The 144,179-nt window shown below is 41.8% G+C and overlaps 1 protein-coding gene across 1 annotated transcript; it reads right to left on the minus strand.

Annotated features, from left to right (window-relative positions):
• Positions 1 to 15,733: 15,733 nt before the first annotated feature.
• LOC106563222 (leucine-rich repeat transmembrane neuronal protein 4) lies at positions 15,734 to 80,502 on the minus strand. The gene is given in 4 exon segments (XM_045690004.1): positions 15,734 to 16,921; positions 55,002 to 55,411; positions 55,414 to 56,643; positions 79,936 to 80,502. Coding segments are annotated over 4 exon segments (1,710 nt in total). The 5' UTR covers positions 79,940 to 80,502; the 3' UTR covers positions 15,734 to 16,855.
• Positions 80,503 to 144,179: the final 63,677 nt, after the last annotated feature.

Here is a 144,179-nt window from a genome sequence, read left to right on the forward strand (position 1 = left end):
AAGGGTGTGACCGTTGAGGTAGCTAAACTTCCAGGTGTGTAACGAGTGCGCTGAGAGTCGGGAAGCAAGTTCAGGGAGTGAGCATTTTAATAAATAAAATAAACACTGAACACGAAACACAGCCAATGCACCGACGTCAATAACACCTGAGGAAAGAACCAAGGGGAGTGACAGATATAGGAAAGGTAATCAAGGAGGTGATGGAGTCCAGGTGAGCGTCATGAGGCGCAGGTGCACGAGACAATGTTGACAGGTGTGCGGGATAATCAGCAGCATGATGACCTAGAGGCCAGAGAGGGAGTATACATGACAAGGTGTAACATTGGATGGTCAATTATCATGGTGATATTGACAAAGTTGCTGTGAAGATGGGGAGAAAGAAGTACGTCTGTTATAAAAAGATGTTCTGCATTTTTGACACAAAAAACAACTGTACTAGTTGTTCAGGCTCTGGTCTTGTCCCATCTTGATTACTGTCCGCTAATATAGTCAAGTGCAGCAAAGAAAGACAGAACAAAGGTGCAGCTGGCTCTAAACAGAGTAGCATGGGTTGCCCTTAACTGCACATACAGAACTAACATCAACAACATGCATGCCAGTACTTCCTGGTTGAGGGTTGATGAGTTTAACTACATCTCTCTCTCAAGAGAGAGAGAGAGAGAGAGAGAGAGAGAGAGAGAGAGAGAGAGAGAGAGAGAGAGAAATAAAGTTGTTGAAAGGCAATGTTGGTAAAATGACCCCAGAGATTCATGGATAAGTAAGCCTACACATCCATAATGCATTCAGAGTAAATACTGTGCACAGAAAACAGCCTCTTTTCACCGTGAGAAGTAGCAAATTCATTCTGAAAATGGTATCTGTTAGAACATTTGGACATTGTTTTTTATTTATAGATGTTGATAGTCAGTGGAAAAAGTTGCAAGTCTTGTGTAATAGTAGCAAATGACATTTCAGAATGGAGTGTTCTGCTGCAGGCTCTCTCGCCAAGGCTTCAAAGTAATATGATGTCCCGTTTACTTGACAAGGGTTTAATATTGCAACACTCCAAGTACAACAAATATTTCTATGCCTGTGAGGTATTTCTTACAACGCTAAGAAAAACACAATTTCAGATGTCTTTGTTTGAGAAGTTCTAGTGTTAATATCTCAATCAAAAGTAATAACATATTTTGCTCTGCTTAGAGCATATTGTTAGTGCAGGTGTCATTTCTCATTATCACTCTGATTTCATACATAATCACCAACTCGCTTGTTTCAGGAAGAAAATAAATTGTACTCATCGATGAAATCTGTTCCTATCTAGCATTGGCAGGCAATGAAATAACCATGATAAACCTATCAATGTGAAGACAGCTGGCAGGGAGTGGTAACTGTTGTCGTGACTTGACTTTACCGTTAATCTGAAGAGTCTGGATTGGACAGGCTCGGGAGGTAGTGCTCTGGACGTTTGCTTTGCGGCAGCAAACCTCTATAGCTCAGTTGGTAGAGAATGGCGCTTGCTTGCTTAGGATAGTGGGTTTGATTCCCGGGACCACCCATACGTAAAATGTATGTACACATGACTATACAGTAAGTCACTTTGGATATAAGTGTCAACTAAATGAGGTACACTGAGTATACCAAACATTAGGAACACCAACCTAATATTGAGTTGCACCTGCCCCTTTTGTCCTCAGAAAAGCCTCAATTCTTCGGGGCATGGACTCTACAAGGTGTGGAAAGCGTTCCACAGGGATGCTGGCCCATGTTGACTCCAATGCTTCCCACAGTTGTGTCAAGTTGGCTGGATGTCTTTTGGGTGGTGGACCATTCTTGACACATATGGGAAACTGTTGAGCATGAAAATCCCAGCAGCGTTGCAGTTCTTTGACACAAACTGGTGCACCTGGCACCTATTTGCCTATTCACCCTCTGAATGGGACACATACACAATCGATGTCTCAATTGTCTCAAAGATGAAAAATCCTTCTTTAACCTGTATCCTCCCCTTCATCTACACTGATCAATAAGGGGTCATAGCTCTCACCTGGATTCACCTGGTCAGTCTATGTCATGGAAAGATCAGGGGTTCTTAATGTTTTTTGCACTCAGTGCATATACTGAGTAAAGGCTCTGAATACTTATGTAAATTATTTTCAATAAATTAGCAAAAATGTCTAAAAACTTGTTATTGCTTTGTCATTATCGGGTATTGTGTGTAGATTGATTAGGGAAGAAACCCGATTTAATCAATTCTAAAATAAGTTTGTAACCTAACAAAATGCTAAGGGTGTTCAAAGCTGTCATCAAGGCAAAGGGAGACTACTTAGAAAAATTTCAAATATAAAATATATTTTGATTTGTTAACACTTTTTTGGTTACTACATGATTACATATGTGTTATTCCACAAGGTAGAAAATTGTTAAAATAAAGAAAAACCCTGGAATGAGTAGGTGTGTCCCAACTTTAACTGGCACTGTGTATATCACAGTGCCTTCGGAAAGTATTCAGACCCCTTGACTTGTTCCACATATTGTTACATTACAGCCTTATTCGAAAATGTATTGAACTATTTTTTCCCCCTCATCAATCTACACCCAATACCCAATGAAGAAAAATTATTATTATTATTATTATTTATTTTTTATATCACATTTACATAAGTATTCAGACCCTTTACTCAGTACTTTGTTGAAGCACCTTTGGCAGATATTACAAAATAGATTATTCTTGGGTATGACACTACAAGCTTGACACACCTGTATTTTGGGAGTTTCTCTCATTCTTCTCTGCAGATCCTCTCAAGCTCTGTCAGGTTAGACAGGGAGTGTTGCTGCACAGCTATTTTCCGGTCTCTCCAGAGATGTTCGATCAGGTTCAAGTCTGGGCTCTGGCTGGGCCACTCAAGGACATTCAGAGACTTGTCCCGAAGCCACTCCTGCGTTGTCTTGGCTGTGTTCTTAGGGTCGTTGTCCTGTTGGAAGGTGAATCATCGCCCCAGTCTTGTTTCTCATGGTCTGAGAGTCTTTAGTTCCCTTTTGGCAAACTCCAAGCGGGCTGTCATGTGCCTTTTACTGAGGAGTGGCTTCCGTCTGACCACTCAACCATAAAGGCCTGATTGGTGGAGTTCTGCAGAGATGGTTGTACTTCTGGAAGGTTCTCCCATCTTCACAGAGGAACTCTAGAGCTCTGTCAGAGTGACCATCGGGTTCTTGGTCACCTCCCTGACCAAGTCCCTTCTCCCCCAATTGCTCAGTTTGGCTGGGCGGACAGCTCTAGGAAGAGTCTTGGTGGTTCCAAACTTCTTTCATTTAAGAATCATGGGGGCCAGTATGTCATTGTATCTTCAATGCTGCAAAAACAAAATGTGTACCCTTCCCCAGATCTGTGCCTCAACACAATGCAATCTCGGACCATTCCTTCGACCTCATAGCTTGGTTTTTGCTCTGACATGCACTGTCAACTGTGGGACCTTATATAGACAGGTGTGTACCTTTCCAAATCATGGCCAATCAATTGAATTTACCACAGTTGGACTCCAATCAAGTTGTAGAAACATCTCAAGGATGATCAATGGAAACAGGATGCACCGGAGCTCAATTTTGAATCTCATAGCAAAGGGTCTGAATACTTATGTAAATAAGGTATTTCTGTTTTTATTTTTAATACATTTGCAAAAATGTTGTCATTATGCGGTATTGCTGAGTAAAAAATGTTGTTGTGTTGACTAAACATCCACTTGAGAGGGAAATGCCTTTGCTCACAGATATGTAAAGACGTTTAATGTGATTGAATTATCTCTGACATACAGTACAGTGCACAGTCTGTTTGCTTTGTGGAGATGTTTTCATTTAGGGCCCGATTCCAACCAGAGTTCAGCGCAAGTAAATGGAAAGTAATTTATTTTTCATGCACTTTAATCTCTATGTGTATTCTGACCTTAAACTTTAGCATGAGAATAGCGGGCTATTCACCTGCTATTCATTTTGGGTGGATATCTAAAAAATTAAGGTGTGACTGAGGTGTGTCCACCTTATTCTGAACTTGACGTAGCCCTTTCCTCCAGTCAATGACCAAAAGTGCCCTCTTTGGCCTCGTGTGGAATGTTTAACATTTTTCATAATTAAGTTGTTGTTTTTTTAAGATGAAAATCCAATGTTTCTATGTAAAACAGTTTTGTTTTATTTTGGTCTTCTGTGACGTATATAAAGTGCAATATCGGGATGCAAACTTAAAATTTAATACATTTAAACTACATTTAAACTATATCTGACATGGTACAGGTATCTTATTGTTTGTAAGCCCTTGTGTGAAGTGTATACTTTTGCTTCAAAATATACTGAACAAAAATATAAACGAAACATGCAACAATTTCAAAGATTTTACTGAGTTACAGTTCATATAAAAATGTCAGTCAATTGAAATGAATTAATTAGGCCCTGATCTATGGATTTCATATGATGGGCAGGGGTACAGCCATGGGTGGACTTGGGAGGGCATAGGCCCAGCCAATTGGGAACCAGGCCCAGCCAATCAGAATAAGTTTTTCCCCACAAAAGGGCTGTATTACAGACAGAAATTCTCATCAGTTTCATCAGCTATCCATGTGGCTGGTCTCAGATGATCCTGCAAGTGAAGAAGCCGGATGTGGAGGTCATGGGCTGGCGTGGTTACACATGGCCTGCAATTGTGAGGCAGGTTGGACGTACTGCCAAATTCTCTAAAACGACGATGTGATAGAGAAATGAACATTCAATTATCTGGCAACAGCTCTGGTGGACATTCCTGCAGTCAGCATTCCAATTGCATGCTCCCTCAAAACTTGAGACATCTGTGGCATTGTGTTGTGTGACAAAACTGCACATTTTAGAGTGGCCTTTTACTGTCCCCAGAACAAGGTGCAAGAAAAAACTACCAAGAATCACTCTGACCCTCATTTAGCCCACTGCAGTAAAAGGTTAATTCCCTAATAATTCTACCTCCTTTACGCGCAAGGAAACCATGAATAAGGTCTAGCAAACCTACAGGTTGAAAGTGGAAAAAGCATCTACAAAATTTTTCCCGATATAAATAACACCATTCTCCATTCACTGTAATCTACAACTGGATAAGAGCTTTTGATAAAAACTAAGTAATTGAGTAATCTGTTTGGATAAGTGAAGGGTAAATATAAATGAGACTTGTATTAGATATTTTTTTACCTTATAATCGCTGTAAACAAATGTGAAACTAGTCATATGGCAGCCAACTGAAGCATATCAACATATCAACTTTTCCACAGTAAAATGTATAAAATGCTGCAATTGTACGGCCTTTTAACTTGCAGGGATGGGCACTCTTGAATGTCTTAATTATAGGGTACCCCAACTTTCTCGGTTTCCTATTTCTATCCTGTTTTTTATGATTCATGAAGACTTTTCTAACCCTAAATAAGCTACAAAATCAGAGTATTTTTAATTCTACCAATTGGTGCTGAAACTGAGATGAACATGCATATATTTAGATGGCTTTCTTACATTGATCCCAAATATTCTGAACCCGTTCTCTTGATATATTCTATTGAGTCTGTCATCAAAATTCTAACTTAAAGGTATTTAAAGGGATGGCTTAAGATAAACGTACTGAAAACCCTAGTGAATAAAAACTCCACAAGAAAATATGTTGGCCAGCAAGTGGGAGGGATTTCAGTGGTTGAATTACATTTATTCCGCACGCGCACAAGGGAACTACGCCTGCAAAACCTTTTATGCATCTTCATAAGGTAAGTCTGAATACCAGCTACTGAGAAGTACGTAGGAAAGACGTGTGTAAGAAAGACGGAATTTCCTAAGACGGAATCGGGCCCTTAAAGAAATGTAATGCTTGTACCCTATAATGTGCAGGGAAAGACCTATACTGAAAAATAAAACTTTTACTTTTGACTGTATTGTACTGCTTGATTCAATTCATATCACGGAAAGTTCAACGCTTTTGAAATTGAATGGCAATGTTCCTGTGATCGCAGAGACTGCATTCACGGTAAATGATGCATATGTCAGCTTAATAGAAAATTACCTTTAAATTGCTCAACAGTGCTGAACTTCCGTGATACGGATTGAATCGACCAGATTCCCTACAGTCGTATTAAGCCATAAATCAAATAATTTCATAACATCAAATCAAATTATACAGTTATCAGCCTCTGATCAAATTGACATGCATTTCACTCTCAAATGGCATGGACAGTACACCAGTACATCATGTTTGCTCAGCAGGTAGCCAACAACGTAGGTTTCATTTGCATTAAATTAGGTATTTTTGTTAAAACAGAAATAAATAGATGGACGCCACACTCTCTTATCCTCGAGGATCACGCTCCTTTCAAAACCTGATTTTGACTGGGTTTTGAAAAGCACATTTATGATATGCTGTTTTTCCCAAAGAGCAGCAAAAACCTTCTAACGCAGCTTTGGAGGATCGCCCGGCAGTGCTCACTCACTCATTCAAACACACACATGCACCCACCCACACACGCACACACAATGCACTTCCACACACTTGGATGAGTGTGAGATGGATGAACCAGTCATACAAGGATTACGTCCTAGTGAAAGTGATTTAATCGCTATCGCTCGATTGCACAGTTGATCGAAAAGCTTTTTGTCAGGCCCAGGCTCCCTGGTAGGGGTATATCTCACACCGGCGGTACTTGGTCTCCATCGGTGCCATGTCGCATTATTTGTCTTCGTTATCACTTGCTTGCAGTGGATCAACCGCTCGTTCTCACTGGTTTAGTTTAAACCAGTCCAATTACATTAAGCCAGCAGCACCACATCTCTTTGTGTGTCAATTTGTGGGCCCCTGGAGAGCCAGGAGACAGAGCCATTTGATCTCTGATTTGGGCACTTTAGACAGGGGCCAAGGAACAAATAGGTCCCTTGTGGGTCAGAATTAATTTCAATGTGCAATATGTGGGCATAGAAATAGTATCTCACCTGATACCAAAACACCAGTGGAGGCTGGTGACTTGAACATTTTAGGAGTATGGGAGTCTTATTATTTTTTATTTTACTACCTTTTTCTCCCCAATTTCAATCTTGTCTCGTCACTGCAACTCCCCAACGGGCTTGGGAAGCAAAGGTCGAGTCCTGCGTTCAAACTGCATTTCTTAACACAAACCCGCTTAACCCGAGAACCCAGCCGCACTAATGTGTCAGAGGAAACACCGTTCAACTTACAACCAAGGTCAGAATGCAGGTGCCCGGCCAGCCACAAGGAGTCGCTAGAACATGATGAGCCAAGTAAAGCCCGCCCGGCCAAACCCTCCCCTAATGCTGGGCCAATTGTGCGCCGATCACAGCCGATTGTGACACAGCCTGGAATCGAACCCGGGTCTGTAGTGATACCTCTAGCACTGCGATGCAGTGCCTTAGACCGCTGCGCCACTCGGGAGGCCCAAAGACTAGTTATTTTTAACTAAAGCATTTAATAAAGACATTTATAGTGCAATATTATGGGGAATGGGAATGAGAGGGCTACTTACACGGTGTTGGGAAGGGATCACAGCAGTGAATGAATTAAGGTATGAGGCATGAGTTGAGGTGTTCAGAGGCTTGACAGGCTCATCATGGATAAATAGTGTTGGAGAATAGCTCAACTCTTCAACTGAGGGCAGGACATGATTTGACTGGGAAGACAAAAAACAATAACATAATACACTACACAGTTAGACAAACGAGCCAAGAATGAGTTAGTCCAAGCAAGGAGTAAAATCATTGATGTTTAATAATGTGATTGTTTTTGTCTATGTGATTGACTCTACAACAGTAATGAGAGAAAATGTACAGGTCTACTGACAGTGCTTGGAGAGGAAGCATTCAATGTGCCAGTGGATGAGCAGGCACATGAGACGTGGCTTCAGTTCATGTCAGGAGAAAGTTGACAATGGTAGTGGAGTGGAGTGGTCATCACCTTTTAATCAGGGAACAGGAGGGGACTTAGCTGTAAATACAAATAGCAGATATGTTCCATTACAGCAGTGACTTTATGATAGGTTTGGGCAACACGTGTCTCCATGAAGTTAAACTTAGACTTCTTCGAATTTCCAATGTCAAACACAGACTGCTCATTACGCCCACTTGACACGTCAAAGTAGTGTCACACCCTGATCTGTTTCACCTGTCCTTGTGCTTGTCTCCACCCCCCTCCAGTTGCCACCCATCTTCCCCATTATCCCCTGTGTATTTATACCTGTGTTTTCTGTCTGTCTGTGCCAGTTTGTCTTGTTTGTCAAGTCAACCAGCGGTTTTGTCTCAGCTCCTGCTTTTCCCCAGTCTCTCTTTTCTCGCCCTCCTGGTTTTGACCCTTGCCTGACCACTCTTTCTGCCCATGGCCCTGAGTCTGCCTGCCATCCTGTACCTTTGCCCCATTTCTGGATTACTGACCCCTGCCTGGTATTGACCTGTCTTTTGCCTGCCCCTGTTGGATTATTAAACTGTTGTTAATTCGAAGTTGTCTGCATCTGGGTCAAACCTGAAACATTTATCAGTAATGCCCTGATCATCCACATACCTGACTATAACTGACAACTGCGAGTAGACTGGTGGCACCATAGGTCCCAGAGTGGTGGGGCAAAATGTTTTCTTATCTGGTAACCTAACCTGGGAAATTATGGATCATATAGAGTATGACAGTGATTAATCAGTTGTAAAAAGGTTTTATATGGGCTATGATGGGATCAGTTTTTCTAATCCGGTCACATGGTTTAAAAAAACTCCTGGTAAAAACTTGTGGCCCTTGGGAGGATGAAAACCCTGTTAAACTGCAGCAACCGGATACTTGTATAAATTATATTTAGACTGGATTAACAGGGGTTCCTCTACCCAGATACAGATAGAACTCAAAGGGCTGAGCTTGCTTTATGCATGTTTGCATCATCCAGGCCTATGCAACTGTAGGCCTAATTAAAAATGTACTCACAGTCCATGTCATCACTATTATATTGATTGATTCATTCCAGTTAATCATTTTGGCTTGAAAAAGTGTAGGCAGCCTAACCAGCCCAAGTTTGAATATAAACCAAACCACTTTCACATTTTCTCCTGACAAACAAATGGATTATAAATACATAACGTTACCAATTTGTTTAGCCTGACCAGATGAATACGGCGCATAGGCTGTATACAGCTGCTATTAAAAGTAGCCTACAGTTGATCAGACTGAACAATCGTCTCGTTTTCATCCCATACATCATGTCAGATCTCTAATATTTAGTTAGGCTGCTGCAACATTCATGTAATGAGTTTTTACTTGTCTGCCTGGAGTGATTGTGTTATCACCTTTGCTAAATAAATACTGGAAGAAAGTGGAAAGCCTATTTGAGTGTGCGAAAAAATGCGCTGGGTTAAACTCTCTCTTCAATCTCACTTTTAATGAACGATCAAAATTCATTCTGAATTCATTTCGACATCCCAGAGAAGACAGCAGAAACGTTCATATGCTTAGCAAGTGAAGAATCGTAATGTGCATTTACCTCTGCAAGCTCCTTGTAGTTGGCCTTGTTAGCTGAGCTTTCCCTCTCATTGTGCCCCTAAGTAAAAGCCAACTCCTGCCGATAAGCTTCTTGTGATACTTTCTTCGTACCTTCTCGTTGTGTTGCGCAGTTTGAATAGCGGATGTTCGTCCGTTACATGGTCGATGTGGTTTTTTCCAAGTAGCTTGAATATGATGTGGGGAATGAAAGGGGTTCTTCAACAAAAAATCCACTACTTTGGTTTAAGCATTAGCTAGCTATTCTGCAATTGAAGTCAATGTAACAAGAGGAGGGTGATGAATAGCTGTCCTTCGGTTACACCATGGTGCTAGCCTAGAGTGTGAGTCTACTGTAGACATTCATTGAAAAACAGTGTTTTAATCAGATATTTGGTGACGTGAATATATTTAGTATAGTTTTATATAAAAACTAAACTTTTTAAATGTTTCATTATTTTAAATATTTCTGAAATTCACTGAGTAGGATGGTCCTCACCTTCCTCCTCTGAGGAGCCTCATGGAGAGCAAAGAAAACCATATGCTATGGTAGGGGAATCTGGGTAGCTCCTTTTTACCGTACATAATGTATGTCATTGGTAACTTCAGGCATGTATGGGGTAATTTGCCCTGTTAGCTGCTGTTTCTGTGGTAATATAATGCAAAGTGATGCATTGACTCTGTTCTGGGTGCATCACTGCCAAGTTACAGGCTGTTTCTTGAAAGGCTTTCTTGTAAAAGAGATGGACAGGAAAAAGGAGCTACGGTCTTTCTGTCAGGTCATGTCCCTGTCTTTCTGATGAACAGTAATGCTCATGGTATTAAAGTACGTGCTTTGAAAATCAAGTCTATGAAAAGCTGAGTGTGAAAAGTTTTTAAATATCTACAGTACCAGTCAAAAGTTTGGACACACCTACTCATTCCAGGGTTTTTCTTTATTTTTACTATTTTCTACATTGTAGAAAAATAGTGAAGAAATCAACACTATGAAATAACACATATGGAATCATGTAGTAACCAAAAAAGTGTTAAACAAATCAAAATATATTTTATATTTGAGATTCTTCAAAGTAGCCACACTTTGCCTTGACAGCTTTGCACACTCTTGGCATTCTCTCAACCAGCTTCATGAGGTAACCTGTAATGCATTTCAATTAACAGGTGTACCTTGTTAACCTCTCTAGGCTAGGCGGGACGAATTCGTCCCACCTACGTAACAGCCACGGCTATCCTGTGGCGCGATTTTCAAAACCTTAAAAATCCTATTACTTCAATTTCTCAAACATATGACTATTTTACAGCCATTTAAAGACAAGACTCTCGTTAATCTAACCACACTGTCCGATTTCAAAAAGGCTTTACAACGAAAGCAAAACATTAGATTATGTCAGCAGAGTACCAAGCCAGAAATAATCAGACACCCATTTTTCAAGCCAGCATATAATGTCACCAAAACCCAGAAGACAGCTAAATGCAGCACTCACCTTTGATGATCTTCATCAGATGACAACCCTAGGACATTATGTTATACAATACATGCATGTTTTGTTCAATCAAGTTCATATTTATATCAAAAACCAGCTTTTTACATTAGCATGTGACGTTCAGAACTAGCATACCCCCGCAAACTTCCGGGGAATTCGCTAACATTTTACTAAATTACTCACGATAAACGTTCACAAAAAGCATAACAATTATTTTAAGAATTATAGATACAGACCTCCTCTATGCACTCGATATGTCCGATTTTAAAATAGCTTTTTGGTGAAAGCACATTTTGCAATATTCTAAGTACATAGCCCAGGCATCACGGGCTCGCTATTTAGACACCCGGCAAGTTTAGCACTCACCATAATCATATTTACTATTATAAAAATTTCATTACCTTTTGTTGTCTTCGTCAGAATACACACCCAGGACAGCTACTTCAATAACAAATGTTGGTTTGGTCCAAAATAATCCATCGTTATATCCGAATAGCGGCGTTTTGTTCGTATGCGTTCCAGACACTATCCGAAATAGTAAAGAAGTGTCACGCGCTTGGCGCAATTCGTGACAATAAAATTCTAAGTATTCCATTACCGTACTTCGAAGCATGTCAACCGCTGTTTAAAATCAATTTTTACGACATTTTTCTCGTAGAAAAGCGATAATATTCCGACAGGGAATCTCCTTTTCGGCAAACAGAGGAAAAAATCCCAAAGGCGGGGGCGGTCGGGGTCACGCGCATAAGCTAGTGTCTCTTGATCGGCCACTTGAGAAAGGCGATAATGTGTTTCAGCCTGGGGCTGGAATGACGACATTCTGTTTTTTCCCGGGCTCTGAGCGCCTATGGACGACGTGGGAAGTGTCACGTTAGAGCAGAGATCCTTAGTAAATGATAGAGATGGAAAAGAAGTTCAACAAATGGTCAGACAGGCCACTTCCTGTAAAGGAATCTCTCAGGTTTTGACCTGCCATTTGAGTTCTGTTATACTCACAGACACCATTCAAACAGTTTTAGAAAATTTAGGGTGTTTTCTATCCATATGTAATAAGTATATGCATATTCTAGTTACTGAGTAGGAGTGGTAACCAGATTAAATCGGGTATGTTTTTTATCCAGCCGTGTCAATGCTGCCCCCTAGCCCTAACAGGTTAAAAGTTAATTTGCGTTTGAGCCAATCAGTTGTGTTGTGACAAGGTAGAGGTGGTATACAGAAGATAGCCCTATTTGGTAAAAGACCAAGTCCATATTATGGCAAGAACAGCTTAAATAAGCAAAGAGAAACGACATTCCTTCATTACTTTAAGACATGAAGGTCAGTCAATATGGAACATTTCAAGAACTTTAAAAGTTTCTTTAAGTTCAGTCGCAAAAACCATCAAGCGCTATGATGAAACTGGCTCTCAGTTACCTCTGCTGCAGAGGATAAATTCATTAGAGTTAACTGCACCTCAGATTGGAGCCCAAATAAATGCTTCACAGAGTTCAAGTAACACATCTCAACACCAACTGTTCAGAGGAGACTGCGTGAATCAGGCCTTCATGGTCAAAATGCTGCAAAGAAACGACTACTAAAGGACACCAATAAGAAGAAGAGACTAGCTTGGGCCAAGAAACACGAGCAATGGACATTAGACCGGTGGAAATCTGTCCTTTGGTCTGATGAGTCCAAATTTGGGGATGTTGGGTTCCAACCGCCGTGTCTTTGTGAGACGTAGAGTATGTGAACGGATGATCTCCGCATGTGTGGTTTCCACCGTGAAGCATGGAGGAGGTGTGATGGTGTGGGGTGTCTTGCTGGGGACACTGTTTATTTAGAATTCAAGGCACACTTAACCAGCATGGCTACCACAGTATTCTGCAGCGATACTCCATTGCATCTGGTTTGCGCTTAGTGGGACTATCATTTGTTTTTCAACAGGACAATGACCCAAAACACACCTCCAGGCTGTGTAAGGGCTATTAGACCAAGGAGAGTGATAGGGAGAATGCCAAGAGTATGCAAAGCTGTCATCAAGGCAAAGGGTGGCTACTTTAATGAATCTAAAATCAAAAATATATTTTGATTTGTTTAATCCTTTTTTGGTTCGTACATGATTCCATATGTGTTATTTCATAGTGTTGATGTCTTGACTATTAACCAACAATGTAGAAAATACTAAAAACAAAGAAAAACCCTTCATCAACAGGGTGGTCCAGCTTGTTTCTTTTTGTGTTCAAGGATGGTCAATACCCGTGCAAAATCAAAGAAAAATCTGAACAGACTGGCCTGAACCCACTGTGTTTTTTTCTCGTTTGTTTGACTCAGCTGTGATTGTTTATGTAATCCATATTGCACCCACATGGAAAGAAATGTGACGGAGTAGTACTTTCACAGTGTCAAGTTGGATTGTGTACAGTGTCACGACCAGAGTTAGTAAAGGCCACACCAGTGTATTTGCCTATAGTTGAACATACTCACTCTGGGGCCTTTCCGGAGGAAGAAATGTTATGGACTGCTAACTGTCTGGTCTGGACCCTGGTCCACACAGGGGCTATACAGCCTCATGCATTATTCAATCAGTGTAGTCACTTCACTGTCTGTGTTACCATCACTGAAGGGGGGGGAGAAAAGAAGAGACAGAGCGAGAGAGAGTGAGAGAAAGTGAGAAATGGGGGGGGGGTAGAATGAGTGAAAGAAGGGGGAAGAGAGAGATAGATAGAGGTAGAGCCATAGAGAGAGAGAGAGACGGGGAGTAAGGAACACCACGGGGAATGCAAGGCATATTTGCCATCTGGACCTCTGAGCTGACAGCTTGACACGTTCCAAGAGCAGTGAAACGTAGAAGCAAATTCACAAACTTGGCCCCCTCTTGAGAAAAGTAATGCTGTGGTACATGGAGCGTAATTATTGGGCCGGTGCAGCGGCTCGGCGCCCATGGTAAGTGTCACCATGAACAGTATACGGCCGAACAGAGATCAATGCTCCACTCTCCGAATTAATGGGACTAATAATGGTGATGTGACAGGACCATCACTGAGAGATGTGTGGGGAATAGGATAGACTCTATCGAGCATTAACACAGACCAGACCAAACATATACAAATAAACACATACTGTGTGGCAGTCAGTCATTTGCAGTCTTAGTCACACACATTTCTTGTGCTGACATCTTGGTTTGTTGGTACAGTAGCTAGCAGGTACATTGAGTTCATCATACAACTTCATACATGTTTAATACCTGCGTATGGACATAAACACAGGCAGGCAGACACCCACCCACCCACCCACACACACAGAGACTCAAGTATGGCACTAACAAGCTCATTCAAACACGATTGATACTTTGTCAAGTTTTTGTGCTCATGCTCACGTTTTCTTTGATTTTATTAAATGGTGTACACCCTGAAAATCCATATGCTTAAGAACAGCTTTGTAACAAATGTATATGGTTTCCATTAAAGTATGGTAGAAAAAAAGGATCAATGACCATTTCTATTTGACCAATTTCTATTGCTCACCATTGATTCAGTTATTATTTACATTATAAAACAGAACAATTTTCAGTGAACAAATAATACAGTTAATTATAAAATGTTCAATACCTTTATGGGGAGAAAGCAGAAATATACAGTACAAAATAGTTATCTTTTTAATGTAGAAATCCATTGATACTGTTTTGAGATATGCCAAATGCCTCCAAGCTCAACCCCATTTGAACACTAATGAAGAAAGCAGTAAATATGAGTCCCCAGTCCTCTCTCCACACACACACACACACACACACACACACACACACACACACACACACACACACACACACACACACACACACACACACACACACACACACACACACACACACATTGGTTTTACTATCCAAGTGTGGGCCGAAAAATGTATTCCCATTCAAAATCCTATTTTCCCTAACCTCTAACCCTAAACCTAACCTTAACCTTAACCCCAAACCCCTAACCCTAAAACTAAACCTAACTGCTAATCCTAACCCCTAATTCTAATCCTAACCCTAATTCTAGCCCTAAACCGAACCACAAGTGGGGACCTGCGAAATGTCCCCACTTGTCCACACACCCACCCACCTACTCACCCACACACACACAAATTCAACACATCTGGGGATTCTGGGGATTTGACATATCCTTTTAAGGAGATTTTGATGTAGACACAGCATGTATTCAGCGTTACTCATAATTTGTTAGCAGTGGCATGAACCGTATTTGTGACACACACATAATCTCTTGTTCAAAACCACTGTCAAACAATGCAAGCACACTCATGAATGAAGTCAGACACGCTAGACACACACATACACAACCACCCACCCACCCACCCACCCACCCACACAGACATGCATGTTGATTTGGCAGAAGAGCATGGTAGTACTATAAGAACGTGGCTTCATCCATCTTCAAAGATTCCAGAGAAATTCAAGGAATCCTCTCTGGAACGTTCATCATTCTAACACACGCACACACACACAGATAAAATGGCTCATACAGAACATCCATCTCTATAGTGTTCTCACCCTATGGCACTAGTCTCATATCAGTGAGAGTATCCCCCGAGGCAACCCCGCCTTGAAATGGTTCTGCTGTGAAATCCTCTGGTCCTTTTAATGAGACAGAACCACCAAAGCTAGAGTTCTCCCCAGTGCCCACGAGACAGAGAGATCCAAAACACCCACCCATAAAGGCCTTTGGTGTCAGAGAGAGAAAGTAGCAACAAATAATACTGTAAATAGTCATATACAGTTGAGAAGTTTGAGTCTCAGTTTTATTTTAAATTTTCTTTCCTGTCCTGAGCCAAGATGTGTAATTACAGTTGTCTGTGTGTCTGGGAATAGATTGAGTTCCTCCACCACCAGGTGTGATTGGCAGGAAGATCAGCTGTTCTCCAGACTAGATCCTCAGACTTCTCAGAAAAGTACTTCCAGCTATTGAATGCAGCTCTCCCCAGGGGACTAAATGAACAATGAGAGCTTTACTCAAATATTACTCAAGAGACAGGTACACGCTGTAAACGTATAAAGCAAACAAAATCCACATGAACACTTCTGAGCCGAGAGCGTAGATGGTTTTGAAGCCATCTTGGCAGAATAGAAATTATTAATATTTTTCAAAACCCCAGCTGCAAATAATGGGTTGTTCAACAGCAAAGAAAAACCATGGACATGTATTTTAAATTACACACAGCAGTTTGCACATTATAATTTTGCTAGGCAGTCAGAGCTACTTGTTCAGTGCACATCATCAAAACGTTGCTGGGCTGACACTTCACTGTGAAGCCTGTGGTTCCTAGCCGGGAAAGAAGGGACAATCTGCGTCTGGACGGCCATCGCCCTGTCCACTAGTCACCTTCATTAACTGTAATGGTCCATATGCTCCACAGCCCATTTTCACTTCGCCAGCCTCCAGCAGAGTGACACCGCCCATCGTGGCACAGGCCGCCCCATCAGAGTCCCAAGTTTCCATGCCAACGGTCAGAGAGGTGCTGCAGACGTGAAGTGTTCCAAACCCCCTCAATCTGGACCAGCCTAATTGGCCAATCAAAGAGTTAACATGGCCAATGCTTTAACAGCAACCTTAGTCATAGTTGGATGAACACTGCTGTAGGGCAGCTGAGAACCTAAGATACAGAAAGAGTATATAGACCTTGTAAAAGAAAACATAAATATTCAGAGTGGTAGAAATCATGAAAGTCATTCTTGCTTCCAAATTAGGTTGTCCATGGGCCTTTTGAGGTATAGTTTGACATATGTCTGTAGCAGATGTTTAGAGAGTGCCACCGTAATGTTAGGACAGACAGTAATGGGGTAGCCATAGTGTTGTAGGCCCTGATTCCTCTTCTTGTTAGCAACTGGCTGGTAAAACGTACATGTCTCCTAGTGAATGGTGGGTATGTCTCCAAGCCAAGCTCCAGGTAGTGGACGGGGACATGTGTATTCACTCTGAGGGGGAAATAAAGATACCAAAGTTAAAACAATCTAGCAGCCGGTGAGTATGGTACATTGGTGGTGGTTACAACATAAAGTTAAGTAGAGTTCCTGGTTAATCTGATCATGACACACTGCAGCCATGACAATGCAGGCAAAGCAAATTAGGATAAGCAATTAAGCAGAGAATGAAATTGACACCGCTTGGACGGTTTAGAAGTTTGAAATGGAGTGGCCACGCTTAATGATAGAGACAGAACTATGAGACTCCACAAAATTAAAATACTGACTCGTCATCCATGTTAATTTTTCAAAAATGTTAATTGAAGTTTCGGCAATTAAATCAAATTATTCTATTCTGTTCAATTCACCTTGCTTACATTTCACCTTAAACACATTTTTTAAATCCTTTCTGAATACTAATGGTAATGTGTATTGTGCGCAATGATCATTATCTCCATTACCCTCTAGTTCGATAAAGGCCTCAATGTAAAAAAATCGCTCTGGTGCAGACCTACTGTATTAGGCTACATTATGTTTCCCCTTTGAAAGACACATCTCAGCTAGCAGTTTTCCTCTCTGCAGATATGGGAATGAATTAACCCATGTTGCTCCTCCACACCACAGATGTGACTGTGATTTGGTCTTATGTAGCAAAATTTGAAATTGTGTTTTTTTTACTTTGGATAAAAGCAGAGATACTGAGCTACAAAATGGTATATCATACACTGCATTTGAGGAACAATGGGAAAGTAATTCTGCTGTGAAAGTTGATAAACTTGTAACTTCACTTTTGAGAAAATGGCCTTTGAATATTTTGGTACCTACTGGAGAGCTCATCTTAGTCTACATCCATTCAGCATCGTTCACACCCTCTTAAGCTTTAGCCCCACCCATCTCTTTAACGGTTGATCCGAGCGGTCTGTCCTAACAATAACAGTCAAGCACTCAAGCTAACTGGCTAACGTGAGAGAACCATTCACTGACCATTTTACTCGCCTTAGCAGAGCTGGTTAGGCTGTTTTTATGTTATCCAGAGTGTTGGTGACTGCATCTATGCAGCTGACAACAATTTACGCTTTTTTGCTAACGTTTACTGACACCGGCCATATTCAACGGGCGTTGTGTGTTCGTAAATTCATCAGTTATTCTGCGCTCTGGTACACTCAGACGAGAGTGCTCTGAAATTGGAGTAGATTGCCAGAGCGAATTTACCAGCTATGTCTATAAACAGTTGTTGCAGCGACATTCTATTGAAATGGTTACTTGCATGGTGGGTCTTTTGTTAAGACATGTAGCTAGCTAGCTAGGTAAACAATGAGCCATAATCACAACTCATGACGTTACTACCCTGCATGAATCTGCAGGTAGCTAACCAACAAGGTTCAATGTTAGCCAGCTAGAAGACCAATCCGAACTCATCTCTCGGCATGTCCAGCCCACTCATTATCTCAGCCAATAATGGCTAGCGGGAAGGTTCCTTACTTTTTCTGTGGCTAAACCAACTAGGCTCGTAATTTAACAATTGTATTCGTATTTACAGATGGCTGTCACGTCCTGACCCTAGTAAAATGTCATTTTCCATAGTAGAGTAGGTCAGGGCGTGACAGGGGGTGTTTTGGGTTTTTCTATGTTTTCTATTTCTATGTTTTAGTTCTAGTTTTTCTATTTATATTTTGGAGTTGTTTTGGTTAATCTCCAATTGGAGGCAGCTGATCCTCGTTGCCTCTGATTGGACATCATATTTAAGTAGGGGGTTTTCTTCCTGGGTTTTGTGGGTAGTTGTTTTCTGTTTAGTGTATGTCACCTGACGGAACTGTTTTCGGTCGTTTTGTTGTTTTGTTAAATTATATTAATTAAAAGTAAATATGAGCACTATCCACGCTGCACCTCGGTCCCCTTTATATGACCCGCGTTACAGAACTACCCACCATTATTAGATCAAGCGGCGTGCCCGTGCAGAAATGGACACCTGGTCACATCAGGAGTGGATTGAGAGGAGAGACTGGACTTGGGGCCAGGTAATCGAGTGATATTGGCGCCTACCTGGGAAGAACGAGTGACAGCCCCAAAATTTATTTTGGGGGGCCACACGGGTAGTTTGGCTGGGCCAGGACTGGGACCTGAGCCAATTCCCCGTGCTTTTTGTGGTGAGCATGTGCCTGCCTCTCGCACTCTCTCTCCAGTGCGCCTCCATAGCACAGTACGTCCTGTGCCTGCTCCTCGCGCGCTCCCTCCAGCGCGCCTCCAGAATCCAGTACGTCCTGTGCCTGCTTTGAGCACTCGGTCCTCAGTGCGTCTCCCCAGTCCGGTGAGACCGGTTCCTGCTCCTCGTACAAATCCTCCAATGATAATCGATGGTCCGATGCCTGTATAGATGATCCATGGCACTAAGCCTCGAGTGATGATCCATGGCCCGGAGCCTGTTGGGATATTCCATGGCACGAAGCCTGAAGAGGTAATCCATGACCTGGAACCTGAAGAAGTAATCCTTGGCAAAAAGCCTGGAGGGATTATAAATGGTCTGGAGCCTGTAGGGATAAACCATGGCACGAAGCCTGAAAGAATAATCCATGGCACGGCACCTGTAGAAATAATCCATGGTAAGAAGCCTCCAGTGATGATCCTTGGCGCGGAACCTGTAGAGATGATCCATGGCATGGAGCCAGCAGCAACGGTCACTAGTCCGGAACTTATTATGACGCCTCCCAGTCCGGAGCCTCCGGCGACGCATTTCCGTCTGGAGCCTCCAGTGACACTCCTCAGTTCAGAGCCTCCAGCAACGCTCTTCAGTCCGGAGGCTCCAGCTACGCTCCCCAGCCCGGAGCCTCCAGCTACGGTCTGCAGCCCGGAGTCTTCAGCGGCGGTCTGCAGCCCGGAGTCTTCAGCGGCGGTCTGCAGCCCGGAGTCTTCAGCGGCGGTCTGCAGCCCGGAGACTTCAGCGGCGGTCTGCAGCCCAGAACCTCCAGCAATGATCTACAGTCCGGTTTCTTCGACGACGATCCACGGTCAGGTGGTAGTAAAGCAGAAGGATCAGCGGGTGAAGCGGGGAGTACGCCCAGAACCGGAGCCGCCTCCTATGCTGGAGGTTAAGGTTATGTGGACTGCATTTGAGCCGCCATAGACTTTTGTCACCCTCCCTACCCTCCCTTTGTGTTTTGTGGTTGTTTTGTTGGGTTTTGATTTGTTGCATTCGGGGTCTGCACCTTTTGGGGGAGGGGGGGGTACTGTCACGTCCTGACCCTAGTAAGATGTCATTTTCTTTAGTAGAGTAGGTCAGGGTGTGTTTTGGGTTTTTCTATGTTTTCTATTTCTATGTTTTAGTTCTAGTTTTTCGATTTCTATGTTGGGGTTGTTTGGGTTAATCTCCAATTGGAGGCAGCTGATCCTCGCTGCCTCTGATTGGACATCATATTTAAGGTTTTCTTCCTGGGTTTTGTGGGTAGTTGTTTTCTGTTTAGTGTATGTCACCTGACGGAACTGTTTTCGGTCGTTTTGTTGTTTTGTTAAATTATATTCATAAAAATTAAATATGAGCACTATACACGCTGCGCCTTGGTCCCCTTTATACGACCCGCGTTACAATGGCATACAAGTCTGTTATTAAGGTACATGAAAGTTCACATGTTCCAGAAGGCATTTATGCCAAAAACGCATTTTGATAAAAAACTTTAACTTAACTTCAAATGGCTCTCGTGTGAAGTAGTGACCCGCGACATACGCCTAGTTTTCTGAAACGAGTCACGTGTTTTCTCCCTTGGGTTAAATGTCCATTAACCTGGTAAAAAAAAGATCTTCATTCCTCCTGGAGTGTTTTGAATGCCAATGAAATTCATTGAGCTCCAATCCAGCTTGTATTTAGGTAATGGAATCTCCACACTTACTCTAACTCCAGAGCCACAAGCTGTCAATTCATCTTAAACCTGAACAGTGGACACAGTCTCTGCCTTACCAAGGTTGCCTCTTTGCCTTTCCCTCCTTAAAACCCCTAGTTTTGCATTTTAACCTTAAAAAAGCTTATTTTGTGGTCTTGGCTCCAGGTAAATCCAGTTTTAATAATGTACATGTACTGAGACACTTTGGATTTTGCAGTCCTAAGCAATTTCTGGACCTCTTAGAATCTGCATGGAATTATGAAGGTGAAGCGTTTTGGTGCCACAGCTTAGATAACTGTGTGTGAGCGTCAGATCGTGTCTCCCTTTGACGTAAGGCTACATCTAGGACGCCCTGAGCCCAACTCTGATTAAGCCTGTTATCAAACAGCCAGACACAACTCACTCATCTCTCGCTGAATTTAATAATATAATATATGCCATTTTAGTCTCTCAGGTGGGGGAGCTAATGGTGCACTGAGTTAATCTTAGAACTTCATGCAAGTTCAACTTTAACACACCTCCTACAGCCAGAGGGACACACAAACACACAGATTGAGACTTTGATGACAGACATTCACAGGGCCAACCTTTACCTCAGGACACTATAACAAATTCATTCACTGACGCAAACATGTGACAGAGACAGATAACTCAATGGGGGTTCTTGTAAAATAGCCTTCCCATTATTGAATTCAAACATACAGTTGAAGTCGGAAGTTTACATACACTTAGGTTGGAGTCATTAAAACTCGTTTTGCAACCACTCCACAAATTTCTTGTTAACACACTATAGTTATGGCAAGTCGGTTAGGACATCTACTTTGTGCATGACACAAGTCATTTTTCCAACAATTGTTTACAGACAGATTATTTCACTTATAATTCACTGTATCACAATTCCAGTGGGTCAGAAGTTGACATACACTAAGTTGACTGTGCCTTTAAACAGCTTGGAAAATTCCAAAAAATGATGTCATGCTTTAGAAGCTTCTGATAGGCTTATTGACATTATTTGAGTCAATTTGAGGTGTACCTGAGGATGTATTTCAAGCCATTCCTTTAAACTCAGTGCCTCTTTGCTTGACATCATGGGAAAATCAAAAGAAATCAGCCAAGACCTCAGAATTTATTTTTTTGGACCTTCACAAGTCTGGTTCATCCTTGGGAGCAATTTCCAAAATCCTGAAGGTACCACGTTCATCTGTACAAATGATAGTACACAAGTATAAACACCATGGGACCACGCAGCCGTCATACCGCTCAGGAAGGAGACACGTTCTGTCTCCAAGAGATGAATGTACATTGGTGCGAAAAGTGCAAATCAATCCCAGAACAACAGCAAAGGACCTTGTGAAGATGCTGGAGGAAACAGGTACAGAAGTATCTATATCCACAGTAAAACGAGTTCTATATCAACATAACCTGAAAGGCCGCTCAGCAAGGAAGAAGCCATTGCTCCAAAACCGCCATAAAAAAGCCAGACTACGGTTTGCAACTGCACATGGGGACAAAGATCGCACTTTTTGGAGAAATGTCCTTTTGTCTGATGAAACAAAAATGGAACTGTTTGGCCATAATGACCATCTTTATGTTTGAAGGAAAAAGGGGGAGGCTTGCAAGCCCAAGAATATCTGTATTACTGTTGTTCAGTTGGTAGAGCATGGTGTTTGCAACACCAGGGTTGTGGGTTCGATTCCCACGGGGGATCAGTATGGGGGGAAGAAATAAAAATGTATGAAATGTATGCATTCACTACTGTAAGTCGATCTGGATAAGAGCGTCTGCTAAATGACTAAAATGTAAAAATTATTTGCACTTTTCGCACCAAAGTACGTTCATCTCGAGGAGACAGAACATGTCTCCTTCCTGAGTGGTATGACGGCCATGGTGTTTTGTTTGTACATAGGAACGTGGTACCTTCAGGCGTTTGGAAATTGCTCCCAAGGATGAACCAGACTTGTGGAGGTCTACAATTTTTTGGGGCTGATTTCTTTTGATTTTTCCATGATGTCAAGCAAAGAGGCACTGAGTTTGAAGGTAGGCCTGAAATACATCCACAGGTACACCTCCAATTGATTCAAATGATGTCAATAAGCCTATCAGAAGCTTCTAAAGCCATGACATCATTTTATGGAATTTTCCAAGCTGTTTAAAGGCACAGTCAACTTAGTGTATGTAAACTTCTGACCCACTGGTATTGTGATACAGTGAATTATAAGTGAAATAATCTGTCTGTAAACAATTGTTGGAAAAACTACTTGTGTGATGCACAAAGTAGATGTCCTAACCGACTTGCCAATACTATAGTTTGTTAACAAGAAATTTGTGGAGTGGTTGAAAAACTAGTTTTAATGACTCCAACCTAAATGTATGTAAACTTCTGACTTTAAGTGTATGCATAGGAACCCACCCCGTGTCTTACCAGAGGCTGCAGTTCTACCGATAGAGTGTATAACCCTTCAGCTGTATGTTCTTAATATCGTCGTTCAGCCACTACTCGGTGAAACATAAGATATTACAGTTTTTAATGTACCGTTGGTAGGATATACGTGCTTTCAGCTTGTCCCATTTATTTTCCAGTGATTGAACATTAGCTAGCAGGATGGAAGGCAAGGGCAGATTAGCCACTCGTCACCTGATGCTCGCAAGGCACCCTGATCTTTTTCCACAAAATCTCAGTTTCCTTCTCCAGCGAATGATGGGGATCTGAGCCTGGTCGAGTTTCTGTAGTAGTATATCCCTCCCGTCCGACTCATTGAAGAAGAACTCTTCATCCAGTTTGAGGTGAGCAATTGCAGTTCTGATGTCCAGAAGCTCTTTTTGGTCATAAGAGGTGGTAGCAGTAAAATTATATACAAAACAAGTTACGAACAACGCGAAAAAACAAACAAAATAGCATGGTTGGTTAAGAGCCGATAAGACGGCAGCCCTCCCCTCCGGCGCCATCATAAAAATGTAATTTTATTTACATACCCTGCCATGGGTGTTAGCTGTGTTACAGATGTAGAATCTTAATTTTCTGACCTTGTTGCTGGATAACTTTCCTGCAATGCAGGACATTTCATATTTGTAGTGTATTTGAGGTTTAAAAAGGTGTCTGAAGTTTGTACTTTACACTTTGACATTTCAAATTAGATTTTCCCTTACAAAAAATGTATCTACCCCTACAAAAATGCCCATTCATTATAATCCACATAATTATTAACATTTCCTGTTGCTGCAGGATTATTTTTCTGCTGTAGTAATCTGGCTCAAATTAAGATTCTACACCTGTAGCTATGATGTAAGGGATAAAAACAGAGCACAAAGACGTATTCATCACAAACAAAGTACAGTTTAGAGATTCCTCACTCCAAAATGTCAACACTTCTTAGACAGTCTTCTACTTTACAGGAAAAATTTAGAGAGTTTGCAACACTGTTGTAATTAGCCTGTTAGAGTGTGCACTAATTAGGATGATATAAACATGAGGTAATTAGTTTGCTCTGTGCCAGAGTAGCGGGAGCTAACAAAGACATATACCAGGCCCTCTTTCTGGGAGCACAGGGTCCTCTCTCCCTCTCTCTCCCTCCACCCTGGGGTCCAATTAGCCACCAATTTCTTGTATGACTTTTACTGAAGCTTTCACTCCTCTCCTATTCAACATTATGAGACGAAACAGCAAGCAGAAGAAATTAGAATAGCTACATGATGCTTCAGTGACCTGTGCATGGATCGTGGAGCGGGTTGCAGTGGCAGTGGATGAACACGGCCAATGCTAGGTCTTTGTAGGGCATGTGATTAACAAGGTCTGCTAGGACTGGGGAGGAGGTGAGTGTGAGGAAGCACACTGGGGACTGTGTGATTCACCTCCGCCAACAAATGAGATCATTATGGACGTGTGGCAGCTCTAATCTTCTCACCAGAAAAGGACAAAAGAGAGAGGGATGAAAGGGGAGTAAAGCTGAGCTTCTCTATCTCCTTCCCTCTGCCTGTCTCTGTAGAGGATAGCACATTGTTAATGATGCATCCTGCTGGTCATATATTAATATACAGTAAAACTCTGGAGCTTTTCACCTCAAATATATTTTGGACGCTGTCTCTCTGTATCGCTCTCTCTCTCCCTCTCGCTCTTTCGCTTTACACCATTGAAATTAGCATTTTGGAAATATCAAATGTGACCTGTTTCAGGAAACAAGGTGTATGTCACACGTCACTACTTCAATCAAATCAATCAATCAAATGTATTTATAAAGCCCTTTTTACATCAGACGATGTCACAAAGTGCTGTACAGAAACTCAGCCTAAAACCCCAAACAGCAAGCAATGCAGGTGTAGAAGCACGGTGGCTAGGAAGAACTCCCTAGAAAGGCCAGAACCTAGGAAGAAACCTAGAGAGGAACCAGGCTCTGAGGGGTGGCCAGTCCTCTTCTGGCTGTGCCAGGTGGAGATTATAACAGAACATAGCCAAGATGTTCAAACGTTCATAGATGACCTGCAGGGTCAGATAATAATAATCACAGTGGTTGTAGAGGGTGCAACAGGTCAGCACCTCAGGAGTAAATGTCAGCTGGCTTTTCATAGCTTTTCAGAGTTAAAGACAGCAGGTGCGGTAGAGAGAGGGTCCAAAACAGCAGGTCCGGGTCAAGGTAGCACGTCCAGTGAACAGGTCAGGGTTCCACTGGAGAAGCAGCATAACCAGGTGGACTGGGGACAGTAAAGAGTCATCAGGCCAGGTAGTCCTGAGGCATGGTCCTAGGCCTCAGGTCCTCCGAGAGAAAAGAGAGAGAGAGAGAGAGAGAGAGAGAATACTTAAATTCACACAGGACACCGGATGAGACAGGAGAAATACTCCAGATATAACAGACTGACCCTAGCTCCCCAACACATAAAATATTGCAGCATAAATACCGGAGGCTGAGACAGGAGGGGTTGGGAGATACTGTGGCTCTGTCCGACGATACCCCCGGACAGGGCCAAACAGGCAGGATATAACCCCACCTACTTAGTCAAAGCACAGCCCCCACACCACTAGAGGGATATCTTCAACCACCAACCTACTACCCTGAGACAAGGCCGAGTATAGCCCACGAAGATCTCCCCCTCGGCACGAACCCGAGGGGGGCACCATCCCGGACAGGAAGATCACTTCAGTGACTCAACCCACTCAAGTGACGCACCCCACCTAGGGAAGGCATGGAAGATCACCAGTAAGCCAGTGACTCAGCCTCCGTAACAGGGTTAGAGGCAGAGAATCCCAGTGGAGAGAGGGGAACCGGCCAGGCAGAGACAGCAAGGGCGGTTCGTCGCTCCAGTGCCTTTCCGTTCACATTCACACGCCTGGGCCAGACTGCACTCAATCATAGGACCTACTGAAGAGATGAGTCTTCAATAAAGACTTAAAGGTCGAGACCGAGTCTGCGTCTTTAACATGGATAGGCAGACCATTCCATAAAAATGGAGCTCTATAGGAGAAAGCTCTGCTTCCAGCTGTTAGTTTAGGAATTCTAGGGACAGTAAGGAGGCCTGCATCTTGTGACCGTAGCGTACGTGTAAGTATGTACGGCAGGACCAAATAGGAAAGATAGGTAGGAGCAAGCCCATGTAATTTTACTGCTAGGTTAGCAGTAAAACCTTGAAATCAGCCCTATCCTTAACAGAAAGCCAGTGTAGAGAGGCTAACACTGGAGTAATATGATCACATTTTTTGGTTCTAGTCAAGACTCTAGCAGCCGTGTTTAGCACTAACTGAAGTTAATTTAGTGCTTTATCCAGATAGCAGGGAAGTAGAGCATTGCAGTAGTTTAATCTAGAAGTGACAAAATAATGGATTAAATCTTCTGCATAATTTTTAGACAGAAAGTTTCTGATTTTTTGCAATGTTACGAAGATAGAAAAAAGCTGTCCTTGAAATACTCTTGAAAGGTTCGTCAAAAGAGAGATCAGGGTCCAGAGTAACGCCGGGGTTCTTCACAGTTTTAGTTGAGATGACTGTACAACTATCAAGATTTATTGTCAGATTCAGCAGAAGATTTCTTTGTTTCTTGGGGCTGTCATGACGTTGCCCTCTCTTTGAGTACAGGGAGCACAGTTGACCCCCTTCCCCTTGCACCATCCCCCTACCTACCTCTCCATACCCAGGCCCGGTGAAGGCGGTCGTAAATTCCAAAGGAAATGTCCTGCTGCCTGGCCCAGTTGAGACACAGAGGGGTTTCATAGAGAGACACAGGAAATTCTTCCAACTCACAGAATTGGGGAACCAAACGACATTTATGTTCTGGAGAAGGTATAAAAGATTGGTGAAGAATCCAGCTACGAACTGGTCCGCTTGGTACAATTTTGTGATACTCAGAAGAGACAATATAGCTATATTACCATAAAACTGTTTATATAATAGCCTCAGCTATGGGACTTGCATCTAAATGGTTGTATAAAATGTATTAATAAGGATAAAGCTATTTGGAATACGTTGAGATGCTATGTACTGATGTTAATGTGATAGAATGTTTTTCTGTTCAAAGCTTAAATCAGTCATCGGCACGCCCCCCAGGGACACAGACAGGACCAGGCGTCATGTGACAAGCCTGTTCCATGTTCACGTATAAAACCAGTGCTATGATGGGGTCTAAAACCAGACTGAAGCATTTCGTATACATTTTTTGTCTTCAGGAAGGCATTTTTTTTAGAGGAATGGGAGATTCTCTATTTTTTTTATATTTTCTGGGTCAAGGTTTGGCTTTTACAAGAGAGGCTTTATTACTGCCACTTTTAGTGAGTTTGGTACACATCTGGTGGATAGGGAGCCGTTTATTATGTTCAACAGAGGAGGGCCAAGCACGGGAAGCAGCTCTTTCATTAGTTTAGTTGGAATAGGGTCCAGTATGCAGCTTGAAGGTTTAGAGGCTATTTTCATCAATGTGTCAAGAGATATAGTATTAAAAAACTTGAGTGTCTCCCTTGATCCTAGGTCCTGGAAGTATTGTGCAGACTCAGGACAACTGAGCTTTGAAGAGGATTCCGTAATTTGCTTTCTAATGATCATGATCTTTTCGTCAAAGAAGTTCATGAATTTATCACTGCTGAAGTGAAAGCCATCCTCTTTTGGGGAATGCTGCTTTTTAGTTAGCTTTGCGACAGTATCAAAATACATTTTGGATTGTTCTTATTCTCCTCAATTAAGTTGGACAAATAGGATGATTGAGCAGCAGTGAGGGCTCTTTGATACTGCACAGTACTGCCTCCAACTGCTCTTAAACGCTAGTAAAACCAAATGCATGCTTTTCAACCGTTCGCTGCCCGCACCTGCCCGCCCGACTAGCATCACCACCCTGGACGGTTCCGACCTAGATTATGTGGACAACTATAAATACCTAGGTGTCTGGTTAGACTGTAAACTCTCCTTCCAGACTCATATTAAACATCTCCAATCCAAAATCAAATCTAGAATCGGCTTTCTATTTTGCAACAAAGCCTCCTTCACTCACGCCGCCAAACTTACCCTAGTAAAACTGACTATCCTACCGATCCTCGACTTCGGCGACGTCATCTACAAAATAGCTTCCATTACTCTACTCAGCAAACTGGATGCAGTCTATCACAGTGCCATCCGTTTTGTTACCAAATCACCTTATACCACCCACCACTGCGACCTATATGCTCTAGTCGGCTGGCCCTCGCTACATATTCGTCGCCAGACCCACTGGCTGCAGGTCATCTATAAGTCAATGCCAGGTAAAGCTCCGCCTTATCTCAGTTCACTGGTCATGATAACAACACCCACCCGTAGCACACGTTCCAGCAGGTATATCTCACTGGTCATCCCCAAAGCCAACACCTCATTTGGCCACCTTTCCTTCCAGTTCTCTGCTGCCAGTAACTGGAACGAATTGCAAAAATCGCTGAAGTTGGAGACTTTTATTTCCCTCACCAACTTTAAACATCAGCTACCTGAGCTGCTAACCGATCGCTGCAGCTGTACATAGTCCATCTGTAAATTGCCCACCCAATCTACCTACCTCATCCCCATACTGTTTTTATTTGATTTACTTTTCTGCTCTTTTGCACACCAGTATTTCTACTTGCACATCATCATATGCTCATGTATCACTCCAGTGTTAATCTGCTAAATTGTAATTATTCGCTCCTATGGCCTATTTATTGTCTACCTCCTCATGCCTTTTGCACACACTGTATATAGACTTTCTTTTTTTCTACTGTGTCATTCACTTGTTTATTGTGTAATTGGCTTGTTTATTGTTTACTCCATGTGTAACTCTGTGTTGTTGTCTGTGTCACACTGCTTCGCTTTATCTTGGCCAGGTCGCAGTTGTAAATGAGAACTTGTTCTCAACTAGCCTACCTAGTTAAATAAAGGTGAGAAAAAAAACTGTCTTTCCAAGCCAGTCGGAAGACTTCCAGTTTGGTGTAGCGCCATTTCCTTTCCAATTTTCTGGAAGCTTGCTTCAGGGCTCGGGTATTTTCTGTATACCAGGATGCTAATTTCTTATGACAAATGTTTTTTGCATTTAGGGGTGCGACTGCATCTAGGGTATTACGCAAGGTTAAATTTAGTTCCACAGTTAGGTGGTTAACCGATTTTTGTACTCTGACATCCTTGGGTAGGTGGAGGGAGTCTGGAAGGGCATCTAGGAATCTTTGGGTTGTCTGAGAATTTATAGCACAGCTTTTGATGATCCTTGGTTGGGGTCTGAGTAGATTATTTGTTGCAATTGCAAACGTAATAAAATGCTGGTCTGATAGTCCAGGATTATGAGGAAAAACATTAAGATCCACAATATTTATTCCATGGGACAAAACTAGGTCCACAGTATGACTGTGGCAGTGAGTAGGTCCGGAGACATGTTGGACCAAACCCACTGAGTCGATGATGGCTCCGAAAGCCTTTTGGAGTGGGTCTGTGGACTTTTCCATATGAATATTAAAGTCACCAAAAATGTGAATATTAATAAGCAGATGATAGGAATTGGCAGATGATAGGAATTCAGGGAACTCAGGCCCAGGAGGCCTGTAAACAGTAGCTATGAAAAGTGATTGAGTAGGCTGGTAGATTTCATGACTAGAAGCTCAAAAGATGAAAGCGCAGTCATTTTTTTTTGTCAATTGAAATATGCTATCGGAATTGTTAGCAAACCTCCGCCTTTGCGGGATGCGAGGGGGATATGATCACTAGTATAACCAGTAGGAGAGGCCTCATTTAACACAGTAAATTCATCAGGCTTAAGCCATGTTTCAGTCAGGCCAATCCCATCAAGATTATGATCAGTGATTAGTTCATTGACTATAACTGCCTTAGAAGTGAGGGATCTAACATTAAGTAGCCCTATTTTGAGATGTGAGATATCACAATCTCTTTCAATAATGACAGGAATGGAGGAGGTTTTTATTCCAGTGAGATTGCTAAGGCGAACACCGCCATATTTAGTTTTGCCCAACCTAGATCGAGGCACAGACACAGTCTCAATGGGGATAGCTGAGCTGACTACACTGACTATGCTAGTGGTAGATTCCACTAAGCTGGCAGGGTGGCTAACAGCCTGCTGCCTGGCCTGCACCCTATCTCATTGTGGAGCTAGCTGGGAGGGGGCCAGAGACAGTACCTCGATGCCGACACATCTTTCTAGCTGATTTACACGCTGAAGCTATGTTGCGCTTGGTGACCTCTGACTGTTTCATCCTAACATCATTGGTGCCGACGTGGATAACAATATCCCTATACTCTCTACACTCACCAGTTTTAGCCTTAGCCAGCACCATCTTCCCCAGATCTGTGCCTCGACACAATCCTGTCTCGGAGCTCTACGGACAATTCATTCAACCTCATGGCTTTGTTTTTGCTCTGACATGCACTGCCAACTGTGGGACCTTGTATAGACGTGTGTGACTTTCCAAATCATGTCCAATCAAACAGGATGCACCTGAGCTCAATTTCACCTGAGCTCAAAGTCTTATAGCAAAGGGTCTGAACACTTGCAGTATGTAAATAAGGTATTTCTGTTTTTATTTTTAATTTAAAAAAATGTAATGTCTAAAAACCTATTTTCACTTTGTCATTATGTGATATTGTGTGTAGATTGATGAGGAAAAAATTAAATTGAATCAATTTTAGAATAAGGCTGTAAAGTAACAAAATGTGGAAAAAGGGAAAGGGTCTGAATTCTTTCCGAATGCACTGTATGTAGACATTTGATCGTTGAATATCTCATTCCAAAATCATGGGCATTAATATGGAGTTGGTTCCCCCCTTTGCTGCTATAACAGCCTCCACTCTTCTGGGAAGGCGTTCCACTAAATGTTGGAACATTGCTGCGGGGACTTGCTTCCATTCAGCCACAAAAGCATTAGTGAGGTCGGGCACTGATGTTTGGTGATTAGGCCTGGCTTGCAGTAGGCGCTTCAATTCATCCCAAAGGTGTTTGATGGGGTCGAGGTCAGGGCTCTGTGCAGGGCAGTCAAGTTTTTCCACACCATTTCTGTATGGACCTCACTGTGTGCACGGGGGCATTGTCATGCTGAAAAAGGAAAGGGCCATCCCCAAACTGTTGCCACGAAGATAGAAGCACAGAGTCATCTAGAATGTCATTGTATGCTGTAGTGTTAAGATTTCCCTTCACTGGAAGTTTGGAACTCTGTAATGAGTGTTGCAACCGAGGACAGACAATTTTTACGAGTGCTTCAGCACTCGGTGGTTACGTTCTGTGAGCTTGTGTGGATTACCACTTTGCATCTGAGCCGCTGTTGCTCCTAGACGTTTCCACTTCACAATAACAGCACTGCCCCACTCAACCTCAGTTGACAGGGGCAGCTCTAGCAGGGCAGAAATTTGACAAACTGACCTGTTGTTAAGGTGGCATCCTATTATGGTGCCACATAGAAAGTCACTGAGCTCTTCAGTAAGACCATTCTACTGCCAATGTTTGTCTATGGAGATTGCATGGCTGTGTGCTTGATTTTATACACCTGTCAGCAACGGGTGTGGCTGAAATAGCCGAATCCACTAATTTGAAGGGGTCCACATACTTTTGTATATGTAGTGTAGTTGGTTAGCTTTAGCTACCTACAGATTCATGCATGGTGGCTAGCTATGACAATCCGTTTGTATTGCTAGTAGTATGGGTTGGCATTATTGCCACGTTCAAAACATCTGGGAACTCGGAAATCTCCTACTTCAGTGCATTCAAGACAAAAGGAAAAATGACTGAATGTGCAGGCCTATGTTTCCCTGAAGGTTTCATGAAAGATGAACAGAAATAGTTTTGAGCCCCTTTGTCTTTGCCTTGTGTTGATCACCGTTTACTTGGAAGCAATCAACAAACATAAAGCATTGCTGCCAGAGCAATGTGCCCCGTTATGCACAGCACGTCTTCATTATTAAAGTCACAAACATTCTAAGATATGTTTACTCAGGACGATACAGCAGGATAATTGCTGGGGTTTATGAGGCTGGGAACTTTAATCGAGCTATTTGCATGTGAAGACATATATGACTGATTGGTCCTCTGTAGCAATTTTTAAAAAACATAATTTTTTTTACATTGGATTAAAGTAAAGACTCAGAGCTATGAAATGGTATATCACACACAGCAGTTGAGAAACAATAGGAAATTTGATAAACTTTTAACACCACTGTTGAGAAAATGTCCCTTGAATGTTTTGGTACACCTACTGGAGAGCTCTTCTTTGTCTACACTAGGGTTGCACATTTTGGGGAATATTCAGAGGTGGAAACTTTACGTGGGAATTAACGGGAATATATGGGAATTAACGGAAATATATGCAAATGCATATTAATACCATTTAAATGTTGATGTTTTTTTGCCAGAAACATAAACCTTTGACCTTATCATAAGTACACATAACTGCAAATGATTAAATCCTTCCAATATAAATAAAACAACTACTTAGTTACGAATTGAACTTTAATTAAATGAGTTGACTCTTCACCTTGGGATGATTTCACTGAACAACAAAAGAAAGGGAATATTGAATGATCCCTGATGATCCATCGCATCTCTCAAAACGTTTTCAACATACATCTGTAAAATGATAGTCTAGAAACTAAAGCTTTGGTTGTCTTCCTCTCAGGCTTCCATGTCTTCTCCCTGGACCTCCTCAATGTCCACCTCTTGAATATCAGACTCTGAGACCTCATCTTCAATGTCAATTTCCAACCTTGTTGAGGATGGCTCGTTGTCAGGCTAGAGTTGGCTAGAGACACGGCGATTCAGACAGCTAGCGGAGCTAGGCTAGCAAGCTAGCAGAAGGGCCTTAGAGGGACATCGCGACGGAAGAAGCCTTTTATAGCCTCCTCGTGCGGAGCCTCCGGGTGCGGTTGCGTCAGCAGGCCAGTCGTGGTGGATTAATAGGGTTCGGTGTAGTAAAGGGGTCCAGTCCAATTGTCAAAATAGGTGTAGTGGCCCAAGAAATTGGCCGATGGATCTCTTCAGCTAACAGTCCAATATGCTCTAGACAGCTAGCAGGCTGCGGCTAGCAGGCTAGCAGATGGGCATTCAGGGGACTTCACAACGTTGTAGCCAGTTGAAGAACCCCCTAGGGCAGATTACATCGGTAGTCCAGTCGTGAAGGATCGGTGGGGCTCCGAACCAGCAGTAAAAGGGGTCCAAGCCAATTGGCAAAATAGGTATTGTAGCCCAGGAGTGGCTGATGGACCTCTTCAGCTAGCTGGGAGATGGGCCTAGCATGGGCTAGCTCCAGGGACAGAGACGTTAGCCAGGAGTAGCCATTCGGATTGCAGCTAGCTAGCTGCGATGATCCAGGTGAAAAGGTTCAGAGCTTACGGTAGGAATCCGGGGATATGGAGAGAAAATAAGTCCAGTATGCTCTGGTTTGAATCGCATTGTGCAAACTGCCGAGAGTTTTCCGAGCTAAAGGTTGATGACCGCTGCAGTGGTTAGCTGACTACTAGCTAGTAGCTAGTTAGCTGGCGAGCTTCTGTTGGGGTTCTGGTTCAAAAGTAAAGAAAAATAAGGCAGATCCACACCACATTGGGTGAGGCGGGTTGCAGGAGAGTATTCTGACATTGAGGTTTAGAAAAATATAAAAAAGATATGCGAAGAAAAAAGATATAAAAAGATATATACATGGGACACGACAAGACGAGGACAAAGACGTCTGACTGCTACGCCATCTTGGTGGTTATGTTGTGTCTGTGCTCTTGTAGAATACTGGTTGAGGGGTGGAGATGATGTAGTTCATTATTCCTTGCCCACGGACATTCAACCACCCCATCAGAGATGAATGCAATACAGTCTGCTTTCTCTATGATTTGCTTAAACTTCACTTGAACTCTGTTGAACTCTGCATCCAGCAAATGAGTAGATAAAGCATGTCTGGTTGGAAGGGTGTATGCTGGGCGAAGAACATTCAGAAATCTCTTCCAATACGCATTGCCTGTGAGCATCAGAGGTGAACCAGTTGCATATACAGCTCCTCCATTGAGTCAAAAAAACTTCTGATTCCAGGAGGACCATGAGCTGTTGCTATCGATAAGGTGTATGATTCATCATTCCCACATCGAATAGAAGTAGAGGGACTTTTGTCAGAGTTTGCTTGTTGTGAGTACTGAGGGAACGTTATGCACTTGGCCAGAAGATTCTACATGTTTGTTGCATTCTTCATAACACAGCAAAAAAAATAAACGTCCCCTCACTGTCAACTGCGTTTATTTTGAGCAAACTTGTGTAAATACAAATGTGTAAATATTTGTATGAACATAACAAGATTCAACAACTGAGACATAAACTGAACAAGTTCCACAGACATGTGACTAACAGAAATGGAATAATGTGTCCCTGAAAAAAAGGGGGGGGGGTCAAAATCAAAAGTAACAGTCAGTATCTGGTGTGGCCACCAGCTGCATTAAGTACTGCAGTGCATCTCCTCCTCATGGACTGCACCAGATTTGCCAGTTCTTGCTGTGAGATGTTACCCCAATCTTCCACCAAGGCACCTGCAAGTTACCAGACATTTCTGGGGGGAATGACCCTAGCCCTCACCCTCCGATCCAACAGGTCCCAGACGTGTCAATGGGATTGAGATCCGGGCTCTTCGCTTGCCATGGCAGAACACTGACATTCTTGTCTTGCAGGAAATCACGCACATAACGAGCAGTATGGCTGGTGGCATTGTCATGCTGGAGGGTCATGTCAGGATGAGCCAGCAGGAAGGGTACCACATGAGGGAGGAGGATGTCTTCCCTGTAACGCACAGCATTGAGATTCCCTGCAATGACAACAAGCTCAGTCTGATGATGATGCTGTGACACACCGCCCCAGACCATGACAGACCCTCCACCTCCAGATCGATCCCGCTCCAGAGTACAGGCCTCGGTGTAACGCTCATTCCTTTGACAATAAATGTGAATCCAACCATCACCCCTGGTGAGACAAAACTGCGACTCGTCAGTGAAGAGCACTTTTTACCAGTCTTGTCTGGTCCAGGGATGGTGGGTTTGTGCCCATAGGCGACGTTGTTGCCGGTGATGTCTGGTGAGGACCTTGCAGGAGCGGTAGAGATACTCTCAATGATCGGCTATGAAAAGCCAACTGACATTTACTCTTGAGGTGCTGACTTGTTGCACCCTCGACAACCACTGTGATTAGTATTATTTGACCATGCTGGTCATTTATGAACGTTTGAACATCTTGGCCATGTTCTGTTATAATCTCCACCCGGCACAGCCAGAAGAGGACTGGCCACCCCTCATAGCCTGGTTCCTCTCTAGGTTTCTTCCTAGGTTTTGGCCTTTCTAGGGAGTTTTTCCTAGCCACTGTGCTTCTACACCTGCATTGCTTGCTGTTTGGGGTTTTAGGCTGGGTTTCTGTACAGCACTTTGAGATATCAGCTGATGTAAGAAGGGCTTTATAAATACATTTGATTTGATTTGACCTGCCTTACAACAGGCCTACAACCCCTCAGTCCAGCCTCTCTCAGCCTATTGCGGACAGTCTGAGCACTGGTGGAGGGATTGTGCGTTCCTGGTGTAACTCGGGCAGTTGTTGTTGCCATCCTGTACCTGTTCCGCAGGTGTGATGTTCGGATGTACCGATCCTGTGCAGGTGTTGTTACACGTGGTCTGCCACTGTGAGGACAATCAGCTGTCCGTCCTGTCTCCCTGTAGTGCTGTCTTAGGCTTCTCACAGTACGGACATTGCAATTTATTTCCCTAGCCACATCTGCAGTCCTCATGCCTCCTTGCAGCATGATGAGCAGGGACCCTGGGCATCTTTCTTTTGGTGTTTTTCAGAGTCAGTAGAAAGGCCTCTTTAGTGTCCTAAGTTTTCATAACTGTGACCTTAATTGCCTACCTTCTGTAAGCTGTTAGTGTCTTAACGACCTTTACACAGGTGCATGTTCATTAATTGTTTATGGTTCATTGAACAAGCATGGGGAAACAGTGTTTAAACCCTTTACAATGAAGATCTGTGAAGTTTTTTGGATTTTTGAAATTATCTTTGAAAGACAGGGTCCTGAAAAAGGGATGTTTCTTTTTTTGCTGAGGGTATATGATTTGGCGGGCCGTTTGGCAAATTTTTGGTAAATTAGAGTATACCCGCTTCTCCAGGAACCACTACACCACTGTTTATTTCTATTGTATGGAATGGGGTACAATCGCCCTTAGTCTGTTCAAAAAGGACTAACTTGTTCAGATTACAATACCAATCAGAGGGCGAACATAAATTGAAAGACTGGTTGCAAGCAGGACTTGTGTAACGGCACATGTATAACTACAACCAGTTAGCAAGTCGGACATTTCAGAGTTTCCTAGTTCTGACTAGCACATGATCGAGGCATAAGGGTAACACCGACATCATCTTTTAGGGGGCCGTAATAAGGTCACCAACAATGGTTGCAAATGAGATCAGCCCGTGCTGATGGTTTAATAAGGTGTCAGATGGCGATAATCTAGTTCCATCGATGGTTGCAATAGGCTCCTTGTTATTTGATTAGCCTATCCATTGTCACATAATGAAAGGTGTGAAAACCCATAATAGGCTACAGATTGTGTGTCTCTGGCTGAATTGATGAGTTGATTTGGGCCATCAGTTGAATGACAAATGTAGGCCTACTGTAGAATGATCAACTTTCCTCCAGTGTGGATACTAGTCCACATTTTATAGTTCAGCTATGTATAATTTGTCAATATAGTTCTGTTCTTTGGTGAGGATTGAAAGCATGTATTGTGTGGCTTTAATATTTCATTTCGTAAAGCTGTCAAGATGTTTATGCATGAGCCTATCCAAAGACAATTTTGTTGAGGGTGAGACACTTTTGTTTGATGTGTAAATTATCATATTCATTTTACTTGAAAATATTGAAACAAGCACAATTAACTTGTGGGCCTAATGTAGGCTCAGGCTGGTCACTATATCGGCCAGCAGTGCGTGCAAACTCATGAGGCTCGAACCCAGAGGGCACTGCTTGGACCACTGCGCTACGGCAGTTCACGATGCTCTAGCAAGCACCAAGAATATGATTAATACTGATGAAACATAGACATTGTTGTCAGCCTTCCTCAAACCATACCCCAGGGGTAGGGAACTCTGTTCCTAGAGTGCAGGATGTTCCAACTAGGCACCACACCTGACCAACTGAGCTAATTGATCAATTCAGTGATGGCTTAAATTCAACACACCTGGTCTTCCAGGTCAGTTAAATCAAAAACATGAAGTGTCTGCGGCACTCCAGGACCAGGGTTGCCTACCCCTGCCATATCCCTAACCTTAATCACTCAGAATTAATGCATAAACTGTTAACCTTTGAGTTGTTTCTGTCTTAACCCAGCAACCACGCAGAATTAATGCATCAGAAATAGATGTTCATCCATGAGCAGTGGACCAGATTCAAACCCATGCCAACTCTGTCATATGTGTGCTGGGGTCAGTGGCTGTGGGTATTGCTTCCTTCAAAATATAATTAAACAATTGATTTAACAAAAACAGATTTCCCTAACAAAAATACATCTACCCCTACAAATATGTCAATTTATGATAATCCACATAAGAATTAACACGGGACGCGCTGTAGCCTGCACATAGCCTACATAAGGTACAATGTAGGTACAGTGTGCATCGTATACAAACACCGCTTCCACCTACTCCCTGGAGGTAATTCAAAATATTTATTCAGATATTCAAATCCTCCTGCTGCAGGATTATTTTCCTGCTGCAACGAAACGGGTCAAATTAGGATCTGACATCGGTAGATCTAAAAACAAACAAGCTAAATGGAGTACCAACCATCTGTAACTATACTGGAGGCAAATTTGATGTTTATAGGAACTCTTTTGATCACATTCTCATGGAGGTCCCTACCTACCACCCAATATACTGTGCTATTACAGGACAATGTGATCACATCATACGATGTCTAAATATAGTGTTGAATTATTATCTTATTTTGAATGTATACCATTTTCCCCCCTCCTTAAGATGAAAATAATAAAAGCACAGATTAATTGTAGTGCTGAAAGCATGAATGCATGAATATATAAATCTTGACAGCAAGAGTAATATTTTGCCCAGAGACGTGTATCATGACTCAAACTGGAATGCAAACTTCAGCGTGACAGGGTGCACAAATCTCCAGGAGCCTTACAAAGGTAGGCAGGCAGCCAGCACAGGCAGTAGCTGAGATATATTGGAACAAATTATCATATATAGGATTTAACTATGGACTGCTGCAGTCACTAAGTATGTGATAGAATAGCGATAAGATCCTGGTGGCGGTGGAGAATGATTGTGTATATACTGTACATGCATTGCAGACAGCAGAAAAAAGACACATAAGCCATGCTTTAGGAATGGTGGTGGCTCAAGGATCTCTCAAAGGAAATGTGATGCAATTTACTTGTAGAAGATCTAACCAAACATGCCACAATGAAATTGTGTGTGTGTGCCTGCGTATGTGTGTGTTATGATTTATGACAGTGATGGACGACACCATTAGGAGCGGCAGCTTCCTTCCAACACAATCTCACTCTATCCCTCCCTCTCTCAGACACATGCACTCACAAACAAATATCTTTTAAAAAATCCAACAAACTCTTCATCCCAACAAAGAACAAGGCAGTTAACCCACTATTCCCCGGTAGGCCGTCATTGTTCTTAACTGACTTGCCTAGTTAAATAAAGGTTAAATACAAATTAAAATATATTACAAAGAGGTTAAAATAGTTTTCTGTCGCTGACTGAGTGTACCTCTTTAATCCATGTATTTATCAATTTATTCATGTTTTATCAAACGACCTAAATAGGGATAAGCTCTCCACCTTGAATATCTAACAAAGAAATCAGCCTTTTTTATCTGTAATTCCGTGGTTAAATTAGGGCAAACAAGGCTATCTCCTCCCACCATTATTCTTCAAGCGGCATCATTCATTTGTACACAAAGAAGGATCGCATTGTAATACCACTAAGTAGAAAAGTGGCTTTGTTGGAAAATAAGTAAAGAACACAGGAAGCGTGGGTTGTAGTCTCACTGTGATAGTGACTGTGGCCTAACACAGGCACAGAGTGAACGTATATGCCTATAGGGCACGTTTAAAAAAGATGTGGATCTCGACAAATGTCTCAGTTCCCCTCTGAAAACCACCCTTTAATAATTCAAACATTTGCTAAGAAAGAGAGCCAAAGTCTTTGTGAATTAAAATTAATGTGACAAGAGAACAAAGCTGCAAATAGGTTCTGTAAAAACGTTATGGGCAAAACATTGTCCATGATATAAAACATTTTAATCTTCAAAGCTGAAGTTAGTCGTGTTGATGCCTGCTGGTGCTGTTGATCTGGTTTTCAATGACAGTCTTTCTATTAATGTATTTGTCTTCAGGAGGAGATAGCAGAGGTGACACAGGGCATTGTTTAGTCCATTGCTTTCAAAGGAATTGAAGCCCTCTAATATGCCTCCACTCAAGCAACCCTAGGAATGGTACAGTCAAATCATGTGATGTACAGTTAGTGGCTAGGAGGGGGAATCGACAAAAACACTGTTGCTTTATGCTTTTTTTGATGGTTCGCATAGATTTTTATTGATACGAGAAAAAAGGGTGCAATGTCTCAACAGCGCAGATATTCAATGCATTTTAGAATCTCCTTATCAAATGATATTGTCTCTATGAGATCTTGGGGCTCTGGACTCCTTAGCTTTGGGCTCTACAATTAAAATAGCCACACTGTGAAGATGCCAAAATGTAACTATTCAGACAATACTCTGAAAGGAAATGTGGTATGTGTATCTACGTATGAAAATACCTTACTTTGTATTTTCAGAAAATAGGTGAAAAGACAAATCATGTTTTAGAAACTGCCGTATGTGACATGCAATTGTATTCAGCAAGTAAAAGGGAAACAGCTGTATTCGCTTGTCAGATGAAAGTCCTTTGTGGTTCCCAGTGTTAACTGGTAAGGTTCACTGTCCTGTAGACCAGGCATGCCTAGACGCAGATCCATATCTCCTCCTTTACCCTTCAGTAAAGGGACAGACTGAGCTGTAGGACTTAAGCCTCTCTCAAGCACTGGATCCATGTTTCCCTGATCAAAGTTCATTTAATGCCATCTCCTAGCTGATGGCACATTATCCTCCCACGTCATCTTGATATAGAGTCTGGAGTGCAGGAGCCGCTCATTCTTTGCTTTCAATCACAGCTGAATCCCTGCAGGCTTTTTTCCCTTCTGTTCATCAGCCCATTTAATTGACCTCTCCTTGCTTATGGACCAGAGGGATACAAGGAAGTGAGGAGGGGAAGGCAGCAAAATAAATGGGGTTGGGGTTTCTAATAAGACAAATGGCTTGACACTGAAGACCTGCGTGGAGGCACTTGGACAATACTGTAAAGTAGTTTTTGTCTGTTTGAAAGAATAACACACTCTTAAAATCACCTTCTGTATGCGATTGGACTTTGTGTGTGCGTGCGTGCGTGCGTGCGCAAGCTTGAGTGCTAGCCTGCGCACAAACGTGTATGTGTGTGTGTCTGCAACTCTGCGTTGCAGTATGTAGACTATAGCAGTGTGTGTGGGTGAGCTGGAATGTTACTGTTATCCGTGGACACAGTACAAAGTGTCTGCCAGCGCCGGTGGCAAAAGGAAACAGAAGCAGGTAGAAGATTACAAAATTCAATTTAAGGTAATGGAGGGGGTAGCTTTGATATAAGGTGCCACACTGCCACTGCGTTTGTTTCTTTTCGGTGTCACAGCAGCAGATCAGTCTTAGAATCTCTCCCCTCACTGTCTTAGTCTTAGATTTGCTAGAAAACAGGCCTACTTTCTCTCCCTATTTGTCTTAGCTCCAGGGCAGCTTTTAAATAACAGCTCAGACGGGTTATAATGGCGCCAGAGGGGATGGCTGCCGTTTTACGGACTCCTAAGCAACTGTGCTATTTTGTTTGTTGTTTAACTCATTTTGTACATTATGTTGCTGCTACCATCTCTTATGACCGAAAATAGCTTCTAGACATCAGAACAGCGATTACTCACCTCAAACTGGACGAAGATATTTAATGAGTCTGACGCAAAGGTTATACTACTTTGTCAAGACAAGGCCCGTCATTAGCGTGAAGAATTTGCAGAGGTAAACCACCACTTCCCTCTGTATTATTGGCCAATGTGCAACCATTGGAAAACAAACTGTATGATCTACAATTAAGACTATCCTACCAACGGGGCATAACAAACTGTAATATCTTATGTTTCACCGAGACTTGGCTGAACGACGACACGGATAATATAGCGCTGGCTAACTTCTCCATGTATCAGCAGGACATGCAGTGTCACGCCCTGATCTGTTTCACCTGTTCTTGTGATTGTCTCCACCCCCTCCAGGTGTCGCTTATTTTCCCCAGTGTATTTATCCCTGCGTTTCCTGTCTCTCTGTGCCAGTTCGTCTTGTATGTTTTCAAGACAGCCAGCGTGTTTTTCCCATGCTCCTGTTTTATATTCTCTTTTTCTAGTCTTCCCGGTTTTGACCATTGCCTGTTTTTCTGGACTCCGTACCCACCTGCCTGACCCTTCTGCCTGCCCTGACATCGAGCCTGTCTGCCACTCTTTACCTTTTGGTCTCAAAATCTGGTTTTGACCTTTTGCCTGTCCACGACCATTCTCTTGCCTACTCCTTTCGGATTAAAAATAAACGACAAAGACTCTGCCTCATCTGCCTCCTGTGTCTGCATCTGGGTCTCACCTAGTGCCCTTATAGTACGAACTGGCCATGACAGACCCAGCAGACTTGGATCAGCTCTGCCACGCTGTCTCCCTGCAGGGAGCCACTATTGGGAGACATGAGGAGCTGTTACAGGACCTTCTGGGAGGGCTCCGTTCCTTGACCGAATGCCACGACCAAGGGTTTAAGGAGATTATGGAGCAAATCAGGGAGTTAACTCAGAGGCTGCCTGCTACCTCTGAGAAACCCCAACCACCCAGTAATCTTTTCCCTATTAGTGGTGAGCTTGTACAGCCTACCCCAGCTCCCCGAAAACCCCACTTACCTCCTCCGGAGCGATATTCTGGGGATCCTGGTACCTGCCGGGGTTTTCTTTCTCAGTGCTCTCTTATTTTTGAGATACAGCCATCTTTGTTTCCTTCAGACCGATCTAAGATAGCGTTTGTTATTATGCTAATGTCTGGGCTACGGCAGTTTGGGAGCAACAATCCGCCATTTGTTGTCATCTGGAGAATTTCATGGCAGAAGTGAGGAAGGTATTCGATTCTCCGGTATCCGGGAGAGAGGCAGCCAGTAAACTTCTTGAATTAAGTCAAAACTCCCGTAATGTGGCAGACTACGCCGTAGATTTTCGTACATTGGCCGCCGAGAGTGCCTGGAATCCGGAGTCTCTTTTCGATACTTTTCTTCACTGATTATCTGAGGTGGTAAAAGATGAGCTAGCTGCTCGGGAACTACCGGTGGACCTCGACTCCCTCATCGCCCTCACCATTAGAATTGATGGACGCCTAAGGGAACGCAGGAGTGAGAGGAGGTCTGGTCTCGGGCACACTCGTTCATCTGCAGTGGCTCGCTCACTTCCTAGGGAACCCGGAAGTCCCCGAGGATGTTTTTTCCGAGAGGATCTGAACCACCTGAGCTCCCTCGAGAATCATCAACGACGGATGAGTCGGATACCCCAGAACCTATGGAACTGGGAAGAGCTAGATTATCGTCTAGGGAACATTCACATAGGCTAAGCTCCAACAGTTGTCTGTAATGCGGTGCTGCGGGGCATTTCATTGCTACCTGTCCAGTGAGGAGACCTAGATCATTAGTAGGTACAACTACTCTGAGTCAGACTGGGAATTCCCTAATTCCTATTACCCGTACCCCTTTTGCTGTTATTCTGCTGTGGGGAGACCAGTCAAAGTTCGGATACGTGAAGAAGACGAGTGGAAGACTGCTTTCAATACAGCAAGTGGACACTATGAGTACCTGGTCATGCCATTTGGACTCACTAATGCTACTGCTGTCTTCCAGGCTCTGGTTAACAATGTGCTCCGGGACATGTTGAATCGGTTTGTTTTTGTATACCTTGATGACATCCTGGTTTTCTCCCGTTCTGCCCAGGAACACGTTCTCCATGTTCGACAAGTTCTTCAGCGCCTTCTGGAGAACCAGTTGTTTGTTAAAGCGGAGAAGTGCGAGTTTCACCGCTCCACAATCACTTTTCTGGGATACATCATCTCTGAAGGGAATGTTCAGATGGATCCAGAAAAAGTGAGAGCGGTGGTGGATTGGCCCCAAGCCACATCCAGGGTGCAGTTACAGCGGTTTCTGGGGTTTGCTCTTTTTATTTTTCCCGCATTTTTCCCCGTGCTCCTGTTTTCTATTCTCTTTTTATAGTCTTCCTGGTTTTGATCCTTGACTGTTTTTCTGGACTGCCTGACCCTTCTGCCTGCCCTGACATCGAGCCTGTCTGCCACACTTTACCTTTTGGTCTCAGAATCTGGTTTTGACCTTTTGCCTGTCTACGACCATTCTCTTGCCTACTCCTTTTAGATTATAAATAAACGACAGACTCGAACCATCTGCCTCCTGTGTCTGCATCTGGGTCTCGCCTTTTGCCCTTATATGTGGCTACGTCTGGTAAGATGAGGGGCGGGTGTGTGTGTCTATTTGTCAATAACTGCTGGTGGCGATGTATAATATTAAAGAAGTCTCGAGGTATAGCTCGGCTGAGGTAGAATACCCCATGATAAGCTGTAGACCACACTGTCAACGAAGAGAGTTCTCATCTATATTATTCGTAGCCATCTATTTATCACCATAAAACCGATGCTGGCACTAAGACCGCACTCAACGAGCTGTATAAGGCCATTAGCAAACAAGAAAATTATCATCCAGAAGCGGCGCTCCGAGTGGCCAGGGACTTAAATGCAGACAAACTTAAATCAGTTAAAAAAGAATAATATTTAACCTTTATTTAACTAGGCAATTTAGTTAAGAACAAATTCTTATTTACAATGATGGCCTACCCCAGCCAAACCCTAACCCAGACGACGCTGGGCCAATTGTTCGCCGCCCTATGGGACTCCCAATCACGGCCAGTTGTGATACAGCCTGGATTCAAACCAGGGGCTGTAGTGACACCTCTAGCACTGAGATGCAGTGCCTTAGACCGCTGTGCCACTCAGGAGCCAAATTTACCTCATTTCCACCAGCATGTCACATGTGAACCAGAAGGAAATAACTCTAGACCACCTTTACTCCACACACAGAGACGCATACAAAGCTCTCCCTCGCCCTCCATTTGGCAAATCTGACCATAATTCTATCCTCCTGATTCCTGCTGACATGGAAAAACTAAAGCAGGACGTACCAGTGACTCGGAAGTGGTCAGATGACGCGGATGCTACGCTACAGGACTGTTTTGCTAGCACAGACTGGAATATGTTCCGGGATTCATCCAATGGCACCTCAATCACCGGCTTCATCAATAAGTGTATTGATGACATCGTCTCCACAGTGACCATACGCACATTTCCCAACCAGAAGCCATGGATTACAGGCAACATCGACACTGAGCTAAAGGCTAGAGCTGCCGTTTTCAAGGAGCGGGACACTAATCCGGATGCTTATAAGAAATCCTGCAAAGCCCTCAAACAGGCAAAGTGTCAATACAGGATTAACATTGAATCCTACTACACCGGATCTGATGCTTGTCGGATGTGGCAGGGCTTGAAAAATATTACGGACTACAAAGGGAAACCCAGTCGCAAGCTGCCCAGCAACGCGGGCCTACCAGACGAGCTAAATGGCTTTAATGCTCGCTTCGAGGAAAGCAACACTGAAGCATGCATGAGAGCACCAACTGTTCCGGACGACTGTGTGATCACGCTCTCTGTAGCCGATGTGAGAAAGACCTTTAAACAGGTCAACATTCACAAAGCTGCGGGACCAGACGGATTACGAGGACGTGTACTCAAAGCATGCGCGGACCAACTGGCAAGTGTCCTCACTGACATTTTTAACCTCTCCCTGACGGAGTCTGTAATACCTACATGTTTCAAACAGACCATCATAGTCCCTGTGCCCAAGAAAGCAAAGGTAACCTTCCTAAATGATTACCGCCCCTTAGCACTCACATTGGTAACCATGAAGTGCATTGAAAGGCTGGTCATGGCTCACGTCAATGCCATCATGCCGGAAAACCTAGACCCACCAAATTCGCATACCGCCCCAACATATCCACAGATGACACAATCTCAATCGCACTCCACACTACCCTTTTCCACCTGGACAAAAGGAACACCTATTTGAGTATGCTGTTCATTGACCACAGCTCAGCGTTCAACATCATAGTGCCCACAAAGCTCATCACTAAGCTAAGGACCCTGAGACTAAACACCTCCCTCTGCAACTAGATCCTGGACTTCCTGTCGGACCGCTCCAAGGTGGTAAGGGTAGGCAACAACACATCTGCCATGCTGATCCTCAACACTGGGGCCCCTCAGGGGTGCATGCTCAGTCCCCTCCTTTACTCCCTGTTCATCCACGACTGCGTGGCCAAGCACGACTCCAACACCATCATTAAGTTTGCTGACAACACAACAGTGGTAGGCCTGAGCATTAAGTCTAGGACCAAAAGGCTCCTTAACAGCTTCTACCCCCCAAGCCATAAGACGGCTGAACAATTAATCAAATGGCCACCTGGATTATTTACATTGCCCCCCCCCCCTTTAGTTTTTACACTGCTGCTACACTCTGTTTATTATCTATGCATAGTCACTTTACAAATTACTAGAGGTCGGAATGGCCGATTAATTGGGGCCGATTTCAAGTTTTCATAACAATCGGCAATCTGTATTTTTGGCCAACGATTTGCCGATATATATATATATATATATATATATATATCGGCAAAATGTTGATTTTTATATATTTTTACACACCTTTATTTATCTAGGCAAGTCAGATTAAGAACACATTCTTATTTACAATGACGGCCTAGAAACGGGGGTTGACGGCCTTGTTCAGGGGGGGATTCGTTTTTGCAACCTTCGGTTACCAGTCCAACGCTCTAACCACCTGCCTTACATTGCACTCCACAAGGATTAACAGGCTGACTACCTGTTACGCGAGGGCAGCAAGAAGCAAAGGTAAGTTGCTAGCTAGCATTAGACTTATAAAAAACTATCAATCTTAACATAATCACTAGTTAACTACACATGGTTGATATTACTAGTTTATCTAACGTGTCCTGCGTTGCATATAATCGATGCAGTGCCTGTTAATTTTCATTGAATCACAGCCTACTTCGACAAACGGGTGTTGATTTAACAAGCGCATTTGCGAAAAAAGTACTGCCGTGCACCAATGTACCTAACCATAAACATCAATGCCTAACAGGAATATTTAGACTTAGCCACCCATTAGATAAAATACGGAACGGTTCCGTATGTCATGATAGTGATAGTTTCCGGATTCGACCATATTAATGACCTAAGGCTCGTATTTGTGTGTGTTTATTATATTATAATTAAGTCTATGATTTGATAGAGCAGTCTGACTGAGCGGTGGTAGGCAGCAACAGGCTCGTAAGCATTCATTCAAACAGCCCTTCACTGTGCTTCAAGCATTGCGCTGTTTATGACTTCAACCTGGGTGGGTATAATTTGTGGAACGTTCCAACAGGAATCTATTCCAAAAACTTCGTAAATAACAAGGTTTCCAAAAAACAACGCATACAAAGTTGTATAGCGGCAGAATAAGATACCGGGTAGGGAGTGGTCTATTTCATTGCGTTTTTCACTCATCACGTTTATTCCAAAAAATGTCTGTCCTCACATGTCTGTTTGCCTATGGACAAGCATTAAGAATAAGCTACGTGGTGAGTTGATGCCTATTCGGCAGCTAGTTAGCTAGGTTTGTATGCGTTGCTGCTTTGTATGCGTTGTTGGTTGCAAACCTTTTACTTTACGGTTTTTGGAACAGATTCCTGTTGGAACGTTCCAAGAATTATACCCACCCCTTCAAGCCTGTCAACACCCAACATTAGGCTGGTGTAACCGATGTGAAATGGCTAGCTAGTTAGCCGGATGCACGCTAATAGCGTTTCAAACGTTACTCGCTCTGAGACTTGGAGTAGTTGTTTCCCTTCCTCTGCATGGGTAACGCTGCTTCGAGGGTGTCTGTTGTCGATGTGTTCCTGTTTCGAGTCTAGGTAGGAGCGAGGAGAGGGACGGAAGCTATACTGTTACACTGGCAATACTAAAGTGCTTATAAGAACATCCAATAGTCAAAGGTATATGAAATACAAATCGTATAGAGAGAAATAGTCCTATAATTCCTATAATAACTACAACCTAAAACTTCTTACCTGGGAATATTGAAGACTCATGTTAAAAGGAACCACTAGCTTTCATATATTCCCATGTTCTGAGCAAGGCACTTAAACATTAGCTTTCTTACATGGCACATATTGCACTTTTAATTTCTTCTCCAACACTTTGATTTGCAATATTATTATCCAAATTGAACATGTTTCATTATTTATTTGAGGCTAAATTGATTTTATTGATGTATTATATTAAGTTAAAATAAGTGTTCATTCAGTATTGTTGTAATTGTCATTATTACAAAAAAATTATAAAAATAATCGGGCGATTAATCGGTACCGGCTTTTTTGGCCCTCCAATAATCGGTATCGGCATTGAAAAATCATAATCGGTCGACCTCTACAAAGTACTTCGACTAACTTGTACCCCCACACATTGACTCAGTACTGGTACCCCCTATATATAGCCTCGTTATTGTTATGTACTACAAATGCCTTGTGTTACACTTTTTCAAAAAAAATTCCCCACCTTAGTTTATTTGGTAAATATTTTCTTAACTATTTCTTGAACTGCATTGTTGGTTAAGGGCTTGTAATTATTAAGCATTTCACGGTAAGGTCTACACCTGTTGTATTCGGAGCATGTGACAAATAAGATTAGATTTGATTTGTAGTGCAGGTGGATTGGGACGAGGGAATAATCTGCATAGGCCTGGGGTATCCTATCCATCCAGCCACAGTCTTCACACTGGGCGTCCTGAGGAGCTACTGCACACTGACACCAATTTGATGTCATGCCTGCAATCTAGGCAAGGAGGAACAAAGTCATGCCCCTAAGAAACAGAGCTGAGGAGTTCAAGCTTGGGATAACAACATTGGTATGAAAGAACCATCAGGTGGATCATGCGTTTGCCTCACAGACCTCAATGCTATTTAGTCTTGTTTCTGTCAGTCACTGTCTTTTTATGGACAGATTTAGACTCTCCTTGGCAGTGTGATGTAGAGATGGAGAGTGTTCAGGGACTAGTTCATCATCCTCCACCTAAACCCTCCAACCGTGAGACTACCCTACACCCCTATTCTTTACGGAGACAATATTGACCTGATCACTGAATCAATTCATTTATCAGTTAATTCATAATTAAAGTGTAAGTGAAAAAGATCAGATGACGCACACATTAAGCAGCTCTCTTGCAGACCATAGATCCCGTGAAGAGGGATGAGACAGGATTTGATAAATGGGGACAAAATATCAAACCAGAACCTATTGGATGTTCATTAAGAAGCCTCAGTGGAATGTGTGCGTTTAAGCACTTAATGGCTACTTAAAGCCGATGAGGCAGAGAGAGCGAGAGAGAAAGGGGGGAGAAAGAGATGGAGAGGCAGTGGAGAATGAAAGCATTCTGTAAATGGTGTTTGGAGGAATGCCTGTCAAGTCGAACGGGACTTGAAGGGAAATTAGCCAAGGGAGGCCTTTGTCGGGCTGTGTGACATGCCCCCAGTCTTCAAGGCTGTTTGAGGGGAGGTGGGGCATCTCTGAAAGTCACTCTGTGCTGCAGGGTAGACCCGGTATGAAAGGGGACCCAATGGAGGACCCATTTATTTCCCCTAACACAAGATAGACCTGAACAATACCTCAATAGCGGCACTGATTTGACACTGATTTTTATTCATGTGTCTGCCTGATGTAATATTATATTGGAACTTGTATCACAATGCAAAGATTCCGATATATTGTACAAGATCATGTCAGCAGCGATATCTAGAATCTAGATAAATATCCAGGGGTATGAAAACGAGATGATAGTTTATTTGAAATTAAAGAACATTTTACCTTCTTACATACATAGAGGGCTTTGAATAGGGGGCAGCTCTCTTTGAGTAGAGAAGCAGATCAAAAAGGTAGTTAGCTATACCTGACTTGAAATCTTATGACATGGAAATATCTGACACAAAAATCCTAATACTGTACATTTATTTTTCAGTTTGAATTTCCACAGCCGTTGAGGTAGCCAGTAACCTGTTCCTAGCACTCATATGTTGCAATATGTTCATAATCATAACAAACAAGATATCACACTAATAAACATACTGTAGCAACCTTAACCCAACACCTAGCGACCTCGTCAAGCCTGCTGCTGTCGAGCCAACATCTTTGGGCTACCCCCCGAAATTCGCTACATTGGTGTCAGAAGTGGGATGGTGCCCTAGAGGCCATCGGAAAGGCGTGTACATGTGAGGGACTTGGTATACGAGAAGCAGTTCCATTTAGGTTTTAGATTAAAGGGAACATAAAACTGCTCATACGCTGGTGACTGTTAAGTGCCTTTAAACGGCCTATTCTGACCATATCTATCAAGGAAGTAGACAATGTTCAATCACTTAACAGATGACTGAAACAGTTCTATCTAGTAGTGGTGAGCGGAGAGTAGCTCATCATTTCCTGATGAGGAAAAGTGGCTTACTCAATTGAAGCAATGCACCATACTAATACTCAAACTATCATGCTGATTGAATGCTTATCATGATAAGCACTCTTCAATGTAAAATTATTCCATTAATTGCACCAAACCGCAGTTTTTCATCATAAAACCTTGTCTGTTATTTCTTGAGTGGTTCATTGTGTTTCAGCCAATAAGTTCAAATACATCTCTGTTATGACTTCTACCATATGAAAAGGTATTGTGACTATGCTCTCAGTTTTCTGTCTCAGTGCTATTTTCCATTACCACTGCCAAGAAAACACTCTTTCTCTCTATTTGAAAAGATATTTCAGAGGGGGGCATTGTACAGGTAATTAAATACAAATTCTAGTGTTTTGGAGCTGCCTGAATGTAAATCTCTTCTAATTGAGCTCTTGGAACAAAATGCATGGCCGACTTCTTCTCAATTATTAGAGTTTTGAGAAGGAAGAAGACTCAAGTCTGATTTAGTACGCGAGAGATATGCCTTCCTACAAGGGTCGTTCCACAAAATAAGTCCCATTTGTGACCCTTTACATATTTTAAGTAAAACATTGATTTTAAAAGCCTGTTATATTAAATTGTGTCCTTTAATATAGACCACATTAAAAAAAAAATTAGATGAATAAAGACTTGCTAAAGTTCTGAAATTCAGCATTTTAACATGTTCCTCTGCACACTCTTGTGACTTCTCTGAATATTTTAACCTACTTAACCTCAACATTTCTCCAAGTTTTCACCATCATTGTAAAGCCCTAGTTATTTTGTTGCTTTGACATAGTCATTTCTGAAGATTATAATTATTTAATGTGCTTAGTGATTCATTTTAAGGTAAACATTTTTTTTAAAATATCACTCATTTTAAGGTCAACGTGAACTGAACTCTTGTTTTTAAAAATAAATACAAATAAAAATGAATTTCCTGAACCAACACTTCTAGCTCTGCTGATAACCACTTTATTGAGGAAAAGTGTACTTACTATGCCTGTGATATGTGGTTGTCCCAGCTAGCTATATTAAGATGAATGCACTAAGTGTAAGTCACTCTGGATAAGAGTGTTTGCTAAATGACTAAAATATAAAATATAAATGTAAAATATGGTGAAACTATTTATTTTTAAAGGGAAAATCCAAAAAGTATACATCTTTTTTTCCCCCAACAGTCCACTGTTGATACAGTCCCAAAATGTTTTGCATGTCAGCAGTCAAGTTTTCAAGATATTGTACTTACAAGAAGCAAAGTGTCACCGGCCACATCATCATGATGATTCAAAACATCATCATTCTGAAATAAAGTTTTGGTGAGTCCGAACATGACCAAATTGAAACAGCCACAGAGGAAAATTCACACCCTCTATGATACTTTCTCCTCTGTGCTTTAATTCGGCTTTGACCCGGTATACAGCATTCCTCTCTCATCCTGTTTCTTATTTCATCACAGGCACAGTTGAGATCGTGCCGCAGCTCCCAGTCTTTCTCACCGTTTTCCGTTGGGACTGCCTGCACCGCGCTGAGCCATAATGAAAGGCACAGCCAGCTGTGCCGGCCGGCAATATGGCTCTTTCATCAAGTTAAACCGAGCTGACGCCTGCTCCTCAATTATTAAACGTTCACCGAAATGAGCAACAACATAACATAGAAAAAAAACTTCTGCAGACCCCCTTTAGTACTTTGCAGAGAACAGGGAGAAGAGTGTTTGAAGGGATGATATTCACATTGTCACTGTAATTGGGAGAAACAATGAATGAAGTTCCAATCAGAAATAATATGCCAGCCTTTAAAGTTGAGTTAATCACACTGCAGGTAATAAGAGGTCTCTCTATCTCCATGGATTAAGGGCATAACGCGTTGACAGAGTGCAAAAATAATTAGTTATGCAACAGCTCTCCTTGTCATAGAGTTGCTTTGCCAGTCAGAGGAATTATAATGAATGGCTTGGTAGCTTGGTGCCTATAGGTGATTCATGTCATATTTCTGAAATAACTCATGAAACGTTAGGCATATAAAAATTATTAGAAAAGGTTTTGAGCAGAATAAAATTTTTACATCGGTGCCATGAGAGTTCTGATATTAAATAAACACCTTATTCCTTCAATACAATTAATGATGTTGGAGGCTTACTGAGCGAAAATCTAAACTCTTGATTAAAATAAAATTCTCGCAAACTGCAGTCAGCAGAAAGGATAATGTTGAATGTGATAATTAATATGGATAACATGGGCTCTGTGGACTTGTTTTGTTTTGCAGCACTGTCATTGAATCATTAATTCAACCTGTAAAACCACTGAGTGTGTCAATTAATTTCCTCCTTACAAACCAAACATTTACATGGTTTTAATTTTTGCTTCCTGTGATCTTTGGTTCCTTCCAGTGGAGTGTAATAAACAGATTACTTTCTGTAATTTTTTCCTCTCCTCCTTCCAAAACAGTTCCTCTCTGAACATAAATAATCCCCTTTTACGAAATCACTTCAGGTGAATATCCCTTTTATAAAACAGCACATCTGTGCAGGAAAACATGCTTCCTGAGATCAAACGCAGACGCGGTGCGATGGCTGGTGATTGTAATTACCCTGGTACTGGGTATAAATAGGTGCCTCATCTTGGCAGGCAGTTGGGATCCATCCGCATTAATGAGCATTTCATAAGATTTGGGATTACACATATCGCTATGGCTCTTTTGAGATTACCATAAATCTTTCCAAAACAGGCGGGAGCTAATGCCCCTTCCTCTATGCCCTCTACTATTTTACTAAACACACTGTTGAGTTAAGTGGCTAAAGAGATTAGGCTAAAGAGGGCCGTAGCTACTGCAGCCTGGCAGGCAGGTGGACCATGTGGCTCGTACAGGGCCACTGAGGAAGTGAAATAAACCACCAGTAATGGGCATGCAGCCATGCGGACTGGGACCTCTTCTTTTTCTACTCTGCCACATTAGAGGACAGGGAGCTCCAGTCGCTCTGTTATGAGGCATCCAATTGAGGCTGATCAATACCTCATTAATCCATGTTGTGATTTGGCTTGAATCGATTTGGAGTTTATTTATTTGGCATCAAATGAGGTGGAGCTAACCTTTCCAGTTTGGACAAGTAAGGGTAAGCTAGCTGCCTTAAACTAACCCCTGCCCTGTCTTTCATGTTGACCTTGAAAGGCACCTATGGACGAAACACACACACACACACACACACACACACACACACACACACACACACACACACACACACACACACACACACATTGAGTGTACTACACATAATAAACACTTATACAATCATACACAAACAAACACATATACAGTACCAGTCAAAAGTTTGGACACACCTACTCATTCAAAGGTTTTTCTTTATTTTTACTATTTTCTACATTGTCCTGCTGAAAAACAAATGATAGTCCCACTAAGCGCAAACCAGATTGGATGGCATATCGCTGCAGAATGCTGTGGTAGCCATGCTGGTTAAGTGTGCCTTGAATTCTAAATAAATCACTGACAGTGTCACCAGCAAAGCACCCCCACACCATCACACCTGCTCCTCCATGCTTCACGGTGGGAACCACACATGCAGAGATCATCCGTTCACCTACTCTGCGTCTCACAAAGACACGGCGGTTGGAACCAAAACTCTCAAATTTGGACTCATCAGACCAAAGGACAGATTTCCACCAGTCTAATGTCCATTGTGCGTGTTTCTTGGCGCAAGCAAGTCTCTTCTTATTATTGGTGTCCTTTAGTAGTGGTTTCTTTGCAGCAAATCGACCATGAAGGCCTGATTCACGCAGTCTCCACTTAACAGTTGATGTTGAGATGTGTCTGTTACTTGAACTCTGCAGCAGAGGTAACTCTGGGTCTTCCATTCCTGTGGTGGTCCTCATGAGAGCCAGTTTAATTATAGCGCTTGATGGTTTTTGCGACTGCACTTGAAGAAACTTTCAAAGTTCTTGAAGTTTTCCGCATTGACTGACCTTCAAGTAATTACCTTAAAGTAATGATGGACTGTCATTTCTATTTGCTTATTTGAGCTGTTCTTGCCATAATATGGTAATGGTCTTTTACCAAATATTGCCATCTTATGTATACCACCCCTACCTTGTCACAATACAACTGATTGGCTAAAATGCATTTAAGAAGGAAAGAGATTCCACAAATTAACTTTTAACAAGGCACATCTGTTAATTGAAATGCATTCCAGGTGACTACCTCATGAAGCTGGTTGAGAGATTGATTTGATGACAGCTTTGCACAATCTTGGCAAAGGGTGGCTACTTTGAAGAACATAAAATACAACGTATATTTTGATATGTTAAACACTTTTTTGGTTACTACATGATTCCATATGTGTTATTTCATAGTTTTGATGTCTTCACAATTATTCTACAATATAGAAAATAGTAAAAATAAAGAAAAACCCCGGAATGAGTAGGTGCGTCCAAACGTTTACTGGTTCTGTATATCAAAGCATCCAGTGAGCCATGCCATGATGTCGTAGCAATGACTTGTGTGAGACCTTGAAGCAGGAACAGTGTGCAAGTATACAGGACCTGTCACTGGAGCCATGCAAAAAGTGTGTGCATGATTAAGAATTGTGCTTCAAAACGCTGCTGAAGTGTAACGCTGAACAAAAATAAGCTGATTGGCAAATAAACTATACAAACAAAAAAGTGAACAAAATGCATTAAAGCCAATGACACATGTGGCAGTGCAATAATGCAGCTCTCTGAACCTGAGCTAGGTTACCGTTGCCTCCTGGTTCTAAATGTAATTTTCATGTTTCCAGTGTCCAATTCGATTTATGAACGAAAACCGCAGAAATAATTGGAAACATTCAAAGTTCTAAGTCGAGCGTGTTATGAACCATGAGTCAAGGGTGCTTAGCCCTGATTCAAAGTCTCTCTAAACAGTTCATGCCTGAAAAAGGATTTACCTCTCTCTCTTGAGCCTTTGTGTTTTTGCTTTTTGGGTTTGTTTTTAAAGGCTGATGCGACGGGTCATACCTCGCATTCCCTGGAGCCAGAGATGGTGCAGGTGCAGGAGCCAGTCCCGTTGCCCAGCACCTCCAAGCCCTCCGGGGTGGCGGCCGGATTGTAGCTCATGTAATACTCCTGCAGCTGGGAGCTCAGGTTTTGCTCAGGCTCCGGGCTCTTTTTCCGCCGCTTGCGGCCCACCACGGAGCGCTGCTGCAGGAGCCGTGCCGCATTCGGGTAGCGCCTCCATAACACGTAGATGACGGTCAGGACGAGTGACATGGTGAAGAAGAGTGCCACGCTGCCCACCACCACCTTGTGGAAGGACATGTGCTCCGGCTCTGGGGGCTGAGTCACCACCAGGCTGCGGAGGGAGGGAGGAGCCCGGGGAGGGGAGTCTCTGGGGTCAATCCTTACCCGGCTGGGAAAAGTAGGCCGGGGGGGGGCTGAGGCCGAGGTGGGGGTAGGGGGGCCAGGGTGGTAGGTGGAGGCAGGGGTGGAAGTGGGCTGGTGGGGGCAGGGGTTGGGTCGGGTGTCGTTTCAATGAAATCCGGGGTTGGTGAAGGGGTTTCTGTCTGGAAGTAATCAGTTTCCTCACATATTCCATTGTTCCTTGTAGCCTCCATGATCTTCTCTCCCTGGAGCTGCTTTGGGCTGCTGCATATCATGGTCGTGTCTTTAGTGCCACGAAAGTTCCTCAGCCAGGCCACCAGGGGACAGATGCCTGTCCCACAGTCCCACACGTTACCTGCAAGGTTGATAGAGTTCAGAGAGATCCATGCAGACACTGCCTCCTGGGACACGTTGGACAGCTTGTTGGACTCCAGGTTGAGGGTCTGGAGGTTAGGCAGGCAATGGAACACGGCAGGGTCCAGGGTCTGGATCTCATTGCCAGACAGATCCAGTTTCTGCAGCGTGTGCCAAGTCCAGGGAAGGCCCTGGTTGACTGCTCGGATGCGGTTCCACTGCAGGTAGAGCGCCCGCAAGTTAGCAAGACGTGGGAACAGAAAGAAGTTGATCCGAGAGAACTGGTTGTGCTCCAGATGCAGCTCCATGAGCCTCTGTAACCCCAGGAAGGTGGTCCTGGTGAGGGCCCGGAGACGGTTGTAGCCCAGGTCCAGAAACTCTAGGCTGCGGCATTCCAGGAAGGCCCGGATGGGGACTATGGTGAGGCCGTTGGAGCGCAAGTGGAGGTTCTGCAGCTTCTTCAGGCCGTGGAACTGCCCCGGCTGAAGCACCTGCAGCTTGTTGTAGGACAGGTCCAGGCTGCGGAGGTTGGGCACCCCGTGGAAGGTGGCGTTGTGGAGCTGAGAGATCTTGTTGGAGCTGAGGATCAGCTCTTTAAGCCTGCGGACTCCCTGGAAGACCCGACTGTCTAGAGAAGAGATCTGGTTGTGGTCCATGTAGAGCCAGAGGAGCTGGTTGAGGTGGGCAAACTGGTAGGGGAGCAGTGTGTGCAGGTCGTTGTAGCGAAGAGAGAGGCCCTGGCAGCCCACTGAGATGTTCTCAGGGACGTCCAAGAAGCCAGCTGACTCGCAGTGGACTATCTTCCCCTCACAACGGCAGCTGTGAGGGCAGGTGCGTTCACCAGAGCAGAGCGGCACCATGGCCTGGAGGACGAGGAGCAGGAGGAGGATGAGGTGCGCCGGTCGTCCATCACACAGCCTGGAACCTATAGATAGAGAGACAGCGAGAGAGAAGAAGCAGGCATGTTAGAGAGGAATTTTTACTAATGTTGATCCATGGAAATAGCCATAAAAGGATAAATACTAATAATTGTATAGTTAAATTAGAGTACGTTTATCATGGCCACATTCAAGAAAGCTCCGTACATTGTAAAAGGACATTCTGAAAAATATTTGATTTGAAATGAATACATATACTGTAAGTAAACACTTATATCATGTTTTTAGATTCTCGTTGTAATCAATTTTAAATTGATGCGCGAGAAATGAGTACATTATGAATCCCATACCTTCAAGGTCTGTTGCTAGACAGCAGTGAAAAAACATGCCTACTTCATTTGCTATGACAAAGTGCACACACACACAATGTTTGTTTTGGGTAACTGGTGTGGTCTCTTTTCACCCCGGTAAACCTGTGCAGTGGACTTTGTCTTCTGTTACAGCTTTTTACATTTCTAATGCTGAAGCAGACAGCACACAGACTAAGCACATGCCCTGATAAACAGGAGACAAGACCCTACAAATAACACTCCTCTCAACCCCTCGGTGATTCAACGCTTTGATCCTATTCTTTCTTTGCTTTGTTCTCTTTGTGCAGCAGACAGTAACGGCTTGTCTCCATTTTAAACCGTTTGCTGGGAAACAAGAACACCCGTAGATTTAGCTCTAATTGAGACACATTGCTGCCTGCTGTGTGATGTCGTCCCTTTGCACATAAAGACAGCGTGAAGTGACTGTGAGCAAAACGGCTGTGCAGGCAGGCTGAGGTTGCAACAGGATGGGGCTGTTCAGCTGAGCTCTCTCCTTAGACACACTCCGACCTGACAGCTTCAGATTCTAGTCTCTGGCTGGGTTGGTTTGGCAGTGGAAGGAACCACTTACTAAGGAGAATGGGGGGGGGGGTACTCTGGGCTGGTTTGACAGTGGAAGGAACCATTTACTAGGGAGAATGGGGTGTACTCTGGGCTGGTTTGACAGTGGAAGGAGGAAGGAACCACTTACTAGGGAGAATGGGGTTGTACTCTGGGCTGGTTTGACAGTTGAATGAACCACTTACTAGGGAGAATGGGGGTGTACTCTGGGCTGGTTTGACAGTGGAAGGAACCACTTACTAGGGAGCATATGGGGGCGTGGGTACTCTAGGATGGTTTGACAGTGGAAGGAACAACTTGCTAGAGAGAATGGGGGGTATAATGATATATACCCATTGATTCTTTATTTTCTCCCTTTTTCTCCCCAATTTCGTGATATCCAAATTGGTTGTTACAGTCTTGTCACATTGCTGCAACTCCCGTACGGACTCGGGAGAGGTGAAAGTCGAGAGCCATGCGTCCTCCAAAACACGACCCCATCAAGTGCTGCTTCTTGACACACTGCTCGCTTAACCCGGAAGCCAGCCGCACCAATGTGTTGGAGGAAATATCGTACAGCTGGCGACCAAAGTCGCCCGCCACAAGGAGTCGCTAGAGTGCGATGGGACAAGGACATCCCGGCCAGCCTGACCCTCCCCTAACACAGACGACGCTGGGCCAATTGTGCGCTGCCTCATGGGTCTCCCGGTCACGGCCGGCTGTGACACAGCCTGGGATCAAACCGATGCAGTGCGATGCAGTGCTTTAGACCGCTGCGCCACTCGGGAGGCCCCATACCCATTGATTCTTGAAGAATATAACTTATAATGCCTCATGAGTTTAGTTCAACTGTCACACATCACGAGAACCCAAAATATAAGCTTATTTTACCAATGTTTGTAAACAATGTAAATGTAAACAAACACCGTATAGCCTTAAAACATGGTTAAAAATATCATTTTGATATCATGGATGGTCAAATCAAATCAAAGTTTACTGGTTATGTAAACAGATTTGTAGATGTTATCGCAAGTGTAGCAAAATGCTTGTGATTCTCGCTCCAACAGTTTAGTAATAACTAGAAATCCAAAACAATACACACAAAATCCAAAAGTAAAAATGTATAAATATCAGCACGAGCAATGTCAGAGTCCGGAATATATATAAGATGGTGTGTATGAACAGTATAGAAAAGGTGTGTACAGCAGTAGTTATATAGGATGAACCATGACTAGAATACAGTATATACATATAAAGTGGGTAAAACAGTATGTACACATTATTAAAGTGAACAGTGTTGTACATAGGGGAGCAGTCTCTAAGGTACAGGGTAGAGTACCTAGTGGTAGCTGGCTAGTAACAGTGACTTAGGTTTAGGGCAGGGTACTGGGCGGATGCCGACTAATGGTGACTATTTAACAGTCTGATGGCCTGGAGATAGAAGCTGTTTCTCAGTCTCTCTGTCCCAGCATTGATGCACCTGTACTGTCTCTACCTTATAGATGGTAGCAAGGTGAACGGGCCGTGGTTCAGGTGGCTGAGATCTTTGATGATCTTCTTGGTCTTCCTGTGACAGAGTGCAGAAGATGTCCTGGAGGGCAGGCAGTGTGCCCCCAATGATGCATTGGGCAGACTACACCACCCCCTGTAGAGCCCTGCGGTTGCGGACAGTGCAATTGCCATACTGGGCGGTGATACAGCCCGACAGGATGCTCTCAATGGTGCGGCTGTAGAAGTTTGTGAGGGTCTTAGGGGCCAAGATTAATTTCTTCAGCTTCCTGTGGTTGAAGAGGTGCTGAGAAGCTGTTTATCAGTTTTTGGGTCCCAGCTTTGATGCATCTGTACTGTCTCTGCCTTCTAGATGGTAGTGCTTCCTCTCCTCTGCAGCCCTGTCGATGTGGATGGGATCGTGCTTTCTCTGCAATTCTCCTGCAGTCCACGATCAGCACCTTTGTTTTGTTTATTTTTCTGGCACCACTCTGCCAGGGGTCTCGCCTCCTCCCTGTAGGCTGTCTCGTCATGACCCAGTTGCACAGAGAGGGGTTCAGACCCAGGGTCCCTGAGCTTAATGATGGGCTTGAAGACTGAGCTGTAGTTGATGAACAGCATTCTTACAAAGGTATTTCTCTTGTCCAGATGGGATAGGGCAGTGTTCAGTGCAATGGTGATTGCGATTGCGACGTCCATGGATCTGTTGGGGCGGTATGTGAATTGTAGTGGGTCTAGGGTGTCGGGTAAGGTGGAGGTGATATGGTCCTTAGCTAGCCTCTCAAATCACTTCATGATGACAGATGTCTTCACTATTATTCTACAATGTAGAAATAGTAAAAAAAAACTGGAATGAGTAGGTGTGTCCAAACTTTTGACTGGTACTGTACATCTCGTGTCTGAGCTGCTGAATTGCGACTCACTTTGTCCCTATACTGTTGTTTTGCCTCTTTGATTGCCTTACAGAGGTCATAGATGGTCTGTTTGTACACATCCATGTTCCCAGTCACCTTGCCATGGTTGAATGTAGTGGTTCGCACTTTCAGTTTTGTGAGAATGCTGCCATCTATCCACAGTTTTTGGTTGGGATAAGTTCTAATCATCACAGTAGGAACAACATTCTCTATCGACTTCCTGATGAATCCAGTCAGTGTTTATGTCGATATTATTCTCAGAGGCGACATGAACATTTCCCAGTCCGCGTGATCAAAACAATCTTGAAGCATAGATTCCGAGTGGTCAGACCAACGTTGAACAGTCCTTACTTCGTGTACTTCCTGCTTAAGTTTCTGCCTATAGGTGAGGAGGAGCCGAATGGATGCATTGGCTACAGGGCGTGGGAGGGCCTTGTAGCCATCCTTGAAGGGAGAGTAGCAATGATTCAGTCCATGATGCGCGTGTAGGACAGGAGGTGTCTTGATAGATTTTCGGTAGCGTTTTCCTCAGATTTCGTTTATTAAAGTCCCAGGTTACAATAAATATGGCCTCAGGATACATGGTTTCCAGTTTGCACATAGTCCAGTGTAGTTCCTTTAGAGCCATTGTGGTGTTGTTTTGGGGAGGAATATACACGGCAGTGACGATGACCAAAGAAATTATCTTGGGAGGTAATGCAGTCGGCATTTGATGGTGAGGTATTCCAAATCCGGAGAGCAAAAGGAATTGAATTCCTGTACGTTACCACAATCACACCATGAGTTGTTAATAATGAAACAAACCCCTCTGCCTTTCTTTTTCCCAGAATGTTTGTTCTTCCTGTCCCGGGGCTAATATATCCGGAGAGACCCATGATTCCGTAAAACAGAGTATGTTACAGTCCCTGTCGTCTGTCTCTCTGTAAGGAGATCCTCACCCTGAGATTGTCTACATTAGTGTCCAGGGACTGAACGTTAGCGAGTAATATACTTAGAAGTGGTGGATGATATGCATGCCACTTGAGTCTGACTAGGGCCCTACTTCTTCTTCCTCTTTTCCGGCATCAGCATTTCGTTGCAGTCCCCGGATTGAATAGAGCTGCCTCGGGAAGTTCAAACAAAGGGTCCAGTTCAGGGAAGTCGAATTTCTGCTCGAATTTCTGGTGAGTGACCACCGATCTAATATCCAAAAGTTATTTTCAGCTGTAGGTAATAATAGAAGTAACGTTCTGAGCAAATAATGTAAGTAAAAACACACACAAAACAAATACTGCAAAGTTGTCTAGGAGCTAGAAACAGGGTGAACATGTCTATCAGCACCATCTTGTGATATTACAGTTCTTTCATCCATAGCTTTGTCTATGAATTTGAAAGTTGTTCAATTTCTCTAGGCCCATCCCTCAGATTTATACGAAAACAGAGGGGGGATGCCTGATTAAATTAAGGATTATAGCCTCAGACATGTCATTGGATTCCCTTGAGCACTGACGTGTGTCCATGAAGTGGCCCCTTCAGCTGAATTGCTGCTTCAGTTATCAAGGAGGTCTGTAGTCTACGGATGGACGACAGTGTGTGAGATCAGATGCTCTGTACAGTACACTGACATGGTGCCTAGGCTTGGGCGGTAAACCGCGGTATATACAGTATACCGGGGGATTTTGAAATAGCAATGGGATGGTTTTTCAATACCTTCAATACCATTTAAACTATTTCTTTCAAGTTTTAAAAATGTATTTGAATATTTGTAGCTACTTTTAATGTAAATACCTACAGTCAACTTGTGCAATACATTAGGAGATAAAGCAGATTGCGTTCTTCATTTCACCTATCACATTATTTTTCAATTTGAACCTTACCGGTAGTCACCAGTCACATGGTGTTTGTTTACTAGCACACAAGGACAAGAGACCAGATCCTTGTGAGTCAGTCACTGCAGCACGCGCCAGGTGATCTACCTACAGTATGGAATCTTATAACTATTAAGTTAACTGTCTAAAATGTGCTAAATGCTCTGCAGTTGTACATTTTGTTTGCTTATTTAGTAGCTAGTTGTCTAGCTAAGTGGTTAGCTTCTTGCAAAATCAAGCTTCTCTTGGTAACAGCAGGGATCCCCTCCCTTGCTGTCTAATATTTTTTTTGTGCGTGCAGCAAACTCTGAGTAGCATTTTTTTGTTACTTGTATAACTTTAGGAGCTGGGATGTCTGTCCTGCAAAGAGTTTGTCAGAGACTGTATAAAATGATTGCAATGCGCTCTGTAGCATTTAGCTAGCATTCGCTATAGAATTTTACATGTACTTGTTAGTGTTGCTAATCTCGAATTACAGTTGCACAGTGGGGTTTGAAAATAGCACCCCTTGTCTTCAGTGCCGGTATTACCGAATATCCTGAGATGGCAAAAGGTCAGAATGAAGGTATGACAAGTCTAATGGGGCCCCTGATCAGAGCAGCCAATTTTCTAGAGCAGTGTTCCTCACTCGATATCCGTGAGGACATAAAGGTGCAACTATTATCTATTGACTGTCCTAATTACCACACCATGCCACTGATGAATGCTAGATATCATGCCCTCAAGAACTTGTGCACAATGAAACTATTGAATACAGAAACTTAAATGTAAAATGTACATTTATGTTCTAAGTCATTTAGCAGACACACTTATGCAGAGCAACTTACAGTTAGTGCATTCATTTTAAGGTAGCTAGGTGAGACAACCACATATCACAGTCATAGTATGTAAAAAAAAAAATCATGAGATAAAATATTCTCTTTTGCAGCTGTTTAAGAAAATTAAACTTAAAAATACTATTTCCAGTAAGTGCAGGTTTTCCTTTTTCCAATGGAATATCAATCTCTCATTTGAAATGTCCTAACCTATATGGTAAAACCACAGCTAACTGATGAAAAGGACGTATGGTTTTCATGATTTCATGATTTTTTTTAAATGCAGTACGTGTCTGGGCTTTGAATTGCATTTACATTCTGTGCTCCCTCAGTATTTGATCATGTTCTGACCTTGGTGGTTTGAAAGGCCAGACTATTGCCGTACATTGGCTTTAGTGTCTATTAAGTACTTTCTGTTTCTTCGTGTCCAGTGGTGTTAGTAAAAGAACTGGACATGCACTAGACATGAAGAAACAGAAGCCTGTTAGTAGCCTGTTACCAGTCTGATCAGAGTTCTTGCTTGGTCTTGGATGAATAAATGCGCTGATGCCTTGTTTTATCTTTCATCTCACAGTCCTTTGGTTCTGGCTTTCAGTTGCCTTTCACCCATGTAAACTTGTTTAAACTCTGACTAACAAGTATGGTCACAAAATGATCAGTATCCAATTTGAGGCTGCATTTGATCAGTCACCCATTGCAGCCCTGAATAATCCTGATATTCTGAGGCATCAAAATTAATTCCATTACAGGAGAGGCAATTTCCTCCTATAATCTCTTTTCCCATGATTCTCTGGCTCATAGTTGGAGGAAAAACTCCTCTGTGAGAGAAAATCATGCAGCCTCCAACACTTCTTGTAGTTTATGAAATGATGATTCAAACTGTGTATTGGAAATGATGATTCAAGCTGCTGTGTAAATGAAGCCCTGAGGTCATTAAACCAATACAGTATGCCAGTGCCCTCACCTTCATTAAGAGTACACCAACAGAGCTGGCCACGCATCCATTGCAATTTACAGACTCATCACTTTCAACTAAATGGTAATTCCATTGGTACGGTTAGCATGTCCCTCCGTGAGCCTACAGAGAACCCTCTCTTCTATTAGATCACTTACACCCCATTTGGTGGCTTGTATGAGCACACGTGCCGCTCCATAGGGAGGAAATCAATAGACACACCTCGACATCTGGGAAAATTCCCCAGATGTAACATATAATCTGGGGAAGGACCATTTTTTCCCATGCTTTGGGCTCATTGACATCTTCGCATGACGGCTACGCTAATTAGCACACGTTGGCACAACATAGATCTCTGAACGGACGTGGAGCGATAAAACCCACTGGAAGTGTCTTTATCGGGCTCCCTCTTGGGCTTTTAAAGAGCGCCAGGCAGAGAGACTTGGCCACGCGTCTCAGATTGATCATCAGGTCATTACTGGTCATTAAACGTGACATCCTGTTCAGCCGTAAGCTGATTTTCCCTTATCACATGGATCTGACATAATATAGGGCCTGCCAGGAGTCCACCTTCCCAAGGTGGGGCTAATGCTCTCTAGAAACCACTTGCCTGACAGAGATGAATCAACAAGCCTATTAGATAAATAGAGTAAAACAAATCGTTATGCCCCTGCCTACCTCTGTAGGCATACTGAGGGGAATTAAGAAAGAACATGAGAGGTGCAATGACAAAGGACTACAATGACTTACAGACACCGAGACATGCACACACACACACACAGAGCGCACACACACACACTTATTTTATATTCATCACAATGCCTAGCTAACATAACCATGACATAAAATAGTTTTAGCCAGGTTTTTATCTGGCACCCTCTCTATCCAATGATATAATGCTACACTTAGAGACTACAGCTACTTTTCCATCTGATTTTGGGATGAACACATTGAGCTTGTGCCTCCCAGTGCTCTACTTCAGCCACAATCATCAGTGAGAGGAACATCTCATAAAAGGATAAAAACTGGCAGCTCAGCTTATTCCAATGCCATTTTCAACCGCAACATTCTACTTCAAGGCCGTTGCAGAATGTTAGTACATTCTTTACCTTCTTTACATAGTCGAAGGCATGAAACAAGGTTCTGGTGTTAGCATAGTTAGCACATCAGGGTTGCGCTGCAAATAAAAAGGTATCCAAATTCCTCCAGCTTTTCCCTGTTGCTAAAATACTGTACATTGATGGCATCGAGCTCCTCCAAGGTCAGTTCATTTAAAAGCAACTAATTTAAAATCATCTAAAACAGAGGTTGGCTCTTTCATAAGACTGAGTTGGATTCTGGCGGCCACAGCAGAGTCAGCTGTCATCTTCCTTGGCGGGGCGACAAGTTGATATTTCATTTGAATGCACAGTGCTCTTGTGGTGCGCTGACACAAAGGCTATTACCCAGAGTGCCCATGTGAGTAGAGCGGCCAGCACCGTGAGGGCTGCACCGTGGAGCACTTCAGAGAACCCAAAAATATTGCATATAGCCAAAGCCCTCAGCATATAGCATGGGTCAGATACGGTATAGGATGTCTAAAAATAAATCTTATTCAATCACACTCAGTAATAGATTTCCTGGATAAGTATAAATCAATATGGACGTTGAACTACTAGCAATGGGGAAATAAAATGTGGTCTTAAGATAACATTGCTCAAAATGGTTTATTTCTAATGTGTCTTTGAAATGAAGAATAAGATACAACTTGAGTATGTTAGAGCTCTGTAAAAAACGTCAATATCAGTGATTATCAGTGGTGTGAAGTACGTAAGTGCTTCTACACCTCCATTGCTTGCTGTTTGGGGTTTTAGGCTGGGTTTCTGTACAGCACTTTGTGACATCAGCTGATGTAAGAAGGGCTTTATAAATGAATTTCATTGATTAAGTAAATATACGTTGTTGTTGTTTGGGGTATCTGAACTGTACTTTACTATTTATATTTTTGAAAATTGTTATTTTACTTCACTACATTCCTAAAGAAATTTCTGTACTTTTTACTCCATACATTTTCCCTGACACCAAAATTTGTTGTTACATTTCGAATGCTTAGCAGGACAGGAAAATGGTTGAATTCACACACTTATCACGAGAACATCCCTGGTCATCCCTGCTGCGTCTGATCTGGCGGACTCACTAAACAGATGCTTTGTTTGTAAATTAGGTCTGAGTGATGGGGCGTGCCCCTGGCTATGCATAAATAAAAATAAGTAAAAAAATGGTGCCGTCTGGTTTGCTTAATATAAGGAAATTGAAATTATGTATACTTTTACTTTTGATACTTACGTATATTTAAAATCAAATACTTTTAGACTTTTACTCAAGCAGTATTTTACTGGGTGACTTTCACTTTTACTTGAGTCATTTTCTACTAAGGTATCTTTACTCAAGTATGACAATTGGGTACCCTTTCCAGTGGTGGAAAGGGTACCCAATTGTCATACTTGTGATTATGAATCAGGTAGTTTGGGTCCTGGATGCTGATTGGCTGAAAGCAGTGTTATATCAAACTGTATACCATGGGTAAGACAAAACATAGATTTTTATTGTTCTAATTATGTTGGAAACCAGTTTATAATAGCAATAAGGTACCTCGGGGGTTGGTGGTATTTGCCCAATATACCACGGCTAAGGGCTGTATCCAGGGATTCCGTATTACCTCATGCATATGAATAACCCTTAACCATGGTATATTGGCCACATACTGTACCACACCCCCTCAGGCCTTATTGCTTAAATATACCACAGGTATGACAAAAAATAACTTATTTACTGTTCTAATGTTGGCAACCAGTTAATAATAGCAATAAGGAACCTCAGTGGTTTGTGGCATATGGCCAATATACCACTGCTAAGGGCTATATCCAGGCACTCCGCGTTGTGTCGTGATTAAGAACAGCCCTTGCCGTGGTATATTGGCCATAGACCATACCACCTCGGGCCTTATTTCTTAAGTAGAACATCTCTGGTATTCTACCCTGAGCTGCTGCATACATATAAACATGCTCTCCTCTATAGTGGGTAGTTACCAGGGGTTAAAAGAAGAACAAAATGGAGGACTATTAAAAACGGCAAGATCAAACACTTCCTTTATAGTACATTACCCCAGGCTAACTCAAGGTCTCTGGTGTTAAGGTTAGTGAGTGGATAAGGAAAGTGATAGATGCAAGAGAATCCATAGTCTAGAATCATTCTCTGACCTTTGTTAGTGTCTCCTTGCGCCACAAGAGCAGACAGCTTAAAGTATGTATTAGTGCTGAGTAGTGTTGCATGGTATTTTTTTGATGCTAGAACATGAAAAACGGTTCGGTACTAGAATTGTTGTTACTTTCGGTACTTCTGTCAAATGTATCTCACGTCAGATACGGATTGAGAGGATCAAGTCTGTCTAGTAATTTGTCTGAATCTTTTCAGGGGGATCAGTAGTAAGCTAGCCTGGCTACTTGTACATGCAGTTGACACAGCAAGAGCAACTTTTGAAGAGCAAGCGAGAAAGAGAGAAAATGTTGACAGCATGACTTCTAACAAAAACATAATCTCTCGCCCGCATCTTGGAGCGGCAAGAGACCAGAGGTGGCAGAACGGAGTGCTCGGGTTGGGATATAGGGTTTGAGCATAGCCTGAATGTAAAGAGGTGCAGTTTCCCTTGCCGCTCCAAGTGGGGAGCTAGCCAACAGGGATTTGCAGTAGTCTAGACGGGAATTGACAAGTGCCTTGATTAGGACCTGCGCCGCTTCCAGTGTGAGGAAAGGTCGTACTCTACGGATGTTGTAGAGCATGAACCTGCAGGAGCGAGTCACTGGTTTGATGTTTGCAGAGAATGACAGGGTGTTGTCCAGGGTCACACCAAGGTTCTATGCACTCTGGAAGGAGGACATCGTGGAGTTGTCAATCGTGATGGAGAGGTCTTGAAGTGGGCAGACCTTTCCCGGGAGGAAGAGCAGCACCTCCATTTTGTCAAGGTTGAGCTTGAGGTGGTGGGCCGACATCCAAACTGAGATATCTGCCAAGCGCGCAGAGATGCGTGTCGCCACCTGGGTGTGAGAAGGGGGGGATCTTTTTGTGTCTGTAAAATTAATATATGTGAGAAATGGCAGTGGAAACTCCTTTATATGCAAATACTGATATAATAACCATTATATTGAAGTAAACTTGGAGTCAAGTGATGATATGGTGTGTGGTCCTCCCACTATGACTTGGAAAACATGAAGTTGATTAGGTTACAGATGAAAGAAGTTATGATGAACTTCACAGTGTGATGAAAGTGCAAGGTGATGAGCTTGAGGCTCCTTTACAATAAATATCCAGGGTCTTATTCTGGTGACATGATTATCGATGCCTGGCTGCCGTTTGACAAATTCAAATAATCTTGATCTTTTGTCCATAATAATCTCATAACGTAGGCTTATACCCCGCACTGTATCTGCGAGCTATTAATTAGAGCGCAGGTGTCAATACCAGAGTGGGCACACAAGGTATATAGCGCCACATTTTCTGTGAGAAAACCATCAGTAGAGTTCAAAATGCGACGGAAACTCTTATGTGCATTACATCATCACACACAGCCTTTTATCCGCAACAAGTCAATTTGATGGAAACTAGGGTTGCACATTTTGGGGATTATTCAGAGGTGGAAACTTTCTGTGGGAATTAACGGGAATATATGGGAATTAAAGGAAATATATGCAAATTAATGTTAATACCATTTAAATGTAGATTTTTTTTGCATTGGATACATTTACCATATCATATGGAGACAGAAACAAAAACCTTTTACCTTATCATAAGTACACAATTGCAAATGATTAAATCCTTCCAATAGAAATAAAAAAAAACAATTTAGTTACGAATTTAACTTTAATTAAATTAGTTGACTCTTCACATGGGATGAACAACAAAATAAATGGATTATTGAATGATCCCCAATGGTCCATCGGATCTTCCAAAAACATTTTCAACATAGATCTGTAAAATGATAGTCTAGAAACTAAATCTTTGGTTGTCTTCCTCTCATGCTTCTATGTTTTCTCCGTGGACCTCCTCAATGTACACCTCTTGAACATCAGACTCTGAGGCCTAATCTTCACTGTCACTTTCAACCTTGTTGAGGATGGCTCGTTGTCAGGCTCAAAAAGCCTCAAATTTGCCTGGATGGCCACCAATTTTTCAACCCTTGTATTGGTCAGCCTGTAGCGTGCTTTGGTGTGTGTGTTCCCAAACAAGGACCAGTTGTGCTCTGAGGCGGCTGATGTTGGTGAGATTTGGAGGATGATGGAGGCAACAGGGGAAAGAGCCTCAGATCCACAAAGTCCCTTCCACCAGGTGGCTGATGAGATATGTTGGCACGACTGCCATATTGCATCTCCATCCCAAAGCCCTTGCTTGGAAGTGTACTTCGCCAGACTGCCAAGAACCTTGCCCTCATCCAGGCCAAGGTGGCGAGACACTGTAGTGATGACACCATAGGCCGTGTTGATCTCTGCACCAGACAGGATGCTCTTGCCAGCATACTTGGGGGTCCAACATGTACGCTGCAGCGTGTATGGGCTTCAGGCAGAAGTCTTCACTCTTTTTGATGTATTTCATAAATGCAGTTTCCTCTGCTTGGAGCAACAGTGAAGTGGGCAGGGCAGTACGGATTTCTTCTCTTACATCTGCAAGCAGAGTCTGAACATCAGACAGGATGGCATTGTCTCCCTCAATCCGTGCAATGGCTACTGCTATAGGTTTCAGGAGTTTCAGACTGCTTACCACCCTCTCCCAAAATACACCATCCACGAGGATCCTCTTGATGGGGCTGTCCATATCGGCAGATTGTGATATGGCCATTTCTCGGAGACTCCTTTCAAACATGACAAAACCACCCCAACGGTGTTGCTGGGCAGCTTCAATGTGGTGCTCTTATTCTTCTCACTTTGCTTGGTGAGGTAGATTGCTGGTATAACTTGATGGCCCTTCACATACCTAACCATTTCCTTGGCTCTCTTGTAGAGTGTATCCATTGTTTTATGCACTTGGCCAGATGATTCTGCATCTTTGTTGCATTCTTCACATATGATTTGGCACAGTATTTGCAAATGTACACAGCTTTTCCTTCTACATTAGCTGCAGTGAAATGTCTTCACACATCAGATAGTGCCTGTGGCATTTTCCTGTAAAGATTTTAAAAAGGAGTAAAAAAACGAATACAATTCCATGTACAGATAAATAGTTAAGCAGTTAGATTAAACAACTATACTGCTCAAAAAAATAAAGGGAACACTTAAACAACACAATGTACCTCCAAGTCAATCACACTTCTGTGAAATCAAACTGTCCACTTAGGAAGCAACACTGATTGACAATAAATTTCACATGCTGTTGTGCAAATGGAATAGACAACAGGTGGAAATTATAGTCAATAAGCAAGACACCCCCAATAAAGGAGTGGTTGTGCAGGTGGAGACCACAGACCACTTCTCAGTTCCAATGCTTCCTGGCTGATGTTTTGGTCACTTTTGAATGCTGGCGGTGCTTTCACTCTAGTGGTAGCATGAGACGGAGTCTACAACCCACACAAGTGGCTCAGGTAGTGCAGCTCATCCAGGATGGCACATCAATGCGAGCTGTGGCAAGAAGGTTTGCTGTGTCTGTCAGCGTAGTGTCCAGAGCATGGAGGCGCTACCAGGAGACAGGCCAGTACATCAGGAGACGTGGAGGAGGCCGTAGGAGGGCAACAACCCAGCAGCAGGACCGCTACCTCCGCCTTTGTGCAAGGAGGAGCAGGAGGAGCACTGCCAGAGCCCTGCAAAATGACCTCCAGCAAGCCACAAATGTGCATGTGCCTGCTCAAACTGTCAGAAACAGACTCCATGAGGGTGGTATGAGGGCCCGACGTCCACAGGTGGGGGTTGTGCTTACAGCCCAACACCGTGCAGGACGTTTGGCATTTGCCAGAGAACACCAAGATTGGCAAATTCGCCACTGGCACCCTGTGCTCTTCACAGATGAAAGCATGTTCACACAGCACGTGACAGACGTGATTGAGTCTGGAGACGCCGTGGAGAATGTTCTGCTGCCTGCAACATCCTCCAGCATGACCGGTTTGGCGGTTGGTCAGTCATGGTGTGGGGTGGCATTTCTTTGGGGGGCCACACAGCCCTCCATGTGCTCGCCAGAGGTAGCCTGACTGCCATTAGGTACCGAGATGAGATCCACAGACCCCTTGTGAGACCATATGCTGGTGCGGTTGGCCCTGGGTTCCTCCTAATGCAAGACAATGCTAGACCTCATGTGGCTGGAGTGTGTCAGCAGTTCCTGCAAGAGGAAGGCATTGATGCTATGGACTGGCCCGCCCGTTCCCCAGACCTGAATCCAATTGAGCACATCTGGGACATCATGTCTCACTCCATCCACCAACGCCACGTTGCACCACAGACTGTCCAGGAGTTGGCGGATGCTTTAGTCCAGGTCTGAAAGGAGATCCCTCAGGAGACCATCCGCCACCTCATCAGGAGCATGCCCAGGCGTTGTAGGGAGGTCATACAGGCACGTGGAGGCCACACACACACTACTGAGCCTCATTTTGACTTGTTTTAAGGACATTACATCAAAGTTGGATCAGCCTGTAGTGTGGTTTTCCACTTTAATTTTGAGTGTGACTCCAAATCCAGACCTCCATGGGTTGATAAATTGGATTTCCATTGATTATTTTTGTGTGATTTTGTTGTCAGCACATTCAACTATGTAAAGAAAAAAGTATTTAATACGATTATTTCTTTCATTCAGATCTAGGATGTGTTGTTTAAGTGTTCCCTTTATTTTTTTGAGCAGTGTATTTTGTAAGATAAATGTTTTTAAATGAAACATGTATGGAAACAGGTGAATTAACACTCTTCAGTTAGCAGGATCAAGCAAGCTAAAACCCACATGGTAGCAAACAGTAACTAGCAGAAATTGTTAACAAGTTAGAAATGATTTAAACACACTTTGCTGTAGGCTACTATTTACTAGTTCATGTGATCATGTATATCATATAAAATATATTCACCCCACCTGTCAATATCGGGTGTATGAGAGGCGAAGTCAGGTGCAGGAGAGAAGCGAAATGTAACCAAGCACACTTTATTATATTTCCAAAATACGAGAGCACTACATAAAATAAAAATGAGCTCAAAACCACGAAACATAACCAAAGTAAAGCGCATAAATCAAACACCACGAAAAACATGAAACAATTACACACAAAACATGAAGGGAAACAGAGGGTTAAATACAAGTAGATTGATTGGGGAAATGATAACCAGGTGGGTATGGAAACAAGACAAGACAAATGGATAATAGAAAAATGGAGCGGCGATGGCTAGAAAGCCGGTGACGTTGATCGCCGAACGCCGCCCGAACAAGGAGAGGAGCCGACTTCGGCGGAAGTCGTGACACCACCCAGTATTGTAATCAAAACTTACCAGAAAGCATGTAGTCCTTGGCTCAGACAGTGTAGCAGTGTGGGCTCAATAGCATCTCATTAGTGTGCAAGATCTTGAGAGTCAGCTGTACATGTGATGGAAGAGTGGACTGTGCATGCAGAGGGTTGCAATTCCATTGAATTGGGGATAGTTTAACCAAAATATGCAACAAGACCCAGAATTGCCTTATGTGTATCCCACAAAAAAGGTTCACTGTTATAAGCTAACTTTTTTGATGAATTTAAGCAAAATTCCACAAATTCCCGGGCTTAACTTCCAATGGAAAATTTCCCAAAATTTCCGAAGAAAGTTTCCGACCCTTTGCAACCCTAATGGAAACACATCTCTGCTGGGAAAAATGCAGATTTTAGAACATTTACATGAAAATTAGTCGCCAATTAGAACGAAAAACCTAGCTACTAACATGAACATATATTCTGCATGACATTCATGTGAGCATTATAATATGATTACAACAAAAAAAGTAATGTGAAATGCATTCTATGACAACAATATACTGTATTTAGACTACTTCGCGTTTCTCTGGGCTTTCTAGCAGTACCCAGCCAGCAGCCCTGTGAAGGCATTGCACCCTGGGAGTTGAAAAGCACTGAAAACAATTGTAGTATGCTGTGTAAAATGCATTGTAGACTATTGCAATATCGAAGCTTCAAAAATTAGCTTCAAAGTGTTTTGTTTATGTTGTTTTGGAACTAATCTCTTCATTTAATACATGAAATAACTTAGCTGCAATGAATAATGAATCTTAGGTCTAATAAATGTAACTTGACCCAATATTATGGCCATAGATTAGCAAATTAACCCTGCTATGTATCAAATTACATTTTTAAACAGTTTAGATGTAAACAATTAATAAAAATGTGTTGTATGCTCTGAGTCCCAGAGATATTGTTCTGTTATTTAATATGGCGTTTTATTTTTTTAAAGAAATTGAATGTAGAAGATATTCTATTTGTTATTTTAGTTGTTCTACCAGTTATCAACATATTGTGCAATGTTTCAAAAAATAAAGCCAGTGGTTATTCTGTGACTAACTAATAAGCTTTCTTTATTTTTGGTGTGATATTGTTTCGGCATTGAGTACCGTGATACTAAACCTAGTATCTGTGTCGAAGTCAACATTCGGGTTTCATGACAACACTAGTGCTGAGCCAAGTTCTGGCTTAATAGCACTGTATGTGATATACTGCAATACTGAGTGTATTCACTCAGATTTAAGACACATAAAATGAAAAAGACTTTCAAGCCACATAAGTCTGGGACATATTACCAATGCAGGACTGCCATCATGCAACACAGATTAATTGGTCACACTTAAATTGCAATATTGAAATGAAGTACCCCTTACACACTTTAAACCCATTATTTTACACCCATTAATTTAGAAATTGGAGAGAGCTGTAATTCCAGTTCACAGTAGAAGGGAGCAGTATAAAATCGACTGATTTATGGTAAAAACATATTTCATAGGTAGAGCTAACAGAAGTGTAGCAGCAAAGGCAGAGGTAGTGGAGGCAGAGGTAGTGGAGGTAGAGGTAGAGGAGCTAAAGCTACACTCCTCGAAAAATGTGTTCCAAAAGGGTTCTTCAGCTGTTCCCAAAGGGGAACCCTTTTTAGTTCCAGGTAGAACCATTTTTGGTTTCAGGTAGAACCCTTTTGGATTCCATGTAGAACCCTCTGTGGAAAATGTTCTTCATGGAACCCAAAAGGGTTCTTCAAAGTTTCTCCTATGGGGACCGCCAAAGACCCATTTAAGGTTCTAGATACTGTAACACCTTTTTTCTAAGAGTGTATAGCACAGCAACAGCTGTAGACGTATAGTATAGGAGCAGCCTAGGAACAGTGGGTTAACTGCCTTGTTCAGGGGCAGAACAACAGATTTTTACCTTGTCAGCTCGAGGATTCGATCTTGCAACCTTTCAGTTAATATTCCAACGCTCTAACCACTAGGCTACCTGCCGCCAGATTCTATGTGGCTGGAATGAGGCAGATTTGGAACATCTCTGACCTGCCGAAGCAGAACTGAGAGAGAGAGGCCAACCCACACACATCCCTGGAATCAGAGTGGGAGGCTGGGGAAGGGATTTGCACAGCATAATAAATTATTTCAGAAAAAACATATCGGGGAAGGCTCAAGAGAAGAGCAAGAGCTGCCTTATGCACTCTCTTTGACAGCCTTTGGGGGGAACTAGCTTGCATTTAACTTTTTTATGTTCCTGTGCCATAACTGTGCTTACTAACTGTGCTTAGTATTTGCCAGTGCAGATGATATAATGGTATAGCAGTGGGTCCATTTTGCCATATGATTTATTCTAAATTATGCAAAGCGATATTTTCCAGAATTCCATACTGACTAGAAAACAACTGAAGGGTTAAGAGTTAATGCCAAGATTAAACTGCACAATTATGAGCATTAAGTGCTGATTAGCTAATACAATCACAAGAATGAAAAGATTATATATAATTCTAGGGTTTCATTACCCATTATCAATGAGCAGCCTTGCAGCTGAACCAACAACTTATTTTTTAAAGCAAACAGGTATGAAGCCTATAACTTGTTATAAGCATCTATGAGGGGGTCATACATGCTTATGACAAGTTTTACAATGCATTATAACCACATTATAATGCGTTATACCTGTTTGCTTTAAGTTCATATGACAAAACTTTAGAATTAATAATAAGGAATACATTGCAACTAAATCATGTTTCTTTGAAATCCCAACCACAAAGCGTGTTAAAAATGTCCATAAAAGAAAATATCTGCAAGTATCTTTATCCAGTAGGAGATTAAGTAGGTGGCTACATTAAGCCATATGTGATCCCAGGTCTCAATGAAGCTGAGAGCAGTTACTGCATGTCTTGTTTTAGTATACATGCAAGGCAGAGGGGATTAAGCATGGATCCACACTACACTTTGTTTAACAAGCACAATGAACCAGGAACAAGTAACTGAGCATGGCAGCAGACAGATAGAGCCATTGAGGAACCATTCTACATCAGACAACTGGCCATTAGACCATGTCTTCTTATAGCCCCAATGATCTCTCTCACCTATCTGTCATGGTTTTCAACAGTCATTTGTATGTAAGACCCACCAATGAAATGTTGATTGGTCTTACATTTCCCACCACACCAATTCTTAAGAGGCCCTGTGTCAATGGATCTGTACATTAATTGGGTAGGGATGGGATTTTAAGTAGAAGGTTGTATAACTGTTTTCATTTGCTCCATCACAGTTAAAGGTAAAAGGGCTTGATATACAGGTCTCAATTGAAAAATATTATTAATCTCAAGGGACTTTCTGGTTAAATAAAGGTTAAATAAAAACAGCTGTTATTCATGTGTGTATTGATTTGTCTCATTGTGATACAGGTTCCTATATGTATGAAGCATTCAGAATTCATACAAAGCGAAGCAAGTATATTTATGAAAGTTTCCCAGTGCTACTAATGAGAACCAATTAGTTGGTTGGATTTCAGTCCATCTTTCCTCTGACACATGAGGCGAGTCAAATGTCACCATTATTAAAGCACATTAATTCCTCATTTCTAGGACTTCCACTACACTACAGTGCTGCCAGGTGTACAAAGATCAGGCTTCAACAGCCAAAAACAGGTCATATCAAAATACCACCCTCCCCTTCCTCCAGTCATGCAACCTTACCAGCACTTGACATTTGTGACAGATGGGACAGCTCTTTCCACCCTTAATGTGGAGCCTGTCAGATCACTGGAAGTTACATTTTGACGCACAGGTATCAGTAGGAATAACATATCCCATCAGAGAAGCTATCCATGGCATTGGTAGGTAGAAATGTATGCCTAAAGCCCCAGTCAGACTCTCTCTCCCCTGCTATTCATACTGAGGAGTTAGAGTGAACTTAATGTGCAGTGATGTGGCCCGCAGCAGCTGATAACTCCGTGAGGAATCTATCTCTAGCCACTGATTAAAGGAGTCGATAGCCGAAGCAGTAATTGGGTTTAAAGGTTCAATGCAGCCGTTTTCTTTTATCTCAATAGCTTCTTAGAAAAATATTATTTCTCAAGGAAGAATTTTGCTAGGACTGTCTGGTGTCTGGGAGTAGTCAGAGAGTAGCTTAATTGGAGGAGCCTAATGGGAGGGATGTGTAACCTGAAAACTAGATATTACTGGCAGAGAGGAGCAGGTTGCCTATATACACAGACTTGAAATCATTGGCCATTTTAATAAATGGAACACAAGTCACTTTAATAATGTAACTTTAATCATGTTTACATATATAGCACTCATCTCAATTGTATATACTGTATTCTATACTATTCCACTGTATATTAGTCTATGCTGCTCTAACATTGCTCGTCCGTGTATTTATATATTCTTAATTCCATTCCTTTACTTACAGTTGAAGTCGGAAGTTACATACACTTAGGTTGGAGTCATTAAAACTAGTTTATTAACCACTCCATACATTTCTTGTTAACAAACTATAGTTTTGGCAAGTTGTTTAGGACATCTACTTTGTGCATGACACAAGTAATTTTTCCAACAATTGTTAACAAACAAATTATTTCACTTATAGTCAGAAGTTTACATACACTAGGTTGACTGTGCCTTTAAACAGCTTGGAAAATTCCATAACATTTTCCAAGCATTTGAGTCAATTGGAGGTGTACCTGTGGATGTATTTCAAGGCCTACCTTCAAACTCAGTGCCTCTTTGCTTGACATCATGGGAAAATAAAAAGAAATCAGCCAAGACCTCAGAAATAAATTGTAGACCTCCACAAGTCCGGTTCATCCTTGAGAGAAATTTCCAAATGCCTGAAGGTACCAAGTTCATCTGTACAAACAACAGTACGCAAGTATAAACACCATAGGACCACGCAGCCATCATACCGCTCAGGAAGGAGACGCGTTCTATCTCCCAGAGATGAACGTACTTTGGTGCGAAAAGTGCAAATCAATCCCAGAAGAACAGCAAAGGACCTTGTGAAGATGCTGGAGGAAACAGGTACAAAAGTATCTATATCCACAGTAAAACGAGTCCTATATCGACATTACTTGAAAGGCCGCTCAGCAAAGAAGAAGCCACTGCTCCAAAACAGCCATAAAAAAGCCAGTCTAAGGTTTGCAACTGCACATGGTGACAAAGATCGTACTTTTTGGAGAAATATCCTCTGGTCTGATGAAACAAAAATAGAACTGTTTGGGCATAATGACCATCGTTATATTTGGAGGAAGAATGGGGAGGCTTGCAAGCCAAAGAACACAATCCCAACCGTGAAGTACGGGGGTGGCAGCATCATGTTGTGGGGGTGCTTTGCTGCAGGAGGGACTGGTGCACTTCACAAAATAGATGGCATCATGAGGTAGGAAAAGTATGTGGATATATTGAAGCAACATCTCAAGACATCAGACAGGAAGTTAAAGCTTGGTCGCAAATGGGTCTTCCAAATGGATAATGACCCCAAGCATACTTCCAAAGTTGTGTCAAAATGGCTTAAGGAGAAGAAAGTCAAGGTATTGGAGTGGCCATCACAAAGCCCTGACCTCAATCCCATAGAAAATGTGGGCAGAACTGAAAAAACATGTGTGAGCAAGGAGGCCTACAAACCTGACTCAGTTACACCAGCTCTGTCAGGAGGTATGGGCTAAAATTCACCCAACTTATTGTGGGAAGCTTGTGGAAGGCTACCCGAAAAGATTGACCCAAGTTTAACAATTTAAAGGCAAATGCTACCAAATACTAATTGAGTGTATGTAAACGTCTTACCCACTGGGAATGTGATGAAAGAAATAAAAGCTGAAATAAATCATTCTCTCTACTATTATTCTGACATTTCACATTCTTAAAATAAAGTGGTGATCCTAACTGACCTAAGACAGGCAATCTTTACTAGGATTAAATGTCAGCAATTGTGAAAAACTGAGTTTAAATGTATTTGGCTAAGGTGTATGTAAACTTCCAACTTCAACTGTAGATTTGTGTGTATTGGGTATGTGAAATTGTTAGATACTGCTGCACTGTCGGAACTAGAAGCACAAGCATTTCGCTACACCCACAATAACATCTGCTAAACACGTGTACGTGACCAATAAGATTTGATTTGAATTTGACATTTATTGTCATGAGTCTTGTCCTGGAGCCAGAACTGGGCGATGTCCCCTTGGATAGGCCAGCTGCAAAGTCAAAATTGGCTATATTGTACAAATTCATGAAAACAAAAATGTGCCTTTTGATCTTAAAGTTAGGCATTAGGGTTAGCAGTGTGGCTAAGATTAAGGTTAGGTTTAAAATATGATTGTATGACTTTGTGGCTGTGCTAGCTAGTAACCACTCTGCAGAGCTGCCTCCAGAACAAGTATCATGACGAAAAACGCTAACCTGCCAGAGAGGTGGGCAAACTCTCTTTGTTATTCGACTATTCACTTACACTGAGTATACCATATACCAAACATTAGGAACACATTCGTCAGGACATGGACGCTACAAGGTGTTGAAAGTGTTCTACAGGGATTCTGGCCCATGTTGACTCCAATGCTTCCCACAGTTGTGGCAAGTTGGTTGGATGTCCTTTGGCTGGTGGACCATTCTTGATATACATGGGAAACTGCTGAGTGTGAAAAACCCAGCAGCGTTGCAGTTCTTGAAACATACTAACGTACCCCGTTCAAAAGCATTTAAATATTTTGTCTTGCCCATTCACCCTCTGAATGGTACACATACACAATCCATGTCTCAATTGTCTCAAGGCTTGAAAATCCTGTTTTAACCTGTCTACTCCCCTTTATCTTCACTGATTGAAGTGGATTTAACAGGTAACATCAATAAGGGATCATAGCTTCCATCTGGATTCACCTGGTCAATCTTTGTCATGGAAAGAGCAGGTGTTCTTAATGTTTTATATACTCAGTGTATACCGCCTGGTGATGCCACCCAGCCAAAGAAGCTGAAAGAAGCTCTTTTCAAACAACTCTCACACTAAATGTGCATTATCATAATTTTCACAATTTCACAGTATTATCCCAACCTCACAGTTTGGAGATATATATAAAATACAAGAAAATAACGTTTTTGACTGCATTGCCCCTTTGACCTGCTGGGTCCTGCCTCACTGCTTAGTATTTAGAAGTAATAACTAGCTGTACCAGGATGCTGCAGACTGGCAGGGATGGCTCATCAGCTAGGTCCACACTGGATGACTAAGGGGGGCAGAGGTAAACATATATATATATATATATATATATCTATATATACAATTAAAAAAATACAAATGAGACCAAACAGACGTTTTACCTATTAGGATTACCAATGGGGCGGCAGGTAGCCTAGTGGTAAGAACGTTGGACTAGTACCTGAAAGGTTGCAAAATCGAATCCCAGAGCTGACACGTTAAAATGCTGTCCTTCTGAACAAGGCAGTTAACCCACTGTTCCTAGGCCGTCATTGAAAATAAGAATTTGTTCTTAACTGACTTGCCTAGGGAAAAAAAGTGTAATCCTCATGCAGAGCAACGCTTTGGCAGAAGTAGAATATCTCAAAAACTGTCCATAACGCATTAGTGCATAGCCTATGCATATTAACAAATACATCGTTAAGCAATTAGCAACATTCAATGATCTGTAAACAAGTCCACCACACCTTTTATAGCCTACCAATTAAAAGCAGGAGACACATGCGCATTTTAAAACAGGTTCATATTATGTCCATTACGCTTCGAATCTTGAAAATTCTCACACCCCTCAATCTCCAGTTACCTGTGCAGACTGCAGCAGGTACCCTTGTGAGAAAATTTTTTCACTGACTCAAATCACCCGCTCTTGATTGTAAGATAGTGCTTGACTATTCATTTATTAAACTGAACAGTAGGCTACCAACGGGTCCCCACCACAATCGTTTCGAAATCGGACGGTCTCCACTCACCCATATCGTCGTCCCTGGCTTGTCTGCGGTGTTCGGAGGCGTAATCCCCAGCACAGATCACTTCGCTGTTCTCCGCCGTGCTCCAACACTCCGCTTCGTTCTTTCCGCGGGAAATGCGCGCAGCGCCTCACTAGACAAACACGAAGACTGGCTCACCTGCTCTCATGTTAAACAATGAATCCAAACGTTATTAGTTTATATACCCCAAATTCAAGTGTTCCCCCATGACTATAGGCTATCCACGATTTGTTAACTTTTAGTCATATTCAGAATTTCGTCCAAGTTAGGCATAAATCTAGGTTATTTTCGACGTAGCCTAAAGACATTTTATTACCGGCGCACTGAACTCATGTTTTTGTGGGATGTGGTTTTACCCACAGCAGGAATACACAAAATAACGATAATGCTAAAGGCAGGATGAAAAGTTTAAATAAAACTCTCTACGTTTTGCTAAAAGAATAAGAACAGCCTTTGTCGATGCCCTCATAGCTGTCTTGCCACAAACATCCAGAGAAATCGTCGAATTCTGAGGGAGAGCAGAGAAATCAGGGCTGGCATTGTAGTGTGCAGTCTGATGCGAGCGTGCGCCCGTGATTGCGCGCGCCTGAGCTTGCCTGTGTGTGTGTGTGTGTGTGTGTGTGTGTGTACCAGGTAGAGCTGAAGCAGTGGAACCGACAGTTTAGTCTGCAGATGTCTCTGTCAAAGAACTGCTCTACACAGCTCATGGTTTCCGATTTATGTTTAATGCAACCCTTTTCTTTCTACCTCCTCTTCCCAAAACACTCTGTATCGGCCTACCGACTTGATTCAGAAGATAAACTCACACACATTGAGGAGTACTGAAGGCTATTTATATGTATGTCATCATTATGATTTACATGAAGCAATCATTATACCATGGGTCATCATAACTCACTGTAGGTAATTATAGGGGATGGAAATTGTAGACCTGCGAGTCAGATCTGAACAAGAAGAGACACATGCTGTTTGAAAAGCATCAAGGGCCAAATTATTCTCATTAATCTGCCGGTCAGACAAGCCATCTTATTTTCAAGCTGTTTCTGTGATCTGAGAGCATGTCAAAGATGATCTAAACTCAAGTTGAAAAGGTTAGCAGGAGAACTCAGGTGCAGAACGCAGAGTTCAGTATCAGACTGGCAGCTTTGACATTAGAAGTTGATTAGATGTACAAAAACCCCCTTGGTGTTAGTTTCCTAGTTAATTAGCCACCATCATCTCATGCAACCAATCATACACATGAACAGGTGTCATATCAGGGACAGGGACACCACTTTGATTCAAGTGTCTATGATTAATCTCAAGGCCATTGTTACATCAAACATCACATACTGTACAGTACCAGTACTGCAGTGAACAGAGAGCTTACTATCAGTATTTGTGGATGGTTCCTTTCAGGCCAAGCAGGGTTTAGCCCCTTCCTGCAGTCAATTAACAAAAGTGCCCTCTTTGGCTTCATGGGTGAGAATGTTATTCATATTTTGCATAATTTCATAATTCATAACGATTATTACAAATAAAACGACGAAAATCCGGTGTTATATGTTAAATAGGTTTGTCATATTTCAGACTTCTGTGATGTATATTAAGTGTAATATTGGAATGCAAACTCAAAATTGAATACATTCCAACTCTATATCTGACATGGTGCACATGTCTTCTTTTTTTGTTGTTGCCCATAACCATGTGTGTGAGGTGTATACTTTTGTTTCAAAGTAGATTTGCGTCCCTGATTTAGCCCACTGCAGTAAAGGTTAATCGCTTGTGTTTGAGGATTGACTTGTGAGGCTAAATGGCACATGTCACATGCATTTTACATAAGTACATCTATGGGCTCTTGTGTTATGTGATACTCTTGACATGAGCCAGGATCATTCAAGCACAAAAGGTCATAATTAGCATAATTAGCAGTTGTTATCGTCACCAACCATTTCCTTCAGAGCGGGTTTATTCACAGCCATTAAAACTGAAGTCTAATACAATGGTTTTTGTCTCCCGTTATTAGCTTATTCTCTCATTATTGAGCATTATTAGCTCTAGGCTTTGTTTTGAGTAGGCTGAAACAGGCAGCTTACTCCCACTCTTCACCTTAGTTTCACATTTCAGCATAAAGCATAAAAGAGAATGAGATGGCTTTAAACAAGGTCTGTTGTATTGTGGAGAAAGTGTTTGTTTCTATCTTTACTTACACATACTTGCAATGTATTGTTATTTATAGCAATAACTGCAACTAGTGTCATTAAATGAAATGTAATACATTTCAACTGAATTTAATGAATTTCAAAATAACTTTGTCTCTGAAGAGTAGTTATTTTGCAAAGCCTAATGCACATCAAAGCATAGACGTTTACCATTCACAGAGTATGACTAAAAACAACTGACATAGAAGGTTAGAAGAAGGTTTGTGTCTTCTACAAAGTAATAAAGTCTCTTTCATCAGAAACTCTGCTAATATGAACTTTTCACAACAACCTCAGTGTCACTGTCAGCGTCACTCAATATTCAACAAAAAAATTGATTCTTAAGCACATCGCACTCTCATAGACCCAGTGCAAACATTTTGGTTGCATATTACAGCTGTTGAAAGCCAGAAGAAAGAAGAGGATCTTAAAACCTCCTTCATTGGAGCTTGTGGCTGTCGTTTTTGTATTGATTTAGAGGACACAATCTATGAATCAGAATGATTGGGTGATTGGGTTGGAACGATAGTGAAGACTGAAATTTCACTACATATGAGAGGCGAACCTGTGACCTGTTCAGATACTCTCAAGTCAGAGCAGACCCAAGGGGTTCCCCTCTCATCCCTGTCGGTTAACTTTCCTTACTAACATGAATTGTCACTTCAGCAGTGCCATGTGTGTACTGTATGTGTGCATGTCCTTTCTTTCTTTCGTTCTTTTTTCCTTTCTTTCTTTCTTTTCTCACTAGAGTCTGAGGAAATGGAATGTGGATGTGTTACTGTCACGCTGGTATAAAGGATTTGGAGACAGGCGCAGGAATACACAAAAGGGCTTTTTAATACCCCCAAAACAAACACGTATACAAAAACACTGGGCTGTACTCAAACAAAAGAGCGAGGGTAAACCTCGTTGAACGACACGGGACGATACCCATAATACACAATATATAAAGCACGCAGCATAACAGCTACACCAACGCATAGGTACTCACACGACCAACGGACATGGGAACAATAACCGACAGAGACAGAGGGAACAGAGGGCATATATATAACATACTAATCAGGGGAAATGGGAACCAGGTGTGTGTAATCAGACAAGACAGTCCGGGGTTGATGATAATGAATCCCGTTCAGTGAAGCCTAGAAAGCCGGTGACGTCGTCCTCCAGAACTGGTGAACAGGATGAGCAGCAGTACCGGGGGGGATCCGTGACAGTTACTTAATGACCTATTCTCTCTGCTGAAGATTTTGGGGATTAGAAATCGTTGATACTACCCATAAAACTGTACGCTTGTAATTGAAAAATGTTATCACATTTGGAAAGTTAAAGCCGAAAAGGAAAAATGCATTACTGTGTTAGTGTGTGTTTTCAGTGAATTTCTGTAAATCATGAAGCTCATCTGCATTTCCTGCAGTGCAGCAAAATTGTCACCAACAAAAACCTGTATATGATCTGATTCCAGGAATTTCTCACATTTATTGTTCAAGGTCAAAATCTCTGCAGCATAAAATGACATAAAATAATTAACTTTGTTTGTCTAATTGCACAGTACTGTACTTTACTGTACAACATCCTGTAAATTGTTTATCTGCATTGCAACAATACTTCTACTGTTAAATCTAATTAGTAGTTTATTGACATGCCATGGATTCAAAATGACTGAACATAATTGCGTTCTGATGAACACAATAAGTAGTCGAACGTTTGTTTACTAATCTATTATTAATTAAGAGTAGAGCATAATTACTTTTGATATGAATAAACCACTGTGTGCCAGCCAACCTATCGCTCTACCGTTCCCACACAGCAGCAGAGCACATTATCTAAGAGCTCTTTTCAATCCATATCGCTGAAGTTCAGCGCTACAGTGTGATTGTATTGATGGAGTTCAGATGAAGGTACGTTGATGAAGGAGGAATGTAAACAATGTCTTCTATTGTGGACGGCCCTGATTCTCTCTCCTCTGAGCCTGTGTTTCTCATGCGTTCACTTCTTTTACACTGAACCTGATGGTTTTACCCCTCCCAAAGGTGTTCAGACTTATATGGGCCTTGTAAACTCATGAATTAGTAAAGAAAGAGGGAGGCAAACGTGCTGTAATTCCATTTAACACATCTCTCCTGGCTCCTTGACAACATGGTTCTTTAACCAGCAACGACGAGTTAACCTATAGGGAGGGGGTAAATGAACTGGCATTATGGTGCCAGGACAACAACCCCTCCCTCGACGTCAGCAAAACAAAGGAGTTGACTGTTGACTCCAGGAAGCAGAGGAGGAAACATGCCCGATCCACATCAATGAGACTGCAGTAGAGAGAGTCAGCAGTTTTAAGTTCCTCTGCATCCACATTACCGAGGACTTGTCATTGACCAACAACACCAACACTCTTGTCAAGAGGCTCCCAAGTAGCGCAGCGGTCTAAGGCACTACATCTCAGTGCTAGAGGCGTCACTACAGACCCTGGTTTGACTCCAGGATGTATCACAACCGGCTGTGATTGGGAGTGCACAATTAGCCCAGCGTCGTCCGGGTTAGGGTTTGACTCGGCTAGGCCGTCATTGTAAATAAGAATTTGTTCTCAACTGACTTGCCTAGTTAAATAAAGGTTAAATACATTTTTTTTCTTAAAAGCATCTCTACTTCCTAAGGCAGCTGAAGAAATGTGTCATGCCATACTACTGCTACACCACCGAGAGCATCCTGACTGGTTGCATCACGACCTGGTACGGTAATTGCTCCACCCACGATCGCAAGGCCTCCCAGCGGGTGCTGAAGATGGCCCAGTACATCACTGGGACCGTGCTCCCACCCATCCAGGACATCTATTCAAAACGGTGCCAGAGGAAGGCCTGCAGCATCATCATGGTCCCCACACACCCCAGCCACAAGCTGTTCACTCCGTTTGATACCAACAGGCTCAGAGACAGTTCCTATCTAAAAGCCATCAGACTGCTGAACTCTTATACTGGACTGACCACCTGCTCTGATTCTCCGCACCTTAGTACACACGCACTGACTCATCGAGGAGCAAAACCAATCAAAATGTAATAACTGCTGCTATGCTCTTAATTTACGACACAATCTCACCAGAAATACTTGGGGGACAGTTTACAGGGAAGTGAACAAAAGGAACAGGATACAAGGGACTCTACTGGCCCGATTAGCCTGTCCGTCTTGACATTAATAAAACCTCTTTGGTCGAGCAATGGTCAGAGTCTCCAATCTTTCTCTAATTGGACATTCACCAGTGTTGGTTGGAAAGCACTTAACTGTAGTACAGTTACTCTAATTCTCAGAGTAAAAACTAAACAGACACTATGAAAACTTAACCCAAGTTTATTCTTCCCAGAGGGTCAATACAGCTGCATTTAGACAAATACATTGTTCATACAAGCACTGATATTTAACCCTTTCTCTATGCTGAGTCTCCTCTCACACATCTGAACAAACATTGTATCTTTATTGCTTAAGCAGGAAACTAAGTAATACGGGCCATAAACTTTTATTTCTCCTTTAATGTGAGCTGACCTGATCTCGACCCCCCTTCCTCACTAATCCATGGCTCTCTCCCCTTATCAATGCCTGCCACATGTGATCGCTTTCCCTACACTCAGTACATTCCAAGCTTAATTGCCCCCACCATATACTTTCCTCCTATAGATAACCATTCACTTCTGGTGTAGACCCTCTAAATCTAAGCACTCTCTCACTGACATGAATAAGTATATTTCATATTCTCAGAACCCAACAACAGTAAATGGTCTACATTGCTGACATGACCACATCAGAGTAAACCTTGATGACCTAAGGTCATACATGTATGACTCTTATTGCCTGTATCATTTGTGGAAATTCGTCTCATTCTGTGTATTAGTGACAGACTGTATTTGTACAGTATGTGCACTTTGCTCATACCTTGATTTACTGATTGCAATGTGAATACATCCTAAAGTGTGCACATTAGTACTAGACTTGTACAACTATTTGTACTGATTGCTGGTAAAGGAGCCTTGTGCAGAGACATTGCATTTGATGGTTATCATAATATCAGGACACATAGGCTCCGCCCTGACCCGGTTCCTGTCCAATACATCATGTACTTACATGGTCCTTGGGACCAATGCTGTAATCCCTGTTTCTCCCTTCTGCCTTCATGAAAATCCTCTGTGTGTGTTTGTGCCTTACAACCAAGTCTCCTTCTACAGAATGAGATTAAGACTGGGAATGGCAGTGGAGCCTCTGGCCCCCCTGAGACCAGTCTGACCTGTCATCTGGGAGATGTTGCAGGGGCTAAATGACTCCCTGGGGGAAGTGGCCTCCTGGTAGCTCTGACACCCAGCCTGCCTGCCTACCTCAGTATCTGAGAAGAGAAGCACAGCACACATCCGAAGGGGATTCATTTCAGTCAGACACACAGCAAGAGACAAGAGACAAGGGGTAGCCGGCATTGATTTCTCAGCCCTTGACTATGGCTAAGAGTAGAATCATGCCCTGAGATAACATGGTTGGAGCCTGACCTTGCTGCTGTCGAAGGGAATCTGTGTGTCGAAAAGGAAGGGAATTCGTGTTGATAGCACAGAGCACAGTGCAACACAAACAGAACAGGTTGACCTGACCCCACACCCTGACCTACACTCTACTCAGTCTCTTGCTCCTAGGAAAACAGATGTTTAGCTGCAGAACTCACCTTCAATGTGAGATGTAGAAGAGACCCTGCAGAAAGTGTTCACTACAGATGGTGGCCAACTAAGAGGCGCTGACTATTATAAGGTGGACATGGGTGGCAAAGTGATTGGTTACACTTGAATCATGTAATCTGTGATTGGAGGGTTTGAACTGTGCATGCTTTCTGCTAATTGTTTGTTGTTAATAGATGTTCTGGACAATTCCACCTCAACCAGGTCCTAAAAAGAAAAGGACCCTTATTATCAGCTGTCAGAGCATGAACTTGTTTCAACCATACCAGAGCCTGCACTCTCAGTCTCAGAATACTGTATATCCATCTCCTGAGTACATCATATCACCATAGATAGGCCTCCCCATTGTTTCAATATGGATCACCACCTGCTTTCATGAATAATTTGAGAAACAATTAAATTGCACATGCATTCACTTCTGTTTCTGGGCGGATTGGATCCCAGCGGTCGGCAGATTGTACCCATGGCAACATGAGCCACTGTGGAGTGGTACAGTACATATGGCTGTGGAACATAAAGACAGGTTTGTATTGCATGGGGTTATTTACAGTACCACTGCAGGTGTAAGTAGGGATCAGGGTACTGCATGTGTACTGCCTCCTGCCTGGAGGCTGTATGAGGCTATTTCTAGTGCTATAGTGCTAGAGTGCGTCCAGTGGTGGTCGGTGCCGTTTAAGATGAGGGACGATTTTGTTATTTTCATGAGCATGGCCTTATTTCTATTATAGCATATTGGATGACTGTCATACATAATCCATTCACCCAGTTCAATGTAACATTGATAGGTTTAGGCTACTACATGATACTTACATTTTCCATCATGAGGTTGCTACCACCTAGCTTATGAATGAAAGTTTACAATGTTGATTCACATAGGTCGAGAGAAAAATTGGAGGTGACACATGGACAGACAGTGACACATTCAATGCCACCTTGCACACTCTTGCCTGCATCTAGCTGATCTAGGGTGTAATCATTAGTCCAACAGTTGCAAACAAAAGTTTCTATTGGAGAAACTCAGGTATGTTTATCCCCGTTTGGTTCCGTTTGGTTGCGTTTCCGTTTTTTTGTTTTTTTTATCTGCGGAATAAATACACCCCTGATCATGCGTAAACACAGTTCACTTTCATAGCAGCCACATTGTATTCCTTTTTGCATCTATGCGCTCTCCTCCTCTCACCTTTTCCTTTTGTTTGTGGACTTCAATGCACAACACATCAGCTATATGTGACCAGGTGAAAAAAACCTTTCCAAGCCAAACCATATCATAACCACTGCATATCATTGTCACCATATTGGCGCTGACAGAGATGGTCACCTCACTTCCTGTTGGGCTGTATCACCGCCTGGTATGCCAACAGCACCGCCCTCAACCGCAAGGCTCTGCAGAAGGTGGTGTGGTCTGCACAACGCATCACCGGGGGCAAACTACCTGCCCTCCAGGACACCTACAGCACCCGATGTCACAGGAAGGCCAAAAAGACCATCAAGGACAACAACCACCCGAGCTACTGCCTATTCCTCCCGCTACCATCCAGAAGGCGAGGTCAGTACAGGTGCATCAAAGCTGGGACAGATAGACTGAACAGCTTCTATCTCAAGGCCATCAGACTGTTAAACAGCCATCACTAACACAGAGAGGCTAATGCCTACATACAGACTCAAATCATTGGCCAGTCTAATAAATGGATCACTAGTTACTTTAACTAATGCCACTTTAATATTGTTTACATATCTTACATTACTCATCTCATATGTATATACTGTATTTTATACCATCTATTGCATCTTGCCTATGCCGCTCGGCCATCGCTCATCCATATATTTATATGTACATATTCTTATTTCATCCCTTTACATTTGCGTGGACAAGGTAGTTGTTGGCGAATTGTTATATTACTTGTTAGATATTACTGCACTGTCAGAACTAGAAGCACAAGTATTTCGCTACACTCACATTAGCATCTGCTAACCATGTGTATGTGATCAATAAATTTGATTTGATTTGAGCTAAAGCAATGTCATAGTCAACATAGCTAATAGAACACGTTAGTAAACACACTACAATCATGCAGTAACGTTACAGTGTATAGTCAGTAAGCAGATTAGCAGTTACACCGGCGGGCCCCAGTGACAATAAATTAGTCAAACCAAAAGCTTATCTTGACTTGGAAGAGTTCCAGTGTTGTGTTGGATAGTCATAGCCAGCTAGCTAACATAGCATCCCTCTGTTTGAGTAGGGTGTTTGAGTAGGCAAAACTAGTTAGCTGCATTTGCTAGCTAAGTAAGTGAAACTGAAAGTGAAAACAATGATAAACTCCTTCTCTACTTTCTCTTCAACTATTGTCTTTCTCTCTCCTTGAGTCAATTACTCACCACATTTTATGCACTGCAGTCCTAATTATCTGTAGCTTATTCTTTCAGTACTAGATTCATTCTCTGATCCTTTGATTGGGTGGACAACATGTCAGTTCATGCTGCAAGAGCTCTGATAGGTTGGAGGATGTCCTCCGAACATTGTCATAATTACTGTCTATGGAAGGGGGTGAGAATCATGAGCCTCCTAGGTTTTGTTTTGAAGTCAATGTACCCAGAGGAGGACAGAAGCTAGCTGTCGTCCGGCTACACCATGGTGATACCCTACAGAGTGCTGTTGAGGCTACTGTAGACCTTCATTGCAAAACAGTGTGTTTTAATCAATTATTTGGTTACATGTGAATATATTCATTATAGTTTTATCTAAAAATGATAACTTTTTGAATGTTTTACCATTTTATTTTTATGAAATTCACTGAGGAGGATGGTCCTCCCCTTCCTCCTCTGTGTCTAATGCACTTGTGGCAATGGTTTGTGCAATGCTTTCTATTGCCTATATAACTATATACTGTATATATAGTAATATTCATCTTGTCATGTCAAATATCTTTAATGATATCATACAAATCTGTTTTGGCTATGTTTAGGCCTTTGAATCTAAACTGTATTAAATGTTTGGGCATGATCTCACAATACGCATTATGGTCAACTGGATGTTGCCAATGGTGTTGTGGTGATAGGGGCTCTGGCAAGTGGACTTCGCTGTGCCTCTGGGCGTCTTGGCCTTTCACCAAGATCCTGCAGGGAATCCAATGTCTAACTGAGCATGATGCACTTCAGCAACCCACAGCAGTTGTCTGGTGCCAAATACTAAAGGAGATGATGTTTATCGTCCACTTCCCTTGACCATGTATACATGGTTATGACATGGTATTCTCTAAACTTTCCTTTAGTAAAAGTTCAAGAGCCCCGGAGTTTCCAAACTGAAGATTTGAATACGTATGACATTTGGCACAAAATTGTGATTTCTATTACCATAATAACTTTCAAACCAAATTTGCAATTCATTTTTAGGTCATTGTTAATGATGTATTTGCTCTAGTGACAAACAATGAGGTAATCCCCTTCTTCGTGGTTAGTGTGATGGCTGTTGCGTGTGAGACTATTCCTGCCCTGTGTAAATCATTTTCTAGAGACAATTTGAACGTTTTTTAGATTTAGTCAACATTAGACACACACAACTCCCATGATATTCATATTGATAACAAAAGCTAAATCCTTACATTCTAAAAACATGTATTGGTGAATGTTATTAGATTAAAAAGTGTCTCGTGTACTACAGTGTCCAACAGTGCCAGGGGGAAGCACAGTATTTCCTCCAGTGACAAACAATGAGGTTATCCCATTCTTCCTGGTTAGTGTGATGGCTGTTGCTTGTGAGACTATTCTTGCCCTATATGAGTAAATCATTTCTAGAGACAATGTCAAAGTTTGTTTAGATTTAGTCAACATTAACCACACACAACTCCCATGATATTCATCTTCATAACGGATACTAAATCCTTACATTATATCGGGGAATGTTATTAGATTAGAACGTGTCTCATGTACTACAGTGTCCAGAAGTGTCAGGGGGGGAAGTACTGTATATGAGTAGCTGGGTGTCCATCCAATTTGTGACAGATTTTCAAATAAATATCCTAAAATCTGCATAAAATGTGCATTTTCCCATCAAACTGATTTATAAGTCTGTGCGTGTTAAAGTAGTGCACATAAAAATAACATTTGCAGATAAAAACCTAAATAAAAAATAAATAAAAAATACAAGTTCATTCTTAAAAGTCTAAGCAGTTGGGGGAGGGGTGGGTTCTAAGCCAACATATAGAACTGTTTTAAAATGGTCACGCTATGGATTCTTTAGCTATTTGATTTAGAATTTTAGGACCCCTTTATGTATAAAAAAAAGTATTATATATATATTGTTTTGTAAAATATTTCATTTGGCCTTAAATGCTAAAGTAACCAGTGCGTCAATAACTGCAGTGGTCTAAATCAGCGTCACACAGTGTTTCTTGGTAGTCTTAAACAAATCTAATTTGAAACAAAAGTATACACCTCACACACATGCTTATGGTCTTGGTTATGGTGTATTACATTTTTAGTTTGCATCCCAATATTACACTTTATATACTGTATATATACTGAACAAAAATATAAATGCAACAAGCAACAATTTCAAAGATTTTGCTGAGTTACAGTTCATATAAGGAAATTAGTCAATTTAAATAAATTCATTAGGCCCTAATCTATGGATTTCACATGACTGGGCAGGGGCGCATCCATAGGTAGGCCTGGGAGGGCATAGGCCCACCCACTTGGGAGCCAGGCCCAGCCAATCAGAATCTGTTTTTTCCCCACAAAAAAACTAAGAGGCAAAGCGCCACTCACTGGCGCCCCGTGAATGAGGCGATGGGCAAAAAAGCACCGTGCGCGACCACTCTGTAGGGACAGCGACCTTCCAATTGCTCATTGCTAACTGGGAAAACATCGTGTGACTCCAAGTTTAATTCAATATAATGGTTCATGTATCAATATTTGCTCATAAAGGCTTTCCCACCACAATTTCCTGCATAATTACATTTACAGACACCAAAAAATCCCACCATGTCCAACGAACAAATTGTCTGTCGGCATTTTTAAAATTGTACCGGCACATCCTGTTTCCATTAGCCCGGTCGTGATTTTTTTTAATGCGTCAGGTAATTCATCCTCATGAAATGGTTGGATGGAAACCTGGTTATTGTCACACTATTGGAAAATAATGTATCTTTACAACGCATCCCTCTCGAAACAAGTAGTGCATTATTTGCCAATGTTGATAAGACTAAGGGATCCATTCAATCCGTATCACAGAAGTTCAGTGTTGCAGCGTGATTAACATTTAAAGACAATATTCCCACGTTAGCGGGTACTGCATTCACGGTAAACGCTGCAAATGTCGGCTCAATCCGAAATTACCTTTACATTTCTATCACGCAATCTGTGACGCTTCAGCGATGCAAATTGAGTTGAGCCCTAAGGGCAGTGACATTATGAGCACTACATTTTTATCATTGTGCTGCTGAAGAGTGTATTTAAAGAGAACATGCTAAAGGAATTGTGTAATTATGTTAATTTAGAAGGATCTTATTAACAATATCTTACTGAACATTACCAGATATGAGGAAAAGCCTTGGGTATCCTGCTATATAAGGTCTATCTCTATATCTTGTAAACGCATCTAAAGATATGGCTTCACAGGCTGTTAGTGACTGTATTTTTGTGCTACTTACTTTTTTATGAACGGAAACAATCTCTAGCTTTTTGGGGGGGAGATTGTGTGGACCCAAAGGAAAGTTAAAACATCCGAATCACAGTGTGAAATACTGCTTTCATTCTGTGAAACGCATACTGAAGAAAACCCACAAGGGTACAAATCAGTTTCTTAAGTTGAAAATCATAATTTTTTGGGGTCCAATCAATATTTAATGAGATGTCTTTTTTGCCCCAATCTTAATGCATACATTTATCTCTCTACAAGATAAGAAAATTATATTGCCATCCAATATGATCTTATTGTCAACAAAATGATCCTGAAACATCATGCAGGCCAATACAGTGTAGGTCTTCCTACATGTAAGTGGTATTTAAATAATATGAAATTCTTTGTAAACTATACTTTAAAAAAATCATTATGGACATATTTTTGGTTTCTTTTGGGATTATCCCCACTATGTTTATGTAAAACCGAATATCACTGAATGATCAATTAAAAACATCTCAAGCTTACAAGCAAGCCAAGGTAGTGTGTATATTGGCAAGTGATAAGACACCTCTGGTAGCTGTACTGCTCTAACTCAGGTAGCATGTAACAGAATGTGTATAGCTTTTCTCCCTCAACTGAGAGGATGATAAGTGGGTGAAGTAGGCTGTAACACATTTGATTAATAACTTAACACACCTCTTCTTTTAATTGACCCTGACACTCTCTATTTTCTGCTCTGTCTACATTCCCTCCCTTCCAGGCTTGTACAATCTGCAGACATCTCCCTGGAAACTAGACATGAGACAGGCCTTTTCAGTGCATATATTATGAAGAGTTTCATTCCAAAACGCTATATCCACTTCAAGAAATGTTGAAAGAAATTATGAAAGAGATTGGTGTGTTTTTTCACTATCTAGTCATGGCATATGGTTGTTCAATGACATACTGTATGTATTTAATACGGTAATATGAGATCGGTATGTAAAACATTTACATTTGACATTGTAGCCTTTCAACAGATGCTCTTATCCAGAGCAACTTGCAGTAAGTTCATTCATCTTTATTGAGATAGCTAGGAGACACAACCACATCAGTCAAATATACAGGATACAAACCTTTCATTCTATCTAAACAATGGACATACAGCATTTTGCAAAAATCACATTTTGATACACATCTAAAATCTATTAATACAAAATCTGAGAACAGTAATATTTTACACACACATGAAGGTACCCATAAGCAACCATTTCTGATGACAAAACACAAATGTGAAAAATTGGTGGATGTAGCATTTCTGAGCTTAATGTTTATTGATATTTAATTCTTAACAGTCTAAACCAAGGGGGGGGGGGGGTTGTTACGCTAACATATGGAATTGTTTTAAGATGGTCTTACCAAGGATCCTTTAGCTATTTGATTTAGAATTTTAAGATCCCTTAAGGTATCAAAAAAATATATTCTAAAATGATGGGATGAAATATTGAATTTTGCATTACTGCTATTAGCCATTAATAACAGATTCACTACCTTGAACAACAGACAGTCGCAAAATAAATTGAAAGGAAGTTTGTTGTGAAATATCTGTCCTATATCTGAGAGACATAAGAAAGATCAGGAACCTATTTTTTTTTGCCACTAAACATTAGTATCTCCATATACAATACAGTGCATTTGGAAAGTATTTAGACCCCTTCACGTTTTGCACATTTTGTTACAGCCGTATTCTAAAATTGACTGAATAAAAATGTGTCCTCATCAATCTACACACAATACCCCATAATGTCAAAGCAATTTGTGAGAATTTTTGCAAATTTATAAAAAATGTAAAACACAAGTATTCAGTTTCCATTGATCATCCTTGAGATGTTTCTACAACTTCATTGGAGTCCACCTGTGCTAAATTCAATTGATTGGATATGATTTGGAAAGGCACACAGCTATCTATATAAGGTCCCACAGTTGACAGTACATGTCAGAGCAAAAACCATTACCAATAAAAACAATATTCTCTGGTCTGATGAAACCAAGATTGAACACTTTGACCTGAATGCCAATCATCATGTCTGGAGGAAACCTGACATCATCCCTAAGGTGAAGCATGGTGGTGGCAGCATCATGCTTTGGGGATGTTTGTCAGTGGCAGGGACTGGGAAACTATTCAGGATGAGGGAAAGATGAACTGAACAAAAGTACAGAGAGATTCTTGATGAAAACCTGCTCCAGAGTGGGGCGAAGGTTCACCTTCAAACAGGACAATGACCCTAAGCACACAACCAAGACAACACAGGAGGTCTGAATCCTTGTGATAATTCATTTTTGTTGTCATTATAAAAGCCAGTTTTAGCTGGGTCGTTATGAGGTATTGTGTGTATATTGATAAGGGGGGAAAAACAATTTCATCCATTTTTGAGTAAGGCTGTAATGTAACAAAATGTGGAATAAGTCAAGGGATCTGAATACTTTCCGATAGCACTGTATACTTCCATTCCTTTTTTAAAACTTCAGACGGGTATTGTGAGGCTTGTGAGCATCCTAGAGCAAAATGGAGAACACTTTCATGTTAGTGAGAGTCTCATAGAGTGGTCATAATAGTTTGTAGGCCAAACTGTTCGGATGCTACAGATGTTTTCGTCAGAAGACCGATTTTCTGGATGTGTCATGGTCTGACAAGCATTGCTTTAGCTCTGCCACCTTTCACCTCAGATGCGGAAGGTGGATTGAGATGCAGGCCATGCAAACTGATATCTCCCTGCTGCTATAATGTTTGCTTGGCCCCTGGTTTATTGGGTAACATGACTAAAGGCCTGCTTCTCTTTCATGTTGCATTCAGCATTGCACAGAGCCAGGGAGACTGCAAATCTCTTTTTCCACAGTGGGTGAGAACCAGGCAGGCACCCCACTCACTGGGCATGGTGCATGTTCCTCTGTGTGAGAAGTGGGATTGATAACCATGGAGTGTGGGAGCGACCCTCTCTGCATGCATTAGCAACGTCTTTGAAGGAATTGTGCTACAGCTTATCGCTGCAACGATAGGTGATGCACTGACAGAGCTCCCCGGCTCTGACTTGACCTCCTCCCTCAGCTGGTAGGCTGAACAGCGCCCACACTGCCTCACTGACTCAGAGAGAGCCTCTACACGTTCTCTACTGAAAAGACACACCATTTCACCAAGGCCCAAGACTTAATTAATTAGAAGGAGATGCATGGTCCTTGGAGGAATGGCAACATGCTACTGTATACAGGAGTATATTCATGCATAAAACAATACTTTATTCATCTGTGTGTAAACAGACTTGAACATTCGTTCCAACTAGCATGTACAGTATGTGGATAATCCGAAAGTGTTTTCTTCTTCAGTGCTGTAGTATGATTGACTTCCTGTGACCAACAAAGTGTGTCATCATACCATCTAGGCGTCCTAAAATTATGTTCCACTTATGTATGTCCATGGTATAAAGTTGCCAATTATGATTTTATCCAATGCTATTGACATTATAAAAATACCATGTGTTTTTCCGTTATTTCCAGAAAAGGAGCATAATTTACTCCATAGCTCATCCCGGACCTGTGCACAGACTCAGCTGACCTCATGGTGGAGGGCTTTAATGCCTGATTGGGCCCGACAGAGCAGATACTGAACCACAGAGCCTGCGGTCTCTCACCCTCAACCTCCCTCATCCTCCAATCATCCACTTGGGCACCCAGAGCAAGGTCACTCTCAGAGGTGTGCTCCTCTCTGCTCTCACAGCTTACCTAGGGATTAAAGGGCTTTGACCTCTACAACCTACTGCCACCCAGGCTCATCTTGTAGCCGTTTCCCTCTAGTGACAGAGCCCTCCCAGCCTGGCCCCAGATAGACAGGACCCTATGGTCAGTGTGGTGTATGCGTGGCAGAGCCATGCTAGTCCAGACACCTCATTATCTGCCCAACCTTATTCACCCAATTACCACAACCAATTACTTCAATTTCTTTACTTAGAGCACAATCTGGTTTGTCCCTAATTCATTTATCATACCACTTCATGGCGATGCATTCACTAGAGCAGTTTAACTCTGGGAGCTATTTGGTCACAGGCCTGTGTGTCTAACTGTTAGACCTTGGCCACATGCTAATGATAATTGTGTTGAAAATGTCACAGTGTCTGTCCGATCTACTGCAGTAGAGGAAAACAAGTCTCAAAATAGCAGATGAGAGAAAATGTTCATTTAGCAAATCGTTTTCAATTTAAAACCAAATGGAACATCTGTAAAATTGGCTTTCTCATTAAGTATAGGGCCAATACTACCAAAGACTGCTTGTGGCTTTTGAATTAAACATCTATCTTGTCACTGCCAGTTATGGTAACATTATGTAGGCCTACTGAGACAATCAATCATTATCAGCAACAACCTACTACTGATACCAGTTTTAACATGCTCAACCAGTCATCCCCCTCTCAATCCTTTAACGTGCAACAATGTCAGGCTGTGAGATCAGGCTGGATCTTACATCAATGCAGCTCTTGAGGCATTTGACAAAGTTTAGGAGAGGGAGGTAAATTTGTATGTGTGTGTATGCATGTGCACTTATTCTTCTCTCCTTGTGGGGACCTGAAATCCCCAAATGTCCCCACAAGGATAGTAAAAGAAGGAACAATCTCCCTGGTGGGGACATTTCCCATGTCCCCATGAGAACAAAGGCTTTAAGCAAAATAGGATTTTGAATGGAAATAAATTTGAGGTCCCCACAAGGATAAAACAAGTGTGTGTGTGTGTGTGTGTGTGTGTGTGTGTGTGTGTGTGTGTGTGTGTGTGTGTGTGTGTGTGTGTGTGTGTGTGTGTGTGTGTGTGTGTGTGTGTGTGATTTCACTTTTTCATAAGCCTCTGGGAACTTTATAAATAAATAAATAAAATTATAAACTTAAAAAATGCCTACAAAAAAGTTGATGTAAATCGCTACATTAAAAATAAATTCAAATGCTAATTCGCTTGTGCGGTCAATGAAACTGAAACTCTTTTGTTTATCACTAAATGGCCAGTGTGTTTTTATATTCAAACCACTACCCACTCCTGCTTTGCAATTGCCTTCAAGGATCAAGAGTGCTACAATAACATTTGTTATCTCTTGAATAATATAAAAATGTGAATAAGTATTTTGTACATTTTGAGTGTTGAATGCACCAAGATTTTTCTGGGATTTATTTTTCACTTTTGCAGTGAGCAGAGATTCTCATAAGTCTTGTTCATTACCGTACTTACATTTTTTTTAATCAAAGTCCTAAAAACACAGAAAGTCATCAAGGTTCACATAAAATTCTTACAGTTTATCCAGATTTTAAACCGTCAACCATACAATCAAAGGACTAAGATGCTTCACTTACCTCTCTCTCTCTTAAATTTTTTTATTTCAAAAATGACATAAAAGGTACACCCCTGGAACTCACCTAATAGTTTAATCAAAGGATTCATAGACCAAATGTACCTTCAAGGCCATCAGGCTTATATTTATTTAAATGTATTTTATTTAACCTTTATTTAACTAGGCAAGTCAGTTAAGAACAAATTATTATTTACAATGACAGCCTGGCCAAACCCTAACCCGGCCTGTGTGTGTAAGCTATGTACCATTAGTTTACCCAAGATCATTCTGTTCTATCCTTTACTGCACTAGTCAGAGGTAAGATGACACACATCTTACAAAGGGCAGCTTTAAAAGGTTTCATTGTGTAATCTGTCCTATAGGGTTGGATAGCTACTGGTAATTTACCAAAGTTACCAGAATCTTCAGTCATTTTTGGTAACAGAAAAGCTTTTGCAATCTGTTATAACTTTGGTAATTTATACTTGAATAACTTTTTTTTTAAAGTTTTAATTAATTTATTAAATCTGTGTCCATATTGTCCATGAGTTTCTAGTAGATAGACCATATGGTTCAAGAGTAAACAGTCTAATTAATGAAGAAAGCATCCAATCAGCAATGGCATTGTTTTCAATTAACTCTGCAGCTCTTCCTACTATTGACTTTTTTCACAACTGCCACCAGTTGTGACGGCAAAAACATTGACAACAAATACATATCGACATAGTAAAATAAATAAAGATGGTAAAAATGTATAAAAGATATTTCATGCTGAAACCCTCTATGCTATTCACTAAGTTGACGGTTTATATTTATTTAGGTAAATCTTTTACAGTTTTGTCATTTTATTTATTATTTCATTTATTTGACATGTGATAAGGCCACACAGAGGGCCAGAGATAATTACAGACACCTATGATAATCTGAAGTACCCAAAAGTGCAACTAGATGTCTTACAATTTACTGGTAAACTTCTAAAGTTTACAGTAGTATACCCTCCCTGTGTAACCCCAGTCCTACTTAATTGGTATGGTTTGAAGGGAGATCATCCATTGACTGCAACAAACCCTAAAAACGTTTTTTACAGTCAACTCAGTGATGGATCAACAGTGTTTGTGCTGCAACCCTTCTATTCAATATAGTAAAACAAGTCCAGTGTGTTAATTACTGCAAACATTATTCAGAACATTAATTCTCATCTAACAGGGTAAAGATATTGTTTAGAATCAAGCACGTTTTATATTTTTATTAGCAATCATCAGGAAAAAGCTAAGAAGCTCTCAGCCATTCTCTGACGGCTTCATTGAACAAACTAGAGGCAAATCCTTTCTTCTCGCTCATCATATCTGTTTGAGGCTTAAGGACAGCTTTGCATGGATTCCAACATGTACATGTAGGATGATAATAACATGAAAAGAGAGCAGAACCTTTCACCCTGCTGTGTCCAAAAAATATAGGTGCTGCTGTAATCACACAGCACAGTGAGAAAGCTCATAAAGATGTGATTCAGGGAGACCGTTCCTAGAGTGATCTTTCCTTGTTCTATCTAATGAAACAGAGAGGTAAGCCTGCCAGTCACACTGCTACAGCAACACCTGAACCCCTCACCCTGTGGAACATTACAGTCAACAGCACTACCAAGGCTACCAGTGTGCGTAGAGGTGTAATAGTGCCCTAAACACCACCATCAGTGTGTTAGTAAGAGAACTCTTGCAAATCTGAGGAAATTATTAAATGTTTACTCAAGAAGAGTAATAGAATGACATGAAAATGTAATGTTGTAGTGTTGGTAATGCCACCTTACCAGGCACGCTACTACATTTGTAGGATCTTCCTGCAATGCAGGAAATATAAAACTTTTAGTGTATTTGAGGTTTAAAAAGGCTTCCGAAGTTTGTCATTTCAAATTGGAAATTTCAGACCTGACTTTCCCTTACAAAAAAATGATCAACCCCTACAAATATGTTCAGAGAAAAAAACGAGTCAACGTCTGTGCCCCTGCACACATCTAATTAGCATAATACAAATATAAAAATCTGTCTGTTTAAGATGGAGATTATTGCATGAGTTGCATCTCAATTCACCTCATCCGCCGATGTCGGCATTCCTCATCTGCGGTGGAAGGTGGCAGAGCTACAGCGCTGTTTGTCAGACCAGGAGAAATCCAGAAAGTCTTTCTTCACACGAAAATAACTGTAGCTCCGAATGGTTTGGGCTACAAAATATGGAAAGATGAGACTCTCGCGAACATGATGTTGTTCTCTGTTTTGCTCTACGACCCCCACAAGTGTCACAGGACTAGTCTAAAGGTAACTCGGTATATGGACAAAAAATGTATGGAAGTGAATGGGGCATTTCCTGGCAGTTGAGCAAATTTTGACAAACAATTTTAAATGAAATTAAACATGAATTCTGTTTAAATGAAATTTGTTTGGCATATTAGTAATGCCATTTAGTAAAATGAGCATGTGGTTTTCATAATCGGAATCCTTTATTTTTAAACCAGGAAGTGAACTTTAGCAAAACCAGTATGTGGCCACCCCTTCAAATTAGTGGATTTGGTTATTTCATCCACACCCGTTGCTGACATTTTGAGTAAAAAAAATGGGAAATTACAAGACTGTAAAATGTTGTTGACCTCTGAAGCATCATTTTGGAATGATTTACATGTTTTATAATTTTAGGAACTCTTGAAAAATATGCTCCACCAGGCAGTTGAGTTGCCCATTAAAAAAATGCAATTATTCAAAGCTAGCTATTTTGGACTATGGAGAAATATTGTTATGGGATTTCTTTTGTCTGTGCTTTAGAAAACTATTTTCATTATCATATCAGTGTTTACTGTCTGCCTGCTATATTAAATATGTTTAACAATATTATTATTAAATATGTTTCACAATATTGTTCAGTACATGACGTTTTACAGGTATAATGAGTATATCAATTTTTTTTAAATTTCGCCTTTATTTAACCAGGTAGGCTAGTTGAGAACAAGTTCTCATTTGCAACTGCGATCTGGCCAAGATAAAGCAAAGCAGTTCGACACATACAACAACACAGAGTTACACATATAAACAGTAAACACATTCATTTACATATTTAAATATTCATATTCATACAAATTATATTTTATTCATATTTTATATCAGTCCTCATTTAACGAGGCATGTCTTCTAGTACAAGTAACTGAAACAGACATAATGTTAATAATGTCAATGGAAATTCCAATACAAAATTAGTTTACCCTAAATGGGCAACTCAACCGGCTGGTTGAGATTTTTGAGATGCGTTATCTATCAAATTTTAAGTCATGCAAATAAAAAATATAAATGTATGGCCTATATTAAGGCTAAACACACATACACTATATAAATAAAAGTATGTGGCCACCCCTTCAAATTAGTGGATTTGGTTATTTCATCCACACCCGTTGCTGACATGTGTATAAAATCGAGCACACAGCTAAGCAATCTCCATCGACAAACATTGGCAGTAGAATGGCCTTACTGAAGAGCTCAGTGGCTTTCATTGTTGGTACGTCATAGGATGCCTCCTTTCCAACAGGTCAGTTGGTCAAATTTTTTGCCCTGCTTGTCAAGTGTAAGTGCTGTTATTGTGAAGTGAAAACATCTAGGCGCAACAACGGCTCAGCCGCGAAGTGGTAGATCACACAACCTCACCGAATGGGACCGCAGAGCTCTGAAGCGTGTAGCGCGTAAAAATTGTCTGTCCTCAGTTGCAACACTCACCACTACTTACAAACTGCCTCTGGAGGCAACATCAGTGCAATAACTGTTCGTCGGGAGCTTCATGAATGGGTTTCCATGGCCGAGCAGTCGCACAGAAGCCTAAGATCACCATGTGTAATGCCAAGCGTTTGCTGGAGTGGTGTAAAGCTCGCCGCCATTGGACTCTGGAGCAGTGGAAACGTGTTCTCTGGAGTGATGAATCACGCTTCACCATCTGGCAGTCCAATTGACAAATCTGGGTTTGGCGGATACCAGGAGAACGCTACCTGTCTGAATTCTGTGCTTCCAACTTTGTGGCAACTGTTTGGGGAAGGCCCTTTGCTGTTTCAGCATGACAATGCCTCTGTGCACAAAGCGAGGTCCATACAGAAATGGTTTGTCAAGATCGGTGTGGACAACTTGACTGGCCTGCACAGAGCCCTGACCTCATCCCCATCGAGCACCTTTAGGATGAATTGGAACGCCGACTGTGAGCCAGGACTTATCGCCCAACATCAGTGCCAGACCTCACTAATGCTCTTGTGGCTGAATGGAAGCAAGTCACCGCAGCAATGTTCCAACATCTAGTGAAAAGCCTTCCCAGAAGAATGGAGGCTGTTATAGCTGCAAAGGGGGTACCAACTCCATATTCATTCCCATGATTTTGGAATGAGATGTTCAACGAGCAGGTGTCCACATACTTTTGTTCTTTTAGGGTATTTTTCTGATCCCCCTCCAATATTTAAATCCTGATGTGCCAGTTAAAGGGTTATATCTCTCAGATATAGGTCAGACACTTCAAAACATACTTCCTTTTTATTCATTTTTGGAGTATCTGTTTTCCCATGTATAAATATGTTATTCAATGAGTTCCTTTTTTAAAATCATTATTATATATATATATATATATATATATATATATATATATATATATATATATATATACTGTTCAAAAAAATAAAGGGAACACTTAAACAACAGAATGTAACTCCAAGTCAGTCACACTTCTGTGAAATCAAACTGCCCACTTAGGAAGCAACACTGATTGACAATAAATTTCACATGCTGTTGTGCAAATGGAATAGACAACAGGTGGAAATTATAGGTAATTAGCAAGACACCCCCAACAAAGGAGTGGTTCTGCAGGTGGGGACAACAGACCACTTCTCAGTTCCTATGGTTCCTGGCTGATGTTTTGGTCACTTTTGAATGCTGGCGGTGCTTTCACTGTAGTGGTAGCATGAGACGGAGTCTACAACCCACACAAGTGGCTCAGGTAGTGCAGCTCATCCAGGATGGCACATCAATGCGAGCTGTGGCAAGAAGGTTTGCTGTGTCTGTCAGCGTAGTGTCCAGAGCATGGAGGCGCTACCAGGAGACAGGCCAGTACATCAGGAGACGTGGAGGAGGCCATAGGAGGGCAACAACCCAGCAGCAGGACCGCTACCTCCGCCGTTGTGCAAGGAGGAGCAGGAGAAGCACTGCCAGAGCCCTGCAAAATGACCTCCAGCAGGCCACAAATGTGCATGTGTCTGCTCAAACGGTCAGAAACAGACTCCATGAGGGTGGTATGAGGGCCCGACGTCCACAGGTGGGGGTTGTGCTTACAGCCCAACACCGTGCAGGACGTTTGGCATTTGCCAGAGAACACCAAGATTGGCAAATTCGCCACTGGCGCCCTGTGCTCTTCACAGATGAAAGCAGGTTCACACTGAGCAAGTGACAGACGTGACAGAGTCTGGAGACGCCGTGGAGAACGTTCTGCTGCCTGCAACATTCTCCAGCATGACCGGTTTGGCGGTGGGTCAGTCATGGTGTGGGGTGGCATTTCTTTGGGGGGTCGCACAACCCTCCATGTGCTCGCCAGAGGTAGCCTGACTGCCATTAGGTACCGAGATGAGAACCTCAGACCCCTTGTGAGACCATATGCTGGTGCGGTTAGCCCTGGGTTCCTCCTAATGCAAGACAATGCTAGACCTCATGTGGCTGGAGTGTGTCAGCAGTTCCTGCAAGAGGAAGGCATTGATGCTATGGACTGGCCCGCCCGTTCCCCAGACCTGAATCCAATTGAGCACATCTGGGACATCATGTCTCGCTCCATCCACCAACGCCACATTGCACCACAGACTGTCCAGGAGTTGGCAGATGCTTTAGTCCAGGTCTGGGAGGAGATCCCTCAGGAGACCATCCGCCACCTCATCAGGAGCATGCCCAGGCGTTGTAGGGAGGTCATACAGGCACGTGGAGGCCACACACACTACTGAGCCTCATTTTGACTTGTTTTAAGGACATTACATCAAAGTTGGATCAGCCTGTAGTGTGGTTTTCCACTTTAATTTTGAGTGTGACTCCAAATCCAGACCTCCATGGGTTGATAAATTGGATTTCCATTGATTATTTTTGTGTGATTTTGTTGTCAGCACATTCAACTATGTAAAGAAAAAAGTATTTAATAAGATTATTTCTTTCATTCAGATCTAGGATGTGTTGTTTAAGTGTTTCCTTTATTTTTTTTTGCAGTATTTATATATACTGTAAATATATATATTTTTCTCCCCAATTTTGTGATTACTCAATGAGATTTCATGTAAGGTCAAATTCAATGTTTCATAAAATACATTATTATTATTTATTTTTTTACCAACAAGAGTCCTAAAACTAAATAAAATAGATAAATGATCCATGGTATGACCATCTTAAAACAATTACATATGTTAGCTTAGTAGAAACCCAGCCCCGGGCTCTTAGACCAAACTCTTGTATAATTCCAGCCAGTAGTTTTGAAAGTGGTGCACACAAGCCAAAAACTGTCCTTGTTTTTTGTGTATTACATCATCAAAGTGTGTACTACATCGTCCATTTCGTATGATATGTTACCTCCCTCAATTCATTTAATATGTTACGAATCCGAATCATACTATATGTTACACATTTTTTGTGCTTCTGATCCTGGAGTGCATATTTATTTTCCTGCTGTAGCAAACTGGCTCAAATTAAAATCCTACATCTGTACATGGTGATAGAACTACTGAATTAGTTACATGGTTTTGAAATGAGTTCATCTACCACCAAGTTACTGGAAAATATTTTGTGAAATAGGCCTACTGCAGCCTGAAATGACTGCTTCAGCAAACAGACTTTCTTAAACTTCGATCTCTTGCTGTCTGTGTTCTGAGTGCTCACTAGTTTTAATTACAGAAATGTCAACAACAATGCTTCTGATTGGATCATAGCTGCAGGCATTTATTGAATAAGGTAACACCTAATCTCCTCCTTGTACTCATTAATTAAATACTTTTTCAGGAATGTTCACACATTCAGATATGCAGTGAGGCCAGAATGTAAGGCTTGACAACAATAGAAGATTTGACTACAGAACATAAAGTATGGGAACAGGCTAACACCCACCGTATGAAGACAACAATAAAACCCTGCATAAACATGAATGTTCACAATGTGAATCCACAGGGATTTCCATACTCTCTTCTGCTTACACATTTAGTATTTTTTTATGGCTACACAATATTGACAGAGGAGGTTCAGAGAGAGTGTTTTTATTCCCTCTCCTCAGCTAGCAGAGGGTGAGTTTGGTTTGTGGGCAGTGTTCAGAATCCTCCACCGCACCGTTCCATCTCTTCAGCTCAGCGCCCACAGACTGCTGTGGTGGTTTCTATAGGGGAGGGCATGTGGGAGGAGGCGTGTGTGTGCGCTTGTGGATTTGCACCTGCGTGTGCGCATGCCTTTATATCACATCTCCCTCATTGCAGATCCATTGTGGAGCCAGAGCTGTGGCTGGCGAGCAGAGAGAGAGAGAGAGAGAGAGAGAGAGAGAGAGAGAGAGAGAGAGAGACGCTAACAGGCAATGTGCTGGTGCTGCATCTTTGTTTTCTCTCCAATTTATTTTGGTATGTTGCTGTGCGATTCCAACCAGGAGCTGCAGAATGAAGGCATGGCTTCTCCATTTTTCTCTGTTGCTCTATGACAAAAACATACAGGGGAGAGAACAGCCAAGGGCTATTCCCTTTTGCCTAGGTTGTAATGAGAACAGATAGTGTAGGGGAGGTTCCTTGCTGCTAATGGCCAGGTCTACAAGCCATACTACTTCTATAGATCCATTCAGCACCATTGTTTACGGAGTGATGTGTTTATCATGGTGTCTTCGGCCTAGATTCAATCAGATCAAGCGTTATCCCGCGCTAGTCAACACCCTCATAGCTGGTGTTTTGGCGGTGTCAGAGGTGTAACTGCATTGGAGCCTTCAAATCTGTGAGCAGCTGCTCTTGATCATTGTCATGAAGCCACACCGGTTTCACCCGCGTTAGAAGTTCAGAACGAGATAGCGTAGGCCATATAGAAATAATGATACTCAAATTGAAAATATTTAACTAAATAATAAGGATTTATATCAGGCTAATCTAAGTGTAGATTACATCACACATGCCAGTGTTTGAACTTGAAACACGGTTGAATGGGATTTCTACTAATGTGACACGATGCATCCAATGCCAATGTCGACCGCATGTGAATTTGACAGCTCTAAGGCAGTTCCACCTCTGACACCGCCAAGACAACCGCTATGCAGGTGTCGGCTTGCACAGATATGATTGAATCTAGGTTTTTATCTCTTCAGGCAGAATATATTGAAGCTGTTGACAAGCTGCCCAAATGCAGGGTGAGCTCTCCGATCATCTGTCTGATCTGAATCCAGCATCAACATTTTATTGCCATACCAGACTACTAAAATGGCTACAAGACTTGTTTACTTCTCTTATGTTAGAAATAAGTAGAATTCTGGATGTGTATTGATCTAGTTTATACTCTTCAGTCATCTTCAGGAAGTGCTTACAGCAAACTTTCAGCTACAGGTAACTGCCAAAATAATGGAAACTTGAGTAAATAAGGGATGCGAAGTATATTGAAAGCAGGTGCTTCCACACAGGTGTGGTACCTGAGTTAATTAAGAAGGCCATTATTTTGGCTACCATGGATATGGCCCCATACTATGACAATGCCCCCATCCACAGGACACGAGTTGTCACTGAATGGTTTGATGAGCTTGAAAATGATGTAAACTATACTGCTCAAAAAATAAAGGGAACACTTAAACAACACATCCTAGATCTGAATGAAAGAAATAATTTTATTAAATACTTTTTTCTTTACATAGTTGAATGTGCTGACAACAAAATCACACAAAAATAATCAATGGAAATCCAATTTATCAACCCATGGAGGTCTGGATTTGGAGTCACACTCAAAATTAAAGTGGATAACCACACTACAGGCTGATCCAACTTTGATGTAATGTCCTTAAAACAAGTCAAAATGAGGCTAAGTAGTGTGTGTGGCCTCCACGTGCCTGTATGACCTCCCTACAATGCCTGGGCATGCTCCTGATGAGGTGGCAGATGGTCTCCTGAGGGATCTCCTCCCAGACCTGGACTAAAGCATCCGCCAACTCCTGGACAGTCTGTGGTGCAACGTGGCATTGGTGGATGGAGCGAGACATGATGTCCCAGATGTGCTCAATTGGATTCAGGTCTGGGGAACGGGCGGACCAGTCCATAGCATCAATGCCTTCCTCTTGCAGGAACTGCTGACACACTCCAGCCACATGAGGTCTAGCATTGTCTTGCATTAGGAGGAACCCAGGGCCAACCGCACCAGCATATGGTCTCACAAGGGGTCTGAGGATCTCATCTCGGTACCTAATGGCAGTCAGGCTACATCTGGCGAGCACATGGAGGGCTGTGCGGCCCCCCAAAGAAATGCCACCCCACACCATGACTGACCCACCGCCAAACCGGTCATGCTGGAGGATGTTGCAGGCAGCAGAACATTTTCCACGGCGTCTCCAGACTCTGTCACGTCTGTCATGTGCTCAGTGTGAACCTGCTTTCATCTGTGAAGAGCACAGGGCGCCAGTGGCGAATTTGCCAATCTTGGTGTTCTCTGGCAAATGCCAAACGTCCTGCACGGTGTTGGGCTGTAAGCACAACCCCCACCTGTGGACGTCGGGCCCTCATACCACCCTCATGGAGTCTGTTTCTGACCGTTTGAGCAGACACATGCACATTTGTGGCCTGCTGGAGGTCATTTTGCAGGGCTCTGGCAGTGCTCCTCCTGCTCCTCCTTGCACAAAGGCGGAGGTAGCGGTCCTGCTGCTGGGTTGTTGCCCTCCTATGGCCTCCTCCACATCTCCTGATGTACTGGCCTGTCTCCTGGTAGCGCCTCCATGCTCTGGACACTACGCTGACAGACACAGCAAACCTTCTTGCCACAGCTCGCATTGATGTGCCATCCTGGATGAGCTGCACTACCTGAGCCACTTGTGTGGGTTGTAGACTCCGTCTCATGCTACCACTAGAGTGAAAGCACCGCCAGCATTCAAAAGTGACCAAAACATCAGCCAGGAAGCATAGGAACTGAGAAGTGGTCTGTGGTCCCCACCTGCACAACCACTCCTTTATTGGGGGTGTCTTGCTAATTGCCTATAATTTCCACCTGTTGTCTATTCCATTTGCACAACAGCATGTGAACTTTATTGTCAATCAGTGTTGCTTCCTAAGTGGACAGTTTGATTTCACAGAAGTGTGATTGACTTGGAGTTACATTGTGTTGTTTAAGTGTTCCCTTTATTTTTTTGAGCAGTGTATATGCCATGACTGTCTCAGTCACCAGATCTCAACCCAATTGAACACTTATGGGACATTCCGGTGAGGCGCCTGTGACAGCGTATTCCACTTCCATCAGCAAAACAGCAAATGATGGAATTTCTTGTGTAAGAATGTTATCGCATCCCTTCAATAGAGTTCCAGACACCTGTAGAATATTTGCCAAGGTGCATTGAATCTGCTCTGGCTTGTGGTGGCCCAACGCTCTACTAAGACATGTTGGTGTGTCCTTTATTTTGGCAGTTAAACTCTACACAAATGTTGATACTAAAGTACAGTCCAGCTGACCTACACATGCTTGTCTTTAGAGCAGGTGTGACCATACTATCGGGATTTCTCAACTGGTGTTGATCGAATCCAGGTACAATCACCAGAGACTTATTTTATCTCCAGGAATCTTTGTATATGTATCTTTTTTCATCCCAAAAGACTTTGGTTAAGCTGTTGCTGCACGTATGCTGTTGAGCTGCCCTCAGTGGGCACAGTGAGAGCATGAATAGTCCTAATGAATACTGCTGTTTGTCTCTGCAGAGAATGCACCCAGTGTTTCTTCATCTCAAAGGAGGCAGGATGCTACTTGCTATTTAATGCCAGTTACTGCATGTAGGACTTGATGTAGAGCGCTATCTCCCAGGGATTAATGTATTTCAAGAGCCAATTAATGGAAGGCACAAGTTTAAACTGAGGCAAGCAAATAGCTGAGAGCCAAACAAGTTATTCTAATCCACGCTTTTTATTTTGCCTAATGAAATCACGCTCCCTAACAGGAAACAATTACCAGAGTACCCAAGGCCATAGGGGGGCGGAGAGGAAGTGAGAAACATGCTTTTGGAGGAGAACAACAAGACTGTATACAATGTTGAGATTCCTTTATTCCTGTATGGGGACAGTTTTATATGCATAAATTCCATCCTCCAAAGATGGAGGTGAGGCAAATGAAAAGACAATTTCTCATCAACGGTCGTATTTTAACAATCTGTAGCAAGGGATTGCATGCATATTTTGTTCAGACGGACTCCTAAATCCAATTAATCTCCAGACTTCATCACATGAAAGAAGCTGGAGCTGAAAATCTTTGTATCCAAATGAGTTAGATACTCTCAGTCAAACTCTCACAAGTTTTTGCATGACATGTAAGCAGACGTGTGTGAGTTTAAAATGCACACGTCACATTGGTTATGATAAAGAAACACAATTTTTCAACAATGTCTCATCCTCTCACTCTCATTAAACATGGATAATTACAGTGCCACATTAAGACGCACAAGGAGTCGCAAGTAATTTGTCTGTAAGACATTAACATTAAGCCAAGCCTGTGAGCTTGTTTTTTCACTACCCCTCTTTGCATAATGCACAACTATTAGTTGTTTTGATAAATTGAAAGGGAAGGCAACATGCTGTCATCTAAGGTAAAAAATGAACGGGAGAGAAGAAAAGAGGAAGAAATCTTTGAAAATTCGGTGAAATTAGTGTGTTGAATGTATCTTGACATACTTTACAGCCATCAGTGTCAGTTGAGTGGAGGCAGTATGAAGTGGCTCATCCAGTCTTTAAAGCGACTTGCTTGCAGGTCAGTGGATACAGATGTGGCACTGAGCAACGGAAATGAAAGACAAACTGTACAGACATGAAGTCATAACATGAATACAATTTGAATTTGGTCTGAACTGCACATACAGAACTAATATCAACAACATTAATACGGAGAAAAAAAAATGTATGAAATGTATGCATTCACTACTGTCAGTCGCTCTGGATAAGAGCGTCTGCTAAATGACTAAAATGTAAATGTAAATGAATGCCAGCCTTTCCTGGTTGAGGGTTGATGAGAGATTCATTTGCTTCTCTTCTAATTATGAGAAATATTAATGTGATGAAAACTGTCTGCATAAGCAAAAAACATACTGCTTAGACACCCATACATCCCATGCCAGACATGCCACCAGTGGTCTCTTCACAGTCCCCAAGTCCAAAACGAAATCACGGCAACACACAGTATCATACTCCGTTCCATCTCCAATTACTCAAGCAAACAGCAAAATTACCTTTAAAAAAAGTATAAAATAACAACTCATGGCACAATAGGGATAGTGAAATGACACACACAAACACAGGCACACTCTCACAATCTATCACGCATAATCTACACACATTATTTTGTAGTTGTATTATTTGTATATCATTGTATTTTAAATGTGTGTGACTGTTCTTGTCTGTCATTGTATTCGTGTTTTGTTACTTGTCGTGTTTTATGTTTTTGTGTGGACCTCAGGAAGAGTAGCTGCTGCTTCTGCAAAAGCTAATACAAATGCGAATAAACCAATAACCCAAGCAATATCCTTTGCCCTTTTGTGTAAGGGTTTTCGTTCAATAATCCATAATGGCAGTACTATTGTAACACAATGGACAAAAATACAGAAGGACCGAAGAGGTTGTGATGGCTTAGTTAGTTGTAACAATTTGTTTTCCGACACCACAGTTGTAGATAATTTGATTTGCACTTTCTTTGTGTGAGGATTTTCTTTCAAGAAGGCTTTTCTATAGAAGGAACCAACCAATATAAACATGATGTATATTACTACTGTAACACCAAGGACAAACAGCAGGACAGAGGTGGTTGTCTTGGCTTATTTGGTTGGAATGTGTACAACACCAGAGTTGAGGATTTGATTCCAGCATCAACCAGATAGTGAACATAATAGGTGCTAACTCTAAATCGATCTGAATAAAAATGTCTGCTAAATAACCATACATCTATGAATTATTCAGTGAATGGGGTTGTTAATTAATAAGGAAGGAAAAAGGGCGGATCCTTAAGAGGTTTTAAGATAGAGATATCTGTCTTTTTTGCATGGGCTGCGTCTCAAATTATCCGACTATGTAGGTCTCCTGCATCTATGGAAAGAGGAGACTCTCACAAACATGATAGTACCAATTTAAAAATGAATGGAAGCAGAGAAGAAGAGGATGAGAGAGGCCTAATTCTGCAGAAAATCTGTCTCATTCCAGTAAGTGTGGTTTTTCTTTGTTTTGCCCATGGAGGTCAATGGGAGAGTGTAGAATTTAGTCCAAAAAAACGTAATGGTCATTGCTACTTGAGGTTTATTTGACCTAATATAAGTTTTGTAATGCTTAAATTGTTACAAGTGTACTGATATAAGTAGGACATGTGACATCCCGGCAACTTTGAGAAAAAACACTTTATATTGTTGACTTGAGATGGTTATGCATATTCATAATATGAGGCTAGTAGCATAGCATCCATCTCCATTGAATACAAGTGGTTGACATCAACAACCCATATCTAATATTCAAAAAAGGATTACAATAATGAGATTTATACCATGGCATTCTTTAATACTCATTTGTGATTAGCTTCAAGAGCATTCTATAGTGTGCATTATTTCCCTATAACGCACAGTATATCAGCACGGTAAAATTCAATGGCTATTGTTCATTCTTACTTGTTCTATCAAATGAAAACATTATTGGTATTGTGGAATTGGATTTTCATAATAGCAAGCTAGGACTGACGGTTTGGTTATGTCACGTCCTGACCATAGTAAGATGTTATTTTCTATGGTAGAGTAGGTCAGGGCGTGACAGGGGGTGTTTTGTGTTTTTCTATGTTTTCTATATCTATGTTTAGTTCTAGTTTTCTATTTCTATGTTGTTTTTTGGGATGATCTCCAATTAGAGGCAGCTGGTCCTCGTTGTCTCTAATTGGAGATCATACTTAAGTAGGGGGTTTTCCACCTGTGTTTGTGGGTAGTTGTATTCTGTTTAGTCTATGTACCTGACAGAACTGTGAGCTGATCGTTATCTGTTTGTTATTTTGTCTTTAGTGTTTTTTAGTTGAAATACATTTCATCATGAGCACTCAACACGCTGCGCTTTGGTCCCCTCTCTACGACAGTTGTTACAGGTTAGGTAAACTAGCAAATCTGTCTGTTTGGTTACCAAGTCAACTACTGTAGCTATTTACATCAGTCGATGTTGAACACATTTCTACCTGCAAATGAACACATATCTGGCGGCAAATGTGTTAAATTATAGCCATGGTATAAAAGGGATTATAAAATGGGTGGTTCGAGCCCTGAATGCTGATTGCCTGACAGCCGTGGTATATCAGACTGTAAACCACGGGTATGACAAAACATTTATTTGTGCTGCTCAGATTGCGTTGGTAACCAGTTTATAATAGCAATAAGGCACCTCGGGGGTTTGTGGTATATGGCCAATATACAGTACCACGGCTAAGGGCTGACTCCAGGCACTCCACATTGCGTTGTGCTTAAGAACCGCCCTTAGCCATGGTATAGTGGCCATGTACCACACCCCCCGTGCCTTATTGCTTAATTATCAACTCCCTTGTTGATTATCCCTTACGTATCCACCAATCCAGAGAAAGGATATGCCAGAGCTAGACAGCCCCTGTGCCGCTTTGTGGACAACAACTCCCATTGTTAGGATAGAGAGACTTGTATCTTGTCAGTAAATCCACAATCTTTGGAAGTATGGAGATAGTTTTGTGCCAACAAAACATGTTAACCTGTCTGGGAACCTGGGACGCTTGCGTCCCACCCTAGTCAACAGCCAGTGGAATCGCGTCGCGCGAAATATACTGCTAAAAAAAATAAAGGGAACACTTAAACAACACATCCTAGATCTGAATGAAAGAAATAATCTTATTAAATACTTTTTTCTTTACATAGTTGAATGTGCTGACAACAAAATCACACAAAAATAATCAATGGAAATCCAATTTATCAACCCATGGAGGTCTGGATTTGGAGTCACACTCAAAATTAAAGTGGAAAACCACACTACAGGCTGATCCAACTTTGATGTAACAAGTCAAAATGAGGCTCAGTAGTGTGTGTGGCCTCCAAGTGCCTGTATGACCTCCCTACAACACCTGGGCATGCTCCTGATGAGGTGGCGGATGGTCTCCTGAGGGATCTCCTCCCAGACCTGGACTAAAGCATCCGCCAACTCCTGGACAGTCTGTGGTGCAACGTGGCGTTGGTGGATGGAGCGAGACATGAAGTCCCAGATGTGCTCAATTGGATTCAGGTCTGGGGAACGGGCGGGCCAGTCCATAGCATCAATGCCTTCCTCTTGCAGGAACTGCTGACACTCTCCAGCCACATGAGGTCTAGCATTGTCTTGCATTAGGAGGAACCCAGGGCCATCCGCACCAGCATATGGTCTCACAAGGGGTCTGAGGATCTCATCTCGGTACCTAATGGCAGTCAGGCTACCTCTGGCGAGCACATGGGGGGCTGTGCGGCCCCCCCAAAGAAATGCCAACCCACACCATGACTGACCCACCGCCAAACCGGTCATGCTGGAGGATGTTGCAGGCAGCAGAACGTTCTCCACGGCGTCTCCAGACTCTGTCACGTCTGTCACATGTGCTCAGTGTAAACCTGCTTTCATCTGTGAAGAGCACAGGGCGTCAGTGGCTAATTTGCCAATCTTGGTGTTCATGGCAAATGCCAAACGTCCTGCACGGTGTTGGGCTGTAAGCACAACCCCCACCTGTGGACGTCGGGCCCTCATACCACCCTCATGGAGTCTGTTTCTGACTGTTTGCGCAGACACATGCACATTTGTGGCCTGCTGGAGGTCATTTTGCAGGGCTCTGGCAGTGCTTCTCCTGCTCCTCCTTGCACAACGGCGGAGGTAGCGGTCCTGCTGCTGGGTTGTTGCCCTCCTACGGCCTCCTCCACGTCTCCTGATGTACTGGCCTGTCTCCTGGTAGCGCCTCCATGCTCTGGACACTACGCTGACAGACACAGCAAACCTTTTTCCCACAGCTCGCATTGATGTGCCATCCTGGATGAGCTGCACTACCTGAGCCACTTGTGTGGGTTGTAGACTCCGTCTCATGCTACCACTACAGTGAAACACCGCCAGCATTCAAAAGTGACCAAAACATCAGCCAGGAAGCATAGGAACTGAGAAGTGGTCTGTGGTCCCCACCTGCAGAACCACTCCTTTATTGTGTGTCTTGCTAATTGCCTATAATTTCCATCTGTTGTCTATTCCATTTGCACAACAGCATGTGAAATGTATTGTCAATCAGTGTTGCTTCCTAAGTGGACAGTTTGATTTCACAGAAGTGTGATTGACTTGGAGTTACATTGTGTTGTTTAAGTGTTCCCTTTATTTTTTGGAGCAGTGTACAAATACCTCTATATGCTATAACTTCAATTTCTCAAACATATGACTATTTTACACCATTTTATAGATACACCGCTCCTGAATCAAACCACGTTGTCCGATTTCAAAAAGGCTTTACAGCAAAAGCAAAACATTAGATTATGTCAGGAGAGTACCCAGCCAAAAAAAAATCACACTGCCATTTTCAAAGCAACTAGCATGCATCACAAATACCCAAAACACAGCTAAATGCAGCATTAACCTTTGACAATCTTCATCAGATGACACTCCTAGGACATCATGTTACACAATACATGCATTTTTTGTTCGATAAAGTTCATATTTATATATAAAAACAGCATTTTACATCGGCGCGTGACGTTCAGAAAATATTTTCCCTCAAATGCTTCCGGTGAATTTACATTTACATTTAAGTCATTTAGCAGACGCTCTTATCCAGAGCGACTTACAAATTGGTGCATTCACCTTATGATATCCGGTGGAACAACCACTTTACAATAGTGCATCTAAATCTTTTAAGGGGGGGGGATCAGCGCTACAATTTACAAAATTACTATTCGAAAACATTGTTAAAATGTAATATTGTCATTCAAAGAATTATAGATTAACATCTCGTGAATGCAACCGCATTGCCAGATTTAAAAATAACTTTACTGGGAAATCACACTTTGCAATAAACGAGGTGGTATGCTCAGAAAAATAGGCTAGGCGATACAGATTAGCGCCATCTTGGAACCATCTAAAATCAAATATACTATTGAAAATATTCCCTTACCTTTGATTATCTTCATCAGAAGGCACTTCCAGGAATCCCAGGTCCACAACAAATGTAGTTTTGTTCGAAAAAGTTAATAATTTATGTCCCAATAGCTCCTTCTTGTTAGCGCGTTTCGAATGCTACTCATAATGTACTGTAGCGCGAGGGCCTTGTCGTCACGAAAGAGCAAAAAATATATATTTACGTTCGTTCAAACATGTCAAACGTTGTATAACATAAATCTTTAGGGCCTTTTTCAACCAGAGCTTCAATAATATTCAAGGCGGACGATTGCATTGTCTTACTAAATGTTTCGGAATGAGAGAGTACCCATGGGCGCCCACGTCATAGTAGTAATGGCCCTCCCCCTGTGACCAACTTCCCAAGCCTCTCTTTGGGTCAGTTTCTACCATAGAAGACTCAAACCACTTTGTAAAGACTGTTGACATCTAGTGGAAACCTTAGGAAGTGCTAAATGAATCCTAACTCACGGTGTGTTTTATAGGCAAAGTGTTGAAGGTGATTCCACAAATCAGATTTCCACTTCCTGCATGGAATCTTCTCAGGTTTTTGCCTGCCATATGAGTTCTGTTATACTCACAGACACCATTCAAACAGTTTTAGAAACTGTAGAGTGTTTTCTATCCAAATCTACTAATTATATGCATATTCTAGTTACTGGGCAGGAGTAGTAACCAGATTAAATCGGGTACGTTTTTTATCCGGCCGTGCAAATACTGCCCCCTATCTTAAACATGTGTCTGTACAACTTAAATATTTCCTGAGCTTTCTTACTGTATAACTACTAGATATGGGACAGACACTTCAAAACCTTATTTCTTATTCAAAAGTTTCTTCATGTGCCTTTGATCCAGACGTAGAAGCATTATCATAAGTCGAGATGAGCTATGAGCACTGTATGGAGACCAGGCCAACAGGGCTAACAGGTTAGGTCAAGACCCTCTCAACTAGTTGTGCCAGGGAGCTCGGATGGCTTTTAGATCCGAAACAAACCTATAGAGGAAAAAGGATGTCCTTGTCTAAGAGAGTGGCACCTTAGCACTCATGATTGTTTTGGTAGATCATACCTAGATAATAATGGCTGCTGCGGTGTGTACTGTATAATGCCCTATGTGCAACCAAGGACATTCTGTATCTCTACATGTGTCTGGGATTACAGAATAATATGTTACCATTTGTATCATTACAATGAATATTATGAGCACAGGTTTTAACCCTCTGCCATTCTAACATGGACCGATCAAATTCAACTGATTCATATATTCAACCTGCATTTCTGTCTAAGAGCATGAGCTGGTTTTCCGCCGAAGATTATAGGGGTAGTGAATATATTGTCTCTGATGATTGGCCTTCTGAGAAGTGTGGGCTGAGGTGATTCATGTTACATGTGGTATACCCCAGGCGCTTACAAAAATATTTAACTTCTTCGTGACAGGGGGCAGTATTCGGAAATTCAGATGAATAACATGCCCAAATTAAACTGCCTGCTACTCGGGCCCAGAAGGTAGGATATGCATATTATTAGTAGATTTGGATAGAAAACACTCTGTTTGAATGATGTCTGTGAGTATAACAGAACTCATATCGCAGGCAAAAACCTGAGAAAAAATCCAACCAGGAAGTGGTTTGTAGTTTTTCAACTGATTGCCTTTCCAAACTACAGTGTCTGTGGGGTCATTTTGCACTTCCTAAGGCTTCCACTAGATGTCAACAGACTTTAGAACCTTGTTTCATGCTTCCACTGTTACTGGGCAGAGAATAAGAGCTGTCTCAAGCCTGAGACCAACGAGTTGTTTACTGCGCATTCACACAGTTCCTTCTTTTTCCTCTGTAATGAATTCGCTATTGTCCGGTTGGAATATTATCGAAGATTTATGTTATTCTTGTATTCTTGATACACACGGGAAACTGTTGAGTGTGAAAAACCCAGCAGCATTGCAATTCTTGACATACTCAAACCGGTGCTTCTTCCACCTACTACCATACCCTGTTTAAAGGCACTTAAATATATTGTTTAACCTGTCTCCTCCCCTTCATCTATACAGATTGAAGTGGATTTAACAGGTGACATCAATAAGGGATCATTGCTTTCACCTGGATTCACATGGCCAGTCTATGTCATGGAAATGTTTTGTACACTCGGTGTACTGTACATAAATAATAGTATTTTGTGCTCTTTCCCTCTGCGTGATCTAAAAACCACTTGTTGTCAATGCTACATGAGCATGAACAATCTCTGTTAGCATGCATGTCAGCCTTTATGTGTTCTTCAAGATCAATGCATGGTACCTTATATAGTGTATCACCTATCAAACCCTGTTTAAAGTCTATTGACACTCAGGTTGCTATGATATCCATTGCACATTGTGGAGCTTTCAGGAATGCCACTGGAGTCTCCATTTCTAAAGATCCATCCTGACAAAACAAATGAATATTTCTCATGTACCCATTCTATAGTTTTTATTGACTCACTTTTCCATGCAGCAGACCTATTTTTGTTCTACAGAAAGAAATGCCATCTGCCACAGGTATCTTGTCAACCTGAGATAATATCCATTTGATGGAATTTGGAGTTAGAGACCTTCTAAGCAGTTAGAACACAATGAAACTGAAGAGAGAAAAATAGGAGAGGATATAGATTGTTGAAAAGCTGAGGGGAAAAGTTTAATCAATCACATGACCACTAAATATTAGGCAATATGAAGCAAGTCACCTTTTCTCTGTCAACTTTCTTTATTAAACTGATTAGCATCTATGAGACAATACAACTGTGGATGTCCGACTTGCACGTTAAAACATACAATTTTACTTTGAAACGTTTTTATTAACTGTACCTTTTAAAGAAGTATAAGGTTTTTGGAACTCCAAAGTAGAGCATTTCAATATGTTATTACTTCACAACTCTTTCGACAATATGTTACTGATAACATAGAGACTGTGGTTTATCATTGCACTTTTGCAAATACAGGTTGTATCCAGTTTACCTGATTCAGAACGCAACGGGAAAAAAGTCAATGCAGACAGAACACATACGCTACATGACCAAAAGTATGTGGACACCTGCTCGTCGAACATCTCATTCCAAAATCATGGGCATTAATATGGAGTTGGTCCCCCCTTTGCTATAACAGCCTCCACTCTTCTGGGAAGGCCTTCCACTAGATGTGGGGATCTGCTTCCATATTAATGCCCAGGAGGGAATTAATGAGTTGATGAGGGAAGTGAATAATGGGAGAAGGTCTCTAGAGATGGTCTGGAGAAGGGAGGAGGGGATTGGGTTGAGCGGGGAGACCTCACTAGTCACAGAATTTCTTCTGACAAGGGGGCGGCAGGTAGCCTAGAGGTTAAAAGCGTTTAGCCAGTAACCAAAAGGTTGCTGGTTCAAATCCCCAAGCTGACTAGGTGATAAATCTTTCCATGTGCCATTAAGCAAGGCACTTAACCATAATTGCTCCTGTAAGTCCCTCTGGATATGAATGTTGACAAAATGACTAAAATGTAAATAGAGGGAAGAAAGAGGTCAAGAAGTAGGGTAGTTCTGTGGGACCAGGTTGTTGGAACAACTTGACTCGCCTGCACAGAGCCCTGACCTCAACCCCACTGAACACATTTAGGATGAATTGGAACGTCGTCTGCGAGCCAGGTGTAATTGCCCGACTTCACTAATGCGCCTTTGGCTGAATGGAAGCAAATGCCTGCAGCAATGCTCCAACATCTAGTGGAAAGCCTTCCCAAAACAGTGGAGGCTATTATGGCTGCAAAGGGGGGACCAACTCCATATTAACGCTCATGATTTTGGAATGTTCGACGAGCAGGTGTACTTTTGGTCATGTAGTGTATATTGAGTTATGTATTGCTTGAACAATACCCATATCTCTATGGAATACTGTGGTTTTTATGGTTGCATTGAGGGTAAAACTCGTCACTGTACTGTCCTTGAGTTTTCTATACTTTAAGATTGCTTTTTAACTACTACCCTGCAGACTGGTAAGCTGGAGTTTTACATTAAAGGTTCATTGATATTGTATGGGTCAACACTGAATGTTATGCATAATTATTTTCATGGTTCAATGATTGCCAACTATCAACAACACATGATAAGCTATGAGATGAGGGTCAGTACACTTGTCAACACCAACTTTCTGCTTTGTTATGCAAGTGTAATAGCATACAGACTAAATAAATGTATGAGTAGTGAATTCTCCTGCTCAGATCTAAAGCTCCTCAGATACAGGTACTTATTAACTTCCAGCACTCTACTGAAGTATTCAATACACCATTGTTTTTTGTAAACACGCACTACACTCTACAGGAGGGCTCTCATACTTGGGTAGAAACCATGTTGTTTTCTCAATCAGGCACAATCAGTGTCTGCACCTGCACTGGTTATCCTCTATTACATCTTGTCATGACTCTCCTGGTCGAGGATCTAAGGCCTCAGATCAGCTTGGCAAATGGGTGACAGATAGCCAGAGCCCCCTCTCTCCCACAGGAGAGGAGAGGGGGTGCTGGACCTGTTTTATGACACCTCTTAAGCAGCAGAGAACCCTCTCCTGTTCTTCAGTACCAACCAAAGGAATGCCTTTGTCCTCCAGGAAACTTTTGCCGCCAAAACTATAACGTCCCAAAAAGTGAATATTGTATCAATATTTCTAAGATAGGAATGCTAGGAATGGTCAGTGGGGATCTAAAGAATAATCATGTCATATTGCTTTTCATTTTGTGATGTTATTAAAAACTGTATGAACCAAATTCTGGAATATAGGAAGGAAACCCCCTTCGGCTGTTAAGTTTCCATCCAATATGATGTTAAACCTCTCTGGGGTATGTGGGACGTAGCAGGGCGCCAAATTCAAAACGACAAAAATCTCATCATTCAAATTTCTCACACATACAAGTATTATACACCATTTTATAGATAAGACTCTCGTTAATCCAACCACATTGTCCGATTTCAAAAAGGCTTTACGGCGAAAGCAAAACATTAGATTATGTTAGGACAGCGTCTAAAAAATAAAAGCCACACAGCAACTTTCCAACCAAGGAGAGGCATCACAAAAACCAGAAATACAGCTAAAATTAAGCAGTAACCTTTGATGATCTTCATCAGATGGCACTCATAGGACTTCATGTTACACAATACATGTATGTTTTGCTTGATAAAGTTCATATTTATATCCCAAAACCCCATTTTACATTGGAACGTAATGTTCAGAAATGTTTTTCCTTCAAAAACTTCCGGTGAATGAGCACATCAATTTATAGAAATACTCATCATAAACGTTGATAAAATATTCAACTGTTATTCAAAGAATTATAGATAAACATCTCCTTAATGCAACCGCTGTGACAGATTTCAAAAAAGCTTCACGGGGAAAGCCCACTTTGCAATAATCTGAGTACGGCGCTCAGAAAACAACAGCAGGCAATACAGATACCCGCCATTTTGGAGTCATCTAAAATCATAAATAGCATTATAAATATTCACTTACCTTTGATGATTGTCATCATAATACACTCCCAGGAATCCCAGGTCCACAATAAATGTTGTTTTGTTCGATAAAGTCCATAATTTATGTCCAAATACCTCCTTGTTGTTAGCGCATTCAGTCAGCTACTCCAAATGTAGGAAGCGTGCCGAAAATCTCACGACGAAAAGTAAAAAAAAGTTATATTTACGTTCGTAGAAACATGTCAAACGATGTATAGCATCAATCTTTAGGTCCTTTTTAACATAAAACTTCAATAATATTCCAACCGGACGATTCCAATGTCTTGAAAAATGTAATGGAACACAGCTACCTCTCATGTGAAAGCGCGGCAATGAACTCATGTCCTTTCCTGAGTCAACAACTTCCAACTTCCTTTGTTCGCTCTCTGTTCACCATAGAAGCCTCAAACAACTTTCTAAAGACTGTTGACATCTAGTGGAAGCCTTAGGAAGTAATACTATGCATATCCTACATTCTGGGTCTGGGTAGCAGGCAGTTTACTACGGGCACACTTTTCATCCGGACGTCAAAATACTGCCCCCTACCTTAGAGAAGTTAATACAATATTGAGAACGATGATTTTTTTTGTTAAGATAGTAATGTGATTTTAGTTTTCTAGTGAGATCATAGTTTTCATGTCCCTTCCACATTAACTAAGCCATGCCCGAATGAGGTCAGAAGAGCGTGTCAGTGTGATGGAACTGCCCTTTTCGACTAGAGTGCTGAACTTTTTAAGGTATAGGGGGCAGTATTTTCATTTTCGGATGAAAAGCGTGCCCAGAGTAAACTGCCTAATACTCGGGCCCAGAGTCAAATATTTGCATAATATTAGTAGATTTCGATAGAAAACACTCTGAAGTTTCTAAAACTGTTTGAATGATGTCTGTGAGTATAACAGAACTCATATGGCAGGCAAAACCTGGGAAAAATCCAACCAGGAAGTGGGAAATCTGAGAATTGTAGTTCTTCTTTTGAATCCCTATCGAAACCACAGTGTCTGTGGGGTCACGTTGCACTTCCTAAGGCTTCCATTGGCTGTCAACAGCCTTTAGAAACGTGTTTCATCCTTCTCCTGTTAGTGGGCAGAAAATAGGAGCTCAGTCAATGAGTGGACTGCCTGGGACCAGTGAGTTGTTTACTGCGTGGGCATGTTTGGCGCACCGCTCCTTCTTTTTCCTCTGTAATGAATACGCTATTGTCCGGTTGGAATATTATCGACGTTTTATGTTAAAAAGACCCTAAGGATTGATTGTGAACAACGTTTGACATGTTTCTACGAACGGTAATGGAACTATTTTACTTTTTGTGTCTGGATTTACGCTCGCGCGCTATGCCTTTGGATAGGGATCTGAACGCACAAACAAAACTGAGGTATTTGGACATAAATATGGAGTATTTCGAAAAAAAAAGAACTTTTCCTGTGGAAGTAGGAGTCCTGGGAGTCCATTCTGACGAAGATCAGTGTAGGTAAGAGAATATTTATAATACTAATTCTGAGTTTAGTTGACACCAGAACTTGGCGGGTATCTGTATAGCTTGCTTTGATGGTTGAGCTATGTACTCAGAATATTGAAAAGTGTGCTTTCTCTGTAAAGCTATTTTAAAATCTGACACAGCGGTTGCATTAAGGAGAAGTAAATCTATAATTCTTTCAATAACTGTTGTAAATTCTTTCAACGTTTATGATGAGTATTTTTGTAAATTGATGTGCTCATTCACCGGTAGTTTTGGTGGAACTACATTTTCTGAACATCACGCGCCAATGTAAAATGGGGTTTTTGGATATAAATATGAACTTTATCGAGCAAAACATACATGTATTGTGTAACATGAAGTCCTATGAGTGCCATCTGCTGAAGATCATCAAAGGTTAGTGAATATTTTAGCTGTATTTTTGTTTTTTGTGATGCATGTCCTTGCTTGGAAAGTGGCTGTGTGGTTTTTCTTGTGAAGTTTATGTCCTAACATAATCTAAGTTTATGCTTTCGCCGTAAAGCCTTTTTGAAATCGGACAATGTGGTTAGATTAACGAGAAGTTTATCTTTAAAATGGTGTAAAATAGTTGATTGTTTGAGGAAATGAAACTATTAGATTTTTGCTGTTTTGTATTTCGCGCCATGATATTTCACTGGCTGTTGATAGTGTGTACCACGGGTGGGATGCTAGCGTCCCACCTAGCCCATAGAAGTTAAAAGGACTCGTTAAGAGTTAACATTCAGACCAGCAGACGTGAAGCTGTGGCTACACGTTGAAATGGTTGGAAACTCTGAAACTCAACACGAGTTGAAGAAAAACTCACTAGACCAAAACATTGACAGTCTGCAGCTGTGCATGTAAAGGGATCTCGAACTTTGACTAAAGACTCAAGGTGGGAAGGAAGGAAATCCCATCTCAGGAAATCACGAGTATCTGTTATATTTGAACACTCCACTACAAGACCAAAACTAAGAAGAAGGACATTGTGACCTCTGGTGGACAACCAGAGCCTTACACCCATCAAGCCATTCCCCATAGAAGGATCAATTGGGTTCAACAGAGAGAGGACAGATAAAGACATCTACACATAAATACATTTCATTTCTTACCCAAATGGGTGGCTGCTTGTGTGCAAGGTATATGGTTACTGTGAGCGGAGTTACCAAATGTATGATAAATGTCCCTTTCTCACTATCACTCTATTTTCCCCACCCCCTTCTCCTTCTCTGTGTAATAAGCCGTCATATCTTGTCAGTCCACTAGGGACTTTTGTCTCATGTAAGTGTGTATGTCTATTCTGTGTTATTATTTAGTTAGTGAATAAATAATTAAATCAATTTGTCTAGAACTGAATAATCAGAAAATGCTGGTGTTCTTGCCGATTCAAGAAGTCTGCGACGTTCAAAATGAGAATGATATGAGGTAATGATTAATAAGTGACTGTTATTGATTTATAACTTACCGTTGAAGTCGGAAGTTTACATATACTTAGGTTGGAGTCATTAATGCAAACTCATTTTTCAACCACTCCACAAATTTCTTGTTAACAAACTATAGTTTTGGCAAGTCGGTAGGACATCTACTTTGTGCATGACACAAGTAATTTTTCCAACAATTGTTTACAGGCAGATTATTTCAATTATAATTCACTGTATCACAATTCCAGTGGGTCAGAAGTTTACATACACTAAGGTGACTGTGCCTTTAAATTCCATAAAATGATGTCATGGCTTTAGAAGTTTCTGATAGGCTAATTGACATCATTTGAGTCAATTGGAGGTGTACCTATGGATGTATTTCAAGGTCTACCTTCAAACTCAGTGCCTCTCCTTGACATCATGAGAAAATCAAAAGAAATCAGCCAAGACCTCAGAAAAACATTGTAGCCCTCCACAAATCAGGTTCATCCTTGGGAGCAATTTCCAAACACCTGAAGGTACCACGTTCATCTGTACAAACAATAGTACACAAGTATAAACACCATGGGACCACACAGCCGTCATACCGCTCAAGAAGAAGACGCGTTCTGTCTCCTAGAGATTAATGTACTTTGGTGTGAAAAGTGCAAATCAATCCTAGAACAACAGCAAAGGACCTTGTGAAGATGCAGGAGGAAACAGGTACAGAAGTATCTATATCCACTGTAAAACGAGTTCTATATCAACATAACCTGAAAGGCCGCTCAGCAAGGAAGAAGCCATTGCTCCAAAACCGCCATAAAAAAGCCAGACTACGGTTTGCAACTGCACATGGTGACAAAGACCGTCCTTTTTAGAGAAATGTCCTCTGGTCTGATGCAACAAAAATAGTACTGTTTGGCCATATTGACCATCGTTATGTTTGGAGGAAAAAGGGGGAGGCTTGCAAGCCGAAGACACCATCCCAGCCATAAAGAATGGGGGTGGCAGCATCATGTTGTGGGGGTGCTTAGCTGCAGGAGGGACTGGCGCACTTCACAAAATAGAATATATCATGAGGAAGGAAAATGATGTGCATATATTGAAGCAACATCTCAAGGAAGTTAAAGCTTGGTCGCAAATGGGTCTTCCAAATGGACAATGACACCAAGCATACTTCCAAAGTTGTGGCAAAATGGCTTAAGGACAACAAAGTCAAGGTATTGGAGTGGCCATCACAAAGCCCTGACCTCAACCATATAGAAAATGTGTGGGCAGAACTGAAAAAGCATGTGCGAACATAGAAGCCTACAAACCTGACTCAGTTACACCAGCTCTGTCAGGAGGAATGGGCCAAAATTCACCCAACTTATTGTGGGAAGCTTGTGTAAGGCTACCTGAAACGTTTCACCCAAGTTAACCCCTGTGCGGCCTCCGTCCCCTCCGTCCCATTAGCATAACAAAATGTAATTATATTTTTTTTTCATTTTTTTTTTCAAATTATATCGTTTTATAGATACACCTCTCCTGAATCTAACCACGTCGTCCGATTTCAAAAAGGCTTTACAGCAAAAGCAAAACATTAGATTATGTTAGAGGAGTATATCGTAAAAGTAGCCACATAGCCATTTTCCGACCAACCACATGCATCACAAATAACCAAAAAACAGCTAAATGCAGCACTAACCTTTGACAATCTTCATCAGATGACACACCTAGGACATCATGTTACACAATACATGCATTCTTTTGTTCGATAAAGTTCATATTTATATATAAAAACAGCATTTTACATCGGTGCATAACGTTGACTAACTATTTTCCCTCAAATGCATCCGATGAAACAGCACTACAATTTACTAAATTACTATTCGAAAACATTTTTAAAATGTAATATTGTCATTCTAAGATTTATAGATGAATATCTCTTGAAAGCACCTGTAATGCCAGATTTAAAAATAACTTTACTGTGTAATCACACTTTGCGATAAAAGGGGATGCGATACTCAGAACAATAGGCTAGCAATACAGGTCAGCGCCATCTTGGAACAATCGCATATCAAATCTAGTCTTGTATACTATTGTCAATAATCCCTTACCTTTGATTATCTTCATCCTTAGGCACTTCCAGGAATCCCAGGTCCACAACAAATGTATTTTCGTTCGAAAAAGTTCATCCTTTATGTTCCATTAGCTTGTTGTTGTTAGCGCGTTCTGAAGGCTGCACCAAAAGCTCCGTGGCCGCGGGACTATTCTTTTAACAAAATGCATTTTTTTCTTATTTAGGTTCGTTCAAACATGTCAAACGTTGTATAACATAAATCTTTGGGCCTTTTTCAACCAGAGCTCCAATAAGATTCAAGGGGGACGATTGCATTGTCTTTATAAATGTTTCGAAAGGGGAGGGTAGCCAGGGGGGCCGGCGTCATAATGGTGATGGCCCTCTCCGTGTGACCACGTTCCACAGCGTGTCATTCTGTCAGTTTTCACAGTAGGAGACTCAAATCACTTTGTAAAGACTGGGGACATCTAGTGGAAGCAATAGGAAGTGCTCAATGAACCATAGCTCACGGTGTGATTAATAGGCAACGTGATGAAGTTGAGTCCGCAATTCAGAATTCCACTTCCTGTTTCGATCTGTCTCGGGGTTTTGACTGTCATATGAGTTCTGTTATACTCACAGACACCATTCAAACAGTTTTAGAAACTTTAGGTTGTTTTCTATCCACAAGTATTAATTATATGCATATCCTAGCTTCTGAGTTTGAGTAGTAGGCCATTTAAAATGGGCACGAATTTTTTTCAAAATGCGCTCTGGCGCCCCCTATCCTAGGCGACCGTGAAGAGGTTAAACAATTTAAAGGCAATTCTACCAAATACTAATTGAGTGTAAGTAAACTTCTGACCCACTGGGAATGTGATGAAAGAAATAAAAGCTGAAATAAAATATTATGACATTTCACATTCTTAAAATAAAATGGTGATCCTAACTGACCTAAGACAGTGAATTTTTTACCAGGATTAAATGTCAGGAAATGTGGAAAAACTGAGTTTAAATGTATTTGGCTAAGGTGTATGTAAACTTCCGACTTCAACTGTATATGTATATATATTCTTGAGTTTAATTCGGGAGATGGTAACTCGTTAATCAACTTCTTCCGTGGCGCCTCAAATTCCTAATGAGTTAATTGTTGCATAATTCATTTAATCGGGTAACAATTAAACATAGTTAAATTATTCAATAAATAACAGTCATCACATTAATCAAAGTCACGTCATGACAATCTTATGTGGTAATCTATATATGTATACCGTATATAGCGTCGCCTGGTATCACCCAGGTGGGTGCTACATGATGTTGAGAAGTGTTTTACCACAGTCTACAGAGAGCTGGGCGTGTGCTGATGCCCTGATCAAAGGCTCCAGTCCGGACCTGTCCTCCCACACTTTTAGAAAAAAAGTGCTATTTAGAACCTGAAAGAGATTTTCGGCCGTCCCCATTGGAGAACCCTTTGAAGAACCCATTTTAGTTCCAGTTAGAACCTTTTTGAGTTCCATGTAGAACACTTTACATCAATCATTTTCCCATAGTAAGGAAGCAAGAAGAGGCTTGGCTTACAGTATATACTACTTAAAAGATGTGGTTGACTGCTATTACGGGTAGAAAGAACACTTAATTGGAGAACATAGGGGCTCCTTCCTTCATTTATATTAATGTTCCTGTTAGCCAGGTACAGTACAACACCTACAACAGTGACCAGTAGTGCAATAGAACATCATTCCACCTCAGCGTCATTCCACCTCATAAAGCACAGATTGTTTCTGTAGTTAAAACCAGATAAGATTAGCATTCCTAAAACATTATTTTGTTGAAATAATACAATAATTTGGCTCCAAATTAATTGGACCCAAATTGGCCATTTTAATTTATAGGATTCATATAATCTTCAGTAAATATAATACCTAATATCTGATTTGGACCATAATTCTTCCTAACAAAACATACATTTTGGTTCAAATTGGATGTTGGGTACTATATTTATTGAATATTATGTGAATCTTATAAATTTAAAGGGCCAATTTGGGTAGAATCAATTAGCTTAATTTCAAATTAAATTTCAACAAAATAATGTTTCAGGAATCTTTTTTGTTTCTAACTACAGAAACAATCCCGGACAATATGAGATGGTGGGTGTCATGATGGCTTGCTGAAATAAAATGGAATGACCCATCTGTGAACATTTTAACAGTCTTTTCAGATCAGTCCATTTTCATCTTTTAGCTAACATCGATTGATTGGGGCGTGCTGTATTTCATGTGTGTAGCCTCTTCATCTGCCCCCCTGTCCTCCATCATCCTTGCCAAGTGCCTTAGGTTCCTACATCTCAAGGACGGTACACATGTATCAGCCTCCCTTGTCACAACAGGAGGAATCAGGAGAGGGACGCACTGAGGAGAGACAGGTGGATACAAACACACCGTCTCAGTCAGATGATGACACCAGTGACAGATTGACAGCCGTTAATAGTTAGTTACCATGGTTACCTTGCTTTGTTGGCAACTCTGTATAGTTTAGCCCATGCTGCTGTCTGTGAAGACGGCGCTGAACAGAGTGACCGACACAGAGAATCCCTGTTATGTTTCTGTCCAAATGGTGTCGTTATGAGGCGGCAGGCGGCAGGTAGCCTAGTGGTTAGAGTGTTGAACTGTAATCGAAAGGTTGCCAGATCGAATCCACAAGGTACAAATCTGTCGTTCTGCCCCTGAACAAGGCAGTTAACCCACTGTTCCTAGGCCATCATTGAAAATATGATATTGTTCTTAACTGATGTGCCTAGTTAAATAAAGGTTAAAAATGATCACAACTTTCTGTCTGTCACAGATTATTTCATAACAAAGGGTGTGTTTTGGCAGGTGGAAGGGAATTGAAAAATTATTGTTGAAGTAAAAAATGTAGTGAGGTTGATAAATTAATAGTAAATATGTAAAAACGAACAGGTTCTTATGATTCTGAATGCAACAACACCACACGATTCAAGACGATGGACAAATTCTCGAGCTGTCTTTGTAGTTTGTGAATTGTTGTTTTTCGATTTAATGAGCAGCATAACGCAAACTGAGATGGCCCCAATTAACCATGATAATTGTCTTAAGTGAAACATAATTGATGATGGAACAAACCTAATAAACCCTTTCTGTCAGTGGAGGCTGATGGGAGGAGCTATAGGAGGACAGGTTCATTGTAATGGCTGGAACAGAATTCATGGAACGGTATCAAACAAATGGAAACCATGTCTGACTCGGTTCCATTAATTCCATTCCATTACAATGAGCCCGTCCTTCTATAGCTCTTCCCACCAGCCTCCTCTGAGATCTATGAGAGAGTCTCCTACATATTGGTCCATGACTACTCTCATAGCTTTTATTTTAATATTGTAATCAGCTATGTACATTCTCAGTAATTATTCAAGTGCCAAGGATGTTGACTTTCCCTGTGGTGCTGTGTGTCTTCTTGTCTCATCTTTGGATAGCACACTGATACACTTCCGTTGGTTTGGTACCAATGTGAGCTTTAAACTAGTAGACTGGTGGTTTCACTGGGAGCTCTGTTATGAGTGCACCAGGGACCTTTCTGGGTCCTTTCTGAACTTTGATCAGAGCTACCTGGTTCTCACAGATGCTCAAAAAGTAATGAGGCCTGAGTGCTTTGTCTTGTTGTGCATACAGTCAGCTTGTTCTTTTAATGGCTTATCTGGAACCAAGCAGTTCCTTCCCCCTTCTTGTTTTTTTAGTCCAAGACGAACAACAACGCTCAGCTGATGTCAATGTAAAAACAGCCTTGGTCCCTCAGTCTCTGTCTGGTTGCTGTGGTGCACAAGCTGTGTCACATTGGGTGAAGGCAGGCATTTTTCTAGTGGGATTCGTAGGATGCAGAACTTCCAGACAAGCTCACATGAAATTTCCAATATACGTCAAAGAGGAAAATAAATCCAGGCAGGTCACCTATGATACAAGTCAATATTCGACATTCATCTATGTCTGAGGACGTTGGAAGATTACGTTGGAACCGACCACTAGGGGAAATAGTGAGCGCTGTTACATTCAAGTAGGTTTTGGATTTGCTAAGGCATTGTGGACAGTGATGGCGGATGGGCATAATCATCTGTCTCTGTTTCAAAAGGTCACATGTTCAAATCCAGCAAAATAAAGTGATTTTTGTTTTAAGCCTACCCCAAACCTTAACCCTTACCTGAACCATTCAGAATTAATGCCTAACCTTAGGAATTTGGAGTTCATTCCTAAACTTAACCCTAACCTTAAAAATTCTGAGTCAATGCCTGAACATTATCCGTAAACACTTGAAATTTGACATTTGGAACAACTTCAAAATTTGACGTTTGAGAAACAAGGTCTAATTGTGACGTGAGACTGTGAGAGCTTGTTGAACAAATCACCATGATCATGATTAGGCCTTTTCACTGCATGGTTCTTAGCCCCAGGATAGCATAGCCTGTGTTCACACAAGCATTTGTTTACCGTGGGCTAAGCTTTAGCCCTGGGCTAATGATTCACACTTGTATTCCAAGTGTGAAAAATCGATCTCGCCCCTGTACAGAGAATGCTGTGCACGGACGAGACATCAACTTTTCTGATCCAGGCAAAATCACACAACAATAGTATTATCATGGATATATGAAATTAAGTGTCAAACAAAAGCTATGAAAACAGAGGAGAATGGAGCGTTTGCTGCCCTTCCAGCTGTAAAGTTTGTAGCTTTAGTTGGCTAAGTGAGAAGACTTTGATAGGCATAGCAAGCAATGTTTTTGCAGAATTCAAGTATTTCGTTTTATGTCCATTAAATAGTATGAACGTGCAGAACGCATTACAAGAATCACAAGCATATGCAAATTAAGTGAACATGCCACTTTTATAATTGGACAGTGAGCATTCTAAGCGTTGTTCTTGACCCCGTTTCACACAGGCTATTTTCGCGTTGAGTTTCTGGGGCTAACCCTGAAAAGTCGGCGCTAACCCAGCTCTGGAGCAGGGCCAGCTAGCCCTGGATAAAGGTGGGTGCTAGACCACTTCAGAATGTGCAAGTGTGAACACTGACTTAGCCCAGGGGACTCTTAGCCCTGGGCTAAGATGCAGTGTGAACGTGCTTATTGTGTAACACATTTTTTGAAAATTGTCCCTCTGGGTTTAGGTAGAAGTCTGTTATTTTAAACATAAAAGCTGCTGCTCTCACCCTCTAATTAGTACTTCATCAACCTGCCTCTTGATTCTGATTTAAAAAGCAGCATGCAGAGAAAGATGCTTTTTATTATTTAGTGAGCACACTTGGTAAATGATCAGGATCATTCTCACTCACTCTGCTCTTTCATTGCATTTGAGATTGATAGATCTAATTAAGGAATATGGCTTATTAGATGACAAGTAGAAAACACACTCAGCTTGTAATTGATCATGTGAATGTGTGATAGTCATGCTCCCTACAAAGAAAAATCTAACAAGTTAATTACATGACAAATGATGTTACAACAATACGGTGACATTCTTCAACCATGGCAAGTTTGTGTTCAAGTGTGTGTGTTTGTGCCATCTGCCGTCTTTCATTTTGAGAGAGTAATTAATAAATGGTCATGAAGTGGTCAGAAAATAGTTTTCTTTATTATACCATTCCATATTAGAATGTAGAAAGATACCAAAGGGGATTAAGAATGTTCCCTCTCAATGGTCACATGTGCATACCATATCTGACTGTTTTACTATAACCGTAGCCCTGTGTGACTGTTTTACTATTCATGTATATTTAAGCAATAAGGCCCGAGGAGGTGTGGTATATGGCCAATATACTACGGCTAAGGGCTGTTCTTTGGCACGACGCAATTGGCCATATACCACAAACCCCCGAGGTGCCTTATTGCTATTATAAACTGGTTACCAACGTAATTAGAGTAGTAAAAATAAATGTTTGTCATACCCGTGGTATACCGTCTGATATACCATGGCTGTCAGCCAATCAGTATTCAGGGCTTGAACCACCCAGTTTATAATAACACTTAACCAATGTGACTGTGTTACTAAGACAGACACATGATGGACATCTAATTATACACTGTGAGGAGAGCGGCCTTGGAATTGGACACCTAAGACTGTAACACAATGATGATCATCAAATATGGATATTTTCATCTGCTGTGGAAAAAATGTGTTTGGTTGCAGATTCTTAGAACTCACATCGAGGAAGAACATTATCACTGTCGAAGGACATCAGCAAAGATTCGGGAGAGAAAATAATACTGATGTGGTCTTATGACTAGACTCAAGGATATAGAGAAAATAAAGTGTCTGAATAGGACCTTATTTTCACGAGTGTATTGTACATCAAACCATTTCTTTCAGAAAGGATTCAGGACAGAAAATAACTGATGTTTTCTTATGAATGCAACATAAATTGACAAAAAAATTGTACATCACTTATTTCAATCACTTTACTTTAGCATCCCTTTTCACTCACACTCACGCTCGCGCCTGACAATGTTTTTTCAGATAAAATCCATTTGGCAGAATGAGTCAATGGAAAGTAACTATCATCAGGTCTGTGACTATCAAAGGAAAGAAACCTGTTGGTAATGCCGGATTAACGCAGGGTTTTACCGGGGCTGAAGCCCCTGTGGGGCCCAAGAGCCAGCAAAAAATATTTAATAATAATAATAATAATGAAGTATATATTATATATTATATATATACACTGTGTGCACAATTATTAGGCAAGTGAGTATTCTGATCTTATCATTGTTTCTATTCACATTTTCAAACTCCAAACCATATAAACTTGAATGCTTATTGAATTTAATCATTTTCAGGTGATATGTATTTGTGTAATGAGGGAGGGTGTGGCGAAAGTGAATAACACCTTATATCAAGGTGTGCATAATTATTAGGCAGCCTCATTACCTCAGGTAAAATGGGCCAAAAAAGAAATTTAACTGACACTGAAAAGCCAAAAATGTAAAATGCCTTTCAGACGGATGCGACACTCTTTAAATAGCTAAACTATTGAGGTGTGACCACCGGACATTCAAACGTTTTGTTGCGAATAGTCAACTGGGGCGCAAAAAACGCATGGAGAAGAAAAGGCGCAAATTAACTGCAAAAGACTTGAGAAGAATTAAACGTCAAACTACCAGGAACCCTTTATCCTCCAGTACCACCGTATTCCAGAACTGCAACCTACCTGGAGTGTTCAGAAGTACAAGGTGTCAAGTGCTCAGAGACATGGCCAAGGTCAAGAAGACTGAAACAAGACCACCACTGAATAAGATTCACAAGTTGAAGCATCAAGATTGGGCAAAGAAATACCTGAAGACATATTTTTCAAAGGTTTTATGGACAGATGAAATGAAAGGTACTCTTGATGGACCAAATGGATGGGCCCGTGGCTGGATCAGTAATGGACACAGGGCACCACTTTGAGTCAGGTGCCAGCAAGGTGAAGGAGGGGTACTGGGATGGGCTGCTATCATTGAGGATGAGGTACTTGGACCTTTTCGGGTTGAAGATGGACTGAAACTCAACTCCCAAACCTACTGCCAGTTTCTGGAAGATTCTTTCACCGAACAGTGGTACAGGAAGAAGTCCTCAGCATTCCAGAAGGCCATGATCTTTATGCAGGACAATGCTCCATCACATGCATCCAAGTACTCCACTGCTTGGCTAGCCAGCAAGGGCCTCAAAGATGCCTGAATAAGCATGACACAGCACGAATCGAGATTTGTTGGACCAGGCAATGTTTTTCCATTACTCAATTATTGTCTAGTGTTGGTGATCGCGTGCCCACTGGAGCTTCTTCTTGTTTTTAGCTGATAGGGGTGGAACCCGGTGTGGTCGTCTGCTGCAATAACCCATCCATGACAAGGACCGACAAATTGTGCGTTCCGAGGTGTCGTTCTGCACACCATTGTTGTACTGCGCCGTTATTTGACTGTTTTTGGCCCGCCTCTTAGCTTGCACGATTTCTGACATTCTCCTTCGGCTTCTCATCAATGAGCTGTTTTCAACCACAGGACTGCTGCTGACTGGATGTTTTTTGTTTGTCACATCATTCTCGGTAAACCATAGACGCTGTCGTGCGTGAAACAGGCACGCCTGGCACTGACAATCATACCACGCTCAAAGTCAGTTAGGTCACTCGTTTTGCCCATTCTGACGTTCAATCGAACAGTAACTGAATGCCTCGATACCTGTCTGCGTGCTTTATATAGCAAACCATGGCCACGTGACTCACTGTCTGTAGGAGCTAACCATTTTCGTAAACAGGGTGGTGTAACTAATAAACTGGCCACTGAGTGTATGCCACTAACTGTTACCAATGTGCTATCGAGAGAATGATTGTTGAGAAATCTCCACTTAATAGATTCACTGTTGCTATCAAATTAATTTAGAAGGCTAGATTTAACAGAGAAAATGAAATGTAACCATACTTTGCTCAATCAATCATACATCATCAATTCTGCTACTTAGGCCGATATACCATTTGGGAAGTCATCAACAGCTATTGTTTAAATTTAACACTGTCTTCAACTAAAAATAGATAATACATATAGGCAATGTTCCCTCTAAGCTGCACATGTGCGCACGGGCCCAGTAGCCCGAGAAGGCCACGGATGATGGCCAGGTCGCAATTGTAAATGAGAACTTGTTCTCAACTTGCCTACCTGGTTAAATAAAGGTGAAATACAAATAAAATAAATAAATAAATAAAAACTCTCAAACTGATGGTTCATGAAAGTTTAATATGGTAGCATTTCCATAAACACACTGCAAGAGCTGATAGAGAAACAAACAAAAATGGTCTTACAATATGAACAATATAGTCCACAAACAATACACTTTTACACAACTTTACATTTGTATGCTTCAGACATCAAATGCATCAATATGCATGAGAATTTCTACCCAAATAGTTGATATTACTGCTAACAGCTTGCTAATGTGGCAGAAGATTAACTAATATTAGCCAGCACAAACAGTGGAGCTAGGCTACAGCTAACATTGTCATATTGATAGCAGACTTCAGAACATCAATTACAACACAAATATCCTTTCAGTACATGTTCAAAAGATTTCTGAAACAAGACCAATATTGAAGGACTCTTGTTCTCTTTCCAGCTAGGTGCTAAGATTGATGTTGTTTCTTGGACGCTTGAACAACCTTAACTAAAAAGTTATTTTCCTTTTTTCTCTCACGCCTGTTTCCCACATGCCCTTTGCGGATAAAAACAGAGAAGGCAAAAAAACTTGCTGTCAAAATAAAAGTCACACTAAACTGTGAAATATACAATGGGGAGTGAAAGCTTGTACAACAAAAATAAAAGTCCAAATATAGAGCACCTTGTGATCTGACACTCGTTTTAAGGGGTTCATTTACACTCCCACCAAATCATGAGTTAATTGGAACAATGTATGTGGTACACACAAATGTCCTATGACTAGAAATAGGGTATCAGAAAGGTATGGAATCATAGCACAAACCATTTAAAAGTACAAGAGATCATGATTAGATACAGTATATGATGTAAAGAGATTTGGGGGGCTTTTATCTCCAGCAACAAGACCAGCTTCTGATCTGGGCGTTCGAACACTGACAGTTTGGTGAGACACCTGTTTTGTCTAAACTTCCGATCACCAACGCATATTTTGACTCTCCGTACTAGTACATCTTTATCAACAGTAGTCTGAAACTCTACCCAACCACCACTCGTGCCTAGGCAGATCATCTCTCATCATCACTATGTCACCGATTTGGGTTGTGCCAGCGCTGCCCAATGGCGATGTTGGAAAGATACTCTTTTCACCAGCATCTCCAAAACTGTTCTGCTAGATATTGAACATGAGGCCACCTTTTCTGAGCGTACATGTCCTCCCTGATGAACTTGCCTGGAGGAGGTAGAGCTGTGGTAGATTTCATAGTAATCACATGATTAGGGGTGAGTGGCTCAAGATTGTTTGGATCATTGAGGTTGTCAACGGTAAGTGGGTGATTGTTTACAATTGCCATTGCTTCGTAGAAGGCTCGTAGAGAATAATAATCTAGTCTACAAGAAGAGAGTGAAAGTGTGGAGCTAAGGATACCTCTCACTGTCTTGATCTGTCGTTCCCAGACACCGCCGATGTGACTTGAATGGGGAGCATTCATGCTGAAGTCAAACTGTTTCTCAGCGAGAAAAGCAGTCAGCCTGTCCCTGTCAACTTCCTTGTGAGCTTTTTCAGCTAATTTTTGACTCCCACAAAGTTGCTTCCTTGGTCACATTTAATTTGACAAACTGCACCACGTATGGCTATAAAGAAGCGCATATTATTGAAGGCATCTGTTGACATGTCATCAAACATTTCAATATTTATGGCACGAGAGCAAAAACAGGTGAAGAGAAGACCATACCTTTTGTGCACTCTTTGTCCTTGCTTAATGATAAATGAGCCAAAACAATCCATACAATCTGTATGTAAAGGGCGGTGATGAGTCCACATGCTCTGGAGGGATATCAGCCATCTTTTGCTCTTCTGTGGGTCTCCTGAGCATTCTACAAGTGACATATTGGTGAAGATGAGATGCTACAACCCAATTGATACCTGGGATCCAGTAGCCATTTCACCTGATCTCATTAATGGTGGGGCCTTTACCCTGGTGTTTCACCTTTTCATGGTAGTGAGCAATTATAATTTTTTTTAATGTGGTGTTCCATGGGAATGATTGCAGGGTGTTTGACTGCGTTAGGAAGAGATTAGTCACAAAGTCTTCCTCCCACTCTGAGCACACCCTTTTTGTCTAGGAAGGCATTGAGGCGGTACAACTCATTTTGGAGTGGCAGTCCCTTTATTTAGTAACTTAAGCTCATCTTGATATACAGAAATACCTGTCCATGCACATCTTTGAGACGCTCTGTGTTCACCCGTTCCATTACTGTTGAGAGACCATTTGGTTATGTCCACCTTGAGAAGTCCGAGACCAGGATGAGAGGTTAGACAGGTAATCTGCAAGATTTACTTGTTCTGTAGTTCTCTTGTTTAGTGCTTGAGCCTTTCTGACTTCTGGGTCTCCTAATGACAACTCTGAGACCACATCTTCTGTGAGAAATATTTATTTATTCCATAAAAATGTGGGTCCTGTGAACCAATCAGATTATTGCAGTTCATTGACAATTAGGCCTCTGGACGCATGATCTGCAGGATTTTCGTCTGTCAGGATGTATCTCCATTCCTGAGGAGGTGCTGAGATGTATCTTCTGCACTCGGTTGGCTACAAATGTGGAGTTGTTCCGGAATAACTCTTCAAAATCAGCATTTCCAAGCTCCTCCTTGAGTCGCATTGCTTGCTTTTACTGAGACAACTGTAGCCGTGAGTTCTAGTCTAGGAATAATTGACCTTTGTGGGAGTGACACAAGACTTTCACATGACTAGAGCACAATCAACGTCTCCCTCTTCATTCTTAAGTCTCAAATATGAACAATGACCATATCCATTCGTGCTTGTATCAGAGAAATTATGTAGCTCTGTTTTGGTAACCTTTCCAAAGTCAGCAGGTGCATAACTGCGGGTATGTTCACCTTCTCCAAATGAACAAGATCTTTTTTCCAGCGTTCCCACTTTGGTTGAAGTTCATCAGTCAGAGGGTCATCCCAACCTGTGCGATGCCTACACATTTCCTGCAGCACTCTTTTTCCATTGAGCAGGAATGGAGCTACAAACCTGAAAGGATCATACAAGGAGGAAACTGTAGACAGTATACCTTGACGCGTTGCAGGTTGGTCCTTAAGATTGACACTGGCTCAAATAGCCAACCAATCAGCCTGTTACCAACCCTTAGTAAACTTCTGGAATAAATTGCGTTTTACCAGATACAATGCTATTTCACAGTAAACAAACTGACAACAGAATTTCAGCATGCTGTAGGGAAGGACACTCAACAAGCACAGCACTTAAACAAATATCTGACGATTGGCTGAAAGAAATTGATGATAAAATTATTGTGGGGGCTGTCATGTTAGACTTCAGTGCAGCTTTTGACATTATCGATCATAGTCTGCTGCTGGAAAAACATATGTGTTAAGGCTTTACACCCCTGATATAATGTGGATAAAGAGTTACTTGTCTAACAGAACACAGAGGTTGTTCTTTAATGGAAGCCTCTCAAATATAATCCAGTTAGAATCAGGAATTCCCCAGGGAAGTTGTTTAGGCCCCTTGCTTTTTTCAATTTTTACTAACGACATCCCACTGACTTTGAGTAAAGCAAGTGTCTATGTATAAGGAAGACTCAACACTATACACGTCAGCTAATACAGCGACTGAAATGACTGCAACACTCAACAAAGAGCTTCAGTTTGTTGCAGAGTGGGTGGCAAGGAATAAGTTAGCCCTAAATATTTCTAAAACTAAAAGCACTGTATTTGGAACAAAACGCTCACTAAACTCTAAACCTCAACTAAATCTTGTAATAAATAATGTGGAAATTGAGCAAGTTGAGATTACTAAATTGCTTGGAGTAAGCCTAGATTGTAAACTGTCATGGTCAAAACATATTGATGCAGTAGTAGCTAAGATGGGGAGAAGTCTGTCTATAATAAAGCGATGCTCTGCCTTCTTAACACTATCAACGAGTCAGGTCCTACAGGCTCTAGTTTTGTGGCACCTTGACTACTGTTCAGTCGTGTGGTCAGGTGCCACAAAAAAAGGACTTAGGAAAATTGCAATTGGCTCAGAACAGGGCAGCACGGCTGGCCCTTGGATGTACACAGAAAGCTAATATTAATAATATGCACGTCAATCTCTCCTGGCTGAAAGTGGAGGTTAGATTGACTTCATCACTACTTTTATTTATGAGAGGTGACTTCATCACAACTTTTATTTATGAGGGGTATTGAAATGTTGAATGCACCGAGCTGTCTGTCTAAACTACTGGCACACAGCTCAGACACCCATGCATACCCCACAAGACATGCCACAAGAGGTCTCTTCACCGTCCTCAAGTCCAGAACAGACTATGGGAGGCACACAGTACTACATAGAGCCATGACTACATGGAACTCTATTCCACATCAAGTAACTGACGCAAGCAGTAAAATTAGATTTAAAAAAACAGATTAAAAAACACTTTATGGAACAGCAGGGACTGTGAAGCAACACAAACATTGGCACAGACACATGCATACACACACGATAACATACGCGCTATACATACATATGGATTTAGTACTGTAGATATGTGGTAGTGGTGGAGTTGGGGCCTAAAGGCACACAATGTGTTGTGAAATCTGTGAATGTATTGTAATGTTTTTAAAATTGTATAAACTGCCTTAATTTTGCTGGACCCCAGCAAGAGTAGCTGCTGCTTTGGCAACAGCTAATGGGGATCCTTAATATATCTAAAAATACAAAATGGAACTTGAAGCAGTCAAACCCATTGTGCCATTGAATAGCATGTTCTGTACTGTTTATGCTTGTGATGAGTGGTGAAAAAAGTACTCAATTGTCATACTTGAGTAAAAGTAAAGATACCTTAATATAAAATGGCTCAAATAAAAGTGAAAGTCACCCAGTAAAATACAACTTCAGGAAAAGTGAAAAAGTATTTGGTTTTAAATATACTTAAGTATAAATAATAATAAATTCCTTAAGCAAACCAGACAGCACAATGTTATTTTTGTATTTTTTATATTGACAGATAGCCAGGGGCACGCTGCAACACTCAGACATAATTTTAAAACAAAGCATTTGTGTTTAGTGAGTCCGCCAGATCAGAGGCAGTAGAGATGACCAGGGACGTTCTCTTGATAAGTGAGTGAATTGGACCATTTTCCTGTCAAAATATAACTTATAACACTTTTGGGTGTCAGGGAAAATGTATGGAGTAAAAAGTACCTAATTTTCTTTAGGAATTGTAGTGAAGTTAAAGTATCCAAAAATATAAATAGTAAAGTAGAGTGCAGATACACCAAAAAAACTACATAAGAGGCACTTTTAAGTATTTTTTATTAAGTTCTTTACACCACTGCTTGTGACCCTGTTATCGATCGCTCATGATGAATTGTGAGCCTAGAGGGTATTATCAGGCCCATATGCAGACCGTGTCAAAGTTACAATGTTTATTACAGCAACAGAGGCAAAGGTACAGGATGGCAGGCAGGCTCAGGATCAGGTCAAGCAGAGGTCGGTAATCCAGATCGGGGCAAAGGTACAAGACGGCAGGCAGGTTCAAGGTCAGGGGCAGGAAGAGTGGTCAGGCGGGTGGGTTCAGGGTCAGGACAGGCAAGGGTCAAAACCAGGAGGGCGAGAAAAAGAGAGTCTGGGAAAGACAGGAGCTGACAGGACAAACAAGACGAACTGGCAACAGACAAACAGAGAGCTGCTCTTTTGCTTTGAGGGCTTGGATCTTCCATTTCTGAGGGCTTGGATCTTCCATACATGGAGATGCGTATTTTTTCCTTTTTATGTGCCTCTTTTCTTTGCATTGCAAGCAATTTGATTTTAAAAAATTATTATAATTTTATTTCACCTTTATTTAACCAGGTAGGCCAGTTGAGAACAAGTTCTCATTTACAACTGCGACCTGGCCAAGATAAAGCAAAGCAGTGGGACAAAAACAACACAGAGTTACACATGGGATAAACAAACGTACAGTCAATAACACAATAGAAAAATCTATATACATTGTGTGCAAATGTAATAAGATTAGGGAGTACAATTTAGCATTAACACTGGAGTGATAGATGTACAGATGATGATGTGCAAGTAGAGATACTGGGGTGCAAAAGAGCAAAAAATAAATAACAATATAGGAAGGAGGTAGTTGGGTGAGGAATTTACAGATGCGCTGTGTACAGGTGCAATGATCGGTAAGCTGCTCTGACAGCTGATGCTTAACGTTAGTGAGGGAGATATGAGTCTCCATTTTCAGTGACTTTGCAATTCGTTCCAGTCATTGGCAGCAGAGAACTGGAAGGAAAGGCGGCCAAACGAGGAGTTGGCTTTGGGGATGACCAGTGAAATATACCTGCTGGAGCGCGTGCTACGGGTGGGTGTTGCTATGGTGTCCAGTGAGCTGAGATAAGGTGGAGCTTTACCTCGCAAAGACATAGATTTACCTAGCAAAGACTTATACACCTGGAGCCAGTGGGTTTGGCAACAAATATGAAGTGAGGGCCAGCCAACGAGAGCGTACAGGTCGCAGTGGTGGGTAGTATATGGGGCTTTGGTGACAAAACGGATGGCACTGTGATAGACTACATACAATTCGCTAGTAGAATGTTGGAGGCTATTTTGTAAATGACATCGCCGAAGTCAAGGATCGGTAGGATAGTCAGTTTTACGAGGGTATGTTTAGCAGCATAAGTGAAGGAGGCTTTGTTGCTAAATAGGAAGCTGATTCTAGGTTTAAATTTGAATTGGAGATGCTTAATGTGAGTCTGGAAGAAGAGTTTACAGTCTAATCAGACACCTAGGTATTTGCAGTTGTCCACATATTATAAGTCAGAACCGTCCAGAGTAGTGATGCTAGTCGGGTGCGGGCAGCGATCACTTGAAGAGCATGCATTTAGTTTTACTTGCATTTAAGAGCAGTTGGAGGCCACGGAAGGAGTGTTGTATGGCATTGAAGCTCGTCTGGAGATTTGTTAACACAGTGTCCAAAGAAGGGCCAGAAGTATACAGAATGGTTTCGTCTGCGTAGAGGTGTATCGGAGAATCACCAGCAGCAAGAGCGACATCATTGATATATACAGAGAAAAGAGTCGGCCCGAGAATTGAACCCTGTGGCATCCCCATAGAGACTGCCAGATGTCCGGACAACAGGCCCTCCGATTTGACACACTGAACTCTATTTGAGAAGTAGTTGCTGAACCAGGCGTGGCAGTCATTTGAGAAACCAAGGCTGTTGAGTCTGCCGATGAGAATGCGGTGATTGACAGAGTCGAAAGCATTGGCCAGGTCGATAAACACGGCTGCACAGTAGTATCTTTTATCGATGGTGGTTATGATATAGTTTAGGACAGTGGCTGAGGTGCACCTATGACCAGCTCGGAAACCAGATTGCATAGTGGAGAAGGTACGGTGGGATTCAAAATAGTCAGTGATCTGTTTGAGGGCTAGGCCCCTTTTTTTCTCAATTTCCGCCTGACTGACATGCCCAAAGTAAACTGCCTGTTGCTCAGGCCCTGAAGCAAGGATATGCATATAATTGGTACGGTAGATATGGTAGGAGGAAATCCAAAGGAAAACCAACCAGAATATTTTTTTGATAGAGACCATGGTCTTATAATGGAAAGTATAGGGGCATACTGAATTTTAGCTCCCAGGATGCAATTCCTATGTCTTACACAGGGTGTCTGCAGTCTATGTTCAAGGTTTCAGGCTTGTAACTTCCAAAATGAATAAGAAATATCTGTTTTAGTACAGGGACACAGTCTTGGTAATTCGTGTTTGGGCGTGCGATGAAGACAAGACGCACCTACTAAAATCGGTTTCCTATTGAACATACTTGTTTCTGTAAGAAATATTATATTTTGATTACATTTTAGGGTATCTGAGGAGTAAATAGAAACATTTTTTGACTTGTTGAAACAAAGTTTAGGGGTAGATTTTCGGATTCTCTTCTCTGTATGTTGAACGATTGGATTACTCAAATCGATGACGCCAACTGAACTGACTTTTTGGGATATAAATAAGGATTTTATCTAACAAAACAAAACTACATGCTATAGCTGGGACCCTTTGGATGACAAATCAGAGGTAGATTTTCAAAAAGTAAGTGAATATTTAATCGCTATTTGTGAATTTATGAAACCTGTGCCGGTGGAAAAATATTTTGATGTGGGGCGCTGTCCTCAAACAATCGCATGGCATGCTTTCGCTGTAATAGTTACTGTAAATTGGACAGTGCAGTTAGATTAACAAGAATTTAAGCTTTCAACCTAAATGTTTAATATCGATAATATGTATGATTATGTATTTGAATTGCGTGCCCTCCAGATTCACCGGAAGTTGTCCCGCTAGCGGGACGTCTATCCCTGAGAGGTTTTTAACTTGGCTTTCGAAGACGTTGTAAAGGCAGGGCAGGATGGATATAGGTCTGTAACAGTTTGGATCTAGAGTGTCTCCCCCTTTGAAGAGGGCAGCGTTCCAATCTTTATGGATCTCAGACGATACGAAAGAAAGATTGAACAGGCTAGTAATAGGGGTTGCAACAATTTTAGCAAATTTTAGAAAGAGAGGGTCCAGATTGTCTATCCTAGCTGATTTGTAGGGGTCCAGATTTTGCAGCTCTAGCTATCGGGGGGGCTTGGGCTGCTGTGGGGGTGCAGAGCTGTTGGCCGGGGTAGGGGTAGCCAGGTGGAAAGCATGGCCAGCCGTAGAAAAATGCTTATTAAAATTCTCGATTATCGTAGATTTATCGGTGGTGACAGTATTTCCTAGCCTCAGTGTGGTTTGCAGCTGGGAGTAGGTGCTCTCATTCTCCATGGACTTTCCAGTGTCCCAGAACTTTTTGGAATTTGTGCTACATGATGCAAATTTCTGTTTGAAAAAGCTAGCCTTTGCTTTCCTAACTGACTGTGTATATTGGTTCCTAACTTCCCTGAAAAGTTGCATATCGCGGGGGATATTTGATGCTAATGCACTACGCCACAGGATGTTTTTGTGCTGGTTAAGGGCAATAGCTGTACTTCGTTCTACATTTTCTGAATGGGGAATGCTTATTTAAGATGGTGAGGAAAGCCCTTTTAAAGAATAACCAGGCATCCTCTACTGACGGGATGAGGTCAATATCCTTCCAGGATACCCGGGCCAGGTCGATTAGAAAGACCTGTTCGCTGAAGTGTTTTAGGGAGTGTTTGACAGTAATGAGGGGTTCTATGGTCGGACAGAGCGTCAAAGGCCTTGAGGTTCCTCGTAGACTTCCTGAAGTTGACCTTGGAAGTCGTTCAGAGCTTTTTCTTTGGCTTGAATTTCTTCCTCTATACAATGTCTCTTTGTAGTCTCCATTTCATTTTGGAGCATATCCTTAAGCTCTTGAATATCTTGTTGAAAACATTTAATCTGCTTCTCTAACTCTCTTAAAATTGAGAGGAGAGGTAACTGACTACCATTTAACATTTAATTTACATTGAAGTTGGGAGAAAGGGACATTAGCACATATGACAATTGAAACAGCCAAATATCAACATAACGGTGTATCAATCAGACAACAATATACAGCTGACCTTAATACACTTCAGATGCAATAATAATTTTAGATAATGGGAAAATATCTTTAGTTCTGTCCAAAGATAGTTGTAGATAGCCTTTACTTTCTTCTTAAACAATAGAAGTGAGCATTATTGATCACTGACAAATGATAATTCCTTCAATGTCAGTCTTAAATGATCAGTTTATGAATAATACTCACTATTTCCACTGCATATGATTGTCTATAGTTATGACCATTACACCAAATCCATTTGTCCATGGAGGTGCCAGACTGACCTTTTAAGTCCTAGTGTTGGTGACCCAAGGGGAGATGCAGGACTTCTCGATAAAAGATCCAAAGTCAGCAACACCAGATGAAGTAGCAGTGTGGCACTGTGAAGACCCCTCGTCGTGGACACCATTCAGC

Source organism: Salmo salar, chromosome ssa11 (assembly GCF_905237065.1).
Source record: "Salmo salar chromosome ssa11, Ssal_v3.1, whole genome shotgun sequence".
NCBI classification, from domain to species: Eukaryota; Metazoa; Chordata; class Actinopteri; order Salmoniformes; family Salmonidae; genus Salmo; species Salmo salar.